Genomic DNA, 144,179 nt, shown 5'->3' on the forward strand with positions numbered 1-144,179 from the left:
TTGGTGAATGCATTAAAGACAGCTGTCTTACATGGTCACCTGTATAAAAGACTCCTGTCCACAGACTCCATTAATCAGTCTGACTCTAACCTCTACAACATGGGCAAGACCAAAGAACTTTCTAAGGATGGCAGGGACAAGATCATAGACCTGCACAAGGCTGGAATGGGCTACAAAACCATAAGTAAGATGCTGGGTGAGAAGGAGACAACTGTTGGTGCAATAGTAAGAAAATGGAAGACATACAAAATGACTGTCAATCGACATCTATCTGGGGCTCCATGCAAAATCTCACCTCGTGGGGTATCCTTGAACCTGAGGAAGGTGAGAGCTCAGCGGAAAACTACACGGGGGGTACTTGTTAATGATCTCAAGGCAGCTGGGACCACAGTCACCAAGAAAACCATTGGTAACACATTACGCCGTAATGGATTAAAATCCTGCAGTGCCCGCAAGGTCCCCCTGCTCAGGAAGGCACATGTACAGGCCCGTCTGAAGTTAGCAAATGAACATCTGGATGATTCTGAGAGTGATTGGGAGAAGGTGCTGTGGTCAAATGAGACTAAAATTGAGCTCTTTGGCATTAACTCAACTCGCCATGTTTGGAGGAAGAGAAATGCTGCCTATGACCCAAAGAACACTGTCAAGCATGGAGGTGGAAACATTATGTTTTGGGGGTGTTTCTCTGCTAAGGGCACAGGACTACTTCACCGCATCAACGGGAGAATAGATGGAGCCATGTACCGTCAAATCCTGAGTGACAACCTCCTTCCCTCCACCAGGACATTAAAAATGGCTCGTGGCTGGGTCTTCCAGCACGACAATGACCCGAAACATACAGCCAAGGCAACAAAGGAGTGGCTCAAAAAGAAGCACATTAAGGTCATGGAGTGGCCTAACCAGTCTCCAGACCTTAATCCCTTCAAAAACTTATGGAGGGAGCTGAAGATCCAAGTTGCCAAGCGACAGCCTTGAAATCTTAATGATTTACAGATGATCTGCAAAGAGGAGTGGGCCAAAATTCCATCTAACATGTGTGCAAACCTCATCATTCAACTACAAAAAACGTCTGACTGCTGTGCTTGCCAACAAGGGTTTTGCCACCAAGTATTAAGTCTTGTTTGCCAAAGGGATCAAATACTTATTTCTCTGTGCACAATGCAAATAAATATATATAATTTTGCCAATGAGATTTTCTTTTTTTTTATATAATCTATCTTTCACTGGTAAAATTAACCTAGCATAAAAATTCTAGACTGTTCATGTCTTTGACAGTGGGCAAACGTACAAAATCAGCAAGGGATCAAATACTTATTTCCTTCACTGTATATATATGTATATATATATATATACATACATACACACACACACACGTGTGTATATATACACAAACACACACACACACACGTGTGTATATATATATATATATATATAATATATATATATATACACACACACGCGCACAATTTTTTTTTAGGGGGTGGGCAACATGTGTCTTTGGACTTGAGTTCCTGATCTTTTGAGACTCCACCAACTCCCCTGCCTCAAACTAAATCTGTCCTAGGAACGGGACACATTTCTCAGAAAAGTGCATTGTCCCAAAAGGTTTCGAATAGACAGCCGTTTGGGCTATACAGAAGTCAAGCAGCTCTCTCACACACACACACACACACTAATTATTTTTATATATATATATACACACACACACACACACACACACACACAGAGTGTGTGACATCAGGGGCTCCTCCAGGAGAGGAATCCCCGGCAAAAAGGGCAAAGGAGCCCAAATGGAGATATCTATATAGGGGGATATGTGTGGCACCATCTACAGAGGGCACTGTGGCATCTACAGAGGGCACCAGCGCAATATCTACAAGTGGGTGTGTGGCATTATCTACCTAAGGCACTGTGCCATTATCTAGAGGGCACTGTAGCATCTAAAAAAGTGGCTGCCCGATCTTGATATTCTTGTGTCTGCCAAACGCTGCCAACTGAGAAGCCAGACTGCATTTAGCGACACAAGCTGGATTGTTAACATAAGCACGTGGCGTAAACTCGCAAATTTCCGGTAAGTTTAACCCGTTAGTGACCGCCAATACGCCTTTTCACGGCGGCCACTAACGGACTTTATTCTGATGCATAGGCCTTTTCACGTCACTGCATCAGAATAAAATTGCGGCGCCATGAAAAGAGATAGCTCCCTGCTCTCAGCTACCGGAGGTAGCTGAGGGCTTGGAGCACACTCTGGGGACCGTTGTTTGTGGTCCCCAAACCGGCGATCGCCGGTATTCAACGAATACCGGCGACCGCCGTTACAATTAACGCAGCGGTGGAAAATCTAAATTTTTATCTCCTCTCACCATTAATGTTTGGTGAGAGGAGATAAAAAAATAACCTGAAGGGCCTCCGATGCCCGCGATCGTGCCCCCCTTCTCTTCTCCTCCCGCAGCTGCCGGGAAGAGAAAAAAAAATGGCGCCCGCGCATGCGCACACAATCGAATTAAGATTGCGGCGCCGTGCAGAGTGATAGCTCCCTGCCCTCAGCTACCAGAGGTAGCTGAGGGCTTGGAGCACACTCTGGGGACCGTTGTTTGTGGTCCCCAAACCGGCGATCGCCGTTACAATTAATGCAGCATTGAAATCTAACTTTTTATCTCCTCTCACTATGAATGTTTGGTGAGAGGAGATAAAAAAAACTACTTGTTAGGCCTCCCGTTTTTTTGTTTGTATTCTAGAAAAAAAAAAACAACAAACAATTATTAGTGTGGTGAACCTGAACCGCAGAAGCCGCAGAATGTTCTCTGCAGAGCAGGCATACGCCATGCTGTGCTCTAGCGGTTCCGGCAGTGATACGGACACTGCGTCAGAAGCAGAACTTGGCTCAGAAAGCGACACAAGTTCTGCTTCTGCCACTGGACCCCCCAGCCCTATGGTGGTGGACGCAGCGGTCAAGCGTCAGGAGACGGGCCTAGTACTGCAGTCCCTTCCGCAATTTGGGATCCTGCAATTGCTTTCTCCCCCCAAGTTTTGCCATTTACAGCGACTCCAGGCATCAACGCAGATGTCTCAAATTTTAGTCCCTATAATTTTTTTCATTTGTTTATAGGCGATCAGGTCCTGGAACTAATCGTCCAGCAGACGAATTTATACGCCAGGCAATTTGGCACCCAAAATCCCAGGTTTTGCTATGCCAGAGGATGGATCCCCACAACAGTTTCTGAAATAACATTTTTTGGGGGAATTACCCTAAACATGGGGATAGTAAAAAAAAACCTCTATCCGCTCCTATTGGGCTACCAGCGCTATCCATAGCACGCCTGTATTTGCAGCCGTTATGGCCCGAACGCGCTATGAGACTCTAATGCGTTTCATGCATTTTTCTGACAATACACAAATCCCCCAAAGAAGTGACCCAGCCTATGATCGCCTCAACAAACTGAGACCCCTAATCTCCCTCCTAAGTGACTCATTTTTCAATTTATACACCCCAGGCCAAAAACTAGCGGTAGATGAGTCCCTTATGTCCTTCAAGGGCCGTCTATCGTTTCGACAATACATCCCCTCCAAAAGAGCCCGATACGGAGTGAAACTCTATAAGGTGTGCGAGAGCACAACGGGCTACACCTGTGGCTTTTTCATTTATGAGGGAAGGGATCGCCACCTTAATCCCCCAGGATGCCCAGAGGATATTGGCATTAGTGGGAAAATTGTCTGGGAACTCATGGTGCCATTCCTACAAAAAGGGTACCATGTGTACACCGACAATTACTACACCAGTGTCCCCCTGTATAAGTCCCTCCATGCTGCTAATACAGGGGCGTGTGGGACGGTACGAAAAAAATAGAGTCGGCTTCCCTCAATGACTGGTGTCCAGGCGACTAGTAAGGGGTGCGTCACTCTCATTTGCAAGTGACCAGTTGCTCGCTGTCAAATGGAGTGACAAAAAGGACGTGTACATGCTCTCCACCGTGCACGAGGACACCACAGTGGCAGTAAGAGAGAGGGGCGCTACCTCTGATAAGAGGAAACCGGTCTGCGTGGTGGACTATAACAAGTTCATGGGGGGAGTCGATCTATCTGACCAGGTCCTACAACCGTACCTGGTCAAGCGCAAAACTAGGGCCTGGTATAAAAAAGGTAGCGATCTACCTTATCCAAATGGCCACTTACAACAGCTATGTGCTCTACAAGACCCAGGGAACGCTCAGTTTCCTCCAGTATCAGGAGAAAATTATAGAGCACCTCCTGTTTGACTCCCCCGCACCTAGAGACTCCGAGTCAGAGGATGTCAAAAGGCTCACTGAGCGCCACTTCCTTCACCCCGTCCCTGCCTCTGTGAACCAAAGATACCCCCAAAAGAGATGCCGGGTGTACAGCAAACACGAAAGGAGGAGCGATTCCCGGTTTTACTGCCCCATGTGCCCTTCAAATCCAGGCCTGTGCAACTACCCCTGTTTTGAGACCTACCACACCGTTTCTAATTATTAATTTTATCTATAATTTAGGGAAAACCAAAAAGGGTGGGGTGGGGTGGGGGGGGGGGGGATTCTTTTTAGGGAGTCAATTTCATTTATGCATACTTTTTTGTTTCGTTTCTGGGCTTTCCAAGGGAGGGAGGGATTCTCATGGGGAGGTTTATTTATTTCAGACTGTAAAACTAAATTTCCCCTTTATGATTTTTTTTATACAATTCTTGGACAATTAAATCCAGGACTTAATCACTCACAAATGAATAGTTTATACAGGAGCCCACATCTGTCTATTCAGAACATGGACCCCACAAGTGTTCTTGAAATAAAAAATAAATTTGGGCATTGCATTTATTAGTAGATAAATCCAACACCTGCGGCCCGTGCCGCCCCTGAATTAGTGGAAGTCGTGCATTTTAGCAATGGTTACAAGAATAAATTGGGGATGTATTTCCTTTTTCTTAGGACTATGTCCTGCCACATACAGCTGTTACATTCCTAATTCTGTACCGTGATACGGGCATGATATTTTTTTTTTTGGAGGATCTCTAATAATCGAGCTGTTCCTTATCAATACACCATGGGCTTTGTTACGGTTCTTCTGGAAATACTGACATCATTTTGGGGATTAGTGATCCTTTACTGTTCCTATAGATGGTTTTGGACACGGTCCCTTTATATATTCTGTAGGTGATTGGTTGTTTTGTGCACATAGCGGTTCCTACCTTGCCGGGCAGGGGCCTGTTATGGTGTACCGCGTCACTTGGCATATTCGTCCCTCATAAGGATTGATGGAGCTAAAGAGACGTTGTACAACCAGTCACTGAAAAAAAAAAAAAACCTTGTCTTGACAGCCCTGCAGGTGTTCTTCTATCTAGTGAACAGACTCAAGTTTGCAACATAGTTGGATACATTTTCCTCCATTTGTTTGAAGATATTGCCCGTCACTCCAGTACAGTTTATTTTTTCCTCTCTGACTGATTTTATATTAGGACAGAATTCTGTCCACAATGACATCATAATGGCACCAACTGCTTCTTCAGCAAGACATAGTCATAAGTACAGGCAAATACGTCTATAGCAACATGTATCCATTATGAATACACGGCTTCACTTCTATTCTGTGCCGCACAAATTTATTAATGTGGAATATTTCTAACAAAATAACCTTCTACCACGTCTCCTCTATTTTATCTGGAAACGTAATAAGAGTTTGAAGAAAACATTATATACCCATAGTGTCTGAAATGATACCCATTATTTCCTCCTTTGAAGCATTTTTGGTCCACATGCCCACTACACCACTAGATGAATACCTTTAGGGGTTTAGTTTTTAAAATGGGGTCATTTCTGCGTGGTTTATTTTTTTGTTCAGGCAGCTCAATGCCTCTAAATGCATGATATGGGGCCTAGAATTTATTCAATTGTGCCCTGAAAGCCAAAGGGTGCTCCCTCTCTTTTTGGCCCAGCCACACGTCTAATAAGCAGATTGGGGCAACAATGAGCGTATTTTTGAAAACAGGGTGATAGATTTTGGGGTGTGTTTCTTCATTTTCATGTTCGCTTTACAAAGAAATCGGTCTTCAAAGTGATACTTTTATGAAAAAAGTGAAGTTTTTTTCACCGGCTATGTATTAAATTTAGCAAAAAACTGTGGGGTCAAAATACTCACTACACCCCTAGATAAATACCTTAAGGGGTCTAGTTTTCTAAATGGGGTCGTTTATGGGGAGTTTCTATCATTCTGGCAGCTCAAAACCTCTCCAAATGCACATTGGGGCCTAAAACATTTTCAAGCAAAATAGGAGTCCTGAAAGCCTCCGGGTGTTCCCTTCCTTTGGGGCCCTGCTGTGTGTCCAGGCAATGCATTAGGGTCACAATGGGGGCATTTTTGAAAACAGGAGAAACAGGGTGATAGATTTTGGGGTGTGTTTCTTCATTCTCATGGTCGCTTTACAAAGAAATCGGTCTTCAAAGTTATACTTTTATGAAAAAAGTGAGATTATATTTTTTTACGCCTGCTTTGCATGAATTCTTACAAAAAAAACTGTGGGGTCAAAATACTTACAACACCCCTTAATAAATACCTTAAGGGGTGTAGTTTGCAGAATGGGGTCACTTGTGGGGTTTCCACCATTCTGACACCTATGAGCCTCTGAAAACCTGGCTTGGTGCAGGAAAACCAAATGTACTTCAAAATGTATAAAATTATTACTAAACTTGTAAGTCTTCTAAATTGCTCCAAAAAAAATTTTTTTTTTCAAAAGTGCTGCCAAAATAGAGTAAAGAGATGTAAATATATATTTAATTAAAAAAAATTGTACTGTATGTATGTACATATGTGACATATTGCCGTTAAAAATTGGGAAAAATGATAATTTTTACAAAATTTCTTCATTTTTTTTCTATTTTTTTATTAATTTCCGTAAATCGTATCAGTCTACTTTTACCACTAAAATAAAGTACAACATGTGACGAACAAACAATGTCAGAATTACTTGGATATTCAAAACTTTCGCTGAGTTATTCTCTGATAAAGTCAGACATACCAGATTTAACAAATCTGGCTTGGTCATTAAGGCCCAAACAGGCCCGGTCATTAAGGGGTTAAAACTAGCAGTATTATTATAGCAATGTAACATTGTTATAGTAATGTAGTATTGTTATAGTAGTTCAAATAATGAATCGATTAACAATAATTTTGTATTTGATCAAATTTGAAAGTAACGCGGCCTGTCAACTTCAAATTTATTCTATGTGCACCCCATTTACCCGGCCGAGTTTGAGACCCCTGCTTTAGATCTTCCTCACTACATCCCCACATACATGCACACTTGGTTTGGCCGAGCATGCAGGTCTTTTAAATAGGGAGAGGGGAATAGGATGCTTCCAGACTCCCCCACTGCAAATATCGGGAGCTAGAAGAATCTGGAATATTGAACACCCCCTAGGATATTATGTAGTCTGCCAGTCCAGCTGAAATAAACAGGTTTAGCCGACTCTCAGGTAATGTGTATGGGCACGTTACAGACTTTTTTACACAACACGTTTGCTGCAGATTTTTTGCAGAAGATTCTATACTGAAATATGAGGTCTGTATAAAGGAGGATTCACATGCAGCAGAAGAAAAACTGAAGATTTGTTGCTTTATTTTATAGGGAATTTGTTCAGAATTTCATCCTAGGAACTAGAGGGTGAGATGCGTGACCAAATCCTTAGAAAAACAAAACTTACAATTTTATTGCAGATTTACTGGCCTGTTTCAAGTAATACAAACCATGTGGCGTTGAATTGATTATATTCCTTGTAATATTGTAAAAAGTTTCAAATGCCAAAGCTAATCTCTAAAATATAAAGTCTTTAGTAAGTTTATTGGTGCAAGTCAGCAAAAAGCTAAATTTTGTGTTATGTTGTTTTCTTTCAACGAATGAAAAAACATTACAAAAACCCAACAACTCCTAAATATCAACAGACAGGTGGTTCAATGCAAAGCCCATCAGTGCAGAAATACTTTAATTTAATTAAGCATGGTTATCTTTCACAGAGACCAAACATGGAAGAAATGTAAAAATAGGTTAAGTCCAACTAGCAGTAAATATGTGATACAAAACAGTAAAAATTTAATTGAAGGTACAAAAACCTGAGATGGTTGTACACTACAGATCTGGAATTATTGCATAATGGAGAAACCATTAAGTAAACAATGGAATGCGAAGATACAAAAATTAAATTTAAAAAAGACAAAAGAAATGTACAACTTTTTAAGAAGAGTGCCTTTAGTTATCACAGCTTAAAAGAGATGTATTTTTTAAATCTATTTTTTTTAGATAGGATGCATCACGTATAGTGAACTATTCATCATAAAAAGGCAAGAGACTCTTCTCCCAAGCGACCCTCTGTTGCAGAGCTCAGCAGTTAACTGACAGGTCCAACAGGCAACAAGGGGAGGTGGAAAATGTAAAACAAGGAAAGGGAAACCCCATCTTAGTGGCACATCCTTAATGTCATTTCTTTCTGTGGAAGACAAAACATTTAAAGTATTTAACACTGACTAGTAAAATAACAAAATTAATTACTTTAACTCTTTCATGACGAAGGGTCATTGATGCCCCTATTTCCAGGTGAAATTTTCACTCATGCACTTCTTTAAAGAGACTCTGTCACCACATTATAAGTGCCCTGTCTCCTACATAAGGAGATGGGCGCTGTAATGTAGGTGACAGTAATGCTTTTTATTTTAAAAAAAAACTATCTTTTTTCACAACGTTAGGAGCGATTTTGGTTTATGCTAATGAGCTTTCTTAATGCCCAAGTGGGCGTACTTTTACTTTCGACCAAGTGGGCGTTGTACAGAGGAGTTCATGACGCTGACCAATCGGCATCATGCACTCCTCTCCATTCATTTACACTGCACTAGCGATATAGTTATATCACTATGTGCAGCCTCATACACAAGCCCTAACATTACTACAGTGTCCTGATAATGAATACACATGAAATCCAGCCTGGACGTCATGTGTACTCAGAATCCTGACACTTCATACTCTTTTTTGTGAGATTCCGGCAAGTGAAACCAAATCTCGTTTAGATCCGTAATCTATTATAAATGCGATCGCAGAATCGCATATTATAGTCCCCTAGTGGGACTAGTAAAAAAGTGAAAAAAAAGTTTAATAAAAAGTTAATTTAAAAAAAAATGTGAAAGAAAAATGAAAAACCCAGCTATTCCCCTTACAAAATGCTTTACTATTAAAAAAAACAAAATAAAGTTAAAAAAAGTTACACATATTTGGTATTGCCGCGTCCGTAACGACCCCGACTATAAATCTATTACATTATTTAACCCGCACGGTGAACGCCGTAAAAAAATGTAATAAAAAAACGATGGAAAAATTGCTGTTTTCTGTGAATACTGACTTTAAAAAAAATGTGATAAAGGGGAGATTCACACGAACGTTGCGTTTTTGCGCGCGCAAACAACGCAGCGTTTTGCGAGCGCAAAAACCATTTGACAGCTGCGTGTGTCATGCGTGTCTGATGCGCGGCTGCGTGATTTTCGCGCAGCCGGCATCATAGAGATGAGGCTTGTCAACGCCCGTCACTGTCCAAGGTGCTGAAAGAGCTAAATCTTTCAGCACCCTCGACAGTGAATGCCGAACACAACAGCGAAAAACCTGTAAAAAAAAAAGATAAAGTTCCTACTTACCGAGAACTTCCCGGCCGTTGCCTTGGTGACGCGTCCTTGGTGACGCGTCCTTGGTGACGCGCCTCTCTTGACATCGGGCCCCACCTCCCTGGATGACGCAGCAGTCCAAGTGACCGCTGCAGCCTGTGATTGGCTGCAGCCTGTGCTTGGCCTGTGATTGGCTGGAGCTGTCACTTGAACTGAAGTGTCATCCCGGGAGGTCGGACTGCAGGAAGGAGACAGGAGTAATCGGTAAGTTAGAACTTCGGTTTTTTTTACAGGTTAATGTATTTTGGGATCGCAAGTCACTGTCCATGGTGCTGAAACAGTTTAACTCTTTCAGCACCATGGACAGTGACTATCTCCTGACGTCGCGTACCGATAATTTTTTTGCCGGGATCGGCCAAAACGAGTTTGGCCGAACCCGGTGAAGTTCGGTACGCTTGTCCCGCTTCGCTCATCGCAAAGACACTCCGTTTGGATGTTCGGAAACAGAAAAGCACGTGGTGCTTTTCGGTTTTCATTCATCCTTTTCACTGCTGTTGCGCGAATCACGCTCGTCCCACGGAAGTGCTTCCGTGTGGTGCGCGTGATTTTCACGCACCCATTGACTTCAATGGGTGCGTGATGCGCGAAATACGCAGAGTGTTTGAACCTGTCGCGCTTTTTGCGCAGCAGACAAACGCTGCGCAAAAAGCACGGACTGTCTGTACTGCCCCATAGACTTGTATTGTCCATGCGTGCCGCGTGAAAACCACGCGGCCCGCACGGACCGAATACACGCTCGTGTGAATCCCCCCAAACAGTGATCAAAAAGTCGCATCTACTCCAAAATGGTACCAATAAAAACTACAAGTCTTCCCGCAAAAAAAAAAGCCCTCATACAACCGCATCGGCGAAAAAAGAAAAAACGTTACGGCTCTTCAAATATGGAGACACAAAAACAAATAATTTTGAAAAAAAAGCGTTTTTACTGTGTAAAAGTAGTAAAACATACAAACACTATACAAATTTGGTATCGTTGCAATCGTAACAACGCGCTGAATAAAGTTATTGTGTTATTTAGATCACACGGTAAACGGCGTAGATTTAAGATGCGAAAAAGAGTGGCGAAATTTCAGGTTTTTTTCTATTTCCCCCCAAATAAAAGTTAATGAAAGTTAATCAATAAATAATATGTCCCCCAAAATGGTGCTATTAAAAAATACAACTTGTCCCGCAAAAAACAAGACCTTATACAGCTATGTCGACGCAAAAATAAAAAAGTTATAGTTCTTGGAATGCGACGATGGAAAAACGTAAAAAATGGCTTGGTCATTAAGGTTTAAAATAGGCTGGTCATTAAGGGGTTAAACGATATCTTGACACACACACACACACACACACACACACGCGTCCTTCTCAATTAATTAGAATATAAATCGAAAAGCTTTCAGTAATTCAATTCAAGAAGTGAAACTCATTCTATAGATTCATTACACACAGAGTGATCTATTACCAGCATTTTTTTTTCTTTTAATGTTGATTATAGCTAACAGTTAATGAAAACCCAAAATTTTGTGTTTTAGAAAATTAGAATTTTATAAGCCCATTTCAAAAAATTTTAATACCGAAATGTTGTCCTACTGAAAAGTATGTACAGTATATGCACTAAATACTTGGTCGGGCCTCCTTTTGCATGAATTACTGCATCAATGCGGCGTGGCATGGAGGCGATCAGCCTGTGGCACTGCTGAGGTGTTATGGAAGCCCAGGTTGCTTTGATAGTGGCATTCAGCTCGTCTGCATTGTTGGGTCTGGTGTCTCATCTTCCTCTTGACAATATCCCATAGATTCTCTATGGGGTTTAGGTCAGGTGAGTTTGCTGGCCAATCAAGCACACTGATACTATGGTTATTAACCCCTTAATGACCGGGCCATTTTGCACGTTAATGACCAAGGATTATTTTTTGTTTTTTCACGGTCGCATTCCAAGTCGTAATTCTTTTTTTATTCCGTCGACATAGCCGTATAAGGGCTTGTTTTTTGCGGGACGAGTTGTATTTTGTAATTGTACCATTTTTAGATGCTTATAACATATTGATTAACTTTTATTAACTTTATTTTAGGAGAGAATTGAAAATAAGCAGCTATTCCAGCATTAAACTTTCACGTTTTAAATTTACACCGTTTACTATGCAGAGTAAATAACATGTTAACTTTATTCTATGGGTCGGCACGATTACGGGGATACCCAATATGTAAGGGTTTTATATGTTTTCCTACGTTTGCACAATAAAAACCCTTTTAGAAAAAAAATTACTTGTTTTTGCATTGCCGCGTTCCAAGAGCCGTCATTTTTTTATTTTTCCGTCGATGTGGCCGTACGTGGGCTTGATTTTGCGGGACAATGTGTAGTTTTCATTAGTACTATTTTGGGGTACATAGGACTTATAGATTAACTTTTATTTTATTTTTTATGGGCGGAATGGGAGAAGAGAGAGAATTTTGACATTGTTTTTTGCGTTTTCTTTGGACGCCGTTCATCCGTCGGTTTAATTAATATGTTCATTTTATTGGTCAAGTTGTTACGATCGCGGGGATACCATATATGTGTATGTGTGATTTGTTTTGACCGTTTTTCTAAATAAAACCACTTTTTGGGCCAAAAAAGTAGTTTTATTTGACTTTGACTGTAATTATTATTTTTTTTTCACAAACTTTATTTAACGGTTTTAAATTTATTTTTTTAGTCCCACCAGGGGACTTCACTATGCGATGTGCCGATCGCATATATAATGCTTTGGTATACTTTGTATACCAAAGCATTATTGCCTGTCAGTGTAAAACTGACAGGCAACCTGTTAGGTCATGCCTCTGGCATCGCCTAACAGGCAGATGCTGAAGACAGACCTCGGGGTCTTTGTTAGACCCCCGGCTGTCATGGAAACCCGACGGCAACCCGCGATTTGTTTGCGGGGGCGCCGATCGGGTGACAGAGGGAGCTACCCCCTCTGTCAAACACATTAAATGCCGCTGTCACTATTGACAGCGGCATTTAATGGGTTAAACTGCCGGAATCGGCGCGCGCTTCGATTCCGGCAGTTGCAGCAGGAGCCAGGCTGTGTAGAACAGCCGTGCTCCTGCCGCTGATCGCGTGGGTAAACTGTCAGTACCTGCGCGATCACAGGACGGATATATCCGTCCTCCTGCACGAACTAGCAGCTGCTGAGGATATCCGTCCTTCGGCATTAAGGAGTTAAACCTTTCATGCTGATAATCTGTAGATTCACGTCCTTGCTGCATATGCTCCGTGCAGCCAGGGAGTGTGTCTACAGACCTCTGCTTCAGCCGACATAGCTCTGAGAAAAGCACTCGGACGCCGGCTGTGTCAGTGTCCCCAGCAACCTGCTCACGAACAGCTGAACCGATTGGTTTGGCTGGTGAGCATGTGATCACCATGATTAACCAATCATGGTGATCTCTGAAAAGTTTGTTTACAAACAAACTTTTGTACTTGTCATCTCCCATCAGCCTCTTTCATTCGGTCACAGTGTTTTAGAAAGAAGGAGACTGATCGAGAGAAGACAGAAGAAAATTGAAAAATACATACATACATACACTTACAAAAGTATATAGAAACTATATACTTTGTATTCCCTGTGCCCCTTAGTATTAGAATAGGGAAGAGAAGAAAGAAGAAAGAAGAAGAAATCAATTATTAGCGTGAACTTAAAAAGGACAAAAAAAATATAACTGTACACCATTAAGGATGTCACGCAAAAAGTATTCCGTGGAACAGGCTTATTCAATATTAAGCATGGACAGTGAACAAAGTTCAGAAAGAGACATTGCCTTTGAAGGCTTTAATAGAAGCGATACAGAAAGCCCCGATGACAGTGCCATGACTGGCCCCAGTGCAAAAAGGGCGAAAGCCAGTGGCCAAAATTTAGAAAGTCAGCCTTGTACTAGCGCAGAAGCGCAAAGGCAGTTGGAAGTGGTACATGGCTAAGAACCTGAAGTTCTTGAGGAGTTGGGGGTTCCCAATGTATAGCCAAGTACTGGCATCCCTTTTGTTCCTGCATTTACTGTTGACCATGGCGTAACAGTTGAGGTTACAGATTTTGGCCCTTTAGAATTTAATATTTTTTTTTGATGACCGTTTATTTAATCTATTTGCTCAACAGACAAACATCTATGCTGAACATTTTTTTTTTTTTAGCCAACCCGTCCTCCTACTACACAAGGGTAGGACAATGGACACCCAGAAATAAAAATGAAATTGAAAAGTTTCTGATGCTTACACTAGTAATGGGCATTGTAGAAAAAAAACACAAAAAAAACCCTGCATAAGATCCTACTGGTAGAAAGATCCATATATGGGACCCAAGGTTTTTGCCAAAGTTATGCCAAGAACCAGTTATGAGATTTTGTTAAAATTTCTCCACTATAATGACAATAGTCAGTGCCCCCCAAATGAATCCCAGACTACGATCGTTTGTACAAGATTCGGCCTCTTCTAAACCATTTTTCTCAACAATTTCTGAATCTGTATGCACCTAGCCAAAATTTCTCAATTGATGATTCCCTGGTAAAATTTAAGGGCAGACTATTTTAAACAGTATATCCCTTCAAAACGTGCCAGATATGGAATCAAATTGTATAAGCTATGCAAAAGCAACACTGGCTATACATTGGATTTTCGGGTCTACTATGGGAATGACAGTCAGATAGATCTTCCAGGTTGCTCACCAGAAATCGGAACAAGTGGCAAGATTGTCTGGGAGTTAATGGGCCCATTGCTCCACAAAGGCTACAAGTTATATGCGGACAACTATTATTCAGGTATCCCCCTATTCTAAAGACACCAAGCGGCCAATACAGGGGCCTGTGGCACTATCCGCCATACAAGAAAGGGATTATCAGTTGCTCTAAAGAGCCAAAAGCTTAAAAAAAGGGTAATCTGCTTCTCTCCGTTGCGGCAATATGCTAGCGCTTCACTATCGTGATAAGAAAGAAGTGTTCATGTTGACTACTGTGCATTCTGATGCCACTATGCCAAAGAAAAGAGGTCATCCAATAAAATTAAAAAGCCCATATGTATTATTGATTACAACAAAAACGTGGGTGGGGTCGACCTCTCTGACCAGGTCTTGAAGCCATATGTAGTTATGCAAAGATCTTATACCTGGTATAAACAATTATCTATCTACATATTTCAGATGGCAGTTTACAATTCATATGTCCTGTATAAACAGTCAGGTGCCACGTAGACATTTCGGACGAATCAGGGAAATATTTTTAAAAAAATCCTGTTTACTACCAGAGTCCACACTCTTCTTTTGGAATCGGAGGAAGTGCGTAGGCTCACAGAGCAACACTTTGTGGCACCTATCCCCGCAACAGCAAACCAAAAATATCCACAGAGAAAATGCAGTGTCTGCACCAAAAGGGGCATAAGGAGGGATACTCTATCATTGCCCTGATTGCCCTTCCCTGCCACCCCTGTGTTTCATTGAATGCTATAGAACCTACCACACTAAGGTAGGCTTTTAATTCTCATCAGCAACTTCAGAAATATATGGCATCATTGTATTAATTTTTTCCCCCTTATTTTGTGTTTTCATACAAAACGTAGCCACTTAAACTGACGAGGGTGGGTGGAATAACCTTTGGTTTCTGGAAAAAAAATTAAAGTGCCAATTTTCAAATCGACCCCTCTTTGAATACTATAAGTGGTGTACTTTACTAAGTGGAGTACTTTTTAGGTCACTTTTGAGGTTTTTACTCCATAGGTGTAATGCAAAGACAGTGTGGCATCATAAAATGGTTCATGCAAAAAATGCAACTTGAACGTTAAAAGGTACATGTTTGCCTCTGGGCATGATAACATGGCCAAAAAGCGGGTTACATGCACAAGTGGGGTATCGTTTTGCTCAGCAGAAGTTGCCGTATAGTTAATATGGCGATTTTTTTTTTACCATGATGGTGGTGTGTACAAGAAAAATGCCGCTGAGTTGACACCAAAGTAAAAAAAAAAAGTGCCCATTTTTAATTTTTGTGTGTCATCCTCTAACAAAATTAGAAAAAAAGTGACACTTTTCTAATACACCCCTTTTTGAATACCATAAGTGGTCTACTTTGCTAAATGGTGTACTTTGTTGGCCACTCTTGATGTTTTGGTACCACAGGTTTAGCACAAAGGCAGTGTGGTGTTTTGGTTCATGCAAAAAATGCAAACTGGGGCATCTGTGATTCTGGATGCTATAACATGGCGAAAGAAAGGGTTACATGAATTTTTGTGGTATCCTGAAACTTAGGAGAAGTAGCCTACTATGTTTTAGGCCTTGATTAAATTTTTCTACAATATTAAAAATATATTTTTTTACTTTTTTGATCAATTGTTTGTTTGTTTGTAATATATAATATGTATGGCGTATGTAGTTAAAACTATATTTTTTTGAAAGTGTGATTTGTTATAAAAAAAAAAAAAAAACAACCCCAAAAAATTGTTAAGTTATCCAAAGTAGTTAAAAAAAAAAAAAAGTTACGACAGTTTAAAGGAATGTATGCCAAAACTTTAAATTTAGGTCTGGTCATTGAGGTATCAACGACCCTTGGCCCTGAAAGGGTTAAACCAGGTATTGGTACTTTTGGCAGTGTGGGCAGGTGCCAAGTCCTGCTGAAAAATGAAATCAGAATACCCATAAAGCTGGTCAGCAGAGGGAAGCATGAACATTCTTTTAATGTTGAGGATCATGGCTAACCGTTAATAAAAACTAAAAATTTAGTCTCTGAGAAAATTTTTATATTGGGTAAAAGTTCAAGATTGTAGACTCATGGTGTCACACTCTAATCAGATAATCAACACAAAACACCTGCAAAAGTTTCCTAAGCCTTTAGGGTAAAGCCACACGGTTCGGCCATGTTGTGTTTTTAAACCACTGCAAGTCACTTTTCAATAGAAGTCAATGGTGAAATGTTTGTTATGGACAGACTGTTGGTATTCTATTACAATGTGTTTTTTGTGCGGTTGACCGAGTCTTCATAATGTCCGACCGCATGCGGTTAATAACAATGTTATTGCTGAACTGCTTGTGTTTTTGGTAGCAGTTCTGCAATGCCTTGTAATGAACTATATACAATAGTTCATTACAAGCACCTAACAAGCTTCAACACCAGTGAAAAAGAGGTCCATAAACTATGTGCTTAAAAAAAGAAAAAACCGCAACAGAACTGCACCTGCTGGTGTTGGTCCACTGGGTTATATAAAGTCCAGAGTCAGGCCTCATGCACACGAACGTATTTTTTTCCTCCCGTAGTCTTGGTGACGCGTCCCCCTTGACATCCAGTCCGACATCCCTGGATGACGCGGCAGTCCATGTGACCGCTGCAGCCTGTGATTGGCTGCAGCGGTCACATGGGATCCCGAACTGGAGGAAGAAGCAGGTAAGTTAACTTTTAAAACTATTAACTCCAGATGTAGTCAGTGTCCCGGGTGCTGAAAGAGTTACTTCCGATCAGTTAACTCTTTCAGCACCCTGGATAGTGACTATCCCCTGACGTCGCCTAGCAACGCTCCCGTAATTACGGGGGCACACGCGTAGCCACCCGTAATTACGGGAGCCCCATAGACTTCTATGGGCCTGCCCGTGCCGTAATTATGCCTAAAATAGGACATGTTCTATATTTTTCAACGGCACGGGCACCTTTCCATAAGCATACGGGAAGGTACCCGTGGCCAATAGAAGTCTATGGGCCCGTAATTACGGCTCGTTTACGTTAGTGTGCATGAGTCCTCAGCGCAGCGTCTAGCAGGAAATGTTAGAGCACTTTATGCTTCCCTCTGCTGACAAGCTTTATGGAGATGCTGATTTCATTTTCCAGCAGGACTTGGCACCTGTCCACACTGTCAAAAGTACTAATACCTGGTTTAATAACCGCAGTATCACTGTGCTTCATTGGCCAGCAAACTCAACTGACCTAAACCCCATAGAGAATCTAAGGGGTATTGTTAAGAGGAAGATGAGACACCAGACCCAAAAATGTAGACGAGCTGAAGGCCGCTATCAAAGCAACCTGGGCCTCCATAACACCTCAGCAATGCCACAGGCTGATCGCCTCCATGCCACGCCGCATTGATGCAGTAATTCATGCAAAAGGAGACCCGACCAAGTATTTAGTGCACTGAACATACTTTTGAGTGGGCCAACATTTCGGTATTAAGTTATTTTTGAAATTGGGCTAATTTAACCCATTAAGGACGTGGACTAGTTGGCACGGTCAGGACGCAGCCCCATTTTTCAAATCGGACGTGTCACTTTGTGGTAATAGCTTTGGAATGTTTTTACCTATCCAAGCAATTCTGAAATGGTTTTCTCGTGACACATTATACTTTTAGTTAGTGGTAAAATTGTGTCGATACATTCAGTATTCTAGTGAGAAAAACTGCAAAAACAAGAATTTTTCTAAATTTAAATGTATCTGCTTGTAAGACTGATAGTAATACCACACAAAATAAATGCTAATTAACATATCCCATATGTCTACTTTAGATTGGCATTGTTTTTAACCCCTTAAGGACGCAGCCTAGTTTTGGCCTTAAGGCTCAGAGCCCATTTTTCAAATCTGACATATTTCACTTTATGTGGTAATAACGTCGGAATGCTTAAACCTACCCAAGCGATTCTGAGATTGTTTTCTCGTGACACATTGGGCTTCATGTTCGTGGTAAAATTTGGTCGATATATTCAGTGTTTATTGGTGAAAAATTGCAAAATGTAGAGAAAATTTTCAAAAAATTGCATTTTTCAGAATTTAAATGCATCTGCTTGTAAAACAGACGGTTATACCACCCAAAATAGTTACTAGTTCACATTTCCCATATGTCTACTTTAGATTGGCATCGTTTTTTGAACATTCTTTTATTTTTCTTGGACGTTACAAGGCTTAGAACATAAACAGCAATTTCTCATATTTTTAAGAAATTTTCAAAAGCCTTTTTTTTAAGGTACCTCTTGAGTTCTGAAGTGGCTTTGTGGGGCCTATGTATTAGAAACCCTGATAAAACACCACATTTTAAAAACTAGACCCCTCAAAGTATTCAAAACAGCAGTTATTAAGTTTTTTAACCCTTCAGGCATTTCACAGGAATTAAAGCAAAGTGGAGGTGAAATTTGCAAATTTCATTTTTCTTGCTGAATTTCAATTTTATTCAATTTTTTTTCTGTAACAAAGAAGGTTTTACCAGAGAAACACTACTAAATATGTATTGTCCAGATTCTGCAGTTTTTAGAAAGGTCCCACATGTGTCTCTAGTGCGCTCGTGGACTAAAACACAAGCCCCAGAAGCAAAGAAGCACCTAGTGCATTTTGAGTCCTCTTTTTTTATTAGAATATATTTTAGGCAGCATGCCAGGTTTGAAGAGGTGTTCAGGTGCCAAAACAGTAGGAATCCCCCAATAGTGACCCCATTTTGGAAACTACACCCCTCAAGGAATTCATTTAGGGTTGTTGTTACCATTTTGACCACACAGTTTTTTCACAGCACGTATTTGAATTGGGCTCTGAAATGAAAAAAATGTCATTTTTTTCCAATAAGATGTCATTTGTGATCAAAATTTCTTATTTTCACAGGGAACAAAATACCCCATTTTGTTGCCCAATTTGTCCTTAGTGTGGCAATACCCCATTTGTGGTGATAAACTGCCGTTTGGGCCCATGGGAGGGCTCAGAAGGAAAGGAGCGCTATATGTTTGTTGGAGTCCAGATTTTGTTGGATTGGTTTTCGGGTGCCATGTCGCATTTGCAGAGCCTCAGAGGTATCAAAGCAATGGAAACCCACCAAAAGTGACCCCATTTTGGAAACCACACCCCTCAAGGAATTCATTTATGGTTGTTGTTAGCATTTTGACCACACAGTTTTTTCACAGCACCTATTTCAATTGGGCTGTGACATTAAAAAAAATGACATTTTTTCCAATAAGATGTAATTTTTTACCAAAATTTCTTATTTTCACAGGGAACAAAATACTCAATTTTGTTGCCCAATTTCTCCTGAGTGCATCAATACCCCATTTGTGGCAATAAACTGCCGTTTGGGCCCATGGGATGGCTCAGAAGGAAAGGAGCGCTGTGTGTTCTTTGGAGTACAGATTTTGCTGGATTGGTTTTCGGGTGCCATGTCGCATTTGCAGAGCCCCAGAGGTATCAAAGCAATAGAAACCCACCACAAATGACCCCATTTTGGAAACTACACCCCTCAAGGAATTCATTTATGGGTGTTGTGACCATTTTGACCCCATAGTTTTTTCACAGAACTTATTTGAATTGGGCTGGGAATGAAAACAAAATTATTTTTTTCCAATAATATGTCGTTTTGGCTGAAAATTTCTTATTTTCACAAGAAACAAAATACCCCATTCTGTTGCGCAATTTGTTCTGAGTGCCGCAATACCCTATTTGTTGTGATAAACTGCCGTTTGGGCCCATGGGAGGGCTCAGAAGGAAAGGACCACCATTTGGCCTACTGGGGATTTTCTAGTGCGAAGTCATGTATGCAGAAGCCCCTGAGGTACCAGTACAGTTGAAACACGCAAGAAGTGACCCCGTTTTAAAAACTACACCCTTAAGGCATTCATATAGAGGTGTAGTGAGCATTTTGACCGGAGACCTACACCCCATAAACTGTAATGTGGGTTCTCCCGGGTATGGCAATACCCTACATGTGGCTGTTATCAGCTGCCTGGACACACAGCAGGGCCCAGAGGGGAAAGACGAGGGGGGATAAGCTGTGTGGAGTGCATCAGGGTAAGTAAAATTGGGGTCAATTATAAACCAAGGGATGTATGATAAATTTTACAACTCTTTCATACAGAGCTCTGGTTATTCGGGACACGTGTCACATTGATATATTGCGTCATGCATTATCGCCCTCTTATAGCAGACTTTGCACCTCTTTTGACTTTTTCCCTTCTTGCCAGTTTGGGGAACTTCCCCTGGAAAGTGTTGCCGCCCTGGTACGATGCGTGTGGCCCCGCTTCCAGAAGTCCTGGGTGCCCCCCCTTCTTGGTCCCTAAAGATTAGGTTCTTGATAATCACCTCTTGAAATTCCAGGAAAGTTCCCGTCTGGCCTGCACATCGACGTAGCACGTACGCATTGTACAATGCCATCTGTATGATGTGCCCGGCCAGCTTCTTATACCACACCGCATGGCGCTGTAGGGCTTCAGGACTTGATCTGACAAGTCCATCCCTCCCATGTACCTATTGTAGTCCAGGATGCAGTCTGGTTTGGGGGTGGCCTTTCCTTCATGTATCCTAAATCTGTAGGTATACCCTGATGCACTCTCGCACAGCTTATACATCTTCACGCCATACCTTGCCCTCTTACACGGCAGGCACTGGCGGAATTGAACCCTCCCTTTAAAATGTACCAGGGACTCATCAATAGAAATACACTTCTCGGGGTGTATGCATGGGAAAACCGGGCACTGGAACGGTCTAATAGGGGTCTCCGTTTATACAAACGGTCAAAACTGGGGTCATCTCGGGGTGGGCAAGGCTCATTATCAGTATAATGTAAGAAGCGAAGTATTGCCTCATTTATTTATTTTTTTAGGTTCCAGTTCAGTTCTGAAGTTGCTTTGAGGGGCCCATATATTAGAAACCCCTATGAAATACCCCATTTTAGAAACTAGACCCCTCAAAGTATTCACAACAGAATTTAGAAAGTTTATGAACCCTTTAGGTGTTTCACAAAAATTTAGAGCAAAGTAGAGGTGAAATTTACATTTTTTTTTGTCAGAAAATCCTCTTTATACCATTTTTTTTATAACACAAAAGGATTTATCAGAGAAACGCAAATTAATACGTATTGCCCAGATTCTGCAGTTTTGAGAAATATCCCACATGTGGCCCTAGTGCAGTAATGGACTGAAGCCCCGGCCTCCGAAGCAAAGGCGCCCCTAGTGGATTTTGAAGCCTCTTTTTTATTAGGCACCATGTCCGGTTTGAAGAGGTCTTGTGGTGCCAAAACATTGGAAACCCCCCAAATGTGACCCCAATTTGGAAACTAGACCCCTTGAGGAATCCATTGTAGTTTTCTTGGGGTGCATGCGGCTTTTTGATCAGTTTTTATTCTATTTTTAGGTGGCGTGGTGACTAAAAAACAGCAATTGTACGATTGTTTTTTTTTTAGTTTTTTTTTACAGCGTTCACCGTGCGCTATAAATAAAATATTCACTTTATTCTGCGTGGCGATACGATTACGGCGATACCAGATGTTTATAGTTTTTTTTTATGTCTTATGGCGTTTGCACAATAAAATACGTTTTGTAAACAATCATTCAGTTTTTGTGTTACCTTATTCTAAGAGCCATAACGTTTTTATTTTTCAATCAATAAAGCCGTGCGAGGACTTATTTTTTGCGTAACGAACTGTAGTTTCAATCAGTACCATTTTTAGGTACATGCGACTTTTTGATCTCTTTTTATTCAATTTTTTGGGAGGTGAAGTGACCAAACAATTGTGATTGTGGTACGGTTTATTATTATTTTATTTTACGGCGTTCACCGTGCGGGATAAATAATGAAATAATTTTGTAGTTCAGGCCGTTACGGAGGCGGCAATACCAATTATGTATAGTTTATTTATATATTTTTATTAATAATAAAGGACTGATAAGGGAAAAAGGGGGATTTTTACTTTTAAATCTTTTATTTTCTTATTTTTACACATCTTTTTTTAACTTTTTTTTTACTGTATTACTTTGTCCCACTAGGGGACTTGAGGGCAGGAGGCCCTGATCGCTATTCTAATACACTGCACTACATGCGTAGTGCAGTGTATTAGAACTGTCAGCTACTCACTGACAGCAAGCATAGTGGGTCCTGACGTTGTCAGGACCCACTAGGCTTCCGTCTATGGCATAGCCGGACGCCATTGTTTGGTGTCCGGTTGCCATAGTCACCATCGCCGGCCGCTATCGCGTAGCAGGCCGGCGATGGCAGCTTAACCCCTAAAAAGCCGCGATCTCTATAGAACGCGGCTTTTAAGGGGTTAATCAGCGGGGACACAGCGATCGGTCCCCGCTGTAGGAGCTGTGACAGCTGCTGAACAAGACAGCAGCGTCACAGCTCCTGTATGTGCCGGGAGGACGGCCGAAACGGCCGTTACTCCCGAGACGTACTATTCCGTCATGGAGCGCTAACGATACAGCTGCCATGACGTAATAGTACGTCAAGGAGCGGGAAGGGGTTAAACAGCCTTTTATTTTTCTAGAACATTAAAAGGCTTAGAACTTTAGCAGAAATTTCTCAAATTTTCAAGAAAGTTTCAAAAGGCTATTTTTACGGGGACAAATTCAGTTGTGAAGTGGTTTTGAGGGGCCCATACAATGTATACCCCGATAAATCGCCCCATTTTAAAAACTGAACCCCTCAAAAGTATTCAATACAGAATTTATGGTATGTTCACACGCTTGGCAAAAAACGGCTGAAAATACAGAGCTGTTTGAGAGAAAATAGCTCCTGATTTTCAGCCTTTTTTTTTTTAGCAACCCGCGACTTTCGCTGCATTTTTTACGGCCGTTTTTGGAGCGTTTTTTTCTATAGCGTCAATAAAAAACGGCTCCAAAAACAGCTTAAGAAGTGACATGCACCTCTTTCGCGTGCGTTTATTTACGCAGCCGTTTTTAAAAATGGTCCCGTTGGAACCGAACGCCGTATTTCCCATTGAAATCAATGGGCAGATGTTTGGAGGCGTTCTGCTTCTAATTTGTCGGCCGTTTACAGCCAAAAAACAGTAGAAAATAAGCAGTGTGAACATACCCTTATTAATCCTTTAGGCGTTTCACAAGAATTACTGCAAATTAGGCATAAAATTTGTGAAGTACATTTTTTTTTTTTGCAGAAATTAACGCTTTTTTTTCTGTAACCAGAAGGTTTTACCTGAGAAGCACAGCTCAATGTTTATTGCCTGAATTCTGCAGTTTTAGAAATATCCCACGTGTGGCCCTAGTGTGCCAATTCACTTTAACACAGACCTCCGAAGCAAAGGAGCACCTAGTCGATTTTGGGGCCTTCTATTTATTCTAATATATTTTAGGCACCATGTCCGTTTTGAAGAGGTCTTGTGGTGCCAAAACAGTGGAAACACCCCCAAAAAGACTCCATTTGGCAAACTACACCCCTCAAGGAATTTATCAAGGGGTATTTTGACCCCACAGTTTATTTTTGTGTAAGTCAGTGGAATTAGGCCGTGAAAATGAAAATCGAAATGTATTCCAATAATACGTAGAAATTTGCAAGGAGAAAAAGCACCCCAACATTTGAAAAGCAATTTCTCACGATTACGGCAATACCCCATATGTGATGATAAACTGCTGTTTGGAAACACGGCAGAGCTCAGAAAGGAAGGAGAACCATTTGGCTTTTTGAGCTGTTTTGCTGCAATGATTTTCGGGTGCCATGTCGCATTAGCAAAGCCCCCTTGGGACCAAAGCAGTGGAAACCCCCCAAAACCGACCCCATTTGGCAAACTACATCCCTCAAGGAATTTATCAAGAGGTATAGTGCGCATTTTGACCCCAGTTTTTTTTCTGACTTTAGTGGAATTAGGCCGTGAAAATGAAAACTTAAATTTGTTCTAATAAAAAGGGTTGAAATTTTCAATTTTTACAAGGCATAAAGGAGAAAAAGCACCTCAACAAAGCAGTATAAACCCCCCCCCCAAAAGTGACCCCATTTGGGAAACTACACCCATTAAGGAATCTATCTAGGGGTATAATAAGCATTTAGACCCCACTGGTCTTTTGCAGAATTTATTGGAATTAGGCTGTAAAAATGAATAATCAACATTTTTTCCACTAAAAAGGTTGAATATTTTTATTTCCTCAGGGATAAAGGAGAAAAAGACCCCAACATTTGTAAATCAATTTCTCCAGAGTACGAAAATACCACACACGTGGTCAAACTGCCGTTTGGACACATGGAGGGCTCAGAAAGGCGGGAGCGCTATATGGCATGCAGATTTTGCAGGATTGTTTTTTTGGCTCAATGTCGCATTTGCAAAACCCTAAAAGGTACCAGAGTACAGTGGAAGCCCCCCCCAAGTAGTGACCCCATTTTGGAAACTACACTCCTCAAGACACTAACCTGTTAACGCTATGACATACTACTATGTCGGTTCGCGTTAACAGGCCATCGTCCGTGACGTAATAGTACGTCACAGGGCGTTAAGGGGTTAATATTACAATTTTCTGAGATAATATGAGATATAAATCTATAGAATGAGTTTCACTTTTTGAATTGAATTACATTAACTCTTTGATTATATTCTAATTCATAGGAGGACATGTATGTATATATATATATATATACACACACACACACACACACACACACACACACACACACACACAACCGTTCAAAAGCTTAGGGTCATTTAGAAATTTCCTTATTTTTGAAAGAAAAGCAGTTTTTTTCAATGAAGAGAACATTAAATTAATCAGAAATACACTCTATACATTGTTAATGTGCTAAATGACTATTCTAGTTGCAAACAACTGGTTTTTAATGCAATATCTACATAGGTGTATAGAGGCCCATTTCCAGCAACCATCACTCCAGTGTTCTAATTGTACATTGTGTTTGCTAACTGTGTTAGAAGGCTAATGGATGATTAGAAAACACTTGAAAACCCTTGTGCAATTATGTTAGCACCGATGTAAACAGTTTTGCTGTTTAGAGGAGCTATAAAACTGACCTTCCTTTGAGCTAGTTGAGAATCTGGAGAATTACATTTGTGGGTTCGATTAAACTCTCAAAATGGCTAGAAAAGAGAGCTTTCATGTGAAACTCGACAGTCTATTCTTGTTCTTAGAAATGAAGGCTATTCCATGCGAGAAATTGCCAAGAAACTGAAGATTTCCTACAACTACTCCCTTCAGAGGACAGCACAAACAGGCTCGAACCAGAGTAGAAAGAGAAGTGGGAGGTCCCGCTGCACAACTGAGCAATAAGACAAGTACATTAGAGTCTCTAGTTTGAGAAATAGACGCCTCACAGGTCCTCAACTGGCAGCTTCATTAAATAGTACCCGCAAACCGCCAGTGTCAACGTCTACAGTGAAGAGGCGACTCCGGGATGCTGGCCTTCAGGGCAGAGTGGCAAAGAAAAAGCCATATCTGAGACTCGCTAATAAAAGGAAAAGATTAATATGGGCAAAAGCACAGACATTGGACAGAGGAAGATTGGAAAAAAGTGTTATGGACAGACGAATCGAAGTTTGAGGTATATGGATCACACAGAAGAACATTTGTGAGACACAGAACAACTGAAAAGATGCTGGAAGAGTGCCTGACGCCATCTGTCAAGCATAGTGGAGGTAATGTGATGGTCTGGGGTTGCTTTGGTGCTGGTAAAGTGGGAGATTTGTACAAGGTAAAAGGGATTTTGAATAAGGAAGGCTATCACTCCATTTTGCAACGCCATGCCATACCCTGTGGACAGCGCTTGATTGGAGCCAATTTCATCCTACAACAGGACAATGACCCAAAGCACACCTCCAAATTATGCAAGAACTATTTAGGGAAGAAGCAGGCAGCTGGTATTCTATCTGTAATGGAGTGGGCCAGCGCAGTCACCAGATTTCAACCCCATAGAGCTGTTGTGGGAGCAGCTTGACCGTATGGTACGCAAGAAGTGCCCATCAAGCCAATCCAACTTGTGGGAGGGGCTTCTGGAAGCATGGGGTGAAATTTCTCCTGATTACTTCAGCAAATTAACAGCTAGAATGCCAAAGGTCTGCAATGCTGCAAATGGAGCATTCTTTGACGAAAGCAAAGTTTGAAGGAGAAAATTATTATTTCAAATAAAAATCATTATTTCTAACCTTGTCAATGTCTTGACTATATTTTCTAGTCATTTTACAACTCATTTGATAACTATAAGTGTGAGTTTTCATGGAAAACACAAAATTGTCTGGGTGACCCCAAACTTTTGAACGGTACTGTGATATATATATATATATATATATATACACACACACACATACACAAACAAACACTATATATATATATTCATTCTATATACACGCACACACACGGGACAAAGGATTGGCACCAGGACTTCAATGAAGATGAAACACAGCTGATTTATTCACTTCAAGTATTCACTGTAAGTTATCATCTGTAACCTGCGCTGACCTATGCTATAGCTGACCTTGAACGGCAATTAAAAATGCAAGCTCTACTGAAACCAAAAGGGGAGTGACTACAAATGTGCTTACAAATTAGTCAATCTTCGTTTAAATTTACGTCAATAGCCATTAGAGAGATAAAGTAACTTGCTTTGTCTGTATAAAAATACTTACCAGTGGTTCAAGTTCCTTGGTGTCAATCAGATTAAATTCTGTTACAAAGTAGTAAAAATGCTTGTAGCAAGTGTTTACGTGAGCCTCTGCACCCATTTGTATTATTCTGTCAAAATGATGAATGTAAACATGAACGAATACCCGAAAAAGCCTGGATAATATTTTTTTCACAACTTGCAGAAAATTTTTGGGGAAAGGGGTACCTTTTAAAAAAAAAAAAAGAAATGTAAAATTAGATAATAACAACAACATGTACAGAAATAAAATAAATGTATATGTGTGTGTGTGTGTATATATATATATATATATATATATATATATATATATATATATATAATGTGTGTATGTATGTATGTATGTCCAAAAAAGAGAACGTGAAGTAGCACCCAAATAAAGTGAATTTATTCATCCAACATGGAACCACAACGTTTCACCTCTTCTATGAAAGCATTTTCAAGTAGTCATTGAAAATGCCTTCATAGAGGAGGTGAAACGTTGTGGTTCCATGTTGGATGAATAAATTCACTTTATTTGGGTGCTACTTCACGTTCTCTTTTTTGGATATCTAACACATAAGGAGAGGTCACTCCTTTATTTTTGAAGCTTTGCACCAGCCTAGTCAGGCATTTGTTCACAGTGCTGCTCCAATCCTCTGCTTTTTTCTACATACATACATACATACATACATACATACTGTGCAGTCGCGGACATTACAGGAAAGTCCATTTATTCGCAAGTGCTATTTTCATCTTTTTCCTACATGTGAGTGTAGGAAATGTGTGGCCTGTGCAAACTTAAATTTTTTTGGAAAGACTTGTTAATAAATAGTCTGCCCGGTTCAGCTTTTTAGTCAGACACATGAACACTAGTTCTTTTTCATTGTTCAGGCTGTCTGCTTTCAGGAAATACATGGAGTTTGAAGGTACTTTTTTTTTTTTAATTTGCAGCTTTAAACCAGACTTTTGGTATCTGTGATAATTTATTTATTAATATACCATTAACAACAATCGGACAGGCTTTTTTCAGATACAGAGCTCCAAATTGCAGAGTTTAAAAGGGGTTGTCCAGTCATAAGAAATTGATGGCCTATCCCATCAATATCCGATCGGTGGGTGTTGACTCCTGGCACCTCCGCCAATCAGCTGTATTGATGGGGGTCGCAGCGTTTGCGCTGCTTCCCATTCATTTCTTATCTGCTCGTACTGTGAATTGCCAACAGGCTTGTAGCTTCTCCTATTCTCTTCAAAAGGGAGAAGGTTGGAATGTCCATCCCAAAAAGTGTTCTTTATTTAGCTCATAGATCATTGGATATCTTTGAAAAAAAAGGCCGCGAAAAAGAAGTGGATGTCACTTCTTCAGCTGGTTTTTGAGCAGTTTTTCATAGACTCTGTAGAACAACAGCTCCAAAAACGGCCGTTAAAAACGCCACTTTAATTTTAAAAAATGTCTGAAAATCAGGAGCGGTTTTCTCTTGAAAACAGCTCCGTATTTTCAGACGTTTTTTATTTTGTGTGTATTTACATACCCTTAGGGTGGTGGTGGTGGGGGGGGGGGGGGGTTAGGAGCCTGATAAGTGCTGCAGATTCTGCACTGAAAATTCGCAGCAATTTACAGTACAATGCTTATGGATGAGGTTATGAAAACCCCATCCACATGTATCAGAAAAACGTGCATGCTGCAGATTTTCACATTTGCAAAATTCTCATTATGTTGTGGAAAGGTCACAGATTTTCATGCAGTTTTCATTCCTTCAAAGGTTATAGGGTGAAACCTGCAACAAAATCCGATGGGGGTTCCAGTGTTTTTGATGACAAGAATAGCAGTCTACAATGCGATTCTTGCCATTAAGGACACCAGGATCCCAAATGTCCCCATAATAAGAAGTTGATAAATCTGTTGGGATAAACTTTATATCAGCTATGGTTCTGTTAAGTGAAAAGAGCCTAATTATCAGGTTGTTTCAAATGAACTAATAAAAAAATACAAAAAAATAAAATAAAAATTAGGCGATTTAAAAAAAGAAAAAATATGGGAGTAAAACAGAAGAATTTATGCAGCGTATGATGCTTACCAACATTTGTAGGGAAAATGTCTTCATTGTTTATCTGAACTTCTATCCAATCCATTAATAGATTCATGTATTTTGGAGCAGAAAGTGCTGTGGGTTTTCGATATCTAGTTTCATCTTGCCACCGGTACTCATACTTTGGTCCTCCAGACATAACTGGACATGACTGCTCAGTACAGCTGTCGCTGATTGTACCGTAGATTAAGTTGATGCGATTGAAAAAATCCACAACATGAACTGCCACCCAATCATTCAGATCTTCCCCATGTGGCAGCTGGACCGCCAATTTTAAGTCTAGTCCCGCATTAAGGGATGCTTGAGCTTTCTTATGCAATTCAAATCGTTGAGTGCCAGGCTCAAATTTTCGTTTGGGGCGAAATGTTCTGTCCTTGTTAAAAACTTGCTTGAGGGGATTTGACATCGTAAGATTAGTAGAAAAGATAGCCTTGCTATGGAAGTCCGCTATTAAGTGCAAGAAAAGTATATTCTTATAATTCTGGGGAAAAAATACAAATACACAAAAATAATGTTAACTCTTGTACAATAATGTACAAATCTTCATTTTCCAAAGTCACTTAAAAGCAACAACTTGTTAAAGGGGTTTCCCAGGCACAGCAAAAAAAAGGTACATGAATAAATGTAAATTAAAAAAGTTAAGCAGTCACAAATAATCATCTTTGTTTGGAATCAATCGCTGTGGGCAGGGTAGTAAGATTGTGTCAGGGTGGGAGAAAGCTCGAAAGGGGATGCAGCGGTAACAAGATTGTCTGCCCAAAACACAGAAGTGTGACAGATAGTCAAGCAGTGTAGGAAGCACTGTGGAATTTCGTTTAAAAAAAAATATATATATTAAAAAACATAATGATGAGTCTAAGGAGACATTTTACTACTTATTTCAGGTTTGTTTCTTGCTTATCAGAACACCCCCTCAGGCCAGGATTACACTTGTAGTTTTGATGCAGTCTTGCGGCAGTTTTTGGCTCAGTTTTTCAGCCAAGCACGGAAGTGGACACGAGTTTTTTCTTTATACCTTTCCTTCCTTTTACATCCAGGAAAAAGGAGACAAAAACAGCGTGTGTGATCCTGGCCTTCTGACCTTAACCGCCTAACTTTTCGCATGTAGACAGATTCTGTCTATATGCCCTTATAGGGTATATGGATGTTAGAGTGGTAACAATGGCTCCTGCACTGGTGTACGTACTCGGGCTAGCCACATATTACATGGTCAGCTATTAATTGGAATGGGTGCAGCCCCCTAAACCCCGTTCTACCTCTGACTCCCGCTGCCTCCAGGCCACTTCCGGATTACATGGCTGAAATTTGGAAAACTATGTACATCGATCAGCTATGCTGTGTTCGGAACTCCAATAGAGGTATCACGTCCTACACTGCTTCCGTAACTGCCATTCGCTTCTATGGGAGTTATGGAGTACGAGCTACGCTGTCTTCCTAATCACACGGAAATTACAAAGTGGCCCGGAAGGCATGGGGAACAGAAAAAGCTAGAACAGGGTTTAGGGGGCCCCTGTTCTACAGATAGATGCGGATCCAAGAGGTGGAACCGCATCTATCTGACATTATGGAATAAATGTCCGTGATGGACAAACCCCTTTAAGCTGCAAAATCGCACACACATTTTTATACCGCGCGTGAAAAAACACGTTTAGTATTTCGCCACACAGCGGTTGCTACGTTAGTACCTACCCTTTGATTTCTAAATGTAGCCATAGCAGTCTTGAGAGAAAAACAAGGTCCCACAAATCCCTAGTAAGGGTATGTTCACAGGCAGTGTTTTCAGAAGTAATCCGGGCGTTTTACGCCTCGAATTACGCCTGAAAAAACTTCCCTAATACGCCTACAAACATCTGGCCATTGCCTGCAATGGGTTTTACGATGCTCTGTTCCCATGAGCCTTTATTTTATGCGTCGTCAAAATACGGATCGTAAAGTGACGGCTCGTCAAAAGAAGTGCAGGACATTTCTTAGGAAGTTTTTTGAGCGGTTTTTCATAGACTATTGAAAACCGCTCCAAAAACGGACGTAAAAAACGCAGCGAAAATCGCGAGTGGCTTAAAAAAGTCTGAAAATCAGGAGCTGTTTTCCCGTTTTACACCTGGAATTACGGCCGAAAATACTGCTTGAAAGAGTCGGCAAAAATCTGGCCATTCATTTGAGTGGGTTTTACGATGTACTGTGCAGACGGTCATTTTTTTTTTTACACGCCGCTGTCAGAAAACGGTGCGGAAAAAAAACGCCCGCGTCAAAGAGGTGCATGTCACTTCTTGGGACGTAATTGGAGCCATTTTCCATTGACTCCATAGAAAAACAGCTCCAATTACGTCCGTAATTGACGCTGCGAAAAACGCCTGCACTTGCCATTACGTCTGAAATTCAGGAGCGGTTTTCACCTGAAAATAGCTCCGTAATTTCAGCCGTAACGGACGTGCACGTTCGAACATACCCTAAGAGTTAATTGCTAAGCAGTCAAAGAGTGAACAGCATAAAAATAGATGGATGACAAGTAGAAGCAAAACCAGTTCTTAGTAATGATTTGACAACCACTGGGTATTTAGGTTGCCAAAACCTGAAATGCAATGTAAAGGGTGAAATCCACAACAAAACTTGCAAGTCATTACTTTTTATATTTGCATCCTGTAAGTTAAAGAGGCTCTGTCACCAGATTTTGCAACCCCTATCTGCTATTGCAGCAGATAGGCGCTGCAATGTAGATTACAGTAACGTTTTTATTTTTTAAAAACGAGCATTTTTGGTCAAGTTATGACCATTTTTGTAATTATGCAAATGAGGCTTGCAAAAGTCCAAGTGGGTGTGTATTATGTGCGTACATCGGGGCGTTTTTATTACTTTCACTAGCTGGGTGCTCTAAAGAGAAGTAACATCCTCTTCTCTTCAGAACGCCCAGCTACTGACAGTGCAGATCTGTGACGTCACTCACAGGTCCTGCATCGTGACGGCCACATCGGCACCAGAGGCTACAGTTGATTCTGCAGCAGCATCAGCGTTTGCAGGTAAGATCGACTTACCTGCAAACGCTGATGCTGCTGCAGAATCAACTGTATCCTCTGGGGCCGATGTGGCCGTCACGATGCAGGACCTGTGAGTGACGTCACAGATCTGCACTGTCAGAAGCTGGGCTTTCTGAAGAGAAGAGGATGTTACTTCTCTTCAGAGCACCCAGCTAGTGAAAGTATTAAAAACGCCCCGATGTACGCACATAATACACGCCCACTTGGACTTTTACTTTTAAACACACCCACTTGGACTTTTGCAAGCCTCATTTGCATAATTACAAAAATGGTCATAACTTGGCCAAAAATGCTCGTTTTTTAAAAATAAAAACGTTACTGTAATCTACATTGCAGCGCCTATCTGCTGCAATAGCAGATAGGGGTTGCAAAATCTGGTGACAGAGCCTCTTTAAGAAACATCAGAAAACAAAAGTACAGGAATTTAGACTAACAAAAGCTGAAGCAGTGAGGTCACTAAATGTATGATTTTATATCCTAAATGATTTTTCTTAAAGCATAGGGTATGAAAAAAAATAGCAGAATTGACAGTGCTTAGAATTCCATATGTTCACCAACTGTGTGCTACTTTTCCCATTGAATCTCATGGGATTTGGCAGTTTTGCAAAAAAACACAGGGAAAAAAGCTGCACTACACTCTAAAGCTCTATTTACACGACAGGGTGTCAGCCGTTAACGGAAACACGACCCAAAACGGAAACTGATGCAAAATGGCTGAGAAAAACAGAACAAAACTGCAGTTTTTCTTGGCTGTTTTGATCGGCTAATTGTGACTCATTTGGCTTTTTCTCTGCTATTTTTTTTAACTTGCTACCATGTCCTCACAACCATTGAACCGTGTACTGCAGCATTGGCCGATTTCTCTGCAATTCGGACAGCAGATGTTGATACCCTCTGTAGATAGGGCCACAGGCCCATGGTTAAATAGCAGCACCCCCTCGTAGATAGCGCCACTGTAGCTCCCTGTAGGAGCGGGAATCCCTCTGGTCAGGGATTCCGCTCCAGGAGTTGTCCCGGATATCACTGTCCATATATGGATAGCGACATCAGAGACTTCTCCTGGAGCGGAAGCCACAGCAATGCTGTGGCCGGGGATGTCACGGTCCATATATGGATAGTGACATCAGGGGCTGCATCTAGTAGCAGAAACCTCGGCCAGATCCATCCTGCTCCTACCGGGAGCTATTGTAGCGCTATCTACAGATCTACAGGGAGGGGGGTGCCATCTACAAGGGGGCTGTGGCACTACCTACAGCAAAGAAAAATCTCCTTAAATGCACTTCGCATTGTGAGGAGGAGGAGAGCGCGAGTGGCAGAAAGCACGGCCGTCACTCTGATCACATCCAACTTCTATGGGAGCCGTGCGGCCGTGAGAAAGGTCCAAAATAGGGCATGTTAAATTTTTTGACGGTCTGATTTACCAGGCCGTCAAAAAAACGGCTGTGTGAATAGCCCCATTTGGGGGTCTATTTTCTTTACTGCGGCCGTGTGACGGCCATTAAATAAACAGCTATCACACGGCTGACTATCCCTGCTGCTTGAATAGGGCCTAAAACTATTCACCCGACAGGGTCCGGGTGTCAGCCATTTTGCATCCGTTCCGTGTTTCCGCTTTTAACGGCCGATTATGACCTGTTCTGTACGGTCTGTTTTAAAAACAGGCTAATTTCATTTGTCAATATTTTTAGTCCCAAACCACTAAAAATACCCACAGGAAGGTCACATCATCGGCCATTTACCATTTTGTCTTGCTTTCAGAGTATAGAAAGCTTTGTCTGTTCCCGGAGCTTCTTTGCATTCGTTTCTGGCTTTTTCTCTGCTATTTTTTTTACTTGCATCATGTCCTCACAACCATTGAACCGTGTACTGCAGCTTTGGCTGATTTCTCTGCAATACGGACAGCAGATGTTGATGCCCTCTGTAGATAGTGCCACACTGCCCCCTTGTAGATGGCGCCACTGTAGATCCCTGTAGGAGCGGAATCCCTCTGGCTGGGACAGTGATGTCAGCGTTGGCAATGCTCTTGCCCGGGGATTCTGCTTCAAGAGGAGCCCCGGATGGCACTGTCCATATGTGGATAGTGACATCAGGGGCATCTCCTGGAGCAGAATCCATGGTCAGAGCGTCGGCAACACTCTGGCTGGGAAGCAGGACTTGTCCCGGATGTCAATGTCCATATGCAGACAGACATCAGGGGAACAATCCAGAGGGATTTCGATCCTACAGGGAGCTACAGAGGCGCCATCTACAGGAGGGAGGGCGTGCCATCTACTGGGTCGTGGGGTGCTATCTACAAGGGGGCTGTGTGGCACTACCTACAGCAAAAAATGTGCAATTACTTACATGGATGTGCTGTGAGTAGAGAGCGAGTGGCAGCAATCTCGGCTGTCACTCGGATCACATCCAACAGACTCCTATTCTTTGACAGGCCGTCAAAAAATCAGCCGTGTGAATAGCCCCTTTTTGGGTCCATTTTTTTTTTTACTGCAGCAGCTGTTAAATGAACGGCCGTCACACGGCAAACTATACCGGTCATCTGAATAGCATAGGGCCTAAGGCCTTACTGACACGAGCGTGTCCAATTTGCAACCGCAAAAAAGGGCAGTTTTTCTTGCATGACTGCCCGTGTGTCATCCATTTTTCTCCTCTTCCTGGGTTTTACTTTCCTTTTTTTCTCTGAATTCCTTTAGAAACTGATGCGTGCAAAAAAGACAGAACACAGACCTCGTCCGCTTTTTTCACGCACCCATATACTTAAACGGGCACGCTCGATCCGCAATGGGACAGAAAAGAGCGAGTGAGTTCTACAAAACGGACACACTCTGTGAAAATGCACGTATGTGGGAATAGCCCCCAATGAATTGCATTTGTCAGTGTGCGGTCAGTAATTTAAACGGACAGCACACAGATAATGAAATACTTGTATGTGAATTAGGCCCAATAGTGATACAGGCTTGGCAGTATTGTAACAGTGTGCCTTCCATTCCAAGGGCCAAAACTGAGCAAGTGCATTACCTACATATATAAAAGACAGACATTTCCAAAAAATGTTGTGTCAACCCCTTGGCGTCACAGCCATTTTTAGTTTTTTTTTCTTCCCGCATTCCAAAAGCCATAACTTGTTTTATTTTTCCGTTGACATAGCCGTTTGAGAAATTATTTTTTTGCGGGACGAGTTGTAGTTTGTACTTTTTAGTATTTAAATGTACCACTGGGAAACTGAAAAAAATTATTTGTTGGGTGAGAGGGAAAAAAAAAAAATACAGCGATTCCTTTTTTGGGTTTTCTTATTAAGACCTTCGCCGTGTAGTAAAAAAAATACATGCCATCTCTATTCTGCGGGTCACTAGGATTACGGCGACACCAAATTTATATATTTTTTTCATGGTTAAATCTAGTTTCAAAAATCAAACTATTTGTTTAAAAAAATAAAAAGTTAAAGAAAATGTATGTTGTGTCATTATACCGGTTGTTATTTTACGGTTGATTGAGCAGTACGAGGGCTTGTTTTTTTGCATGTCGAGTTGTAGTTTTTATTGGTACTATTTTTGGGTGCATGCAACTTTTTGATCACTTATTAAATTTTTGGGGTGAGTGGAGGTAACCAAAAAACAGCAATTTGGGAATTTTGAAGAATTTTATCTTTAAAGGTGTTCACCGTGCGGGTTAAATACTGTTATATTAGAATAGATCGGACTTTTACAGATGTGTCGATACCAGTTAATTTTTACATTACATTACTTTAGAGGAAAATGGGACAAGTTGTTTTTTTTTTTTTTTACACACACCTAATTCATATTTTTTTGTACTTTATTTAGCGCTTTACAATTGATTGTTGGTACCATATACTGCAGTGTGCAATTGTGAACCAATACTTTGTAAAGTCGCCAAATAAAAGGCCTCAATATTATATAGTACTCTTTCACTCCTGAGCCTGGTTGAATGTCCAGGCAAAAGATTAGGTCCACATGTAGGGTATTTCTAAAACCAGGAAACACAGCATAATAATTAGAGAGCTGTCTTGTTATGGTGGCACAAGCTGGGCACCACATATTGGCATATCTATGGAAAAAAATCCAATTTTCACTCTGCAACATCGCGTGCACACCAAATTTCTGCCAAACACCTGCGGGGTTAATATGCTCACTACAACCGTAGGTAAATACCTTGGAGGGGTGTGGTTTCCAAAATGGGGTTACTTCTGGTGTGGGGGGGGGGAATACACTGTTTTGGTCCCACACAGACTTTGCAAATGTGACACACCGCCCAAAAACCAATCCAGCAAAATCTGTACTCCAAAAGCAAATGGCGCTCCTTCCCTTCTGAGCCCTGCAGTGTGCCAAAACAGCAGTTTATGACCATATATCAGGTATTGCCGTACTCGGGAGAAATTGTTTTACATATGTTGGGTTCTTTTTTTCCTTTATTTGTTGAGAAAATGAAAAACTTTTGAGCTAAAACTACGTCTTATTGAAGAAAAAGGATTTTTTTTTTATTTTCACTGCCCAATTCTAATAAAATCTATGAAACACCTGTGGGGTCAAAATGCTTACTACACCCCTAGATGGATTCTTCAAGGGGTGTAGTTTCCTAAATGGAGTCACTTTTTTGCCGTTCTCACTGTTTTGGTCCGTCAGGGGCTTTGAAAATGCGACATGGCCGCCACAAACCATTCCTGCTAAATTTGAGCTCCAAGAGCCAAATGGCGCTCTTTCCCTTCTAAGCCCGACCGTGTGTCCAAACAGCCCCCACATGTGGGGTATTGTTTTACTCAGGAGAAATTGCTTTACAAATGTTGCAGTGCTTTTTCTCCTTTACTCCTTGTGGAAATTAGAAAAAAAATTAGCTAAACCCACATTTTCTTTAAAAGAATGTCGATCTTAATTTTCACGGCCTACTTCCAATTTCTGCAAAAAACCTGCAGGGTCAAAACGGTCACTATACCCCTAGATAATTTCCTCAAGGGGTGTAGTTTCTAAAATGGGGTCACTTTTGGGGGTTTTCCACTGTTTTGGCACCGCAAGAGCCCTTGAAACCTGACATGGTGTCTAAAATATTTTCTAATAAAAAGGAGGCCCCAAAATCCTCTAGGTGCTCCTTTGATTCTGAGGCCTGTGCTTCAGTCCATTAGCACACTAGGACCACATATGGAATATTTCTAAAAACTGCAGAATGTGGGCAATAAATATTGAGTTGCGTTTCTCTGATAAAACTTTGTGTTAAAGATTTTTTTTTTATGAATTTCGACAAAAAAAAAAAAAATTTCAAAATGTCACCTCTACATTGCTTTAATTCCTGTGAAACACCTAAAGAGTTAAGAAAGTATTCAAAACAGCATTCTTAAAGTCTGAGGGGTGAAGCTTTTAAAATGGGGTGCTTTACGGGGACTTTCTCATATATATATAAGGCCCTCAATGTCACTTTAGAACGGAACTGGTTTCTGAAAAGAGGCTTTTGGAATTTTCTTGAAAAGGTTATAAATTGCTGCTGAAGTTCTAAAAAATAAAAGGATGTTCAAAAAACGATGAAAATAAAGAAGACACATGGGAAATGTTAACTAGCAACTAATTTTGTGTGGTATTACTATCTGTTTTACAAGCAGATACATTTAAATTTAGAAAAATTCTATTTTTTGCAAATTTTTTCTACGTTTTGGTGTTTTTCACAAATAAATATTACATTTGCCGACCAAATTTTTCCACAAAGTACAATATCTCACAAGAAAATCTCAGAATCGCTTGGGTAGGTATAAGCATTCCAGAGTTATTACCACATAAACAGACGTCAGATTTGAAAAAAAAAAAATCGGCTGTGCAACAAGGCCAAAACAGGCGGTGTCCTGAAGGGGTTAATTTACTTTTTAACTGCATGTATATTCTTTTGTTTGTGTTCAGTTTGCATATTTAGATTTCTGTTGATCGATTATCCATGCTACACCGCGGATGTTGCCGTCTTTAAAAAGACATATCTGACTTCTATTCGATTAGTGGCCGCTGCTTGTGTCTAAGCTAGACCCTTATAATTACATAGATATGGTTGTATCTAGTGTATGATGATGGTTTCATACTCAAATTCTTCCAATTCCCTTCCCTCTATCCTTTTTCCTCACTTTTATGTTTATTCATATTTTCATCACTTGTTTTGTATGATTTTTCTAACTTTTGTAGTTATTTAATATTTTTCACTGATATATGTAGAGAAGTTGAGATGAGGCGTTGCTATATTTAGTAGGGCTAGTTTTTTTTTAATGTATGCACTATGTAACTAAGGACATACTTATAAACGGTATTATATTTGGGGTGATTTACAGGTCACAGATATTGATGTTAATACATACACACCTACAGAGTCTGTTAACCCCTTCCCGACATTTGTCGTATAGATAAGTCATGGAAAGCTAGTGCTTCCTGCAATCTGCCGTACGACAAATGGTGGACACAGGCTCAGAAGCTAAGTCGGTGCCACCATCCCCCGGTGTCAGCTATATGTTACAGCTGACACACTGCTTTAACGGCAGGGACCGAATTCCACTCGATCCCCGCCATTAACCCCTTAAAAGAAGGGGTCAAAAGCAATTGCTGCATTTAAGCAGTTTGCAGCATATTGCCACCCCAGCAACGAAACTGCCGGGGTGTCATGGCTGCAAAAAAACCGGAGGCCTAATATTGGCCTCTCCGTATCCCTAGTGCGAAAGCCTTCCAGGACCCGCCCAGAGGCGGGGCCTAAAGGGTTACCAAAGCAGATGGCAAGATGACGGCGGCTCAGGAGCTGAGCCGGCGTAATCAGCGGTGGATGTCTGCTGTATGTTACAGCGGACATCCACCTGTAGCAGCAGGAACCGCAGCTAGCTCCGATCCCTGCCATCAACTCTTTAGATGCATTGATCGAAAGCGATTGCTGCATCTTAGAGGTTGAACATACAAAAAAAGGCCATACTCACAAATTGGGCAGATATAGGCCTAGCAAGACGCAGACAGGTCAAAAATGCTGCTGAAGGAGAGTGCTCAGGTGTGTTAAATAATAATGGGAGTGCCTATTATTTAACACACCTGAGCACGCTCCTTCAGCAGCATTTTTGACCTGTCTGCGTCTTGCTGGGCCTAGATTTGCCCAATTTGTGAGTATGGCCTTTTTTTGTGTTTTTAATCTTATTCTATGTCCCACTTTTTTCTGTGGTGTATCTTAGAGGTGGATAGCAGATCGGCAGCCCTGCCATGCGATCGCAAGGCTGCCGACTGCTGCTGTGGCAATAGGAAGCCTGACAATGGAACCCTGCTCTGCCATTACAGTAGCCGATTAGGCCCCGCTCTGAGGCGAAGCCTAATCAGCTCACTGTCAGTGAACGACTGACAGATCTAATACATTGCACTACACAGCACTGTGTAGTGCAATGTATTAGAAAAAAAACCTCAGACTGTTTTAGTCCCTTTAGGGGACTTCAAGGTACAACAAAGAATATAAAAAAAAAAAAAAAAGTTTCAAGTAGTAAAACACAATCTCCCTTTTTCACTTATCAAGTCGTTTATTATTGAAAATAAATAAATAAACCATACTGATTTGGTATTGCCGTGACCAAAGCTAGAAAAATATTGTAATTTATTCCATGCAGTGAACGGCGTAGGAAACAAAAAAGAAAAGTAAAAACAAATGTCAGAATTTATGTTTTTTGGTCACTTTGCCCTACAAAAATTGGAATAAAAAGTGATCAAAAAGTTGCATGTATCCAAAAACGGTACCTATAAAAACTATACCTCATCCCGCAAAAAACCAGCTCTCATACAGCTCCGACTAAAAAGTTATGGTTCTCACAACATGGCAACAGAAAAATATTTTTTTTACAAAAAGTAATTTTATTGTGCAAAAATATTATAACGCATGGTGGACGCTGTATAGAAAAAAAAAAAAAAAAACTATGCCAGAATTGCTGTTTTTGGGTCACCTTGCCTCCCAAATAAAGTAGGATAAAAAGAGAGTGATCAAAAAGTCACATGCACCCCAAAATGGTACCAATGATAACTACAGCTCGTCCGGCAAAAATACAGTCCTCATACCACTAAGTCTATGAAAAAATAAAAATTAGTTAACGCTCCAATAAGTCAGGAACAAAAAATAAATACGCAGGCCTGAGGGGAACATTTCTTCTGTTTCAAGAGGCAATTTATCAAGGCCCTAAAATTAGGGAACCAGGAAGAGTAGGGCACAAAACTATACGCTGGAAGAGAGGGTGCCCGTATTATACCAGGAAAACACTTTCCCAGCAAAATTCCCCAAACTGCAAAAGGTGTAGTGTGTAACAAAATGGAGAGAAGAAAGGACACCATCTATCAGTGTGACACTGGCCTGTGCAGAAAGGATCGTTTCTACTCATGCATATAGTTTAAATGGTTGTACCAGAATCAAAAACCACACATTTATGGATTATTTTATTGTTTTTTGTTTACCCCATTATTATACACTGATGTACTCCGCACAGAATACATATGCCCCCACATTATAAAACTAAAAATATCAGTAAAACTCCAAACAAAACTACCACCAAGCAAAATCCACGCTCTAAAAAGGCAAATGGCGCTCCCTCCCTTCTACACTGTGCCAAAACAGCGGTTTACTTCCACATAAACAATGTGTCTCCCCAGTGGCACAAGATGGGCACGGCAAATTGCAACTTTTCCTTAGATCTGTCATTTCAGTGGCAAATTTGTAACTTTGCGCCATCTACAGCGCACTCTTATGGTAAAGACCTGTGAAAATGCTCACTACTAGGGATGCACGATGCATCAAAACCTGATACAGTTTCAAAACCGTGCACACCCAAACTGTTCGATACCGTTATTTCATGTATTTCGATACGTTAGCATTGTAACACATGTATGTATAAGAGGCGGGCTGCGGCTGTGTAATACAGATAATCTCTCCCGAGTCCTGACAAGTGCTTGGTGTCAGAATAATGCGATGCGGCCAGCGCTACACTAATGAGCGGCGGCACTGAATACCGAACATGGCGGGCGCACTGCAAAACACCCCCAAGTTCTGTCTTCAGTGCCTGAACCGCCGCTCATTAGTGCAGCACCTGCCGCATCACCTCATGCTGACCGCGCGCGCACTTAATGTCAGGAGCGGGGCAATTGCTGTATTACACAGCCGCAGCCCGCTCTAGAACGGCGGAGATCAGAGAAACCTCTCATCTCTGCTGCTATTCTCCTGAATGCTGCGATCAAAGCTGACCGCCACCGCAGCATTCAAGAGGAAAATGAGAAGCGGGGATGCCCCTTGGATTGCGTCACAGGAATCCCTGTGACGCGATTGAGTGACATACCATATATGGCCAGACAGCCCAGGGTCTATTGAAGGACCCCAGGGCTGTCTGACAATATTTCTTGTTAGGGTGTACTTAGGTATGTCCTATCAACTGCCTATGTACTATCCGTAAACAGGCTAATGTACTGGCATATAAATGTCAGTATATTAAAGTTTAAATGTAAAAGTAAAAGCAAAAGTAATATTAAATAAAAAATACACATACACCTTTTTTTTACAATAAACATTAAAATAAGTCTCAATACATAAAATATACACATATTTCGGTATTGGTGCGGCCGTAATAACCTAAACAATTTTTTTTGGGTCATTTATGATGTGTACGCTGTAAAAAATAAAAAACACTGCTTTCTTTCACTTATTAATGTGAGGCACGAGGTGCGATGAATTTAACCTCCATGTGCCGGACATTAATAGTATTTAACCCCATCATGCACCTTACACATTAACTCATTATGACTGAGAAACATGATGGGGTTAATTACTATTAACCCCTTCAGGACCCAGCCTGTTTTGGCCTTCAGGACACAGCAGATTTTTCCAAATCGGACACGTGTTACTTTATGTGGTAATCACATCGGAATCCTTTTACCTATCCAAGAGATTCCGAGATTGTTTTCTAGTGACATGTTTTACTTTGTTAGTGAAACAATTTGGGTCGATAATTTCTGTATTTATTTGAGCAAAACACCAAAATTTGGAAAAAAAAAAATATATGCAAAAAGTAGCATTTTTCTAAATTTAAACGTATCTGCTTGTAAAACAGATAGTAATACCATGAAAAATAGTTACTAGTTAACATTTCCCATATATCTACTTTATGTTTGCATCATTTTTTTGAACGTGCTTTTATTTTTCTAGGACGTTACAAGGCTTAGAACTTAGCAGCAATTTCTCATATTTTAACCCCTTCCCGCTCCTGGACGTACTATTAGCTCATGGTAGCTCTCTTCGCGCTCCATGACCTAATAGTACGTCTCGGGAGTAATGGCTGTTTCGGCCGTCCTCCCGACACATACAGGAGCGGTGAAAGCTGCTGTCTCGTACAGCAGCTACCGCAGCTCCTACAGCGGGGACTGATCGCTGTGTCCCCGCTGATTAAAGAGGCTCTGTCACCAGATTTTGCAACCCCTATCTGCTATTGCAGCAGATAGGCGCTGCAATGTAGATTACAGTAACGTTTTTATTTTTAAAAAACAAGCATTTTTGGCCAAGTTATGACCATTTTTGTAGTTATGCAAATGAGGCTTGCCAAAGTCCAAGTGAAGCCTCTGGTGCCGATGTGGCCGACACGATGCAGGACCTGTGAGTGACGTCACAGATCTGCACAGCCAGAAGCTGGGCGTTGTGAAGAGAAGTGGATGATACTTCTCTTCAGAGCGCCCAGCTAGTAAAAGTATTAAAAACGCCCCGATGTACGCACATAATACACGCCCACTTGGACTTTTACTTTTAAACACACCCACTTGGACTTTTGCAAGCCTCATTTGCATAACTACAAAAATGGTCATAACTTGGCCAAGAATGCTCGTTTTTTAAAAATAAAAACGTTACGGTAATCTACATTGCAGAACCTATCTGCTGCAATAGCAGATAGGGGTTGCAAAATCTGGTGACAGAGCCTATTTAACCCCTTAAAAGCCGTGTTCAATAGAGATCGCGGCTTCTAAGGGGTTAAGCTTCCATCGCCGGCCTGCTACACGATACTACAACACGCGACTATGGCAGCCGGACACCAAACAATGGCGTCCTGCTATGCCATCGACGGTAGCCCAGTGGGTCCCGACAAAGTCAGGACCCACTATGCTTGCTGTCAGTGAGTAGCGGACAGCTCTAATACACTGCACTACGCATGTAGTGCAGTGTATTAGAATAGCGATCAGGGCCTCCTGCCCTCAAGTCCCCTAGTGGGACAAAATAATAAAGTTAAAAAAAGATGTGTAAAAATAAGAGAATAAAAGTTTTAAAAGTAATAAAAGTAAAAAAAGTAAAAATCCCGCCCTTTTCCCTCATCAGTCCTTTATTATTAATAAAAATAGATAAAACAAATAAACTATACATAACTGGTATCGCCGCGTCCGTAACGGCCTGAGCTACAAAATTATTTCGTTATTTATCCCGCACAGTGAACGCCGTAAAAGAAAATAATAATAAACCGTACCACAATCACAATTGTTTGGTCACTTCACCTCCCAAAAAATAGAATAAAAAGAGATCAAAAATTCGCATGTACCTAAAAATGGTACTGATCAAAACTGAAGTTCGTTACGCAAAAAATAAGTCCTCGCACGGCTTTATTGATGGAAAAATAAAAAAAAAGTTCTGGCTCTCAGAATATGGTAACACAAAAAGGGAATGATTTTTTACAAAACTTATTTTATTGTGTAAACGCCATAAGAGATAAAAAAAAACTATAAACATCTGGTATCGCCGTAATCGTATCACCCCGCAGAATAAAGTGAATATGTCATTTATAGCGCACGGCAAATGCTGTAAAAAAAATAGAATAAAAAGACAATAGAAGAATTGCTGTTTTTTAGTCACCACGCCACTTAAAAATTGAATGAAAACTGATCAAAAAGCCACATGCACCCCAAGAAAACTACAATGAATTCCTCAAGGGGTCTAGTTTCCAAAATGGGTCACTTTTGGGGGGTTTCCACTGTTTTGGCACCACAAGACCTCTTCAAACCGGACATGGTGCCTAATAAAAAAAAAAAAGAGGCCTCAAAATCCACTAGGTGCTCCTTTGCTTCGGAGGCCGGTGATTCAGTCCATTACCGCACTAGGGCCACATGTGGGATATTTATCAAAACTGCAGAATCTGGGCAATACGTATTAAGTTGCGTTTCTCTGGTGAAACCTTTTGTGTTATATAAAAAAAAAAAAATCGTATAAAAAGGATTTTCTGACAAAAATAAATATGTAAATTTCACCTCTACTTTGCTTTAAAGAGGCTCTGTCACCAGATTTTGCAACCCCTATCTGCTATTGCAGCAGATAGGCGCTGCAATGTAGATTACAGTAACGTTTTTATTTTTTAAAAACGAGCATTTTTGGCCAAGTTATGACCATTTTTGTAATTATGCAAATGAGGCTTGCAAAAGTCCAAGTGGGCGTGTATTATGTGCGTACATCGGGGCGTTTTTAATACTTTCACTAGCTGGGCGCTCTGATGAGAAGTAACATCCTCTTCTCTTCAGAACGCCCAGCTTGTGACAGTGCAGATCTGTGACGTCACTCACAGGTCCTGCATCGTGACGGCCACATCGGCACCAGAGGCTACAGTTGATTCTGCAGCAGCAACAGCGTTTGCAGGTAAGTCGATCTTACCTGCAAACGCTGATGCTGCTGCAGAATCAACTGTAGCCTCTGCTGCCGATGTGGCCGTCACGATGCAGGACCTGTGAGTGACGTCACAGATCTGCACTGTCAGAAGCTGGGCGTTCTGAAGAGAAGAGGATGTTACTTCTCTTCACAGCGCCCAGCTAGTAAAAGTATTAAAAACGCCCCGATGTACGCACCTAATACACACCCACTTGGACTTTTGCAAGCCTCATTTGCATAATTACAAAAATGGTCATAACTTGGCCAAAAATGCTCGTTTTTTTAAAAATAAAAACGTTACTGTAATCTACATTGTAGCGCCGATCTGCTGCAATAGCAGATAGGGGCTGCAAAATCTGGTGACAGAGCCTCTTTAAATTCCTGTGAAACACCTAAAGCGTTCATAAACTTTCGAAATGCTGTTGTGAATACTTTGAGGGGTCTAGTTTCTAAAATGGGGTGTTTGATGGGGGTGTCGAATATATAGGCACCTCGAAGCAACTTCAGAACTGAACTGGAACGAGCATTGCCTACTCCAAGACGACCCCAGTTTTGACAGTTTGTATAAACGGAGACCCCTATTAGACAGTTTCAGCGCACGGTTTTCCCAAGCATACACCACCGAGACGTGTAATTTCTATTGAGGAGTCCTTGGTACATTTTAAAGGGAGGCTTCAATTCCGCTAGTACCTGCCGGGTAAGAGGGCAAGGTATGGTGTGAAGATGTATAAGCTGTGTGAGAGTGCATCAGGGTATACCTACAAATTTAGGATATATGAAGGGAAGGACACCAGTGCTCAGCCCCCAGAATGCCCCCCCCCCCCTTTACTGGGAGTGAATGCAAAAATTGTGTGGGATTTGGTGCACCCACTCCTGGACCAGGGTTACCAACTCTACCTGGATAATTTTTATACCAGCGTCCCACTCTTCAACTGCCTCGCTTCCTGAAGTCCTGTTGCATGCGGCACTGCTAGAAAAAATCTGAGAGGCCTCCCTAAGAGTCTGCTTGGGCAAACACTCAGAAGGGGTGAGAGCAGGGCACAATCCAGCAGTAATATATTGTGTGTCAAGTACAAGGACGAGAGATGCCACACCAGTACCCATGTACCTGTACGAGGTACCAGTACAGCGACCCCCAAACCAGACTGCATCCTGGACTACAATAGGTACATGGGTGGGGTGGACTTGTCAGATCAAGTCCTGAAGCCCTACAGTGCCATGCGGTGTGGTAGAAGAAGCTGGCCATGCACATCACACAGATGACATTGTACAATGTGTACGTGCTACGTCGATGTGCAGGCCAGAGGGGAACTTTCCTGGAATTTCAAGAGGTGATTATCAAGAACCTTATCTTTAGGGACCAAGAAAATCGGACACCCAGAACTTTTGGAAGCCGGGCCACACGCATCGTGCCAGGGCAACACTTTCCAGGAGAAGTTCCCCAGACTGGCAAGAAAGGAAAAAGTCAAAAGAGGTACAAAGTCTGCTATAAGAGGGGGATAAGGGAAGACACAATATATCAATGTGACGCGTGTCCTGAAAAACTAAGGCTCCGTATGAAAGAGTGCTTCAAAATGTATCATACATCCCTAGATTTTTAATCTACCCCAGTTTCACTTACCTTGATGCACTCCGCACATCTTATCCCCCTCATCTTTCCCTTCTGAGCCCTGCAGTGTGCCCAGGCAGCTGATAACAGCCACATTGAGGGTATTGCCATACCCGTTAGAACCCACATTACAGTTTATGGGGTGTATGTCTCCGGTAAAAATGCTCACTACACCTCTAGATGAATGCCTTAAGGGGTGTAGCTTTTAAAACGGGGTCACTTCTTGGGGGTTTCAACTGTACTGGTACCTCAGGGGCTTCTGCATACATGACTTCGCACCAGAAAATCCCCAGTAGGCCAAATGGTGGTCCTTTCCTTCTGAGCCCTCCCATGGGCCCAAACGTCAGTTTATCACCACAAATTGGACATTGCCGCACTCAGGACAATTTGGGCAACAAAATTAGGTATTTTATTTCTTGTGAAAAGAAGAACACAACACCAATAAATGAATTCCTTGAGGGGTGTAGTTTACAAAATGGGGTCACTTCTGGTGGGTTTCCATTGCTTTGTTACCTCTGGGGCTCTGCATATGCGACATGGCACCCGAAAACCAATCCAGCTAAATCTGGACTCCAACAAACACATAGCGCTCCTTTCCTTCTGAGCCCTCCCATGGGCCCAAACGGCAGTTTATCACCACAAATGGGGTATTGCCACTCTCAGGACAAATTGGGCAACAAAATTAGGTATTTTATTTCTTGTGAAAATAAGAAATTAATAAAAAAAATGACATCTTATTGGAAAAAATTTCGTCATTTTTTTCAATTTCACAGCCCAATTCAAATAGGTGCTGTGAAAAAAACTGTGCGGTCAAAATGGTAACAAAGAATGAATTCCTTGAGGGGTGTAGTTTCCGAAATGGGGTCACTTTTGTGGGATTCCTACTGTTTTGGCACCTTAATACCTCTTCAAACCTGGCATGCTGCCTAAAATATATTCTAATAATAAAAAAAAAAAAAAAAAAGCCTCAAAATGTACTAGGTCCTTCTTTGGTTCTGGGGCTTGTGTTTTAGTCCAGGAGTACACTAGAGCCACATGTGGGACATTTCTAAAAACTGCAGAATCTGGACAATAGATATTTAGTAGTGTTTCTTTGGTAAAACCTTCTGCGTTACAGAAAAAAAATTGAATACAATTGAAATTCAGCAAGAAAAATGAAATTTGCAAATTTCACCTCTACTTTGCTTTAATTTCTGTGAAATGACCGAAGGGTTAAATAAACTTTCTAAATGCGGTTTTGAATACTTTGAGGGGTCTAGTTTTTAAAATGGGGTGTTTTATGGGGGTTTCTAATACATAGGCCCCTCAAAGCCACTTCGGAACTGAACAGGTACCTTAAAAAAAGGCTTTTGAAATTTTCTTAAAAATATGAGGAATTGCTGTTTATGTTCTAAGCCTTGTAACGTCCAAGAAAAATAAAAGAATGTTCAAAAAACTATGCCAATCTAAAGTAGACATATGGGAAATGTGAACTAGTAACCATTTTGGGTGGGTATAACCGTCTGTTTTACAAGCAGATGCATTTAAATTCTGAAAAATGCTATTTTTTATAAATTTTCTCTAAATTTTGTAATTTTTCACCAATAAACACTGAATATATCGTCCAAATTTTACCACTAACATAAAGCCCAATGTGTCACGAGAAAACAATCTCAGAATCGCTTGGCTAGGTTTAAGCATTCCGACGTTATTACCACATAAAGTAAAATATGTCAGATTTGAAAAATGGGCTCTGAACCTTAAGGCCAAAACAAGGCTGCGTCCATAAAAGGAACAGTGTCACCAAAATTTTTTTTTATATATCAGTTTTATTAAAAACGTTTATATTTATTTGTGTGTTTGTGTGTCACTTTTTTCTATTTTTACACTTTTTCTTCCCTATGGGGGCTGCCATTTGTTTTTCCATTTCTGTATGTGTCGATTAACGACACATACAGACATGGAATACAGCAGCTCCAGTCCCATAGGGACTGCGAACGGGGCCCGTTCCATCCACTATGGTGTACGCCGTGTGTGTGGTAACGGCGCATGCGCCGCTCCCACACAGTCCAATTTGAAATGCGCGCCGTCCGGCGCCATTTTCCTGTGGACCGGAAGTCGCGGCCGGACAGTAAGATTACTACTTCCGGTCGCGGCTTCAGGACTTGTGCACATGGAGCAGCGGCAGCAGACGGACCGGCGGCGACTGGAGCAGGTAAGTGATTTCTATGTATGTTCGTGTTTCAGTGTGTGTTTACTAGTGTATGTAAACCTTCTACACTGTGCGTTAGCTCAAAAAATGGCGACACACAGTGTAGGAGGTTATACCGTTCAAACCCCTCGTTTCTCCCGGCACTAGCCAGGATAAAGGAGGGGGGATTCTGAGAGCTCACTAGAGCGAGGGATTTTTTCCCAATTTTGCAGCATAAAGCAATGTGGTTGCTTTACCACATGCAATGCTGCAATTTTGGGAATTGCTCCATCTAGTGACCAGTGCTGGGAAATATTATAAATTGAATCCAATTTATAATATTTCCGGACTCGTGAAAAAAAATATAAAAAAAATGAGAACAATGTTTAATCACCTACACACTAATTGTTTAACTAAAAAAAAAAAAAAAACATGTTTTGCTGGCAACACATTCCCTTTAAGGGGTTAAAGAAAATTTCAAAAGGCCATTTTTTCAGGGACCAGTTCAGTTCTGATGTGGCTTTGAGGGCCTTATATATTAGAAAATCCCTAGAAGTCACCCTATTTTGAAAACAGCACCCCTTAAGGCATTTGAATCAGCATTCACAAAGTGTTTTAACCCTTTAGGTGTTTCACAGGAATTAAAGCAAAGTAGAGGTGAAATGTACAAATTTTATTTTTTTGCCGAAATTCATTTTTAATACATTTTTTTTTGTAACACAGAAGGTTTTACCGGAGAAATGCAAATCAATATGTTATTGCCCAAATTTTGCCGTTTTTAGAAATATCCCACATGTGGCCGTAGTGCACTAATGGCCTGAAACACAAGCCTCAGAAGCAAAGGAGCACCCAGTGGATTTTGGGCCTCCTTTTTTTTTAGAATATATTTTAGGCACCTTGTCAGGTTTGAAGAGGTCTTGTGGTGCCAAAACAGTGGAAACACCCCAAAAGTGACCCCATTTTGGAAACTACACCTCTCAAGGAATTTATCTAGGGGTATAGTTTGCATTTTGACCACACAGGTTTTTCTCTAAATATATTGGAATTAGTCTGTAAAAATAAACCCCAACATTTGTAAAGCAATGTCTCCCGATTACGGCAATACCCCATATGTGGTAATAAACTGCTGATTGGACACACAGCAGGGCTCAGAAGGGAAGGAGCGCCATTTGGATTTTGGAGCACAGATTTTGCTGGAATGGTTTCGGTGCCATGTCGCGTTTGCAACGCCCAGGAGGGACCAAAACAGTGGAAAGCCCCAAAGTTACCCCATTTTTGAAACACCCCACAAGGAATTTTTCTAGGGGTATAGTGAGCATTTTGCAGAATTTATTAGAATTAGGCTGCGAAAATGAATATCACAATTTTTTTCCACTAAAATGTTGAATTTTCACAAGGGATAAAGGAGGAAAAAAAGAAAACAACCAATTTTTGTAAAGCAATTTCTCCCTAGTACGGACATACCCCACATGGGGTCATACATTTTTTTTCATTAGAAATTAATTAACCCTTTGGAGACTGATCCATTTTTTGCTTTCTTTTTGTTTTTCACTCCCCACGTTCTTAGAGCAATAACATTTTTCTTTTTCTGTCAGTAAAGCCGTGTGACGGCTTATTTCTTGCGGCAGGTGTTGGAGTTTCTATTTACACTATTTAAAGTGCCATAAAATGTACTGGGAAACTGAAAAAAAAATTATTTGCGGGCTGATATAGGGAAAAAAAAAACCCGGATTCCACTTTTTGGGGTTTTCGTTTTTACAGCTTTCGCCGTGCGGTAAAAACGAAAACTACTTTATTCTGCAGCTCAATACAATTACGACAATACCAAACTACTATTACAAAGAAAATCTAATTGTTAAAATAAAAATTGTTTTGTTTCACCACATTCTGAGAGCCTCATTTTCGGTTGATTGGGAGGTCTTATTTTTTGCGGGACGAGCTGTAGTTTTTATTGATACATAAAAAGTGATCCAAAAGTTGTATTCAATTTCTTTTTTAGAGCTAAAGTGACAAAAAAAAAAAAAGCTATTTTGGCGGTTTAAATCATTTAAAGCGTAACTAAACGTTCGATCAACTTTTTATTTTCTAGCATCACGTGTAATACGAATATGTTTTGTAATATACTTTATTAATGAATTTGGGCTCCTTTTTGTGTTATATGTGTTTTAAATGGCCACTGACACTTTTCTACCACATTTAATTTCTTGTACTTCTCCTGTTGCTAGCAGAAATCCGTACACCGTATGAATCTATCAGTGTACGAATTCTGCTGTCTATGAGTACGGGTGGGTGGTGCCCCATCCTGACGTCAGATGTGCACGCCCCCATTGTGTCATCAGGAAGGTCTCTCTGTCTCTCTCTATACACTACACAGTTCTCTAGCAGCAGAGCGCATGGAAGAGACTGTGTGCACTAGTCTCTGTGCCTGCATGATTCTCCCCCTTCTCTCAAAGACTGTCCGGACACTGTAATCTGAGCTGCTAATCAGCATCAGATAAGACTAGGACTGCTCCCTCCGTCCCCCCCTCCATGCACCCTGCCGTCCTGTCTTCACTTTCCCTGGCAAGTGCAGGGAAGATAAAAGAAAAACTGATTGCTTTCTCCTGGAGTGTGTATAGATATTTACATCTCTATATATAATGTGTTGTGCTGTGCAGTATTGTAATGATCACCTCAGTGTTCACTGCCCATGAAAGATACAGACAGATCGTAACATCACACACAGCAAGACACGCCCCTAGCAACTGGCCAGAATCAGGAAGTATGAGAAAATAGATGGACGGTTTCACAAGAAAAAAAAGCTGCAAAAAAGGTACTTTGAAGTGAAAAAAAAAAATGCTAGGAGTAATGTATTCACATAGAGGGACATAAAAGAAGTTTAAATATATTTCTTTTTTTGCGAAAGTTTAGCTACGGTTAAAGTTTTTTTACGGTGTTCACCGTGCAAGTTAAATAATGGTATATTGTAATAGTTCGGCCTTTTACGGACGTAGCGATACCAATTTTGTTTATTTTTTTTACATTACTTTAGAAGAAAAATAGGAAAAGGGGGGATTTTTATCTTTAAACTTTTTTTTTTACTTTTTTTTCCACTATTAATAACTTTAATTCTTCGAAACATTTTATTAGTCCCCTTAGGGGACTTGTACCAGCGATCATCGGATCCGCGGGTACAATATGCTGCAATACTAATGTATTGCAGTATATTGTTATTTTTATAGGCTTCTGTAACCGCACGATCACTGTTCCTGTCCGTTAGTCCTGGGTGTCAGCTGTAATACACAGCTGACACCCGCAGCGTACATCAACCCCCGCACCATGACGTGCTATTAAGTCATAGAGCACAAAGGGGTTAATGCACAGCAGATGGTGTAAATATTGCAATTTTCCACTGATATGCCATTTTAGTGCATAATATGTTGTGCCCAGTTTGTGCCACTGAAGACAAATACCTCATAAAACATTAAGCGGGTTCTCTCGGGTGTGGCAATGCCATATATGTGGGCGCAAACTGCTGTTTGGGAACGCTGCAGAGCTCAGAAGGGAGGGACGCCATTTTGCTTTTGGAGCGCAGATATTACTTGGTAATAGTTATGTTTGGGTTTTTTTCTGGTATTTCAGTTTATAGTGTGGGGGCATATATAATCTGTTCGGAGTATATCAGGGCATAATAAGAGGGTATAATAATGCGGTAAATAAATTATAATTTATAGATATGTGGCCGATGTCGCACTGATTTTGGAACACTCTGCACATTTTGCATCGCCATATTCTGAGAGCCAGAACTTTTTTATTTTTTCACCACCGGAGCTGTGTGAGGGCTTATTTGTCGCGGGACAATCTGTACATTTCATTGGTACATGCGATTTTTTTTTATCACTTTTGATTCAGTTTTTTTGCAAGCCAGGTGACCAAAAACCATCAATTCTGACAATGTTTTTTAGTTAATTTTTTGCAGTGTTCACAGTGTGCTATAAATGAGTTTTACTTTATTTTGCGGGTCGGTACGATTACGGCGATACCATATGTATATAGGTTTTTTTATGTTTTGCAGAGTTTGCGCAATAAAATCACGTAACTTTTTTATTTTGTAATCAAAAAGCTGTGTAAGGGCTTGTTTTTTGCGGGACAGGTTGTAGTTTTTATCGGTACTATTCTCGGGTACATGCGACTTTTTGATCACTTCTTGGGTGGGGTGGTGAGCAAAGAAATAGCGATTCTAGTTTTTTTATTTATCTAGTGGGAAAAATAAAAGTTTTATAGTTTGTATAGTCGTTCCGAACGCGGCGATACCAAATATGTGTTAATTTTTTCCCTATAATGAAAGTCTTCTTATAGGAAAAAAAGCATTTTTTGTTTATATAACTTAACACTTTTATTTTTAACTTTTTTAAAAACATTTTTATTACTTTTTTTTACTTGTCCCACTAGGGGACACTTAGACTTGCAGCTCTGATCGCTGCTAGAGTACATTACACTACCTACGTAGTGTAATGTATTCTAACGCTCATTCTGACAGGAAGCCTTGGAGGACTGGCCGGAGGCTGCTCCTCCAAGGCTTCCGTACATAGCAATCCGGCGGTCATGGTCTGGCCTCAGATTGCCAAGACAAGCATCGGCAGCCCCCACAATCACCTCGTGGGGGCTGGCAATGTGCTTCAAATCCCTTTAATGCGGCGAACGCAATCTGTCGCCGCATTTATGGGGTTAATTGCCGAAATCAGCGGCGATGGTCTGCTGACCGGCAAGACTGGAGTGTCAGGAGTCGGGTCCGTTAAGACAGCGTGCGCCGGGAACTAGTCCACAACTGTACGTCCCGATGCGGGAAGCAAGCCCTCTGCAGGACGTACAGTTGCGGCGCAGCGCGTGAAGAGGTTAAGTGCCTTTGGCCCCATGAACACGAACGTGCTTTTGCGGCCGCAATTCCCCCAAAAATCCATGGGAGAATTGCGGCCCCATTCATTTCTATGGGGCCATGCACACGACCGTAGTTTTTACGGTCTATGCATGGCCCGGGAGACCGCACCGCAGAAAGAACGGACATGCCTTATTACGGCCGTCTTCTGTGGTCTGGGCTCATTGAAAATAATGGCCGCGGCCATGTGCATGGCCCGCGATTTGCGGGCAGCTCGCGGCTGACAGTCCGCAGCCGGCCAACCCAAAAATCATTTCCGTGCACATGGCTACGGTCGTGTGCATGAGGCCTTTTTGTCAGGATCCGTATATACGGATGCCTACTGATCAGTATTTCGGGATAGATTAAAATACTGTCGTGTGCATGGGGCCTTAGGGTGAATTCACAAATGTCAAGTTTTTTTTGCAGATATTTCGGTGACTGAAATGGAACTTGCAGAAATCCATGCACTTCTTGCAGAATCAACCCCATACAGATGAATGGAACCGATTCAGTCACAGAAAATTTCTGCAACAAAATCTACCGAGTGTGATTCCACCTTAAGCCCTTAATCACACAACAGTGTTTCCTGGCCGGGTGACGGCCGTTCATAAATCGGCCGTCACACGTCTGCATTAGGAACAATAGACCCCTAATGGGGCTATACACACAACCGATTTTTTGACGGCCCGAGAAACCTATTTTCGGCCGTTTACCCGGCCCCCATAGACGTCTATGGGGCCAAGAAATACACAGCCATTACCGGAATGTGTCCCGAGTGACGGCCGTGTCTTCCGTCGCTCGCGCTCTCTCTCCTCCTCCTCCTCAGTGCATGTGAGGAGGAGGTGGGTCTTTTTTTGCTCCATGTTAGGAGTCAGAATCCCCAATCCCTGGCCGGGGATTGGGGATTCCGCTACAGGAGAAGTGAGTGACTACACTGTCCATATATGGACATTGAAGTCAGTGACTTCTCCTGGAAGGGGGGGCTGTGTGTGGCAACAAATTTAAATGAAATTCATCCGATTTTAAAATGAACAGGGAAAAAAACGGATGCAAAACGGGTCAAAATCGGCCGTTAAAAACAGCAACACGGCCCGCAACGGAATCGGAACGGATGCAAACCGGCCGGGAAAAACGGCCGTTTTTATCGGCCGACACTTGGACCCGGTCAGGTCAATGAGGCCTTATGTTATGTTCACGCCTCCTATTCATTTCAACGGGTTTTTTGCCTCTAGCTGATTTTTACAGCTATCCGGAAAAAGAAGAATCTTGCTCGATCTTCGGGCGAGTTCCGCCCAATCATCCCATTGAAGTCAATGGTAGGGAGGAATCTTCCTGCCTAGGGCAGAAATCGTTCCGCAAAAGATTTTGCGGCAGGACCCACCATGGAGAGAGCGAGAGCGAGAGCGAGAGCGAGAGCGAGCGCGAGAGCGAGCGCGAGAGCGAGCGCGAGAGCGAGAGCGAGCGCGAGAGCGAGAGCGAGAGCGAGAGCGAGAGCGAGAGAGAGAAAGAGAGCTCCCTCTCTCTCCCACCGGCACCCGGCAATAAGATCGCCGAGTGTCTGTCTTCTATGGCAGCTGGGGGCCTAATAAAGACCCCCAGGTCTGCCTGTAGGGAATGCCTGCTCGGTCGTTTAACTTTAAAAAAAAAAGTTAAAAACAACTACTTTTTCCCCTTACAAACTGATTTACTATTAAAAAAACAAAATAAAAAAGTTACACATATTTGGTATCGTCACGTCCGTAACGACCCCGGCTATAAAGCTATTACATGCTTCAACCCGCACGGTGAAAGCCGTAAAAAATTAAAAAAAAATGTGATAAAGTGATCAAAAAGTCGCATTTACTCCAAAACGGTAGCAATAAAAACTACAAGACTTCCCGCAAAAAAAGCTCTCATACAACCGCATCAGCAGAACAAAAAAAAAAAATTATGGCTCTTCAAATATTGAGACACAAAAACAAATAATTGTAAAAAAAAAACAAACAATGCGTTTTTACTGTGTAAAAGTAGTAAAACATACAAAATCTATACAAATTTGGTATCGTTGCAATCGTAACAACCCGCTGAATAAAGTTATTGTGTTATTTATACCACACAGTAAAAGTTAATCAATAAATAATATATACCGCAAAACGGTGCTATTAAAAAAATGCAACACCTTATATGTCGACGCAAAAATAAAAAAAAGTTATAGCTGCTGGAATAAGACGATGGAAAAACAAAAATACCTTGGTCATTAACCTCTTCACGCGCTGCTCCGCAATAGTACGTCCTGCAGAGGGGTTAGTTCCCGCATCCAGACGTACTATTGCGGAGCAGTTCCCGGTGCACACTGTCCTAACGGACAGTGTCCGGGAACCGGGAGGTCAGCTGTCCCTGACAGCTGACACTCCAGCCTTGCCGATCAGCGGACCATCGCCGCTGATTTCGGCAATTAACCCCATAAATACGGCGACGGATTGCCGTCGCCGCATTTAAGTGGTTTGAAGCACATCGGCAGTCCCCACGAAGTGATCGTGGGGGCTACAGATGCTTGTCACGGCAATCCGAGGTCAGACAATGACCTCCGGGTTTCCATGTACAGAAGCCTCGGAGGAGCAGCCTCCTGCGGGTCCTCTGAGGCTTCCTGTCAGTGTGACTGTCACATCACAATGACAGTTAGAGTACATTACACTACGTGTGTAGTGTAATGTACTCTAGCAGCGATCAAAGCTGCAAGTCTAAGTGTCCCCTAGTTGGACAAGTGAAAAAGATTAAAAAAAAAATAATTAAAATATTAAAAAAAAAAAAAAAAAAGGGTAAAAATAAAAGTAAAGTTATATAAACAAACACTGCATTTTTTTCCTATAATAAATCTGTCATTATAGGAAAAAAATGAACACGTTAAAAAGTACACATATTTGGTATCACAGAGTTCGTAAAGACCCCAACTATAAAACTATAATGTTATTTTTCCCGCACGATGAACAGCCCAAAAAAAATAAAAAAAAAAACTACACCAGAATCGCTATTTTTTGGTCACCACCCCTCCCAAAATAGAGAATAAAAAGTGATCAAAAAGTCGCATGTACCCGAAAATAATACCGATAAAAACTACAACCCGTCCTGCAAACAACAAGCTCTTACACAGCTTTTTGGACTGAAAAATAAAAAAAAAAAGTTACGGCTCTCAGAATATCGTGACACAGAAAATAAATTATTTTATAAAAAAGTGATTTTATTGCGCAAACGCTGCAAAACATAAAAAAACCCTATATACATCTGGTATCGCCATAATCGTACCGACCCGCAGAATAAAATATAATGGTCATTTATAGTGCACGGTGAACGCCGCAAAAAATAAACTAAAAAACACTGTCAGAATTGCTTGTTTTTGGTCACCCGGCTTGCAAAAAAATGTAATAAAAAGTGATCAAAAAAACCGCATGTATCCCAAAATGGTACCAATGAAAAGTACAGATTGTCCCGCAACAAATAAGCCCTCACACAGCTCCGGTGGTGAAAAAATAAAGACGTTCTGGCTCTCAGAATATGGCGATGCAAAATGTGCAGAGTGTTTCAAAAGCGGATAAGATCTGACACCATTTAGCAGTGCGACACCGGCCACATATCTATGAATTATTATTTATTTACCACATTTTTATACCCTCTTATTCTGCCCTGATGTTCTCCGCACAGATTACACATGCCCCCCACATTATAAACTGAAATACCAGCAAAACCCCAAACTGAAAAACTACCAAGCAAAATCTGCGCTCCAAAAGAAAAATGGCGTCCCTCCCTTCTGAGCCCAGCAGCGTGCCCAAACAGCAGTTTGTGCCCACATATATGGCATCGCCATACCAGGGAAAACACGCTTAACGCGGTATTTGTCTTCAGGGGCACAAACTGGGCACGACATATTATGCACTAAAATGGCATATCAGTGGAAAATTGCAGTATTCACACCATCCACTGTGCATTAACCCCTTGCGTACCTTGGCCGTAATAGTACGTCGCTGGCCGCTTATTCCAGCGTACCTTGGCCGTACTATTACGGCGCAGGAATAAACTGTCACTATGTGAAATCACACTGACATAACAGCGGCGGCAGCTGTCATTGACAGCTAACCGTCTCTGCTACCGGCCTGGGGACCAATTAGCAGTCCCCAATGCCAGCGATTGCTGTGATTGGTCAGTCTCTGAAGACTGACCAATCACAGCCGTCTGTGACGTCGTCTGCAGGAGAAAGCTCCTGTAACTTTCTCTGATCTCCTCATTTCTGTGAGATACGTGAGGAGATCAGAGAAAGCGGTGTAAAAAAAAAAAACACTATTTTTATTAACCCCTTCCCGAAAATGGGCGTATAGTAACGCCCTGAGGATGAAGCGGGCACAGGAGATGTGCTTGCTCCATCTTCATCGGATGTCGGCTGTAATATACAGCCGACATCTCACTGCAACTACAGCGATCACTGTCCTCTTCGATCGCTGTAGTTTAACCCCTTAAATGCCGCTGTCCGACAGCGGCATTTAAGTGATTGATACAGAGGGAGGGGGCTCCCTCTGCACCCCATTGCCCCCCCCCACCCGCGAAAAATCGCGGGGTTCTGATGGTTGCATTGGCAACCAGGAAGCCTAGCAACGGCTTCCTGGTTGCCAGGTACGGGAGCCTATTAGGTCCTGCCCAAGGCAGGACGTAATAGGCTCAACTGTCAGTTGTAAAGTGACAGTTACAATACACTGCACTACATACAGAAGTAGTGCAGTGTATTGTGCAGGGGATCAGAAGATCAGATCTTCCAGTCCCCTAGTATGTGTAAAATAAAAAGTGAAAAAAAGTAAAAAAAAAAAAAAAAGTTTTAGATAAATAAATAAAAGTTTTACGTAATAAAAACAATAATCGTCTTGTTTCCCTAATCGAGCCCTTTATAATTAGAAAAAAAATGAAAAAAAAGACAAAAACTAGACATAATAGGTATCGCCGCGTTCGTATTGGCCTGACCTAAAAAAATATATTATTTATCCCGCATGGTGAATACCGTAAAAAAAATACCATAAAAAACAATAGCAGAATTTCCTTTTTTGGTCACGTTGTTTCCAAAAAAATTGAATAAAAAGTGATCAAAAAGTCGCGCATAGCCAAACATGGTACCAATAAAAACGACAGTGTGTCACGCAAAAAACAAGCCCTCACAAAGCTCCGTCGACAGAAAAATAAAAAAGTTATGGCTCTCAGGACATGGCGACACTAAAACATTTTATTTAGAAAAAAGTGTTTTTATTTTGTAAAAGTAGTAAAACATACAAAAACTATATAAATTTGGTATTGCCATAATCGTATCGAACCGCAGAATAAAGTAAACATGTGGTTTATGCTGCACAGAGAACGCCGGTAAAAAATTATAAAAAAAATAGTGAAAGAATTTCAGTTTTTTGGTCTCCTCACCTCAGAAAAAATGGAATAAAAACTGATCAAATTATCGCATGTACCCCAAAATGATACTAATAAAAAAGACAGCTCGTCCCATGAAAATCAAGCACTCACACAGCTCGTCAACGGAAAAATAAGAAGTTATGACTCTTTGAACGCAATAATGCAAAACGACGGCCCAGACTAATTTATATGTGCAGCAGTTCTTCACCTAAAACCCAACGTCATCATTTGCAGCCCCCACTGGTAGACCCTGTAAATGCAGCGGAAACTATTACATTTTGGGGTTTGTGCTACATATGGGGCTAGTGAAGAAGTCAAAGATTAGGCAATACTGGAGTGCGGATGTTCTGTACAATACCACGGACACCCTTTAGAAGTGCGACTCCTGCACCCAAAAATCCGGAGACATTGCTTTACAAATGTTGATTTGCTTTTTCTCCTTTATAACTTATAAAAATTAGAAAATTCTGTGTTTTTTCCAAAAAAAAGTCTCTCTTCATCTTCACAGACTAATTCCAATAAATTCAGCAAAAAAACCTGTGGGGTCAAAATGCTAACTATACCACTAGAAAAATTCCTTGAGGGGTATAGTTTCCAAAATGGGGTCACTTTTGGGGGGATTCCACTGTTTAGGCCCCTCCAGGGCGTTGCAAACGTGACACGGCACCGAAAACCATTCCAGTAAAATCAGAGCTCCAAAATCCAAATGGGGGTCCTTCCCTTCTGAGCCCTGCTGTGGGTCCAAACAGCAGTTTATTACCACATATGGGGAATTTCCGTAATCGCGAGAAATTGCTTTACAAATGTTGGGGTGCTTTCTCTCCTTTATTTCTTGCAAAAATTTGAAATTTTTACGTTTTTCCAGAAAAAAAGTAGATTTTCATTTTAACAGACTAACTCCAGAAAATATTGCAAAAATACGTGTGGGGTCAAAATGCTAACTATACCCCTAGATAAATTCCCTGAGGGGTGTAGTTTAAAAAATGGGGGTCACTTTTGGGGGGTTTCCACTGTTTTGGCACCACAAGACCTCTTCAAACCTGACATGGTGCCTAAAATATATTCTGAAAAAAGGAGGCCCCAAAATCCAAGAGGTGCTCCTTTGCTTCTGAGGCCGGTGCTTCAGTCCATTAGCGCACTAGGGCCACATGTGGGATATTTCTAAAAACTGCAGAATCTGGGCAATAAATATTGAGTTGCGTTTCTCAGGTAAAACCTTCTGTGGTACAGAAGAAAATGTATTACAAATGAATTTTGTAAAAAAAAAATGAAATTTGAAAATTTCAGCTCTACTTTCCTTCAATTCCTGTAAAACGCCTAAAGGGTTGAAACACTTTCTGAATGCTGTTTTGGATACTTTGAGGGGTGCAGTTTTCAGAATTGGGTGTTTTATGGGGGTTTCTAATATATAGGGCACTCAAAACCACTTCAGAACTGAACTAGTCCCTGAAAAAATAGCTTTTTGAAATTTTCTTAAAAATATGACAAATTGCTGCTAATGTTCTAAGCCTTGTAACGTCCTAGAAAAATAAAAGGATGTTCAAAAAACGATGCCAACATAATGTAGACATAAGGGGGATGTTAATTAGTAACTATTTTGTGTGGTATAACTATCTGTTTTACAAGCAGATACATTTAAATTTGGAAAAATCATAATTTCTTCATATTTTCTCTAAATTTTGGTGTTTTTCACAAATAATCAATGAATTTATCGACCAAATTTTTGCACTAACCTAAAGTACAATATGTCACGAGAAAACAATCTCAGAATCAATTGGATAGGTAAAAGCATTCCAGAGTTATTACCACATAAAGTGATACATGTCAGATTTGAAAAAATGGGTCTGGTCCTCAAGGCCAAAATGAGCTGGGTACTCAAGGGGTTAACCCCTTTGAGAACTATGACTTAATAGCACGTCATGGTGCGGGGGTGATGTATGGAGCGGGCTCACGTGCTGAGCTCGCTCCATACGCTATCGGGTGTATACGCTATCGGGTGTCAGCTGTGTATTACAGCTGACACCTGGGACTAACGGACAGGAACAGCGATCACGCTGTTACAGGAGTCTGTAAAAATAACAATATACTGCAATACATTAGTATTGCAGTATATTGTACCCGCGATCCAATGATCGCTGGTACAAGCCCCCTAAGGGGACTAATAAAATGTGTAGAAGAATTAAAGTTATAAGTAGGGAGAAAGAAAAAAGTTTAAAGTTAAAAAAACAAAAGCCTTTTCCCATTTTTCTTCAAAAGTAATGTAAAAAAATAAAACAGAATTGATATCGCTACGTCCGTAAAAGGCCGAACTATTACAATATACCATTATTTAACTCGCACGGTGAACACCGTAAAAAACTTAGAGGCTCTGTCACCAGATTTTCAAACCCCTATCTCCCATTGCAGCTGATCGGCGCTGCAATGTAGATAACGGGAAAGTTATTTTTTTTCAAAAACGAGCATTTTTGGCCAAGTTATGAGCATTTTTATATTTATGCAAATGAGCCTCTTATGTACAACTGGGCGTGTTTAAAGTTATGTCCAAGTGGGCGTGTATTGTGTTCGTTACATCTGGGTAAGGGGTTAAACACGCCCAGTTGTACATAAGAAAGGCTCATTTGCATAAATATAAAAATGCTCATAACTTGGTCAAAAATGCTCGTTTTTTAAAAAGAAAAACGTTCCTGTTATCTACATTGCAGCGCCGATCAGCTGCAATGGGAGATAGGGGTTTGAGAATCTGGTGACAGAGCCTCTTTAGGGTATGTTAACACGACAGCGTCCGTAACGGCTGAAATAACGGGAATGTTTTCAGGAGAAAACATGACCGTAATTTCAGCCGTAACGGCATGTGCAGGCGCTTGAACGTCGCGTCAGTTACGGACGTAATTGCCGCTGCTATTCATTGGAGTCAATGAATAACGGCTCCAATTACGCCCCAAGAAGTGACAGGTCACTTCTTTGACGCGGGCGTCTATTTACGCGCCGTCATTTGACAGCGGCGCTTAAATATACGCCTCGTGTGAACAGACAAACGTCAGTCCATTGCTTTCAATGGGCAGATGTTTGTCAACGCTACTGAGGCGCATTTTTCGGACGTAATTCGGGGCAAAAACAACCGAATTACGTCCGTAATTAGTGTGTGTGAACACACCCTTAAAGGCAGAAAATTCTGCCTCAAAATTCTGTTTGGAATTTTGAGGCAGATTTCGATCTGCCTGCACACCGTTTAGTGCGTTTGTCACCTGCGGCCATTGAGAGCCGTGGGCAAAAACGCCATTAAAATACGTTTTCTCTGCCTCCCTTTGAGGTCAATGGCAGGTCAGAGACTATTCACACTGAGTTTTTTTTATGCTGAAACCGCGTCGGAAAACAGGCCAAACCACGGCCGAAAATGCCTCCCATTGATTTCAATGGGAGGCGGACGCGCTTTTTTTACCGCGAGCAGTAGAAAACGCACACGGTAAAAAGAAGCGACATGCCCTATCTTCGGGCGTTTACGCCTGACCTCCCATTGATATCAATGGGAGGCAGAGAAAGTATTTCGCAGTATTTTTTTGCCCATGGCACTCAATGGGCGCGAGCGAAAAACGCTGCGAAAATCGCGGCAAACATATCAAAATCTGCCTCAAAATTCCAAACATAATTTTGAGGAGTTTTCCTCCTGCAAAAAACTCTGAGATTAAAAAAAAAAAAAACCACAGCAAAAACACGCGTCACAAATCACGGTGAAAAACGCGTGTCGTGCAGCGGATTTTTCCAGGCAGAATTTTCTGCCTGCAAAAAAAACTGTGTGAACATACCCGAAGACAGGAAACGTTGCTTCTTTTTGCCACGACACGGTTTTGCCGCTCGCGGGGGGGAAAAAAAAACGCCTCCACCTCCCATTGAAATCAATGGGAGGCATTTTCGGCCGTTTTTTGGCGCGGTTTCCGCGTCAAAAAACTCTGTGTGAACTGACTTCTTCTGAAATTTTTACTTCATGCACCTGAGGCTGGGTTCACACGACCTATTTTCAGACGTAAACGAGGCGTATGAGGGTATGTTCACACGGCCTATTTACGGACGTAAATCGGGCGTTTTTGCCCCGAATTACGCCCGAAAATAGCGCCTCAATAGCGCTGACAAACATCTGCCAATTGAAAGCAATGGGCAGACGTTTGTCTGTTCACACGAGGCGTATATTTACGCGCCGCTGTCAAATGACGGCGCGTAAATAGACGCCCGCGTAGAAGAAGTGACCTGTCACTTCTTTGGCCGTATTTGGAGCCGCTATTCATTGACTCCAATGAATAGCAGCGCTAATTACGGCCGTAATTGACGTGGCGTTCAAGCGCCTGCACATGCCGGTACGGCTGAATTTACGGGGATGTTTTCAGGCTGAAACATCCCCGTAATTTCAGCCGTTACGGACCCCCGCCGTGTGAACATACCCTTATGCCTCGTTTTACGTCTGAAAATACGGCTCCAATACGTCGGCAAACATCTGCCCATTCATTTGAATGGGTTTGCCGACGTACTGTGCAGACGACCTGTAATTTACGCTCGTTTGACAGCTGTCAAAAGACGACGCGTAAAATTACAGCCTCGTCAAAAGAAGTGCAGGACACTTCTTGGGACGTTTTTGGAGCTGTTTTCTCATAGACTATTGAAAACAGCTCCAAAAACGGCCGAAAAACGGCACGAAAACGCCGCGAAAAACGGGAGTTGCTCAAAAAACATCTGAAAATCAGGTGCTGTTTTCCCTTGAAAACAGCTCCGTATTTTCAGACGTTTTTGGCTCAGCGTGTGAACATACCCTAACGTTATCCACGAAACCTAGCCCTTTCTCATATTAGCTTTGTGCGCCTCGTTCCAACAAGCTTTCATACGTACGCGCCAACTGGCTACTAGCGCTCAATTATTTGGTGCGTCATGATAAGTAGGAGGGGCGTACAAAGGTTCGCCCGCGAAACTCCTCCTACGTGAAACACTGAAGCCCTCCAACAAACCGTTTGGGGTTTTTTATCGCTATTCTGTCGCCTGACGTATTGCTTCGCTTACAAACTCTGGTATAACAGCGGAGCAATTCCTTCTAAAAAAAAAAACTCTCTAGCACACTTTGTACCTAAAACGTTGATAGCGGGTGAAAACAATTTATAACAGATATTGTTACCTCTTAGCTAAAAGCTCGGTGGTTGAGGCCTCTGCTCCCTCTAGTCAGCAGTTTCGGAAACTCTCAACTTCCGAATACTATCGCACGTAAACTTCCAGCCGTTTACTTCTTCCTGTTTCCCCTTAGCTGGGACGTATATAACAGGCGGACAGTTCGGCAGTAGGAGAGCGTCACGAGGTGTTATCAGCAGCCGCTTCCGCTCGGGGTGACACGTGACTTCACCCCGCCTAGATGTCCTATAACTGAAATTGCATGTTGCAGGAGCCCGTTTATATCTTTCCCAACTGACGGCTCGTGTATGCGGTCCATTACAGTTTGGTAGATACTGTCTAGAATAGATTTTATTCTAATGTTGTGTACGATGCTAAAGTTCACAACATTTCTTATTCACAAACAGCATAAAGTCAAAATTGTCAATCTGAAGAGAACAACGGATTTTAATGAAAAAATAAATAAATGTTGATGCCCAAATGGTTGTAACCATAAAGCAAAAGGTGCAGCTACCCAGTCAAGTCGTATATAGTGAAGAATCCTAGTCCAAGGGCATCTCTTTGGGAGGCAAAGTGTGGAAGACCACCTATCACACAGTATTCTTAGCAGATCACATTGGTGTACACCACCTGTTATAGCTATATGTAAGAGGAAGGGAAGAGGGAGAAAGTATGTGATCTGAAATTAATATATAACTTTTATTAATATGCATTAAGATAGAAATAAACACTAAAAAGTCCAATGGTGTAAGAGGTATGTGTGAGTGACCCCCAAACTCACATACCTAGGCCATGTATAATATGATGTTGTAAATTATATCAAAAGTGTTCAAACGAAGAACACATAAGTTACTATGCCTCCAGAGCAGCAATTGTAATCTCAGGTTGCGGCAGTGCAGAAATTGGGCAAATGTGGCCTGTTGCACCACCATGCAGCTGCACTGCGGCAAGGTGTGAACATGAGCCTACAAACTGCACCCTCACGCTGGGTATCTTGTGCGCCAGAGCAGGAGCACAAACCGCAGCCCAAGGCTGCACTGCTGTGGTATGCAAGTCACCGTAATTATGATACTGTTGTGTAAGTAGTAAGCGATTGATTTAATTATCAAACAAACCAGTCGGTTTCATTATAAGGTGACGGCAGCATACATTTCAAATGCACGGGTTGGAATGGTTAGAACCACTCGTGCCTAAAATATTCCTGCAGGGCATGGCAGTGCTGTGAGTCAGGGTAATTGTCCTGCCGCACCTCCGTGCATGACTGCCGCAGAAGATGTGAATAGTCAGCATACAGCTGCACTCTCACGCCGCCGTCCCTGTGTACCAGAGCAGCAGCGTGGAGATCAGCTGTGATTCCCTTGCTGTCCCCGCGCCCAGTCTCCAGCTGAGACGCAGCACAAACACTGCACCAAAGCGCAGGTCCACTGTAAGTGGGCCTGAGCTCAGCGTGTGGCCCTATTCCCGTAAGTAAACGGGATAGGCAGCAGTGGGGGAGCCGCACGGCAATTACACTGGCGGTCAGATTAGAACGGCGGCTGGAAGGAACCCACAACCAGCCGCTCGTGTTTGACAGCAGGGTGTGCTACGCTAACAGCACAGTCGTGCTGTCAGCTGATAGTCAGCTGCTGTCAGCCAAGTGTTAGAAGCAATAGTAAGTTCACAATTGATTGGCCTAAATAAGGCAACTAAGGCTATGTGTTACACCAAGGAGAGTTTTAAAAGGATTGAGCACCCGACACGCGTTTCGCCAGCATTCTGGCTTCTAGGGATGGGGGATCGCCATTAAACCGTCCTATAAATAGGGCAGAAATTGATTGACATCCAGGCTAGCCAATCCTAAGCCTGGGAAAGAATGCAATAGAAAGGTTAAGTGAATAACCACTTAAATAAAGAGCAATAGGTTATAAGTGCTCACAACCAGTCAGACAATAATAACAGTATCAGATCTCCAAGTGGGAAAAGGGCCAGAAAAAGTCTTTTTCAGAAAAAATCTTTGCACTGAAAGAAGAACAAGAAAGGGGAAAAATAATAATAAATAAATAATTAAATAAATGAAGAAAAAATTGTGAACTTACTATTGCTTCTAACACTTGGCTGACAGCAGCTGACTATCAGCTGACAGCACGACTGTGCTGTTAGCGTAGCGCACCCTGCTGTCAAACACGAGCGGCTGGTTGTGGGTTCCTTCCAGCTGCCGTTCTAATCTGACCGCCGGTGTAATTGCCGTGCGGCTACCCAACTGCTGCCTATCCCGTTTACTTACGGGAATAGGGCCACACGCTGAGCTCAGGCCCACTTACAGTGGACCTGCGCTTTGGTGCAGTGTTTGTGCTGCGTCTCAGCTGGAGACTGGGCGCGGGGACAGCAAGGGAATCACAGCTGATCTCCACGCTGCTGCTCTGGTACACAGGGACGGCGGCGTGAGAGTGCAGCTGTATGCTGACTATTCACATCTTCTGCGGCAGTCATGCACGGAGGTGCGGCAGGACAATTACCCTGACTCACAGCACTGCCATGCCCTGCAGGAATATTTTAGGCACGAGTGGTTCTAACCATTCCAACCCGTGCATTTGAAATGTATGCTGCCGTCACCTTATAATGAAACCGACTGGTTTGTTTGATAATTAAATCAATCGCTTACTACTTACACAACAGTATCATAATTACGGTGACTTGCATACCACAGCAGTGCAGCCTTGGGCTGCGGTTTGTGCTCCTGCTCTGGCGCACAAGATACCCAGCGTGAGGGTGCAGTTTGTAGGCTCATGTTCACACCTTGCCGCAGTGCAGCTGCATGGTGGTGCAACAGGCCACATTTGCCCAATTTCTGCACTGCCGCAACCTGAGATTACAATTGCTGCTCTGGAGGCATAGTAACTTATGTGTTCTTCGTTTGAACACTTTTGATATAATTTACAACATCATATTATACATGGCCTAGGTATGTGAGTTTGGGGGTCACTCACACATACCTCTTACACCATTGGACTTTTTAGTGTTTATTTCTATCTTAATGCATATTAATAAAAGTTATATATTAATTTCAGATCACATACTTTCTCCCTCTTCCCTTCCTCTTACATACATCTCTTTGGGAGGCATGTTTGAGGGGAGGAGTTGTTTGTTCCTCTTTTCCGTTTTCAAAAATGTAAAGGGAATGTGTTTTTTTTTTTTTTAGTTAAACAGTGTATACATGATTAGACATTGTTCTAATTTTTTTAATTTTTTCACAAATCAGGAAATATTATAAATTAGATTCTAATTTATAACATTTCCCTGTGCTGGTCACTAGAGGGAGCAATTCCCAAAATTGCAGCATTGGCATGTTGTAAAGCAACCACATTGCTTTATGCTGCAAAATTTGATAAGACACACTCGCTCTAACGTCCTCAAACAATCCCCCCTCCTTTATCCTGCTAGTGAATGTTCAAACCTCCTACACTGTGTGTCGCCATTTTTTGAGCGAATACACGTGTAGTAGGCTTACATACAGTGGTAATCACACACTAAAACACGAACATACACAAACATAACTTACCTGCTCCTGCCGCCTCCGATCCGTCCGCTCTCTTCTGAACACATGTCCGGAAGCCGCAACCGGAAGTAGTCATCTTACTGTCCGGCCGCAGCTTCCGGTCCACAAGGAAATGGCGCCGGATGTCGCTCGGCCGAAGACCTTCCATTTGGACTGTGTGCATGCGCCGTTCCTACACAGACGGCGTACACCATAGTGAATGCGAACGGCTCCCGTTCGCATTCTCTATGGGGATGTATGTGCCGTATTCCATCTCTGTATGTGTCGTTAATCGACACATACAGAGATGAAAAAAAAAAATTGCAGCCCCCATAGTGAAGAAAAAGTTAGAAAAAAAAAAGAAGTAAAACACAAATAAATACAAAAATTAGTAATAAAACATTAAAAGCAAATTGATATAAAAAAAAAATTTCCGCAACACCCGTCCTTTAACCCCTTCCCGCTCCTGGACGTACTATTAGCTCATGGTAGCTCTATCGTTCGCGCTCCATGACCTAATAGTACGTCTCTGGAGTAACGGCCGTTTCGGCCGTCCTCCCGACACATACAGGAGCTGTGACAGCTGCTGTCTTGTACAGCAGCTGCCGCAGCTCCTACAACGGGGACCGATCGCTGTGTCCCCAGTGACTAACCCCTTAAAAGCCACGTTCTATAGAGATCGCTGCTTTTTAGGGGTTAAGCTACAATCGCCGGCCTGTTACACGATAGCGGCCGGCGATTGTAACTATGGCAACCGGACACCAAACAATGGCGTCCGGCTATGCCATCGACGGAAGACAACGTCAGGACCCACTATGCTTGCTGTCAGTTCTAATACACTGCACTACGCATGTAGTGCAGTGTATTAGAATAGCGATCAGGACCTCCTGCCCTCAAGTCCCCTAGTGGGACAAAGTAATAAAGTAAAAAAAAAAGTTAAAAAAAGATGTGTAAAAATAAGAAAATAAAAGTTTTAAAAGTAATAAAATTAAAAATCCCCCCTTTTTTCTTATCAGTCCTATTAATAAAAATAGATAAATAAACAAATACACTATACATAATTGGTATCGCCGCGTCCGTAACGGCCTGAACTACAAAATTATTTTGTTATTTATCCCGCACGGTGAACGCCGTAAAAGAAAATAATAATAATAAACCATAGCACAGGGGTGGGCAAACTTTTTGACTCGCGGGCCACAATGGGTTCTAAAATTTGACAGAGGGGCCGGGCCAGGAGCATTTGGAGGGAGTGTTTGGGCCGGATATACTAAAGCATTAAATGTAGTGTGTGCAAACCTCATAGCACAGTAAGAACACTACAACCCAATTTATTAACTGTCTTTCAAATGTGAAAAATAGCCCTTATCAGTTAATAAATTTGTCTCAAGGAATATGCAAGATATGGCATTTACATACTATTTCGCAGATACTGGGAGGAGGAAATGTAAATAGATTAAAATAACATACGCACTGTGATTTATCAAGAAAAAAGTTCTGTTGACTCTGTAAATTAGCTGCCAACCTCTGAGCAGTAGCCGCCCGTTCTTGTGTTGACTGCTTGCTAGCATAGTTTGCATGCTTCGTGGCAAAGTGACGGCTGATATTGTACTCTTTGAAAACCGAAGGGCTTAATGGTGACGTGAAACGAAGTGAAAATTAAAGTGAAATAAAGAGAAATACGCGCCACATTAACCCCTTAATGACCGGGCCATTTTGCACGTTAATGACCAAGGATTATTTTTTGTTTTTCCACGGTCGCATTCCAAGAGTCGTAACTCTTTTTTTATTCCGTCGACATAGCCGTATAAGGGCTTGTTTTTTCCGGGACGAGTTGTATTTTGTAATTGTACCATTACATTATTGCTTCTAACACTTGGCTGACAGCAGCTGACTATCAGCTGACAGCACGACTGTGCTGTTAGCGTAGCGCACCCTGCTGTCAAACACGAGCGGCTGGTTGTGGGTTCCTTCCAGCTGCCGTTCTAATCTGACCGCCGGTGTAATTGCCGTGCGGCTACCCAACTGCTGCCTATCCCGTTTACTTACGGGAATAGGGCCACACGCTGAGCTCAGGCCCACTTACAGTGGACCTGCGCTTTGGTGCAGTGTTTGTGCTGCGTCTCAGCTGGAGACTGGGCGCGGGGACAGCAAGGGAATCACAGCTGATCTCCACGCTGCTGCTCTGGTACACAGGGACGGCGGCGTGAGAGTGCAGCTGTATGCTGACTATTCACATCTTCTGCGGCAGTCATGCACGGAGGTGCGGCAGGACAATTACCCTGACTCACAGCACTGCCATGCCCTGCAGGAATATTTTAGGCACGAGTGGTTCTAACCATTCCAACCCGTGCATTTGAAATGTATGCTGCCGTCACCTTATAATGAAACCGACTGGTTTGTTTGATAATTAAATCAATCGCTTACTACTTACACAACAGTATCATAATTACGGTGACTTGCATACCACAGCAGTGCAGCCTTGGGCTGCGGTTTGTGCTCCTGCTCTGGCGCACAAGATACCCAGCGTGAGGGTGCAGTTTGTAGGCTCATGTTCACACCTTGCCGCAGTGCAGCTGCATGGTGGTGCAACAGGCCACATTTGCCCAATTTCTGCACTGCCGCAACCTGAGATTACAATTGCTGCTCTGGAGGCATAGTAACTTATGTGTTCTTCGTTTGAACACTTTTGATATAATTTACAACATCATATTATACATGGCCTAGGTATGTGAGTTTGGGGGTCACTCACACATACCTCTTACACCATTGGACTTTTTAGTGTTTATTTCTATCTTAATGCATATTAATAAAAGTTATATATTAATTTCAGATCACATACTTTCTCCCTCTTCCCTTCCTCTTACATACATCTCTTTGGGAGGCATGTTTGAGGGGAGGAGTTGTTTGTTCCTCTTTTCCGTTTTCAAAAATGTAAAGGGAATGTGTTTTTTTTTTTTTAGTTAAACAGTGTATACATGATTAGACATTGTTCTAATTTTTTTAATTTTTTCACAAATCAGGAAATATTATAAATTAGATTCTAATTTATAACATTTCCCTGTGCTGGTCACTAGAGGGAGCAATTCCCAAAATTGCAGCATTGGCATGTTGTAAAGCAACCACATTGCTTTATGCTGCAAAATTTGATAAGACACACTCGCTCTAACGTCCTCAAACAATCCCCCCTCCTTTATCCTGCTAGTGAATGTTCAAACCTCCTACACTGTGTGTCGCCATTTTTTGAGCGAATACACGTGTAGTAGGCTTACATACAGTGGTAATCACACACTAAAACACGAACATACACAAACATAACTTACCTGCTCCTGCCGCCTCCGATCCGTCCGCTCTCTTCTGAACACATGTCCGGAAGCCGCAACCGGAAGTAGTCATCTTACTGTCCGGCCGCAGCTTCCGGTCCACAAGGAAATGGCGCCGGATGTCGCTCGGCCGAAGACCTTCCATTTGGACTGTGTGCATGCGCCGTTCCTACACAGACGGCGTACACCATAGTGAATGCGAACGGCTCCCGTTCGCATTCTCTATGGGGATGTATGTGCCGTATTCCATCTCTGTATGTGTCGTTAATCGACACATACAGAGATGAAAAAAAAAAATTGCAGCCCCCATAGTGAAGAAAAAGTTAGAAAAAAAAAAGAAGTAAAACACAAATAAATACAAAAATTAGTAATAAAACATTAAAAGCAAATTGATATAAAAAAAAAATTTCCGCAACACCCGTCCTTTAACCCCTTCCCGCTCCTGGACGTACTATTAGCTCATGGTAGCTCTATCGTTCGCGCTCCATGACCTAATAGTACGTCTCTGGAGTAACGGCCGTTTCGGCCGTCCTCCCGACACATACAGGAGCTGTGACAGCTGCTGTCTTGTACAGCAGCTGCCGCAGCTCCTACAACGGGGACCGATCGCTGTGTCCCCAGTGACTAACCCCTTAAAAGCCACGTTCTATAGAGATCGCTGCTTTTTAGGGGTTAAGCTACAATCGCCGGCCTGTTACACGATAGCGGCCGGCGATTGTAACTATGGCAACCGGACACCAAACAATGGCGTCCGGCTATGCCATCGACGGAAGACAACGTCAGGACCCACTATGCTTGCTGTCAGTTCTAATACACTGCACTACGCATGTAGTGCAGTGTATTAGAATAGCGATCAGGACCTCCTGCCCTCAAGTCCCCTAGTGGGACAAAGTAATAAAGTAAAAAAAAAAGTTAAAAAAAGATGTGTAAAAATAAGAAAATAAAAGTTTTAAAAGTAATAAAATTAAAAATCCCCCCTTTTTTCTTATCAGTCCTATTAATAAAAATAGATAAATAAACAAATACACTATACATAATTGGTATCGCCGCGTCCGTAACGGCCTGAACTACAAAATTATTTTGTTATTTATCCCGCACGGTGAACGCCGTAAAAGAAAATAATAATAATAAACCATAGCACAGGGGTGGGCAAACTTTTTGACTCGCGGGCCACAATGGGTTCTAAAATTTGACAGAGGGGCCGGGCCAGGAGCATTTGGAGGGAGTGTTTGGGCCGGATATACTAAAGCATTAAATGTAGTGTGTGCAAACCTCATAGCACAGTAAGAACACTACAACCCAATTTATTAACTGTCTTTCAAATGTGAAAAATAGCCCTTATCAGTTAATAAATTTGTCTCAAGGAATATGCAAGATATGGCATTTACATACTATTTCGCAGATACTGGGAGGAGGAAATGTAAATAGATTAAAATAACATACGCACTGTGATTTATCAAGAAAAAAGTTCTGTTGACTCTGTAAATTAGCTGCCAACCTCTGAGCAGTAGCCGCCCGTTCTTGTGTTGACTGCTTGCTAGCATAGTTTGCATGCTTCGTGGCAAAGTGACGGCTGATATTGTACTCTTTGAAAACCGAAGGGCTTAATGGTGACGTGAAACGAAGTGAAAATTAAAGTGAAATAAAGAGAAATACGCGCCACATTAACCCCTTAATGACCGGGCCATTTTGCACGTTAATGACCAAGGATTATTTTTTGTTTTTCCACGGTCGCATTCCAAGAGTCGTAACTCTTTTTTTATTCCGTCGACATAGCCGTATAAGGGCTTGTTTTTTCCGGGACGAGTTGTATTTTGTAATTGTACCATTTTTAGATGCTTATAACATATTGATTAACTTTTATTAACTTTATTTTAGGAGAGAATTGAAAATAAGCAGCTATTCCAGCATTAATTTTCACGTTATAAATTTACGCAGTTTACTATGCAGCGTAAATAACATGTTAACTTTATTCTATGGGTCGGCACGATTACAGGGATACCAAATGTGTAAAGGTTTTATATGTTTTTTCTACGTTTGCACAATAAAAACCCTTTTAGAAAAAAATTACTTGTTTTTGCATCGCCGCATTCCAAGAGGCGTAATTTTTTTATTTTTCCGTCGATGTGGCCGTACGTGGGATTGATTTTTGCGGGACAATGTGTAGTTTTCATTAGTACTATTTTGGGGTACATAGGACTTATAGATGAACTTTTATTTTATTTTTTATGGGGGGAATGGGAGAAAAGAGAGAATTTTGCCGTTGTTTTTTGCGTTTTCTTTGGACGCCGTTCATCCGGCGGTTTAATTAATGTGTTCATTTTATTGGTCAAGTTGTTACGATCGCGGGGATACCATATATGTGTATGTGTGATTTGTTTTGACCGTTTTATTAAATAAAACCACTTTTTGGGGCAAAAAAGTAGTTTTATTTGACTTTGACTGTAATTTTTTTTATTTTTTTTTTCACAAACTTTATTTAACGGTTTTACTTTTTTTTTTTTAGTCCCACCAGGGGACTTCACTATGCGATGTGCCGATCGCATATATAATGCTTTGGTATACTTCGTATACCAAAGCATTATTGCCTGTCAGTGTAAAACTGACAGGCAACCTGTTAGGTCATGCCTCTGGCATCGCCTAACAGGCAGATGCTGAAGACAGACCTGGGGGTCTTTGTTAGACCCCCGGCTGTCATGGAAACCCGACGGCGACCCGCGATTTGTTTGCGGGGGCGCCGATCGGGAGACAGAGGGAGTTCCCCCCTCTGTCAAACACATTAAATGCCGCTGTCACTGTTGACAGCGGCATTTAATGGGTTAAACTGCCGGAATCGGCGCGTGCTTCGATTCCGGCAGTTGCAGCAGGAGCCAGGCTGTGTATAACAGCCGTGCTCCTGCCGCTGATCGCGTGGGTAAACTGTCAGTACCCGCGCGATCACAGGACGGATATATCCGTCCTCCTGCGCGAACTAGCAGCTGCTGAGGACGGATATATCTTGGACAAGTTCGGCGGGCCGGATTAAAAAGCCTAACGGGCCGTATGTGGCCCGCGGGCCGTAGTTTGCCCATGTCTGCCATAGCACAATCACAATTGTTTGGTCACTTCACCTGCCAAAAAATGGAATAAAAAGAGATCAAAAAGTCGCATGTACCTAAAAATGGTACTGATCGAAACTACAGTTCGTTACGCAAAAAATAAGTATGAGGCAATACTTCGCTTCTCCTAATGAGCATTGCCTACTCCAAGATTACCCCAGTTTTGACCGTTTGTATAAACGGAGACCCTTATTAGACCGTTTCAGTGCCCGGTTTTCCCAAGAATACACCCCCGAGAAGTGTATTTCTATTGATGAGTCCTTGGTATATTTTAAAGGGAGGCTTCAATTCCACCAGTTCCTGCCGGGTAGGAGGGCAAGGTTTGGTGTGAAGATGCATAAGCTGTGCGAGAGTGCATCAGGGTATACCTACAGATTTAGGATGTATGAAGGGAAGGACACCAGTGCTCAGCCCCCAGAATGCCCCCCCTTACTGGGAGTTAATGCGAGAATTGTGTGGGATTTGGTGCACCCACTGCTGGACCAGGGTTACCACCTCTACCTGGATAATTTTTATACCAGCGTCCCACTCTTCAACTGCCTCGCTTCCAGAAGTCCTGCGGCATGCGGCACTGCTAGAAGAAACCTGAGAGGCCTCCCTAATACTCTGCTTGGGCAAACACTCAGAAGGGGTGAGAGCAGGGCACATTCTAGCAGCAACATATTGTGTTTCAAGTACAAGGACAAGAGAGATGTCCTTGTATTGACAACAATACATGCCCACACCAGTACCCATGTACCAGTACAGAGACCCCCAAACCAGACTGCATCCTGGTCTACAATAGGTACATGGGAGGGATGGACTTGTCAGATCAAGTCCTAAAGCCCTACAGCGCCATGCGGTGTGGTATAAGAAGCTGGCCGTGCACATCATACAGATGGCATTGTACAATGTGTACGTGCTACGTCGATGGGCAGGCCAGACGGGAACTTTCCTGGAATTTCAAGAGGTGGTCATCAAGAAACAAATTTTTAGGGACCAGTACTTCTGGAAGCGGGGCCACACGCATCGTACCAGGGAAACACTTTCCAGGCGAAGTTCCCCAAACTGGCAAGAAAGGAAAAAGTCAAAAGAGGTACAAAGTCTGCTATAAGAGGGGGATAAGGGAGGACACAATATATCAATGTGACACGTGTCACAAAAAACGAAGGCTCCGTTTAAAATAGTGCTTCAAAATGTATCATACAGCCCTTGATTTTTAATCTACCCCAGTTTTACTTACCCTGTGTAGCGTCCATGGCCGCGGGCCGTCGGGTTTACTCACCTCCCGACGCCCGCAGCCATGGATCTGTGAGCGCTGGTCTCCGTCTCCCTTCTAGGAGATGCCAGCGCTCACTTCCGCTCCGTTCGGCTGGGTCCCGTAGGGTGCGCGCGCACGCTCGCGACCGGCCTTAAAGGGCCAGCGCGCGCAATTAGGAAATTGTCATCACTATCAACTGCCACGATTTCCTGGTCTATAAGAAGGCCCCTGGTCTTCTAATCCTTGCCTGAGCGTTGTTAGTCTTTCCCAGTCTGTCTCGCAATGGTCCCTTAGTGTCTCCCGTTCCAGCTGTTACCCGTGCCCTGTTACCGTTCCTCTATTCCGTATTGTTCTAGTTCCTGTGCCAACCAGCGTTGAAGTGTCATCTACCACGTCAAGTGTCAACTGCCACGTCAAGTGTCATCCGCCTCGTCAAGTGTCATCTGCCACGCCAAGTGTCATCTGCCACGTCAAATGTCATCGGCCACGCCAAGTGTCATCTGCCACGCCAAGTGTCATCTGCCACGCCAAGTGTCATCTGCCACGTCAAGTGTCATCTGCCACGTCAAGTGTCTTCCGCTTCATCGGATACTGCCCGCCACGTCTGGCCGCACCTGCCTCCATCCGTGCTGAAGCCACAGCCACCGTCCGGACTATTTCAGGTACCCAAGCATTACTGTCTGCCATTGACTTCCGCATAGACTGTGACCTGGTCAGCTGCCTCCCCGCTACGGCGGAGCAGCCTAGTGGGTCCACATACCCTGTGTCCGTGACACCCTGATGCACTTCGCACATCTTATTCCCCTCATCTTTCCCTTCTGAGCCCCACCGTGTGCCCAGGCAGCTGATAACAGCCACATTGAGGGTATTGCCATACCCGTGAGAACCCACATTACAGTTTATGGGGTGTATGTCTCCAGTAAAAATGCTCACTACACCTCTAGATGAATGCCTTAAGGGGTGTAGTTTTTAAAACGGGGTCACTTTTTGGGGGTTTCAATTGTACTGGTACCTCAGGGGCTTCTGCATACATGACTTCACACCAGAAAATCCCCAGTAGGGCAAATGGTGGTCCTTTCCTTCTGAGCCCTCCCATGGGCCCAAGCGTCAGTTTATCACCACAAGTTTGGCATTGCTGCACTCAGGACAAATTGGGCAACAAAATGGGGTATTTTATTTCTTGTGAAAATAAGAAATTTTCAGCCAAAACTACATATTATTGGAAAAAATTAATTTTGTTTGAATTCCTAGCCCAGATCAAATAAGTTATGTGAAAAAACTATGGGGTCAAAATGGTCACAACACCAATAAATGAATTCCTTGAGGGGTGTAGTTTCCAAAATGGGGTCACTTCTGGTGGGTTTCCATTGCTTTGATACGTCTGGGGCTCTGCAAATGCGTCATGGCACCCAAAAACCAATCCAGCAAAATCTGGACTCCAAAGAACAAATAGCGCTCCTCTCCTTCTGAGCCCTCCCCTGGGCCCAAACGGCAGTTTATCACCAGAAATAGGGTATTGCTGCACTCAGGACAAATTGGGCAACAAAATGGAGTATTTTATTTCTTGTAAAAATAAGAAATTTTGAGCCAAAACTACATATTATTGGAAAAAGAATTTTTTTTTAAAATTCCCAGCCCAATTAAAATAAGTTCTGTGAAGAAACCATGGGGTCTAAATGGTCACATTACCCATCAATTAATTCCTTGAGGGGTGTAGTTTCCAAAATGGGGTCACTTCTGGTGGGTTTCCATTGCTTTGATACCTCTAGGGCTCTGCAAATGCGACATGGCACCCGAAAACCAATCCAGCAAAATCTGCACTCCAAAGAACACACAGCGCTCCTTCCCTTCTGAGGCCACCCATGGGCCCAAACGGCAGTTTATCGCCACAAATGGGGTATTGCTGCACTCAGGACAAATTGGGCAACAAAATGGGGTATTTTGTTCCCTGTAAAAATAAGAAATTTTTATCAAAAATGACATCTTATTGGAAAAAATTTCATTTTTTTTAATTTCACAGACCAATTCAAATACGTGCGGTGTAAAAACTGTGGGGTCAAAATGGTAACAACAACCATAAATAAATTCCTTGAGGGGTGTAGTTTCCAAAATGGGGTCACTTTTTGTGGGATTTCTACTGCTTTGACACCTCAACACCTCTTCAAACCTGGCATGCTGCCTAAAATATATTCTAATAAAAAAGAGGCCTCAAAATGTACTAGGTGCTTCCGGGCCTTGTGTTTTAGTCCACGAGCGCACTAGAGCCACATGTGGGACATTTCTAAAAACTGCAGAATCTGGACAATACATATTTACCGTGTTTCCCCGAAAGTAAGACAGTGTCTTACTTTCTTTTTATCCCCAAAAGCCCCACTATGTCTTACTTTCGGGGTATGTCTTATATTGGGAAAAAATTGTCGAATTATTATTTATTTTTTTTTCACAAACTTTATTTAACTGTTTTACATTTTTTTTTTTAGTCCCACCAGGGGACTTCACTATGCGATGTGCCGATCGCTTATATAATGCTTTGGTATACTTAGTATACCGAAGCATTATTGCCTGTCAGTGTAAAACTGACAGGCAACCTATTAGGTCATGCCTCCGGCATCGCCTAACAGGCAGATGCTGAAGGCAGACCTGGGGGTCTTTGTTAGACCCCCGGCTGTCATGGAAACCCAACGGCGACCCGCGATTTGTTTGCGGGGGCGCCGATCGGGTGACAGAGGGAGCTCCCCCCTCTGTCAAACACATTAAATGCCGCTGTCACTATTGACAGCGGCATTTAATGGGTTAAACTGCCGGAATCGGCGCGCGCTTCGATTCCGGCAGTTGCAGCAGGAGCCAGGCTGTGTATAACAGCCGTGCTCCTGCCGCTGATGGAGACGTATGGAGAGGGGGGAGGCGCGGAAGTGGGCAGGAGGCGGCAATACCCCCGTGTTTCCCCGAAAGTAAGACATATGTCTTACTTTCGGGGTACGGCTTATATTAGCCGACCCCCCTGAAACCCCCGATACGTCTTACAATCGGGGGTGTCTTACTATCGGGGAAACACGGTAGTAGTGTTTCTCTGGTAAAACCTTCTGTGTTACAGAAAAAGATGTAATACAATTGAAATTCAGCAAGAAAAATTACATTTGCAAATTTCACCTCTACTTTGCTTTAATTTCTGTGAAATGCCTGAAGGGTTAAATAAACTTTCTAAATGCTGTTTTGAATACTTTGAGGGGTCTAGTTTTCAAAATGGGGTGTTTTATGGGGGTTTCTAATACATAGGCCCCTCAAAGCCACTTCGGAACTGAACAGGTACCTTAAAAAAAAGGCTTTTGAAATTTTCTTAAAAATATGAGAAATTGCTGTTTATGTTCTAAGCCTTGTAAATTTCCAAGAAAAATAAAAGAATGTTCAAAAAACGATGCCAATCTAAAGTAGTCATATGGGAAATGTGAACTAGTAACTATTTTGGGTGGTATAACCGTCTGTTTTACAAGCAGATGCATTTAAATTCTGAAAAATGCTATTTTTTTTATACATTTTCTCTAAATTTTGCAATTTTTCACCAATAAATACTGAATATATCGTCCAAATTTTACCACTAACATAAAGCCCAATGTGTCACGAGAAAATAATCTCAGAATCGCTTGGATAGGTTTAAGCATTATTACCACATAAAGTGAAATATGTCAGATTTGAAAAATGGGCTCTGAGCCTTAAAGGAACAGTGTCATCACAAATTATTTTTTATATGTTAAAGATGTTAGTGCTTTATTAAAAACGTTTATATTCATTTGTGTGTTTGTGTTTTACTTTTTCTTATTTTTACACTTTTTCTTCCCTATGGGGGCTGCCATTTTTTGTTCCATTTCTGTATGTGTCGATTAACGACACATACAGACATGGAATACGGCAGCCACAGTCCCATAGGGACTGCGAACGGCTCCCGTCCCATTGACTTCAGTGTACGGCGTCTGTGTGGGAACTGCGCATGCGCCGCTCCCACACAGTCCAATTCGAAATTGGCACCGTCCGGCGCCATTTTACTGTGGACCGGAAGTCGCGGCCGGACAGTAATATTACTACTTCCGGTCGCGGCTTCCGGATTTGTGCACTTGGACCAGCGGCAGCAAACGGAGCGGACGGGCCGGAGGGAGCCGCGGCGGCAGGAGCAGGTAAGAGATTTCAATGTATGTTCGTGTTTGTGTGTGTTTACTACTGTATGTAAACCTACTACACTGTGTGTTAGCTCAAAAAATGGCGACACACAGTGTAGGAGGTTACACCGTTCAAACCCCTCGTTTATCCCGGCACTAGCCAGGATAAAGGAGGGGGGGATGCTGAGAGCTCACTAGAGCGAGGGCTTTTTACCCAATTTTGCAAAGCTGCAATTTTGGGAATAGCTCCATCTAGTGACCAAAAATGGGTAGTATTATAAATTAGAATTAATTTATAATATTTCCTGACTCGTGAAAAAAATAAAAAAAATTTGAACAATGTTTAATCACCCACACACTAAATGTTTAATTTAAAAAAAAAAAACATGTTTTTCTGGCAACACATTGCCTTTAAGGCCAAAACAAGGCTGCGTCCTAAAGAATATATAAAAGTTCATGAAATGGGGAGAAGGGGCAGAATAGTTTTTGCACAGGACCCTCCAGTATATTAGAACGGCATTAAAAAATTTTTTATTAACGTGTCTAAAAGTGTAGGTCCGCATTATTCCACTACAGAAATCCGGCCGTTGTAGATGGTGAAATCCAATGCCAAGATATGCTGCAAATATCCCCCATAGAGTATGCTGCGTGATTGAAAGTTCTCAACATGCAGATTTTTTTTTCCACAGCACCTGTCTACCTTCATAAAATATATAGGTATGGGGGCATAGTATATATTTATTTTACTTTATGATTTGTGTGTTTGCTATTAAACCTCTGGCAGCCAAAGGGTAAATGGATGTAGTGGCCTTATGTTCGTTTAGTTCATGCATAATATCATACGTCCCGGATTCCGGGCAGTGTCTTGCTGTCCTGGGCGGCCAGGGGTATGTCCCGCTGTCAAACTAATTCTGAAACAGGGAACCATCAGCTCCCTGTTTCAGAATTAGTTCAGAGCAGAGGGAGCTCCTCCGCTCGCCGAGGACTCCGCAGGCACAGCGATACTGTAAACGCTGTGCACGGGGAAGCCCTTGATGTTACTGTCCATATGTGGACAGTGACATCAGTGGCTACTCTTGGAGCGGAATCCCCAGCCAAAGTCAATTTTTAATTGTATTTGTATCTGTCTGTTAACCCCTTAGTGACCACTAATACGCCTTTTTACGTGATTCACTAATGGGCTTTAGGCTAGGCTGACGCCTTTTCACGTCAGCCTAGTCTAAGTCCTGCACGGGTCTCCCGTGCAGGCAGGAGCCGGGGCTCTGCTGTCTGATGACAGCTGAGCTCCTGCTCCAACGCCCGCGATCGAAGTTTACTTCGATCGCGGCCGTTTAACACGTTAAATGCCGCCGTCAATAGCGACCGCGGCATTTAACTTTGTTTACAGAGGGAGTGCGCTCCCTCTGTCACCCATCGGCGGCCCGCGAATGCAATCGCGGGTCTCCGATGGGGTGTCATGGCAGCCGGGGGACTGATAAAAGCCCCCAGGTCTGCCCTGGACATATGCCTGTTAGGACGCGCCGGAGGCACGTCCTAACAGATTGCCTGTCAGATTTACACTGACAGGCAATAATGCTCTGGTATACGAAGTATACCAGAGCATTATAGCAGCGATCGGAACATCGCACAGTAAAGTCCCCTAGTGGGACTAATAAAATAAGTCATCAAAGTGAAATAAAGATTATTAATAAAAAGTACAGTAAAAAAAAAAATAAAACCATTTTTTTCCATAAAAAGTGGTTTTATTTAGTAAAAGTGTAAAAAAAAAAAAAAAGTACACATATGTGGTATCGCCGCGACCGTAATGACTCCATTAATAAAGTTAATATGTAATTTAAACCGCAAAGTGAACACCGTAAAAAAAAAACGCAAAAAACTATGGCGAAATTGCAATTTTTTTCCATTGCCCCCCAAAAAAGTCATAATAAAAATGAATCAATAAGTCCCATGTACCCCAAAACAGTACCATTCAAAACTATGTCTTGTCCCGCAGAAAACAAGCCCAAAAAATCACTACATTGATGGAAAAATAAAAAAATTACGGCTCTTGGAAAGCGACGATGCAAAAACAAATAATTTTAGTTCAAAAGTGTTTTTATTGTGCAAAAGTCGTAAAACATAAAAAAACCTCCACATATGTGGTATCGCCGTAATCGTACCGACCCATAGAATAAAGGTAACATGTTATTTACGTCGCATAGTGAACAGCGTCAATTTAAAAACGCATAGAACAATGGCGGAATTTCTGGGTTTTTTTATAATCCCCCCCAAAAAGGTTAATAAAAGTTAATATAAAAATTATATGTACCCAAAAATGGTGCTATTAAAAAGCACAACTAATCCCGCAAAAAACAAGTCCTCATACAGCTATGTAGACGAAAAAATAAAAACGTTATAGCTCTTTGAATGCGACTAGAAAAACGAATAAAATAGCTTGGTCATTAAGGCCTAAAATGGGCTGGTCACTAAGGGGTTAATAAAATGAATTTCTATTACTTATTACATCTGGGTTAATATTTGACCACTTCCTCTATAGGTTTCTCCATATGTAATCAGTGTGGAGTACATCAGGGTATATGTAATCTGTGCATAGTACATCAGGCTATATGTAATCTGTGCGGAGTACATCAGGGTATATGTAATTTGTGCAGAGTACATCAGGGTATATGTAATCTGTGTGGAGTACATCAGGGCATAACAGGATGATGTAATTATGGGCTGAATGAATAATAAAATTCATAATCCAGCAATTGGTGTGGTACGCTTTGAACCAATCCTTTATGCACAGGCCGGGTTTTTGGGGTATTATACAAAATATCTGCGCTCCAGTATTACCTAATCTTTGACTTCTTCACTAGCCCTATAAGCAGCATAAGGCCCTAAAGTCTTCTCATCTCCGCTGCATCTACGGGCTCCACTTGTGCGGTCTAGCAAATGACGATGTGGGGTTTTTAGTGAAAAACTACTGGACCTAAAAAATTCTGGGCCGTCATTTAGCATCATTTTGCATCATTGCGTTTGAGAGTCATAACATGTTATTTTTAATTTCATTTAGTTTTACTTTAATTTTTCTGTTGACGGAGCTGTGTGAGGGCTTGTTTTTTGTGGAATGAGCTGTAATTTTTATTGGTTCCATTTTGGGGTACATGCGATTTATTTATTTTTTTCTTTATCACTATTTATTAAATGTTTTGGGAGATGACGAAACAAAAAACAGCAATTCTAGCATTGTTTTGTTTTTTCTTTTTTACAGTACTCACCATACAGTATAAACAACATGTTAACTTTATTCTGTGGGTCGATACGATTACAGCGACACCAAATTTATATAGTTTTTTTTCCATTTTACTTCTATTTTTCCACAAGAAATATACTCTTTTCTACAAAAAATCATGTTTTAGTGTCACCATTTTCTGACAGCCATAACTTTTTTTTATTTTTCAGTTGATATCGCTGTGGGAGGGCTTTTTGCGTGACGAACTGTAGTTTTTGTGGGTACCATTTTGGGGTACTTGCGACTTTTTGATCACTTTTTATTACATTTTTTCTTAGACAAGGTGACCAAAAAAAGAAATTGTCGTTTTTTTTATAGAATTTTTTTTGCAGTGTTCACCGTGCGGTAAAAATAATTTGATCGTTTTATAGTTCAGGCCTTTCCGAACGTAGTGATACCTATTATGTATAGTTTTGTGTTTTTTTTCTAATTATAATGGACTTGATCAGGGAAACAGGGCGATTATTGTTTTTATTACTTAAAACTTTTATTTATAAATTTTTCTTAAACATTTTTTTTAACTTTTTATTTTTTACACTTACCTGGGGAATTGAAGACCTGATCTTTTGATCCCCTGTACAATACATACTTTTGTAGTGCAGTGAATTGTAACAGTCATTTTACAACTGACAGTTAGGCTGGATTCACACGAGCGTGTTCAGTCCGTGATATACGGTCTGCAGGTCGACTGCATTTCCCGGACTGAGCAAACTGCAGGGAGCCGGGCTCCTAGCATCATCGTTATCTATGACGCTAGGAGTCCCTGCCTCTCCGCGGAACTACTGTCTAGTACTGAAAACATGATTACAGTACGTGACAGTTTTCCCGCAGCGAGGCAGCGACTTCTAGCGTCATAGATAACGATGACGATAAGAGCCCAGCTCCCTGCAGTGTGCTTAGTCCGGGAAATGCGGCCGACCTGCAGACCGTGAATCCGGCCTTAAGCATATTACCTACCTGGCAACCAAGAAAAAAAGAATCGCTGTTTTTTGGTCACTTCATCTCCCACAAAAAATGTAATAAAACATGATCAAAAAGTTTCATGTACACCCACATGGTACCAATAGAAACTACATCTCGTCCCGCAAAAAATAAGCCCCCATACCGCTCAATCGACGGAAAAATAAAAAAGTTATTCCTGTCAGAATGTGGCGACAAAACTCAAATTTTATTTTTAACAATTCGTTTTCTCCTTGTAAAACATGAAAAAAGAGTAATAAATTTGGTTTCGCTGTAATCGTCTTAACTCGCAGAATGAAGTTAATGCACCGTTTCTACCGCACATTGAATGCCGTAAAAACAAAACCACCCATAAGATTGAGGAATCGCAGTTTTTTTCCTATTTTACCACACAAATATTTTTATTCCAGTTTCCCACTACATTATATGGTACAATAAATCGTGTGGTGAAAGTCTACAACTTGTCCCGAAAAAACAAGCCCTCATATGGCAATATTGATGGAAAAATAAAAAGGTTATGGCTTTTGTAATGTGGGGATGAAAAAACGAAAGTGAAAATGTGTGTGTGTGTGTGTGTGTGTGTGTGTGTGTGTGTGTGTGTGTGTGTGTAATGCACCGTTTCTACCGCACAGTGAACGCCGTAAAAACAAAACCACCCATAAGATTGAGGAATCGCAGTTTTTTTCCTATTTTACCACACAAATATTTTTATTCCAGTTTCCCACTACATTATATGGTACAATAAATGTGTGTGTGTGTGTGTGTGTGTGTGTGTGTGGGCACACACGCATTATGCTAAGGGTATGTGCACACACAAACTCCAAAACATCTGAAAATACGGAGCTGTTTTCAAGACGTTTTTTAAGCAACTTGCGATTTTCGCTGCGTTTTTTACGGCCGTTTTTGCAGCTGTTTTTCTATAGAGTCTATGAAAAACGGCTCAAGAAGTGAGCACTTGTTTTTCGTGGCCGTTTTTTTTTTACGCGGCCGCTTGTAAAAACGGCCAAGTAAAAAAACGGCCCGTCGGAACAGAATGCCGTTTTTCCCAGTGAAATCAATGGGCAGATGTTTGGCGGCGATCTGCTTACAATTTTTCGGCAATTTTTTGGCCGTTAATGGCCTGAAAAACGTCCGAAAATAAGCCGTGTGAACATACCCTAATTGTGAAAGTGATTAAAATAATGTTTAAATTATTTCATTTTGTGCAGCGGCCATCTTGTCCGGAGTCCCCATCTTGTTTCTTTTGTAATGAATAAGAAAGTCATTACTCCTTTAACCCCTTCAGGACGCAGCCTGTCTTGGCCTTGTGGCACAGCCGATTTTTTTCAAATCTGACATGTCACTTTATGTGTTAATAACTCCGGAATGCTTTTACCTATCCAAGCGATTCTGAGATTGTTTTCTCGTAAAATATTGTACTTCCTGATAGTGCAAAAATTTGGTTGATAAATTCAATATTTATTCGTGAAAAACACCTAAATTTAGAGAAATTTTGCAAAACTTAGCATTTTTCTAAATTTAAATATATCTGCTTGTAAAACAGATAGTAGTACCACACAAAATAGTCACTAGTTACCATTTCCCATGTGTCTACTCTATGCATAATTTTTTGAACGTCCTTTTATTTTTCCAGGACGTTACAAAGCTTACAACTTTAGCAGAAATTTCTCACATTTTCAAGAAAATTTCAAAAGGCTATTTTTACAAGTACCAGTTTAGTTCTGAAGTGGTTTTGAGGGCCTTATATATTAGATTCCACCAATAAGTCACCGCTCAAAGTATTCAAAACAGCATTCAGAAAGTTTCTTAACCCTTTAGGCGTTTCACAGGAAATAAAGCAAAGGGGACATTTTTTTCTGTAACACAGAAGGTTTTACCAGAGAAACTCAACTCAATATTTATTGCCCAGGTTCTGCAGTTTTTAGAAATATCCCACATGTGGCCCTAGTGCCCTAATGGACTGAAGCACCTCAGAAGCAAAGGAGCGCATAGTGGATTTTGGGGTCTGCTTTTTTTTAGATTATATTTTAGGCACCATGTCAGGTTTGAAGATGTCTTGTGGTGCCAAAACTGTGGAAACTCCCCAAAAGTGACCCCATTTTGGAAACTACACCCCTCAAGGAATTAATCTAGGGATATAGTTAGCATTTTGACCCCACAGATATTTTGCTATATTTATTGGCGTTAGTCTGTGAAAATTACGCTGTAAACTGTCATTTACAGCGAGATCACGCTTGCTGTGCTGTAAGTCCCACACAAACGTTACCGAAGTGTCGGGATTGTGAATAAACATCGCGTCCTGACTGGAGGTCATGTCTATTCACTGTCAGGACACTTCAGTAACGTTAATGTGTGAATATGTGACTGCACATCATGATCTAGCAAGATCACTATGTGCTGAATAAATGAATGGAGAGAAGTGTATCACGCTGAATGGTCAGCGTCATACACTTCTCTCCACAACACCCACTTGGTCAAAAAGTAAAAACACGCCCAGTTGGTCATTAAGAAAGTCATTAGCATAAATCTAAAATAGGTCATAACTCCGTCAAAATAGATTTTTTTCTAAATAAAAAACAGTGTTGTAATCAAGATTACAGCGCCGATCACATTATGTAAGAGATAGGGCACTTACAATCTGGTGACAGAGCCTCTTTAACTTTTTTTAAACTTTTTACACTTTTTTTTTTCACCTGCAGCTCTGATCGCTGTTAGAATACATTACACTACCTAGGTAGTATAATGTATTCCAACTGTCAGTGTGACTTCACATTCACTCTGACAGTTAGGCTATGAGGACCAGCCAGAGACTGGTTCTCGTAGGCTTCCATACATGGCAGACCCGGAGGCCGTTATCTGGCCTCCGGATGCCATCACAAGCATCGGCAACCCCCACCATTGCATGGGGGCTGCTGATGAGCTACAAACCCCCTAAATGCGGCGATCGCAATCGAGCGCCGCATTTAATGGATTAATTGCCTAAATCAGTGCCGATGAGCCACTAATCGGCAACAGTGTAGTGTCAGCTGTCGGGGACAGCTGACTTCCCGGTTCCCGATGCACACTGTCACTGACAGTATGCATCGGGAACGACACAGTGATGTCCTGTCACTGTGACAGGAAGTCTATCAGCAGGCTGGTCCTGATAGGCATCCGTACATGGCAGACACGGAGGCCATTACTTCGCCTCCGGTCGCCATGCTAGCCCTCTGCAAACCTCACGATTTCATTGTGAGGTCTGCCGATGTGCTAGAAACCCCTAAAATGCGGTGATTGCAATCGCCGCATTTAAGAGGTTAATTGCCCAAATCACCGGAAATGAGCCACTGATCGGCAACAATGGAGTGTCAGCTGTCAGGCACAGCTGGCCTCCCGGTGCACACTGTCGCCGACTGTGTGCACCGGAAACGGCGCAGTTACTGTACGTCCTGGTGGGCTAAGGCACTGGCCATCCGGACGTACAGTGTGTCGTGGTGCGCCTAGGGGTTAAGACAGGTTTTTATGTTTCTAATTTGAGCTATCTTTGACCTTGGTTCCCATACGAGGCTTGGAAGGAAGGAACAGGGAGTGAGATAGGAGAGGGAGACACATTCACATAGGCAATGTGAGTATGTCTCCCCCATCTTAATAGAACAATCTATTGTATTCTTGCAAAGAAAGATAAGCCACCAGCAAACCCTGATGTGTGAAGAATTATAATAATGCATTTGGAATGTATCGTATGTCTGTAATTCACTGAATTTGAAATATTGTCACATTGCCTTTGATTGGTTTACCTCAAGCCTACACCCCTTTTGAATGATATTATTGTAATTGAGTTTGGCAATAAACCTGAGAGAAGGATTTTGAGCATACAAAGCATGGTCTCTTGTGTCATCTTTTCTCTCAGGTATATACAGTGAAGGAAATTAGTATTTGATCCCTTGCTGATTTTGTAAGTTTGCCCACTGTCAAAGTCATGAACAGTCTAGAATTTTTAGGCTAGGTTAATTTTACCAGTGAGAGATAGATTATATTTTTAAAAAAAACTGAAAATCACATAGTCAAAATTATATATATTTATTTGCATTGTGCACAGAGAAATAAGTATTTGATCCCCTACCAACCATTAAGAGTTCAGCCTCCTCCAGACCAGTTACATGCTCCAAATCAACTTGGTGTCTGCATTAAAGACAGCTGTCTTACATGGTCACCTGTATAAAAGACTCCTGTCCACAGACTCAATTAATCAGTCTGACTCTAACCTCTACAACATGGGCAAGACCAAAGAGCTTTCTAAGGATGTCAGGGACAAGATCATAGACCTGCACAAGGCTGGAATGGGCTACAAAACCATAAGTAAGACGCTGGGTGAGAAGGAGACAACTGTTGGTGCAATAGTAAGAAAATGGAAGACATACAAAATGACTGTCAATCGACATCGATCTGGGGCTCCATGCAAAATCTCACCTCGTGGGGTATCCTTGATCCTGAGGAAGGTGAGAGCTCAGCCGAAAACTACACGGGGGGAACTTGTTAATGATCTCAAGGCAGCTGGGACCACAGTCACCAAGAAAACCATTGGTAACACATTACGCCGTAATGGATTAAAATCCTGCAGTGCCCGCAAGGTCCCCCTCCTCAAGAAGGCACATGTACAGGCCTGTCTGAAGTTTGCAAATGAACATCTGGATGATTCTGAGAGTGATTGGGAGGAGGTGCTGTGGTCAGATGAGACTAAAATTGAGCTCTTTGGCATTAACTCAACTCGCCGTGTTTGGAGGAAGAGAAATGCTGCCTATGACCCAAAGAACACCGTCCCCACTGTCAAGCATGGAGGTGGAAACATTATGTTTTGGGGGTATTTCTCTGCTAAGGGCACAGGACTACTTCACCGCATCAATGGGAGAATGGATGGAGCCATGTACCGTCAAATCCTGAGTGACAACCTCCTTCCCTCCACCAGGACATTAAAAATGGCTCGTGGCTGGGTCTTCCAGCACGACAATGACCCGAAACATACAGCCAAGGCAACAAAGGAGTGGCTCAAAAAGAAGCACATTAAGGTCATGGAGTGGCCTAGCCAGTCTCCAGACCTTAATCCCATCGAAAACTTATGGAGGGAGCTGAAGATCCGAGTTGCCAAGCGACAGCCTCGAAATCTTAATGATTTACACATGATCTGCAAAGAGGAGTGGGCCAAAATTCCATCTAACATGTGTGCAAACCTCATCATGAACTACAAAAAACGTCTGACTGCTGTGCTTGCCAACAAGGGTTTTGCCACCAAGTATTAAGTCTTGTTTGCCAAAGGGATCAAATACTTATTTCTCTGTGCACAATGCAAATAAACATATATAATTTTGACTATGTGATTTTCTGTTTTTTTTTAAATATAATCTATCTCTCACTGGTAAAATTAACCTAGCCTGAAAATTCTAGACTGTTCATGTATTTGACAGTGGGCAAACTTACAAAATCAGCAAGGGATCAAATACTTATTTCCTTCACTGTATATCGATTTACCTATGATTTGAAACTGGATAAATCACTGGAGGGAGGGTATTGGTTGACTTTAAAAGTTAAGTTACCCTTTAAAGGAAAGGTGTTAACCCTGAGAAGTTACCCCATTTTGTAAACTACACCTCTCAAGAAATTTATAATTTGCCTTGACGTATAACAGGGCTTAGGAGTGTAAGAGCGAATGCGCATGTGCGGCCTATTTTGGTGGTTTTCATAGCATTGGCCCACAATTGCAGGGCTCTGGGGTCAAATAGTAAAACAAACCCCCAAGTAGTGACCCCCATTTTGGAAACTGCACCCCTCAAGGCAGGGGCGTAACTAGGAAACACTGGGCCCCATAGCAAACTTTTGACTGGGGCCCCCCCTCCCCTGGGTGTTACACAACCCCCCCCTTGTAGATAGTGCCTTTTTTACAGGCCCCCCCCGTAGATAACGCCATACAGCCCCCTGTAGATAACTCCATACAGCCCCCCCTGTAGATAGCGCCATACAGCCCCCCTGTAGACAGCGCCATACATCCCCCCTGTAGATAACGCCATACAGCACCTCCTGTAGATAACGCCATACAGCCCCCCCTGTAGATAACGCCATACAGCCCCCCCTGTAGATAGCACCATACAGCCCCCCTGTAGGTAGCGCTATACATCCCCCCTGTAAATAACGCCATACAGCCCCCCCTGTAGATGGCGCCATACATCCTCCCTGTAGATAACGCCATACAGCCCCCCCTGTAGATAGCGCCATACATCCCCCCTGTAGATAACGCCATACAGCCCCCCTGTAGAGAACGCCATACATCCCCCTGTAGATAACGCCATACAGCCCCCCTGTAGGTAACGCTATACAGCCCCCTGTAGGTTACGCCATACAGTCCCCCCTATAGATAGCACCATACATCCGACTGTAGGTAACGCTATACAGCCCCCCCTGTAGGTAACGCTATACAGCCCCCTGTAGATAACGCCATACAGCCCCCTGTAGGTAACGCTATACAGCCCCCAGTAGGTAACGCCATGCAGCCCCCCTGTAGGTAACGCCATACAGCCCTAAACCCCCCCTGTAGGTAACACCATGCAACCCCCAAAAAAAGGCCGACCTATAGTGTGTCCTACAAAAGACATGAATCCCCTATCCACAGGATAGGGGATACATGTGTGATCGCTGGCACTGATAGGGAGAACGGGGGACCGAAAGTCCCCCGAAGTTCTCCATGACTAACCTCTGACTTCCGGCGTCTGCGCAGCTCAATAAAAATGAAAGTAGCGCTGGTCACGCATGCGCACAAGCGCGACCAGCGCTCCATTCATTTCTACGGAGCTGCCGACACAGACCCCAGAAGTCCGAGGTTTGTGATGGAGAACTTCAGGGGACTTTCAGTCCCCATTCTCCCTATCACTGCCAGCGATCACACATGTATCCCCTATCCTGTGGATAGGGGATACATGTCTTTTGTTTAATGGCAGAGCGGGGAGATACCTCCCTGCTCTGCCGTAGTGTTATGTGTCGTCGCGCTGTAGCAGCCATAGCGGCTGCTAGCAGAGCCTCCGGCCAAGGTGGGGGCCCGTGCCGGCGGGCGACATGGGCCCCCTCATTCCGCGGGCCCCAAGGCATTTTTTAAGGGTTGTAGTGAGCATTTTGACCCCACAGGTTTTTGTTTTTTTATTAGAAATGTGCGCTCAGTGCATGGTGCAAAGTGAAAATTGCAATTTTCCACAGGTATGTGCTATTTTAGTGCACAATATGTTGTGCCCAGTTCGTGCCACTGAATACAAATACCTCTAACTGTTCAGCGGGTCCTCCCTGGTATGGCGATGCCATATATGTGGACATAAACTGCTATTTGGGCACGCCATAGGGTTCAGAAGGGAGGGAGTGCCACTTGGATTTGGAGCGCTGATCTTGCTTGGTAGATCTGTTTGCGGTTTCGCTGGTATTTCATTTTATAATGTGGGGGCATATGTAAGCTGTGCAGGGCAAAATAAGAGGGTATAATAATGCGGTAAATGAATAATAATCCACAAATGTGTGGCCAGTGTCACACTGATAAATAAAAAATCGTATCCGCTTTTAGAACGCTCTGCACATTTTGCATCGCCATATTCTGAGAGCCAGAACTTCGTTATTTTTTCTCCACCAGAGCCGTGTGAGAGCTTATTTGTTGCGAGACAATCTGTAGTTTTCATTGGTACCATTTTGGGGTACATGCGATTTTTTTGATCACTTTTTATTTAATTTTTTGGGAAGCAAGGTGACCAAAAACCTACAATTCTGATGTTTTTTCATTCTTTTTTTTTTTTATGGCGTTCACTGTGCGCTATGACAATTTGACTTTATTCTGCGGGTCGATACGATTAAGGCGATACCATATGTATATAGTTTTTTTTATGCTTTGCAGCTGTTTGCACAATAAAATCACTAGGATTTGTTAGGCCTCCGGTTGCCATAGGAACCATCAGCACCCGCCATGGCAACCATCAGTGGTGCCGACAAGCTAGATACCACCTAGATTCAGCGATTGCTGCATTTAATGGGTTAATCGGCCGGAACGGAGGCTAGCTCCGGTCCTGGCCGTTACAGTTGGGTGTCGGCTGTAATATACAGCCGGCACCCGGCGGTGATGGTGCTGGCTCTGCTTCTGAGCCAGCTCCATTACATACACGTTCTCAAGGAGCTGTGATTGGTTGGTCTGCTGTGACTGACCAATCACAGCGATCGCCGGCAGGGGACCGCTGTGATTGGTCCCCTGCCGTATTACTGTGCCGATCAACTGTCATAAACAGTTTATGGCACAGTTCTGTCACCCTGTCTTTTTTGGTTGTTAGGCTGGACGCATCGGTACATCCCGGTGCCTTAAAGCACTGCAATACAGGACGTACCGGTGCTGTAAAGGGTTAATATTTCTGGTGTATTTCTAGGTCCTGTGCGCCACAATAGAAATTAGAGTTCATTGGCGTCTAGTTTCTATTGTGGCGAAGGGGAGAAAGAAGACAGAAGACTGCTGTAGTTGAGTATATGTTTTTTTTTATTTTTTATATTGCTAATTTTTGTTTTGCAGGTTCCGTTAGACCGTTTGGACTACATAGAAGATTCGTTGGACTACTTCGATGATTTATGCTTTATTTAAAAAAAAAAAAAAAATGGTCAAAGAGTGTTGTGTGGGGGAGTTTTTATTTCAATAAAAATATTATTATACCTCTGTTTTTTTAGTACTTTATTACCACCTTAGTAATGGCAGTTGTCTGTTTGATGACGTCCATCACTAAGGCTGGGTTTAGCGTTAGCCAGTAAAAAGGCTAGCACTAACCCCCTATTATTACACTGGTACCCACCACCACCAGGGCTACCGGGAAGAGACGGGTACGATCCAGTATCCGACCATCTGCAGTGATGGTCGGGTACTGGGGCTACCACAAGCTGATATTATCAGGCTGGGAAGCACAAATTGTGGGCGTTCCCAACCTGGTAATGCTAGGCTGTGGCTGCTTTATTGTATCTGGCTGGTTATGAAAAATGGGGGGGAACCATTTACATATGTGAATGATTCAATAGAGGATGGCTAGTTGGATTTCTTATAATTCTTTTGCAGATGGGGGAACGCTATTTTCATTTTTGCCTCAGGCAGCACTAAAGCTAGAATCAGTCCTGGATAGAAGTCCTCCATTCTGAATTAATAACTTTTTATGTCCTATCCAAAGCGATAAACCACCTCCTGCTGGGATTGCCGTGGCTTCGCCAGCATGCTCCAGTCGCTGATTTGAATTCCGGAGAGGTCCTCCAATGGGGACACCGATGTCTGCCTCAGGTTTTTCCTGTTCTTTCTCCGCTACCTCTGTCTCTCACTAGACTGCCTCCACAACAGTGGCGTAACTACCGCCGTAGCGGCTGCTATGGGGCCCGCTGCATGAGGGGCCCGTGTCGCCCGCTGGCACGGGCCCCCACCATGGCCGGAGGCTCAGCTAGCAGCCGCTATGGCTACTACAGCGTGATGCCACTGAACACTATGGCAGAGCAGGGAGGTATCTCCCCGCTCTGCCATTAAACAAAAGACATGTATCCCCTATCCACAGGACAGGGAATACATGTGTGATCGCTGGCAGCGATAGGGAGAACGGGGGACTGAAAGTCCCCTGTTCTCCATCACAAACCTCGGACTTAGACTATAGAATTAGCATCACAGAGAGAAATGGTCTCCAATTTAGAATTGTCAGATTGGAATACCTTGATGGATTTGAGGGAATTATGGAGGGAGGGCAATCAGCTTGAAGATATGGAGGAACCCAAGGAAGACCCTATTGATATTATACCAGAATATACAGGATTGCGAAAAAAGAGTAGTACCATTCCAAGCATTCATTCAAATAGATATACACAGGCCTTCTTGGAGGCAATGCTTAGAGATATTGGTCTCGTCGACTGGTCCTCCTTCCTGTGTGAGGATAACTTAACTAAAAAAGAACGTAAAGCCCTAAAGGAATTGCAAGATGCAAAAAATATTGTGATAAAACCTAGTGATAAGGGTGGAAATGTTGTCCTCCTCAGGGAGGAGGACTATGTCGATGAGATCAGAAGACAATTAGATATGGATACATATACTCTCTGATGAACAATCCACTTGAAAACATAATGGGGATCTTAAATAGGAAATTGGTCTTCGCATTGGATGAGGGTCTAATTAATAAACATGAGTTCAAATATTTGGAGGTCAAGGAACCGCGTATGCCTACTATCTATGTGCTTCCTAAGGTGCATAAGAATAGGAATACTCCCCCGGGTAGACCGATAATCTCAGGTTGCGATGGCCCAACAGATCACCTGGGGAAGTACATAGATGAAAAGCTGAAGCCCTTTGTTCGCATGCTTCCCTCTTTCGTGTTAGATACAGGTGACCTTCTAAACAAAATTGAGAACTTGACAATCGAGGAGAATGTCTTTTTGGTTGGACTAGATGTGGAATCATTATATACCTCGATTCCACACGATATTGGCCTAAGAGCTGTAGCACACTTCCTGGAGAGGAGAGGAGGAGGCTGGGCCCATCAAAATGAATTCATTATAGAGATGTTAGAATTCATTTTGAATTATAACTGTTTCTCTTTTGATGGAAAATTTTATCGCCAGACCCATGGAACAGCCATGGGATCCTCCTGTGCACCATCGTATGCCTGTCTACATCTGGGATGGTGGGAGGAATTCATTGTATACCCGCATCCCCTCTTCAGGAGGTGTGCCTCTACTTGGCTTAGATACATGGACGATATTCTCCTAGTTTGGAAAGGACCCCTGGAATCCTTGGAAGACTTCATTAAAGACTTGAATATCAATAAACTAAATATTCTTTTGACCTTTACTTATAGTAAAGATACCATTAGTTTCCTTGATCTCAACATCTATAAAGAGGTGAATAGATTGAAAACAACTACATATCGAAAACCTACAGCAGGTAACACATTATTGGTAGCGAGTAGTCATCATCTTCCCTCCCAAATTAGAGGGATCCCTACAAGTGAATTTCTTCGAATTTGACGCAATTGCACTGATTTTGAAAAATTAAAAAATGAAGCTCAAGATCTGTCATCCCGTTTTGAAAAAAGGGGATATCCTAAAAAACTAATAAAGAGGGGATACAACAGAGCACTTAGGCAGAATAGAGAGGAAGTCCTCAAAAGGGGGAAAAAAAAGAACAGTGATAATAGAGTTAGATTTATCTCAAGATATGGATCCCATTGGGACATATTACGAAACCTGATGATAAAAAATTGGCCACACCTAACCTTGGACAAAAGAATTAACTCAATAGTGGAGTATATACCTAGTATGGTCCCCAAAAAAGTCCCTACTTTGAGGGACATGCTAGTTAGCTCGGAGTTCAAGAGAAGGACTCCAGAAAAGGACCTATGGCTACAGAAACGTCCAAAAGGAATGTTCATGTGTGGTTCATGCAGATGCAAATATGTTTTGAAGTCGGATACCTTCTCTGATAGCGAACATAAGAAGGAATTCAAAGTCCATAATTTCATTAATTGTCGCTCAACTATGGTGGTGTATTCTATCATTTGCCCATGTGGGAAACAATATATTGGGAAAACTAAGCAAGAATTATACATACGTATAAATGAACATATTTTGGATATCTCCAAGGGAGAAATGAAAAATCCATTAGCAGCACATTTCAAAACACACCATGGACAATCACCAATTGGCTTAAGATTTATGGGGATCTACCAACTCCTTGGAGATAGGAAGGGAGGTGATCGTAACCGTATACTGTTACAAAAAGAAACCATGTGGATTTACACATTGGGGACTTTGAACCCTAGGGGACTAAATAATGAAATAAAATTTAACATGTTTCTCTAAGACCAAATCTTTTGGGAGCATGTGGATTTCTACTATGATGGCTGTTTTCCAGCGTCTATAGTGGTCTCCACATGCTCCCTTTTCCTTCCGGATTAGGCTATACTCGTTCCACTTATTTAGAATTGCTGCCCTGATGTCCTCTTTCCTTCGAATTTCCCTTTGTTAAGAGAATTTTGGATTGAATATAGATAATATGGATTGCACTCCAACATCCTATTATGATAAAACATAATATAATAAACTAATAAACTGAGATTGGAAATGAATGGCCAATCCTTTGTTTCTCATATGAAATATGAAATATATCACAGATAATAAAATCTATTTTCTTGGCAAAGATAATATGCACTGGATCTGAGTATCTCGCTTCTTGTGAATGAAAAATTAAGTGAAAAATAGTGAAATAAAATTAATCAATCTTGCCTCTAAATATGGAAGATTTAATCCATTGGATAAACTAGTCGTCTCATGTCTTTTCTGAAAGTCTCTCGTGTTGGGGTACTTGATCGTGATGACTTCCGGGATTGGTGGGGACCCGGGTTCTACTGCCTTTTTAGGCATGGAATCTCTCTCCCTGCCACTCCCGTAATATCTCACGATCTCTACCCATATATTAACTCTATATTAAAAAGTGAAGGTTAAATTATATGACAAAATCTTCTAATTTTGAGGAAATTTATATCTTTTCTAACTAAAAGACACATTTTGCATTTAAAGATAACTAAATATTAATACCGTGTCAAATAGGAATTAAATATAATTAATAATAGAGATTAATAAATCAAATCACATAGCAAAATGCTATTATAGTCACCTCTTGAGGAATTGATCATTTCAATTTAGATGTAGACACACCTTTGATGATCTCTTATGTATATGAATACTAAATACAAGGCTCTGGAAACATGGGTCAATTGAATGTTTTCCGTTATTTAAAGAGAAACTATTATGAACATATTTTGTGAAGATTGTTATGCATAATTTGCAACAATGTTGGCTCTTTCTATGGAATATTATGTTCTAAACTAAATAATCAATAATTGAATGTCGGGACACTATAAATACAGCGTACCTGGACATAATTGCCTAATAGCTCTGAGGAAATCCCGTTGCGGGATGAAACGCGTCAGCTGATTCAATCAAATCGGGCGGGTAATGACGTCTAAACCCTGCTCTGTAAGTCCCTGACCAGGCTGGATACACTACTTGGAAAGGGACATTTCATGTTTTTGAAACTTACCCTTTTTCCGGCGTGTGCTCTCACGCTCTCGGATTCTCTGCCTCTGGAGGTCTAACGTGGAATGATCCAATCCACTGGAAAAAGAAGGAATCACCTGGAGTGACGGTGAAAGAGATATATGCTCTCATACATATTTGAGGTTACCTGGTGAAGGCACTCCATTCCGCCTGTCGGAGTGATCGACCCTTGATTTGGCTCCCCGATACTCACTGGAAAGTCAGAGGTAAAACCTGTATGATCTAATGAAATTGTGCTTGTCACATATAAAAATCTTTATGAAATGGGCCTTTGAAAAAGTTTGAGATCGGGAGGGCTATGGATTGACCTAAGGGTCTAAGAATAGACTGCCTAATACCATCGATCCCTATAATAATTAGGATCTGATTACCAAAGGGAAGGGAGTAAAACAAAACACGCTGCATGATATGTTTCCTCAATATATGATGGCTATCCTCTTATGATGTGAATTGCACTATACAGAAAGCTTTCTGTCAAGAAAAATCATTACCAACTATCTGCAATAGGAACTCTGGCCACTCTTAGGATGGAAAATATCTTTGGTCAGAAATCGCTAATGTGAACACAACCCTGCGGTTTTTGGAAATAATCCTTCGAGATCAAATATATATCGATTACCCATAATCTGTATCCTTGAGGGGTTTTGAATTCATGTATAGAGGATTGATTCCAATTGTATGTTACCTTTTCCCTGGCCAGGAGAATTTTTTTTAAAACAAATGTATGTATATATTAATATTTCCTGAATTATTTGGAGTTTAAAAATAAAATACTTTTTTTTATATATTTATATCTACCCAAGAGTGCCTAGTTATATTTCTGGAATATTTATTTATTTATTTTTTCTTTTCTTTTAGTTTTTACATACATGTGTGATCGCTGGCACTGATAGGGAGAACGGGGGACCGAAAGTCCCCTGAAGTTCTCCATCACAAACCTCGGACTTCCGGGGTCTGTGTCGGCAGCTCCGTAGAAATGAATGGAGCGCTGGTCGCACTTGTGTGCATGCGTGACCAGCCCTCCTTTCATTTTTTTTGACCTGCCGACACAGACCCCGGAAGTCAGAGGTTAGTCATGGAGAACTTCGGGGTACTTTCGGTCCCCCGTTCTCCCTATCAGTGCCAGCGATCACACATGTATCCCCTCTCCTGTGGATAGGGAATTCATGTCTTTTGTAGGACACACTATGGGTCGGCTTTTTTTGGGGGGTTGCATGGTGTTACCTACAGTGGGGGTTTAGGGCTGTATGGCGTTACCTACAGGGGGGCTGCATGGCGTTACCTACTGGGGACTGTATAGCGTTACCTACAGGGGGCTGTATGGCGTTATCTACAGGGGGCTGTATAGCGTTACCTACAGGGGGGGCTGTATAGCGTTACCTACAGGGGGATGTATGGTGCTATCTACAGGGGGGACTGTATGGCGTAACCTACAGGGGGGCTGTATGGCGTTACCTACAGGGGGCTGTATGGTGTTACCTACAGGGGGCTGTATGGCGTTATCTACAGGGGGATGTATGGCGTTCTCTACAGGGGGATGTAAGGCGTTCTCTACAGGGGGATGTATGGCGTTATCTACAGGGGGGGCTGTATGGCGTTATCTACAGGGGGGGCTGTATGGCGTTATCTACAGAGGGGGCTGTATGGCGTTATCTCCAGGGGGGCTGTATGGCGCTATCTACAGAGGGGGCTGTATGGCGTTACCTACAGGGGGGGCTGTATGGCGTTATCTACAGGGGGGCTGTATGGCGTTATCTACAGGGGTGCTTTATGGCGTTATCTACAGGGGGGCTGTATGGCGTTATCTACAGGGGGGCTGTAAAAAAGGCACTATCTACAAGGGGGGGTTGTGTGACACCCAGGGGAGGGGGGCCCCAGTCAAAAGTTTGCTATGGGGCCCAGTCTTTCCTAGTTACACTCCTGCTCCACAATACGCTAAATTCGCGGATGTCTTTAGCAAGAAGGAGACAGAGGTCCTTCCTCCTCATTGCCCCTACGACTGTCCTATTGAGTTGCGCCCTGAAGCTTCACCTGCTCGTAGACGGGTTTATCCTCTTTCCTTGCCTGAAACCGGCTATGTCGGAGCATGTCAAGGTGAACCTGCAGAGGGGGTTTATCAGAAAGTTTATTTCACCAGCCGGGCCAGATTCTTCTCCATGAAGAAAAAGGATGGATCATTCTAAAACCTAATCACAGTAAAAAACAAGTACCCCTTGCCGCTTATCTCCGAGCTCTTCAACAGGATTCTTGGAGCCAAGATTTTTATGAAGCTGGACCTACGTGGGGCCTATAACCTGATCCGTATTCGCAAGGGTGACAAATGGAAAACCGCATTCAACACCGGAGACGGTCACTACGAGTATCTCGTAATGCCCTTTGGATCGTGTAACGCTCCAGCGTTGTTTCAGGAGTTTGTGAATGACATCTTCCGTGATCTTCTGTATGTCTGTGTAGTGGTTTATCTGGACGACATCTTAAACTGCTCACTTGATCTAAAGACGCATCGGAAGTATACCAAGTCCTGTCACGATTAAAGGGTAACAGCTCTTTCGGTTAAAGAGGCTCTGTCACCACATTATAAGTGCCGTATCTCCTACATAAGGAGATCGGCGCTATAATGTAGATGACAGCAGTGCTTTTTATTTAATAAAATGATCTCTTTTTACCACTTTATTAGCGATTTTAGATTTTCCTAATGAGTTGCTTAATGCCCAAGTGGGTGTATTTTTACTTTAGACCAAGTGGGCGTTGTACAGAGGAGTGTATGACGCTGACTAATCAGCGTCATGCACTCCTCTCCATTCATTTAGGCAGCGCATAGGAATCCTTTTAGATCGCTATGTGCTGTTTTATACTAACAAATTAACAATACTGAAGTGTTTAGACAGTGAATAGACATTCCACGGGATTGCACTTCGTTACTGTTTTTGTGCTAGTTACAGCAGGGCAAAGCGTAATCTCGCTGTAACCTGTCATTTACTCGCGAGATTACGCTTCCTCTGCTGTAACTATCACAGACAGAGTAACGAAGTGCAGAGATTGTGAATAGACATCCCGTGGAATGTCTATTCACTTTCTAAACACTTCAGTATTGTTAAAGGGAATGTGTCGCTAGAATTTTTTTTTTTTTTTTTAGTTAAACAGTTTACATGATTAGACATTGTTAGAATTTTTTGTAATTTTTTCACAAGTCAGGAAATATTATAAATTAGATTCTAATTTATAACATTTCCCTGTGCTGGTCACTAGAGGGAGCAATTCCCAAAATTGCAGCATTGGCATGTGGTAAAGCAACTACATTGCTTTATGCTGCAAATTTGGTGTAAACACACACGCTCTAGTGAGCTCACACAATCCCCCCTCTTTTATCCTGGCTAGTGCCAGGAGAAAGGAGGGGATTGAATGTTCAAGCCTCCTACACTGTGTGCCGCCATTTTTTGAGCGAATACACAGTGTAGTAGGCTTACATACAGTGGTAATCACACAGTAAAACACGAACAAACAGACATAACTTACCTGCTCCTGCCGCCGCCGCTACCCTTTGGTCCGTCCGCTCCGTCTGCTCCCTCCGCTCCTAGTGCTTGCTTCAGAACACATGTCCGGAAGCCGCGACCGGAAGTAGTCATCTTACTGTCCGGCCGCGGCTTCCGGTCCACAAGAAAATGGCGCCGGATGTCGCTCGGCCGAAGACCTTCCATTTGGACTGTGTGGCATGCGCCTTTCCCACACAGACGGCGTACAGCATAGTGAATAAAACACTAAAAGCAAATTGATTTTAAAATTATTTTTTTCGCGACACCCGTCCTTTAATGTGTTAGTATAAGACAGAGCATAGCGATCTAAAAGGATCCCTATGCGCTGCCTAAATTAATGGAGAGGAGTGCATGACGCTGATTGGTCAGCGTCATACACTACTCTGTACAACGCCCACTTGGTCTAAAGTAAAAACATGCCCACTTGGGCATTAAGCAACTCATTAGCATAAATGTAAAATCGCTAATAAAGTGGTGAAAATAGATAGTTTTAATAAATAAAAAGCATTACTGTCACCTACATTATAGCGCCTATCTCCTTATGTAGGAGATACGGCATGTCACGGGCACAGGGTATGTGGACCCACTAGGCCGCTCCGCCGTAGCGGGGAGGTAGCTGACCAGGTCACATTCTATGCGGAAGTAAATGGCAGACAGTAATGCTTGGGTACCTGAAATAGTCCGGGCGGTGGCTGTGGCTTCAGCACGGATGGAGGCAGGTGCGGCAAGTGGCGCCAGACGTGGCGGGCAGTATCCGATGAAGCGGTAGACACTTGACGTGGCAGATGACACTTGGCGTGGCAGATGGCACTTGACGTGGCAGATGGCACTTAACGTGGCAGATGGCACTTGACGTGGCAGATGACACTTGGCGTGGCACATGACACTAGACGTGGCAGATGGCGGAGGTGAGTGGATGCAAGCGCTGGCGTCTCCTGAGGAGGCTGGGGCCAGCGCTTGCCGACTCGTGGCTGCGGCTGTCAGCGGGAGGCTGGAGCGGACAGCCCGCAGCCATGGACATTACAGTATCCCCCCTCTTACGCCCCCTCTTCTTGGGACCGGAGCGAGAGAGAAACTTCTTTAGAAGAGTAGGGGCATTGAGGTTCTCCTCTGGTTCCCAGGACCTCTCTTCGGGGCCAAACCCCCTCCAATCCACCAAATAAAAGGTCTTTCCTCTCACTCTCTTGGTGTCCAAGATCTCCTTGACCTCAAAGATGTTCGAGGAGCCGCTGGGAGCAACCGCAGGGCTGGGAGTCTTGGAATAGCGGTTTAGGATCACAGGCTTCAGGAGGGAGACGTGGAAGGAGTTGGGAATCCTGAGGGTAGGAGGCAGCCGAAGCTTGTAGGCGACAGGGTTGATCTGCTGCAGGACCTCGAATGGTCCAAGGAACCTGGGAGCGAACTTGTATGAGGGCACCTTCAAGCGAATGTTCCGAGTGGACAGCCAGACTTTAGTCCCCGGAAGATACTGAGGCGGCCAGACTTTAGTCCCCGGAAGATACTGAGCGAACTTGTATGAGGGCACCTTCAAGCGAATGTTCCGAGTGGACAGCCAGACTTTAGTCCCCGGAAGATACTGAGGCGGCTCTTCTCTTGGTATCTGCCTTTCGCTTCATGCGATCTATTGCCAGCAAAATAGAGGACCGGGTCTGTTGCCAGATTTGTAGGAAGTCCCCATATGCAGAGTCAGCAGCGGGAACCTGAGATGAAGTTGACACAGGAAGAGGGACTCTGGGATGTTGACTGTACACGATGTGAAATGGAGTGGAGGTGGTGGACTCACTTGTGTGGTTGTTAAATGAAAACTCGGCCCAAGGAAGAAGCTGTACCCAGTTATCGTGCTGAGAAGAGATGAAGTGGCGGAGATCATTTTCCATGATCTGGTTGATCCTCTCAACTTGCCCATTGGACTGGGGGTGATAGGCAGAGGAAAAGTTCAAACTCACATCCAGAAGTTTACAGAGTGCTCTCCAGAATTTAGAGGTAAACTGAACCCCCTGGTCGGACACGATGTGAAGAGGCAGGCCATGCAAGCAAAATATGTGCTGAATGAAGAGGCTCGCCAGTCGGGGAGCAGAAGGTAGGCCGGTCAGCGGGATAAAATGTGCCATCTTAGAGAACCGATCCACCACCACCCAAATGGTGTTGCATCCTGCTGAGAGAGGAAGGTCTGTGACGAAGTCCATTGCGATGTGCTGCCAGGGGGCACTGGGTACAGGCAGAGGTTGAAGCAGGCCGGCAGGCTTGGAGTGAGTCACTTTATTAGAGGCACACACCGTGCAAGCAGAGACAAAGTCCAGAACATCCTTAGGTAGCGTGGGCCACCAAAAGTGACGAGTAATCAGGTCTTGGGTTTTATGGACACCAGCGTGCCCAGCTAGTTTAGAACTGTGTCCCCAGCGGAGAATTATTTTTCTGTCTGCCAACCGAACAAAAGTTCTCCCCGGAGGGATATTCCTAAGCTGCAGAGGATTGGCGGTGACAACGCAGGATGGGTCTATGATCGTCTGAAGGGACTCCACCGTGTCTTCCATCTCAAATGATCTGGACAGGGCATCGGCCCTCACATTCTTGTCAGCGGGACGGTAGTGGAGCAGAAATTGGAAACGGGTGAAGAACAGTGACCACCTGGCTTGACGGGGATTCAGTCTTTGAGCGGACTGAAGGTAGGTGAGGTTCTTGTGGTCGGTGAAGATCAGGATGGGGTGAGCTGCGCCTTCTAAAAGATGTCTCCACTCCTCCAGGGCCAATTTGATAGCCAGTAGCTCCCGATCTCCAATGGAGTAATTGCGCTCAGCAGAGGAAAACAGTCTTGAGTAGTAGCCACATACTACTGCCTTTCCTCTGGAGCTCCTCTGGAACAGAAGTGCGCCTGCACCAACAGAGGAAGCGTCCACCTCTAGTGGGAACTGCTGAGATACGTCCGGGTGATGGAGGATCGAGGCTGAAGTGAAGGCTCTCTTGAGGCTAATGAATGCGGACTCTGCCTCTGGAGTCCACACCTTGGCGTTTACGCCCTTCTTGGTAAGGGTAGAGATTGGAGCCGTCAGAGAAGAAAAGTTCGGAATAAACTGCCGGTAGAAATTGGCGAAACCGCTGTATGGCCCTTAGGCCTTGAGGACGTGGCCATTCCAGGACAGACTTTAGCTTCTCAGGGTCCATCTTAAGGCCTTGATCCGAGATGACGTAGCCCAGGAAGGGCAAAGACCTCTTTTCAAAGGTGCATTTTTCTAACTTGGCATACAAGCGATTCTCTCTTAGTCGTGGAGAACTTGACGAACATGCCTCCGATGGGTCATCAGATCTGGGGAGAAAATTAGAATATCATCGAGATAAACTACAACACACGTATAGAGGAGATCTCGAAAGATATCATTAACGAACTCCTGAAATACTGCGGGAGCGTTACACAGTCCGAAGGGCATCACTAGGTAGAAGGAAGGTCGCGGGCTGCCAGTTCGTCCTTGATGTGAGAGGACAGTCCCTGCCAGAAGGTCTCCACCAGTGCCTCATTGTTCCATGCCAGCTCGGCTGCTAGGGTACGGAAGGAGATCGCATACTCCCCTACTGTGGAGCCTTCTTGCTTGAGGGTCAACAGAGTGGCTGCGGCAGAGGATGTTTGACCCGGCTCCTCGAACACGGCACGAAAGGACTGCAGGAACAAGGCTAGGTCCGAGGATACAGGTCCTTGTTGCTCCAAGATTGGGTTCGCCCATGCGAGGTCCTTGCCAGCGAGGAGGGAGATAATAAATGCCACTTTGGCCTCCTCGGAGGGGAAGAGATGAGGCCGTAGCCTAAAATGCACCGTGCATTGATTGAGAAATCCTCTACATGCTCTGGGGTCACCGTCGTAGCGAGGAGGAAGAGGCAGAGGAACTGAGGATCCGGAACAAACAGGGGGAGCAACAGGCAGTGGCACAGCAACAGCCTCAGGAGGAAGAACCGGAGGTGGAACAGCGAGTAGATCCAGGCGGACCAGGATAGAATTCACCGCCTCAAGGAGTTGATCCTGACGTGTGCGTAGGTCATGCATCTCTGTCTGAATCTTCTGTACTGGGGTCTTGGGCTGGCCAGCGGGTTCCATGGCCTGAGCGTACTGTGACGGGCACAGGGTATGTGGACCCACTAGGCCGCTCCGCCGTAGCGGGGAGGCAGCTGACCAGGTCACAGTCTATGCGGAAGTAAATGGCAGACAGTAATGCTTGGGTACCTGAAATAGTCCGGGCGGTGGCTGTGGCTTCAGCACGGATGGAGACAGGTGCGGCAAGTGGCGCCAGACGTGGCGGGCAGTATCCGATGAAGCGGTAGACACTTGACGTGGCAGATGACACTTGGCGTGGCAGATGGCACTAGACGTGGCAGATGGCACTTGAAGTGTCAGATGGCACTTGACGTGGCAGATGGCTCTTGACGCTGGTAGGCACAGGAACAATACGGAATACAGGAACGGTAACAGGGCACGGGTAACAGTTGGAACGGGAGACAATAAGGAACCATTTGCGAGACAGACTGGGAAAGATTAACAACGCTCAGGCATCGAACTAGGGGGCTGGACCCCTCTTATAGCCCTGGGTACTCACGGGTCAAAGGTCGTTCAAGATGTCCGGTGCACGCGCTGCCCTTTTAAGAGCGGGGACGAGCATGCGCGCGCACCCTGCGGGCTCCGGCGGAGGTGAGTGGATGCAAGCGCTGGCGTCTCCTGAGGAGGAGGCTGGGGCCAGCGCTTGCCGACTCGTGGCTGCGGCTGTCAGCGGGAGGCTGGAGCGGACAGCCCGCAGCCACGGACATTACACGGCACTTATAAGGTGGTGACAGAGCCTCTTTAACTTGAGAAGTGCGTATTTGAAAGAAAATCTTTGCCCTTCCTGGACTATATTATCTCTGATCCTGGTCTACAAATGGATCCGGAGAAAGTGAAGTCTGTCTTGGAGTGGCCTCGTCCTCAAGGTCTCAGAGCCATACAGAGATTTTTGGGATTCGCAAATTTGTATCGTCAGTTCATCCCAAATTTCTAGTCTCTTACTGCTCCCATCTCTGCACTTAGCAAGAAGGGAGTGAAGGCTAAGGACTGGAACCCTGAGGCAGAGTCGGCATTCTCCAACCTCAAGAGTGCCTTCACTTCTGCTTCCGTTCTTCATCATCCTGATGTGACTCAACAGTTTTCTTTGTACGTTGACACCTCTTCCATTGGTGCTGGAGCACTCGTGTTTCAAAAGAATTCCAAGGGTAAGGCAATATCCTTTGTTGTTTTTTTCCAAACTCTTCTTTCCTGCAGAGTGCAACTATTCTATTGGGGATCGCGAATTACTCGCCGTCAAGGTGGTCTTAGAAGAGTGGAGACACCTGTTGGAGGAGGCTGCTCATCCTATCATCATCTTCACGGATCACAAGAATCTTACATATCTACAGTCTGCTCAACTACTGAACCCTCGTTAAGCCAGATGGTCACTTTTCTTCGCCAGATTTCAATTCATGCTTCATTTCCGCCCTGTGGACAAAAACATTAAGGCCGATACCTTGTCCCGGTCATTTGAGACTAACGTCTCTGAAGAAAGTCCTCAACATGTTATTGATCCTTCTAGGATTATTGCTGTTAACCCTGTGCAAATCAAGGACATGCCTCCTGGGAACATTTTTGTCTGTCTTGCTGCCGGAGAAGAATTCTCCACTGGGGACATAATTCCAAACTGGCTTGGCACTCTGGTGTCTGTAAAACTCAGGACTTTATTGCTCGTCACTACTGGTGGACCACGCAACCTAAAGATGTCTTGGACTATGTTTCTTCCTGTACGAACTGTACCCAAAACAAGGCTACTCATTCTAAACCTACTGGCTTGCTCCTACCTCTGCCAGTTCCTAATACTCCCTGGCAACACATTGCCATGGATTTTATTACTGACCTTCCTCCTTCTACTGGATGCACTAGAGTCTGGGTCGTGGTGGACCAAGACGGCACGTTTTGTCCCTTTAACTGGCCTTCCCTCTGCTCCTCGTCTGGCAAGTTTGTTTATCCAGCACATCTTTTGTTTGCACGGACTTCCCCTCTATATTTTGTCAGATCAGGGTGTACAATTCACATCTAAGCCCTATGTAGACTTTTGGATGTGAAATTTGACTTTTCTTCCGCTTATCACCCGCAGTCTAATGGAATCAACCAGGTACTTAAGAATTACCTTCGTCATTTTGTTTCGGTTCAACAAGACAATTGGGTACAGCTTCTGCCATGGACCGAATTCTCATACGACAATCATACCAGTAAATCTACTGCTTCTTCTCCGTTCTTCATTGTGTACAGTTAACATCCATGTGTTCCTCTTCCTCTGCCAGCTACGTCTCAAGTGCCTTCAGCCAATTCTTCCTTTGGAGATTTCCTTCACATCTGGCAGCAAACTAAGTCAGCGATCCTTCAGACCGTTGATTGCATGAAGACATATGCAGATAGAAAAAGAAAACTTTCCCCTCAGTTTTCTCCTGGAGTCAAGGTCTGGTTGTCTTCCAGAAACACTCCCAGCTTCCATAGAAATTTAGCAACAAAATAAACCCTGTCTCCTATTATCTTTGACTACCGCCTACGCTCAAAATTCCCAACTCATTCCATGTGTCCCTCCTAAAGCCTGTGGTCCTGTACTGATTCAGCCAATCCCCTAGTTCTACAGTTGCTCTCTGCGGTTCTTCTGACATTTTTGACGTAAAAGAGATTCTGGATTACAAGAGGGTAGGAGGGAGGACCATCTACCTGGGGGACTGGAGAGGGTTTGGTCCTGAGGAAAGGTCATGGAAGCCTGAAGAGAATGTGGATAGTCCAGCCCTCATGTAACGTCTATGGCCACGGTCCGTCGTTCGGTCGTTAACCTCGACGGCTGGACAGCTTACCTCACTGCAGCGTCGTCCCCCAGTCAGGCGCCGCCACTCACTTCCGGATTCTGTGTGTCTCCGGCGGGCGCGCGCGCCTGCACGTGCACGGCCTTAAAGGGCCAGTGCGCGCATTTTTGCAGTAACTCTGCAATCTGGGCCAGGATGCCCTGGGCTATAAAAAGGGCTCTGCCCTCTTGCTCTTTGCCAGAGCGTTGTTAGTTCCCATTGTTTGTCGTGCTTATGGTCTCCCAGTGTCTTCCAGTCTTCCAGTCTCCCAGTGTACCTTGCTCCTGTATCCCGTATCCTGTTTCCGTGCTACCTAGTGCTATTGCTATACTGTGCTACTTGCCGTGCTGTGCTACAGCCTACGCTGACCTGCTACACCTCACCTGACGATTTCCCGCCGCCTGGTCCTGGACGTGTCTGCCTCGCCACTGCCTACGATTGCCTCAGGTACTCTCGCTGAACTATTGAACTGTGTACTTACCGGTTTGGCCAGCTGCCATCCCGCCACGCGGTACGGCCCAGTGGGTTCACACCTCGCATCGTGACAGTACGCTCTGGCCATGGACCCCGCTGGCCAATTCAAGGGCTTGACACCCTCCCAAGCCATGCAGGCGGATCTGCTGGATCTCCGAGCTAAGCAGGATCAGCTCCTCGTGGCCGTGGACACTATGGTGCAGCAGCTAGGGACGCTAGTTGCTTCAATTCCTGCTTCTATGCAAGTTCCTCAAGCCGACCCTCCTGTTACTCCTCCTGGCAGTTCCTGTACGGATCCTCGGTTCTCGCTGCCATTGCCGTCTCGGTTCGATGGAGACACCAGTGCTTGTCGGGGGTTTCTGAACCAATGCCACATTCATTTTACCCTGCACTCTCGAGCATTTCCGTCAGATGGAGCCAAGATCGCATTCATCATCTCCCTCCTGACTGGCAAGGCCCTGGCATGAGCTAATCCTATCTGGGAACGTCAGGGACCCGAGACCCGAGACTTCCAGGAGTTCGCACAGAAATTCCGTACCGTGTTTGAGGAGCCTGGGCGAGTCTCATCAGCCGCCAGTGCCATCTTCAACCTTCGCCAAGAGGACACCTCCGTGGGCGAGTATACGATTCAGTTCCGGACTCTGGCAGGAGAGCTATCCTGGAACAATGAGGCCTTTGTGGCATCCTATTGGCATGGCCTATCGCCCGAGATCAAGGATGAACTGGCTGCTCGAGACCTGCCTTCTGCCTTGGACGACTTGATTCTGCTTGCCACTCGGGTTGAAATAAGGCTGAGGGAAAGATCTCACGAGGTTCGTCAGGAGCTCCGGCACCCTAGACTGGTGCCCAACTTTCAGCAACCCCTCTTGCCTGCTTCTATTGCTTTGCCCGAGGTCCCGATGCAAGTAGACAGACTAAAATTATCGGTCCAGCAGAAACAGCGCAGGCGCACCTCTGGACTTTGCATATATTGCGGCCTCGTTGGCCACGTCATGCGTCTGTGCCCTCACAAGCCAAAAAACGCCAGCGCCTAGGTTTGGTTGGAGAGTAAACCCTGGGCGTCAACACATTGAAGCAAGAACTCTCTTCCAAACTATTCATCCCTGTAAACATCATAGCTGGCGAAAGGTCCCATCAGGTCTTTCGCATATCTGGACTCCGGCTCTGCAGCCAACTTCGTCTGCCAGGATCTTGTGGATCTCTTACAGTTGCCTACTATCCCGCATGAAAGGCCGCTGATCGTTGCCTCGGTGGATGGACTGCCACTGCCGGACCCAGTTGTGTCCGTAACCAAGCCATTGAGACTCCAAGTGGGAGCCCTTCATGCTGAACACATCTCCCTGTTCGTTCTGTCCAAGGCCATCAACCCCGTGCTGCTGGGTTTGCCTTGGCTTCGTCTCCACGCCCCCGTCCTGGATTGGAACTCTGGAGAGGTTCTCCAGTGGAGCCCGAAGTGTCTTGACTGCTGTCTGAGTCATATCCAGTCGCCACAGCCTACTCCTCTTCAGTCTTTGACAGGTTTGCCTCCCTGTTTCTCCATGTTCAGCGATGTCTTCAATAAAAAGGAGGCCGAGACCTTGCCGCCACACCGGGCATATGACTGCCTGATCGACCTGTTTCCGGAATCTTCTCCTCCTCGTGGTAGAGTGTACCTGCTCTCCCTGCCAGAGACCCAGTCCATGTCGGCCTACATTAAGGAGAATCTGGAGAGGGATTTCATTCGTAAATCTTCATCCCCGGCCGGAGTGGGGTTCTTCTTTGTTAACCCCTTCCCGCTCCTTGACGTACTATTACGTCATGGCAGCTGTATCGTTCGCGCTCCATGCCGTAATAGTACGTCTCGGGAGTAACGGCCGTTTCGGCCGTCCTCCCGACACATACAGGAGCTGTGACGCTGCTGTCTTGTTCAGCAGCTGTCACAGCTCCTACAGCGGGGACCGATCGCTGTGTCCCCGCTGATTAACCCCTTAAAAGCCGCGTTCTATAGAGATCGCGGCTTTTTAGGGGTTAAGCTGCCATCGCCGGCCTGCTACGCGACAGCGGCCGGCGATGGTGACTATGGCAACCGGACACCAAACAATGGCGTCCGGCTATGCCATAGACGGAAGCCTAGTGGGTCCTGACAACGTCAGGACCCACTATGCTTGCTGTCAGTGAGTAGCTGACAGTTCTAATACACTGCACTACGCATGTAGTGCAGTGTATTAGAATAGCGATCAGGGCCTCCTGCCCTCATGTCCCCTAGTGGGACAAAGTAATAAAGTTAAAAAAAAGTTAAAAAAAGATGTGTAAAAATAAGAAAATAAAAGATTTAAAAGTAATAAAAGTAAAAATCCCCCTTTTTCCCTTATCAGTCCTTTATTATTAATAAAAATATATAAACAAACAAATAAACTATACATAATTGGTATTGCCGCGTCCGTAACGGCCTGAACTACAAAATTATTTCATTATTTATCCCGCACGGTGAACGCCGTAAAATAAAATAATAATAAACCGAACCACAATCACAATTCTTTGGTCACTTCACCTCCCAAAAAATGGAATAAAAAGAGATCAAAAAGTCGCATGTACCTAAAAATGGTACTGATCGAAACTACAGTTCGTTACGCAAAAAATAAGTCCTCGCACGGCTTTATTGATTGAAAAATAAAAAAGTTCTGGCGCTTAGAATATGGTAACACAAAAAGTGAATGATTGTTTACAAAACGTATTTTATTGTGCAAACGCCATAAGACATAAAAAAAAACTATAAACATCTGGTATCGCTATAATCGTATCGCCCCGCAGAATAAAGTGAATATGTCATTTATAGCGCACGGTGAACGCTGTAAAAAAAAAAGAATAAAAAAACAATAGTAGAATTGCTGTTTTTTAGTCACCACGCCACCTAAAAATAGAATAAAAACTGATCAAAAAGCCGCATGCACCCCAAAAAAACTACAATGGATTCCTCAAGGGGTCTAGTTTCCAAATTGGGGTCACTTTTGGGGGGTTCCCAATGTTTTGGCACCACAAGACCTCTTCAAACCGGACATGGTGCCTAATAAAAAAGAGGCTTCAAAATCCTCTAGGTGCTCCTTTGCTTCGGAGGCCGGCGCTTCAGTCCATTACCGCCCGAGAGCCACATGGGGGATATTTATCAAAACTGCAGAATCTGGGCAATACGTATTAAGTTGCGTTTCTCTGATAAATCCTTTTGTGTTATAAAAAAAATGGTATAAAGAGGATTTTCTGACAAAAAAAAAATGTAAATTTCACCTCTACTTTGCTCTAAATTTCTGTGAAACACCTAAAGGGTTCATAAACTTTCTAAATGCTGTTGTGAATACTTTGAGGGGTCTAGTTTCTAAAATGGGGTATTTGATAGGGGTTTCTAATATATGGGCCCCTCAAAGCAACTTCAGAACTGAACTGTAACCTAAAAAAATAAATAAATGAGGCAATACTTTGCTTCTTACATTATACTGATAAAGAGCCGTGCCCACCCCGAGATGACCCCAGTTTTGACCGTTTGTATAAACGGAGACCCCTATTAGACCGTTCAAGTGCCCGGTTTTCCCAAGCATACACCCCCGAGAAGTGTATTTCTATTGATGAGTCCCTGGTACATTTTAAAGGGAGGGTTCAATTCCGCGAGTACCTGCCGGGTAAGAGGGCAAGGTATGGCGTGAAGATATATAAGCTGTGAGAGTGCATCAGGGTATACCTACAGGTTTAGGATATATGAAGGAAAGGCCACCCCCAAACCAGACTGCATCCTGGACTACAATAGGTACATGGGGAGGGGTGGACTTGTAAGATCAAGCCCTGAAGCCCTACAGCGCCATGCGGTGTGGTATAAGAAGCTGGCCGGGCACATCATACAGATGGCATTGTACAATGCGTACATGCTACGTCGATGTGCAGGCCAGACGGGAACTTTCCTGGAATTTCAAGAGGTGATTATCAAGAACCTAATCTTTAGGGACCAAGAAGGGGGGCACCCAGTACTTCTGGAAGCGAGCCCACACGCATCGTACCAGGGCAACACTTTCCAGGAGAAGTTCCCCAAACTGGCAAGAAGGGAAAAAGTCAAAAGAGGTGCAAAGTCTGCTATAAGAGGGCGATAATGGATGACACAATATATCAATGTGACACGCGTCCCGAATAACCAGAGCTCTGTATGAAAGTGTTTTAAAATTTATCATACATCCCTTGGTTTATAATTTACCCCAATTTTACTTACCCTGATGCACTCCACACAGCTTATCCCCCCTCGTCTTTCCCCTCTGGGCCCTGCTGTGTGTCCAGGCAGCTGATAACAGCCACATGTAGGGTATTGCCATACCCGGGAGAACCCACATTACAGTTTATGGGGTGTAGGTCTCCGGTCAAAATGCTCACTACACCTCTAGATGAATGCCTTAAGGGTGTCGTTTTTAAAACGGGGTCACTTCTTGCGGGTTTCAACTGTACTGGTACCTCAGGGGCTTCTGCATACATGACTTCGCACTAGAAAATCCCCAGTAGGCCAAATGGTGGTCCTTTCCTTCAGAGCCCTCCCATGGGCCCAAACGGCAGTTTATCACAACAAATGGGGTATTGCGGCCCTCAGAACAAATTGCGCAACAGAATGGGGTATTTTGTTTCTTGTGAAAATTAGAAATTTTCAGCCAAAACTACATATTATTTGAAAAAAATAATTTTGTTTTCATTCCCAGCCCAATTCAAATAAGTTCTGTGAAAAAACTATGGGGTCAAAATGGTCACAACACCCATAAATGAATTCCTTGAGGGGTGTAGTTTCCAAAATGGGGTAATTTGTGGTGGGTTTCTATTGGTTTGATACCTCTGGGGCTCTGCAAATGCGACATGGCACCCGAAAACCAATCCAGCAAAATCTGTACTCAAAAGAACACACAGCGCTCTTTTCCTTCTGAGCCCTCCCATGGGCCCAAACGGCAGTTTATCACCACAAAAGGGGTATTGCCGCACTCAGGACAAATTGGGCAACAAAATGGAGTATTTTATTTCTTGTGAAAATAAGAATTTTTGAGCTAAAATTACATATTATTGGAAAAAATATATATTTTTTGAATTCCCAGCCCAATTCAAATAAGTTCTGTGAAGAAACTATGGAGTCTAAATGGTCACATTACCCATAAATTAATTCCTTGAGGGGTGTAGTTTCCAAAATGGGGTCACTTCTGGTGGGTTTCCATTGCTTTGATACCTCTGGGGCTATGCAAATGCGACATGGCACCCGAAAACCAAACCAGCAAAATCTGTACTCCAAAGAACACACAGCGCTCCTTCCCTTCTGAGGCCTCCAATGGGCCCAAACGGCAGTTTATTGCCACAAATGGGGTATTGATGCACTCAGGAGAAATTGGGCAACAAAATTGAGTATTTTGTTCCCTGTGAAAATAAGAAATTTTGGTAAAAAATTACATCTTATTGGAAAAAATGTCATTTTTTTAATGTCACAGCCCAATTGAAATAGGTGCTGTGAAAAAACTGTGTGGTCAAAATGCTAACAACAACCATAAATGAATTCCTTGAGGGGTGTAGTTTCCAAAATGGGGTCTCTTTTGGTGGGTTTCTATTGCTTTGATACCTCTGAGGCTCTGCAAATGCGACATGGCACCCGAAAACCAATCCAACAAAATCTGGACTCCAACAAACATATAGCGCTCCTTTCCTTCTGAGCCCTCCCATGGGCCCAAACGGCAGTTTATCACCACAAATGGGGTATTGCCACACTAAGGACAAATTGGGCAACAAAATGGGGTATTTTGTTCCCTGTGAAAATAAGAAATTTTGATCACAAATGACATTTTATTGGAAAAAATGACATTTTTTTCATTTCACAGCCCAATTCAAATACGTGCTGTGAAAAAACTGTGCGGTCAAAATGGTAACACCAACCCTAAATGAATTCCTTGAGGGGTGTAGTTTCCAAAATGGGGTCACTATTGGGGGATTCCTACTGTTTTGACACCTCAACACCTCTTCAAACCTGGCATGCTGCCTAAAATATATTCTAATAAAAAAGAGGACTCAAAATGCACTAGGTGCTTCTTTGCTTCTAGGGCTTGTGTTTTAGTCCACGAGCGCAGTAGGGCCACATGTGGGACATTTCTAAAAACTGCAGAATCTGGACAATACATATTTAGTAGTATGTCTCTGGTAAAACCTTCTGTGTTACAGAAAAAAAAATGAATAAAATTTAAATTCAGCAAGAAAAATGAAATTTGCAAATTTCACCTCCACTTTGCTTTAATTCCTGTGAAATGCCTGAAGGGTTAAAAAACTTTCTAACTGCTGTTTTGAATAATAGATAAATAGACTCCAAGCATATATAGGTTACAGGCTAGGTAAAGTTTAACAGGCCAACTTCCCCCCATAATGTATCGGATAGACTGCTCCGAAATATAGAACCATACCGAAGAAAAAATAGAGCATATAGTCAGGAGTATATAAGAATATATCAGTTTTATTAATACAACATAACATACATTTAAAAACACATCATTCAAAGACTCTAGTACTAGTACTATGGTACGACATTCAGCACGGAACGATTGTGTGTAACACAAACGAAAAGGTATATACCGCAAACCAGTATACACTACCCACGGGAATAGTTATAGTATATTATATCCATGTGGCTTATATACTGATCATCCACAGTGTCCTCTCAGTTAAATAGGCATAAAGGTAAAATCAAGTCAAGAGAGAGTCACACCGGGAGGATCAGTAATGAGAGTAGTGAGTAGTTATAGCAGAGCAGTCTTACCCATTTCAGAGAGGAGTAAAGGATATCAATACACGTCCGTGCTGTGTCGCCCACAGAAGACCCCAACGCGCGTTTCGCTGTTCTTAGTCGCTTCCTCAGGGGGTACATTCAATCCACAACATATGTGGTCCTTATATAGTGTGTGCATGTTACCCCAGTGAATCCACATTATCGCCGAGATGGGAGTCGGCGCTTGTCCAATGACGCGGCCGGAAGCAAGGCATGCCCCACATCCGGCCCCGCATGCTGGAGCGCACATCCGGAGTCCCGACGCGTGACGGGAGTTCCGGACATGCGCAGTGCACGCATTGAAGCCGAAGGGGGGAGGCATCGCCGCAGGCCGCATCACCGAGCAAGCGCACATCATCAGGGAGGTAAGTGGGTTCTAACTTGGAGTACTAAAGATTTCAAGAATAGAGCATAGTGATGTTTATCATATTAAACAAGTTTTAATAGCATAACAGAATAGCTGTAAGGCCAGTTTGAGTTATGGACACCATTATTAATAGCATATGTGAATATGCAGAATAAAACACTCGGGATGAATATTAGATGATAACTAAAAAATATATATACAATAGAATAAAATAATGACAATAAAATACAAAAAATAAATAAGTAAAAAGTGTTAGTTATAGCAGTATACATACATACTGTATAAGCAATGACGTGAAAACAATTTTGAAAATACATATAAGTGATTTGTATGATATGTCAACACACATACGATAGTATTCTGTTGAACATAAATTAAATGTGAAGTGTTAAGATACATCAAAGGATGTATATAAAGTGACATAGGAAAAACCAATTATTAAAAATTTACAAATATACCCTAGTACAGTACCAGAACCATATCAAGAGATGTAATGCTCAATACCAAAAGAGACGTGCTATATTATAGGGAAGTAGCACCCGAGCTATTTCCCAAAACAAATATACATATAAAAACAAAGGTAGATCCCGATATTCGCTGCATTAACATAGCTGCTGGATAAATTCATCAACAGTCACATTATACATAGCCTTTTATCCCTGTTATACTGAAATAAAGAAACTATCATACTATCCATTCAACAGTGGGCTCAAATTCACAAAGATGTTGTAGCACAATAGCGCCATCTACGTATAGTACCACATAAATACATAGTAGTGGTTATGTCCAGAACACACAGTAGATCTTGATTTTCTTAATCTTAGCTTCTCCTGGACATTCTGATGGATCACATCATATTTACACCATATAAGAAGACCAGACACATGGGAAAGGTAGAAGGATATCTAAAAAATACAAATATAATGCAAAAACACATAATTAATAACACAAAAACTCAGCAGTAGAAGCTACAGGAAAGAGGCAAAGCTCAATGTTTCGTTAAGTCCATCAGGTTTCATGGATCCCAGTAGGACAATCCACCTGCACTCTTTCTGCGCAAGTATCTTCTTCACATTGCCCCCTCTGATGCCGCAATGTACCTTCTCAATGCCCCGTATTAGTAGTGTTTTGGGGCTACAATTATGGTATATTTTAAAGTGTCGCGGCAGTGTTTTTAATTGTGTGAGGTCATCGATTTCTCTTGCCCCCATAATGTCCCGCACGTGTTCCCTCGTGCGAATACGCAATTCTCTGGAGGTGAGCCCCACATAAACTTTGGGGCATCCACATGTCGCGTAGTATACCACATAAGTGGTGCTGCACGAGATGTATTCCCTAATTTGAAACTCCTTTTTTCCATCAACCGAGGAGAAATGAGTAGCACGGCAGATGTTGGCACAGGCTTTACAGTCTCCACATGGGAAGCATCCCTTTCGCGGACCACGCGAGCCAGATGGGCAACTTTGTTGGGGTATATAGTGGCTACTAACAAGAAGATCCTTAAGATTTTTTGATCTTCTTGCTGTCATTAGGGGTCTTACTGATAAGCCCTGCGCCAACTGTGGTTCAGATCTTAAAATCGGCCAGTGTCTGGTTAGAATGGTTCTCATTGCATCCCATTGTCCATTAAAGGTTGATATAAACCGGACATTTGGATCGCCGGCGACTCGTGATTTCGATTTAAAGAGATCAGTGCGTGGGGTAGATCTCGCTCTGCTATAGCCTCGTTTGATATTCCTGTTACTGTATCCTCTTTCTCTAAATCTCTCAGTGAGGTCAGCTGACTGCTGTTCAAACAAAGTATCTGAGGAGCAGATCCGCTTCATCCTGAGGAACTGGCCCACTGGGATGGCTTTAATGGTGGAAGGAGTGTGGGCTGATGAAGCATGCAGCAGAGCATTAACTGATGTGGTCTTGCGAAACACATCTGTATGTAGAAAACCCCGAATATCAGTAAATATTTGTATATCTAGGAATTCTACTTGATGCGGGTGATGTTTATATGTTAGCTTGATATTGAGTGAATTATCGTTCAAATGCTGCATGAAATCCACCAGCCCAGACTCCAATTTTTAATAATTGGTTTTTCCTATGTCACTTTATATACATCCTTTGATGTATCTTAACACTTCACATTTAATTTATGTTCAACAGAATACTATCGTATGTGTGTTGACATATCATACAAATCACTTATATGTATTTTCAAAATTGTTTTCACGTCATTGCTTATACAGTATGTATGTATACTGCTATAACTAACACTTTTTACTTATTTATTTTTTGTATTTTATTGTCATTATTTTATTCTATTGTATATATATTTTTTAGTTATCATCTAATATTCATCCCGAGTGTTTTATTCTGCATATTCACATATGCTATTAATAATGGTGTCCATAACTCAAACTGGCCTTACAGCTATTCTGTTATGCTATTAAAACTTGTTTAATATGATAAACATCACTATGCTCTATTCTTGAAATCTTTAGTACTCCAAGTTAGAACCCACTTACCTCCCTGATGATGTGCGCTTGCTCGGTGATGCGGCCTGCGGCGATGCCTCCCCCCTTCGGCTTCAATGCGTGCACTGCGCATGTCCGGAACTCCCGTCACGCGTCGGGACTCCGGATGTGCGCTCCAGCATGCGGGGCCGGATGTGGGGCATGCCTTGCTTCCGGCCGCGTCATTGGACAAGCGCCGACTCCCATCTCGGCGATAATGTGGATTCACTGGGGTAACATGCACACACTATATAAGGACCACATATGTTGTGGATTGAATGTACCCCCTGAGGAAGCGACTAAGAACAGCGAAACGCGCGTTGGGGTCTTCTGTGGGCGACACAGCACGGACGTGTATTGATATCCTTTACTCCTCTCTGAAATGGGTAAGACTGCTCTGCTATAACTACTCACTACTCTCATTACTGATCCTCCCGGTGTGACTCTCTCTTGACTTGATTTTACCTTTATGCCTATTTAACTGAGAGGACACTGTGGATGATCAGTATATAAGCCACATGGATATAATATACTATAACTATTCCCGTGGGTAGTGTATACTGGTTTGCGGTATATACCTTTTCGTTTGTGTTACACACAATCGTTCCGTGCTGAATGTCGTACCATAGTACTAGTACTAGAGTCTTTGAATGATGTGTTTTTAAATGTATGTTATTTTGTATTAATAAAACTGATATATTCTTATATACTCCTGACTATATGCTCTATTTTTTCTTCGGTATGGTGCTGTTTTGAATACTTTGAGGGGTCTAGTTTTTAAAATGGGGTGTTTTATCAGGGTTTCTAATACATAGGCCCCACAAAGCCACTTCAGAACTCAAGAGGTACCTTAAAAAAAAGGCTTTTGAAATTTTCTTAAAAATATGAGAAATTGCTGTTTATGTTCTAAGCCTTGTAACGTCCAAGAAAAATAAAAGAATGTTCAAAAAACGATGCCAATCTAAAGTAGACATATGGGAAATGTGAACTAGTAACTATTTTGGGTGGTATAAGCGTCTGTTTTACAAGCAGATGCATTTCAATTCTGAAAAATGCTATTTTTTCAAAATTTTCTCTACATTTTGCAATTTTTCACCAATAAACACTGAATATATCGACCAAATTTTACCACGAACATGAAGCCCAATGTGTCACGAGAAAACAATCTCAGAATCGCTTGGGTAGGTTTAAGCATTCCGACGTTATTACCACATAAAGTGAAATATGTCAGATTTGAAAAATGGGCTCTGAGCCTTAAGGCCAAAACTAGGCTGCGTCCTTAAGGGGTTAAAAAGAAAGATGGATCGTTATGACCCTGCATTGACTACCGAGGCCTAAACCAGATCACGGTGAAGAACAGGTACCCTCTGCCTTTGATTTCTGAACTGTTTGATCGCATACAGGGGGGCGAAAAAAAATTCTATACTGGACCTGCGGGGGGCCTATAATCTGATTCGGATTCGTCGAGGTGACAAATGGAAGACTGCCTTTAATACTCGGGATGGGCATTATGAATACTTAGTTATGCCCTTCGGCCTGTGTAACGCCCCCGCAGTATTTCAAGAATTTGTCAATGACATTTTTCGTGATCTCTTTTATGTTTGTGTTGTGGTGTATCTCGATGACATTCTGATTTTTTCCCCAGATCCAGTTACTCATCAAAGTCATGTCCGCCAGGTGTTGCTCTGTCTAAGAGAGAATCACCTTTACGCCAAGTTGGAGAAGTATGTTTTTGAGAAGAAGTCTCTATCCTTCCTGGGCTATATTATCTCCGATAAGGGCCTCAAGATGGACCCCCAGAAGGTAAAGGCTGTCCTGGAGTAGCCACACCCCCGAAGGCTTAAGCGCCATACAACGCTTCCTAGGATTCGCCAACTTCTACCGACTCTTCATCCTCAACTTCTCATCTTTGACAGCTCCAATCTCCACCCTCACTAAGAAAGGTATGAATCCCAAGATGTGGACCCCGGAGGCTGAAGCCGCATTTGAATCCTTAAAGAAAGCCTTCACATCAGCCTCCATTCTGCACCATCCGGATGTATCCCTACAGTTTTCGTTAGAGGTGGACGCTTCCTCGGTGGGTGCTGGTGCACTGTTGTTCCAGAAAAGATCGAAAGGCAAGGCTGTGGTATGTGACTACTATTCTAAGTTGTTTTCTTCCACAGAGCACAACTACTCGATTGGGGACCGGGAGTTACTGGCCATCAAGCTGGCTCTGCAGGAGTGGAGACATCTACTGGTAGGCGCGGTTCATCCTATCCTGATCTTCACGGATTACAAGAATTTGACCTACCTACAGACAGCTCAGCAGTTGAATCCTCGTCAAGCCAGGTGGTCGTTGTTCTTTGCTCGGTTCCGGTTCGAACTCCACTACCGACCCGCCGACAAGAATGTGAGGGCCGATGCCTTGTCTAGATCTTTTGAAACCGAAGACGCCATGGAATCTCCACAGAATATTATTGACCCATCCCGCATCTTCTCGGTGAATCCCCTGCAAGTTAGATACATTCCTCCGGGTAGGACTTTTGTACGTCTGGTTGACCGAGGAAGAATTCTTCGCTGGGGTCACAGCTCTAAGCTGGCAGGTCACGCGGGTGCTCGTAAGACCCAAGATCTAATCACCCGTCAGTTCTGGTGGCCCACGCTACCCAAAGATGTCATGAACTTAGTCTCCTCTTGCACAGTATGTACAGCAAATAAAGTTGCTCAATCCAGACCTGCTGGTCTGCTCCAACCACTGCCTGTGCCCGTTTCCCCGTGGCAATATGTCGCTATGGACTTTGTCACGGATCTCCCTTCATCTGCGAGTTTCAGTGTGATCTGGGTGGTGGTGGATCGATTTTCCAAGATGGCTCACTTTATTCCATTGACCGCTCTGCTACGCGATTGGCTGACCTCTTCATACAGCACATCTTCCGTCTGCACGGCTTGCCCCTGCATATTGTCTCGGACCGAGGTGTCCAGTTCACCTCGAAATTTTGGAGAGCACTCTGCGGCCTCCTCTGTGTGAAATTGGACTTCTCTTCGGCCTAACATCCCCAGTCCAATGGGCAAGTCGAGAGAGTTAACCAGATTATGGAGAACTACCTACGTCACTTTGTTTCCAGGCGCCATGATGATTGGGTGCAGTTGCTCCCGTAGGCAGAGTTCTCCTATAACAACCACACCAGTGAGTCGACCACCTCCAGTCCATTCTTCATCGTCTACGGCCAACACCCTCGTATGCCTCTTTCATTTTCTACAATGTCCCAGGTGCCTGCAGCCGATTCTACCTTCAGGGACTTTCTACAGATATGGCAACAGGCCCGATCTTCCATCCTGTTGGCGGTGGACCGAATGAAGAGAAAGGCAGATACAAGAAAACGGGTGCCTCCGCAGTTCCTTCCAGGGACTAAAGTCTGGCTGTCTTCTAGGAATATCCGGCTGAAGGTGCCGTCGTGCAAATTTGCTCCTAGGTTCCTTGGTCCCTTCGAAATCCTGCTACAGATCAAAGCGGTATCCTACAAGCTGCGGCTCCCCCCTACCCTCAGGATTCCTAACTCCTTTCACGTCTCCCTGCTAAAACCCATGGTCCTGAACCGCTACTCCAGGACTTCTAGCTCCACAGTGGTCCCTGGCGGCTCATCGGGGACTTTCGAAGTAAAGGAGATTTTGGCTACCAAGAAGGTGGGAGCAAGGACATTTTATTTAGTGGACTGGAGGGGGTTCGGTCCAGAAGAGAGGCCTTGGGAGCCAGAGGAGAACATCGATGCTCCTGTCCTCGTGAGGAAGTTTCTCTCCCACTCTGGTCCCAAGAAGAGGGAGCGTAAGAGGGGGGATACTGTAACGTCTATGGCCACGGTCCGTCGTTCGGTCGTTAACCTCGACGGCCGTGGCCATTGACAGCTTACCTCACTGCAGCGTCGTCCCCCAGTCAGGCGCCGGCACTTACTTCTGGATTCTGTGTGTCTCCGGCGGGCGCGCGCGCCCGCGTGTGCACGGCCTCAAAGGGCCAGTGCGCGCATTTTTGCAGTAACTCTGCAATCTGGCCCAGGATGCCCTGGGCTATAAAAATGGCTCTGGCCTCTTGCTCTTTGCCAGAGCGTTGTTAGTTTCCATTGTTTGTCGTGCTTACGGTCTCCCAGTGTCTTCCAGACTCCCAGTGTACCTTGCTCCTGTATCCCGTATCCTGTTTCCGTGCTACCTAGTGCTATTGCTGTACTGTGCTACTTGCCGTGCTGTGCTACGGCCCAGTGGGTTCACACCTCGCATCGTGACACCTCATCAGGAGATTCCTCTCACGCTCTGGACCTAAGAAGAGGGGGCATATGGGGGGGTTCTGTAGAGGCCGCAGTTGCGGACTGACGGCATCACTTAGCCTCCAACGACTGCAGACTAGTAAACTCTAGCCAGTGTTTCCCTCATCAGAAACGCTGGCACACACTGCTCGCTCCTCCTGTGACTCCTAGGGTGCGCCCCCAGTCTTAAAGGGCCAGCGCGCGCACCTGAAACTTAGTCCCTGTCCAATCCCTACAAACCCAGGACTTTAAAAAGGACTCTGCCCATTTCCACCTTGCCTGAGCGTTGTTGCCAATGTTCCCTCTAAGTCTTGGCAGCTCCTGAGCAAAGCAGTTAGGGAGCAGGGCAAGTCTCCATCAATGGAGGGCGTTCTGATGACCAAAAGTAATACCACGGTAAACGGTAATATAGCGTACTAAATAAGAGAATAAGAAAACTTATTTTAAATTAGTTTTAATTACTTTTCTAAATACTATAATATTACAAGTTGTAATGTCCGTGGCTGCGGATCGTCAGCTCCAATCTCCTCCTGACAGCCACAGCCACGAGTCGGCAAGCGTTGGCCCCAGCCTCCTCCTCAGGAGACGCCGGTGCTCGTGTCCACTCACCTCAGCCGGATCCCGCACGCTCGTGCCCTGCTCTTAAAGGGGTAGCATGCACCAGACTTCTGATGAACTTGAACACGTGAGTACCCTGGACTATAAGAGGGCTCCAGTCCCCTGCTTCTATGCATGAGCATTGTTGATGTTTCCTAAGTTTGTCTATGTGATGGCCTCCTTGTGTGTTCCTGTTCTCTGCATTCCATACTATCCTGGTCGAGCACTGTGCTGTGCCAAAGTCATGTCGTGCTGTATGCCACGTCTGACCTACTTCACCTCGCCTGACGTCTACCTGCTGCCTAGTCCCAGCCGAGCCTGCCTTACTGCTATCCGAGCTGCCACAGGTACCTATACGAACTATAGACATTGACCTGCGCCCTGTTGGCCAGCTGCCTTACCACCAAGGCGGTACGGCCCAGTGGGTCCACAGACCCTTCGTGACAGTACGCCCAGGCCATGGACCTCGCTGGTCGATTCAAGACTATGACGACATCTCAAGAAATGTGGGCGGATATGCTAGACCTCCGGTCTCGACAGGAACAAATCCTCCAGGTGTTGAACATTCTTGCTCATCGTCAGGAGGCACAAGCTGCCGTTCCTCCTACTACACCTCCTGAATGTGTTGATCTTCAGACTACATCTCTTGGCAGTGTTTATCCGCGTGTTTCTTTGCCACTTCCTGACCACTATGATGGAGAAGCAAGAACCTGTCGTGGATTTCTGAATCAGTGCCAGATCCACTTCAGCCTGTATAATAGGACATTTTCGTCTGATGGCGCAAGGGTCGCTTTCATAATTTCTCTCCTCACTGGCAAGGCTCTTGCATAGGTGAACCCTATCTGGGAGAGTCAAGGACCAGGGACCTGTGACTTCCAAGCCTTCCTCCGGACTTTTCGTATGGTGTTTGAGGAGCCTGGTCGGGTCTCATCTGCAGCGGCTTCTTTGATTAACCTACGCCAAGGAGACACCTCCGTGAGAGAGCACGCCATCCACTTCCCCACCCTGGCGGGAGAACTGTTATGGAACAATGAGGTCCTGGTGGCTGCATTCTGGCATGGACTGGCTCCTAAAATTAAGGACGAACTTGCCGCTCGGGATCTGCCATCTTCCCTGGATGACCTCATCCTTCTGTCAACCTGGATTGATATACGGATCCCAGAACGCCTCCAAGAGACTCGACGGGAGGGAGTCCTTCCCAGTCTGGCTCCTACTTTGCAGCACCCCCTGCTGTCCTCAGATGTCGATCCTCCTAAGGAGAATGTGATAATGGACCAGTGTAAGTTATCCACCCAGGAGAGACAACGCAGACGCACTTCTGGACTCTGTCTTTATTGCGGCCTCGGTGCCCATCTTGTGCGCCTGTGTCCCCAAAGATCCCAAAGCCTAGGGTTGCTAGGAGTGACAACCTTGGGTAAGAATGGACTTCCGTCTAAATTGTCCATACCTGTGACCATAGTGTCTGGTGAAAGAACGCATCAGGTCTCTGCGTATCTGGACTCTGGATCCGCAGCTAATTTCATCCGTAGAGACCTGGTGGACCTTCTGCAATTACCCACCACCCCTCTGGAAAGCCCGTTGACAGTTGCTTCAGTAAATAGACTACCTCTGCCAGACCCAGTTGTAGCTGTGACCAAGCCTCTGAGGCTCCAAGTAGGGGCTCTTCACTCCGAACTTCTGTCGTTCTATGTCCTATCCAAAGCTGTTAACCCTGTGTTGCTGGGCCTGCCTTGGCTCTGACTGCATGCCCGAGTTCTGGACTGGAATTCTGGAGAGGTTCTCCAGTGGGGCCCTGAGTGTCAAAGCCGTTGCCTGGTGCAGATTTGTTCGGTAAAGCCTTCTCTGCCTCGGTCATTGGCAGGATTGCCGAGTCATTATGCTGCATTTTCGGACGTCTTCAGCAAGAGGGAGGCGGAGACATTACCTCCACATGACTGCCCTATTGAACAGATTCCTGGTGCATTCCCTTCCCCGTGGTAGGGTATATCCTCTCTCGTTGCCAGAGACTCTCTCAATGTCCGCCTATGTGAAAGAGAACTTGGAACTTCATACGGAAGCCTTCCTCCCCGGCAGCAGCCGGGTTCTTCTTTGTCAAAAAGAAAGATGGCTCTCTTCGTCCTTGTATCGACTACCGAGGTCTCAACCAGATCACGGTGAAGAATAAATATCCATTGCCATTGATCTCTGAACTGTTTGATCGTATACGATTTTTTCTAAACTAGACCTGCGTGGGGCTTACAACCTAGTCCGGATTCGCCAGGGTGATGAATGGAAGACTGCATTTAGCACCCATGATGAACACTAGGAGTATCTAGTAATGTCCTTTGGCCTGTGTAATGCTCCCGCGGTCTTCCAGGTGTTTGTTAATGACTTTTTCCGTGACCTCCTCTATGTTTGTGTAGTAGTCTACCTTGATGACATCTTGATTTTTTCTCCAGATCCTATGACGCATCAGAGACATGTCCGTCAAGTTCTGCTACGGTTAAGGGAGAATCGTCTGTACGCCAAGTTGATGATCTACCCTTCCTGGGCTACATTGTCTCGAATCGAGGTCTCGAGATGGATCCTGAGAAGGTAAAGTCTGTCCTGGAATGGCCACGCCCTCAAGGCTTGAGGGCCATACAGGGCTTTTTGGGATTCGCCAATTTTTACAGGCAATTTATTCCAGACTTCTCCTCACTGACTTCTCCCATCTCTAACCTCACTAAGAAGGGTATGAACACCAAGGTGTGGACTCCCGAGGCCGAGTCCGCATTCAATAGCCTGAAGAGTGCCTTCACGTCAGCCTCTATCCTCCATCATCCGGATGTCTCTCTGCAGTTCTTGTTGGAGATGGACTCATCCTCTGTCGGTGCTGGTGCACTCCTGTTCCAGAGAGGTCCCAAGGGCAAGTCAAGGGTATGTGGATATTTCTCTAAGCTCTTCTCTTCCTCAGAACGCAAATACTCGATTGGGGATCGGGAGTTACTGGCCATCAAATTGGCTCTGGAAGAGTGGAGACATCTACTAGAGGGCGCAGCTCATCCGATCCTAATTTTTACATACTGCAAGAATCTGACCTACCTCCAGACGGCCCAACGGCTGAACCTTCGTCAGGCCTGGTGGTCACTGTTCTTTACCAGGTTCCAGTTTGAGCTCCATTATTGCCCAGCCGACAAGAATGTGAGGGCCGATGCCTTGTCCAGGTCTTTCGAGACGGAAGACACCATGGAGATTCCACAGAACATTATTGATCAGTCTTGCATTGTCTCTGTCAATACCCTGCAAATTGGGGACATTCCTCCAGGGAGGACTTTTGTGCGCCTGGCTGATCGTGGTAGAGTCCTCTGCCGGAGACACTCCTCTAGACTGGCAGGTCATGCGGGGGTCCGTAAGGCCGATCTGATTGCTCGTCATTTCTGGTGGCCCACACTGCCCAAGGACATTATGGACTTCGTTTCTTCCTGTTCTGTATGTGCAGCCAACAAGGCCGCTCACTCCAGACCAGTTGGTCTGCTCCAGACATTGCCTGTGCCCAATGGTCCCTGGCAGCATATAGCTATGGACTTTATTACGGACCGGGCTCTCCCTGCTGGATGCAGTGCTGTCTGGGTGGTGGTGGACCGACTTTCGAAGATGACTCACTTCGTTCCTCTGACCGGTCTTCCTTCTGCTCTTCAGCTGGCCAAGCTGTTCATCCAACACATCTTCCGCCTGCACGGCTTGCCACAGCATATTGTGTCTGATCGGGGGGTTCAGTTTACCTTGAAGTTCTGGAGAGCCCTCTGCGGACTCCTCGGTGTGTAGTTGGACTTTTCCTCAGCCTACCATCCTCAGTCCAATAGTCAGGTCGAGAGGATCAATCAAATCTTGGAGAACTACCTACGCCACTTCATCTCCAAGCAGCATGATGACTGGGTGCAGTTGCTCCCATGGGCTGAATTCTTCTACAATAATCACACCAGTTAGTCTACAAGGAATACACCGTTCTTCATTGTCTACGGCCAGAACCCACGAATTCCTCTCCCGGTGCCCGATACTTCCGAGGTACCAACGGCGCTTTTAGAAACTTCCTGCAGATCCGGCAGCAGACTCGATCCTCCATCCTAATGGCAGTCGACCGCATTAAACGGAAGGCTGACACAAGGAGAAGAGAACCTCCTCAGTTTCTTCCTGGCACAAAGGTCTGGCTGCCTTCTAGGAATATCCGACCAAGGGTGCCGTCGTGCAAATTTGCTCCCAGGTTCCTCGGACCATTTAAGATCCCGCAGCAGATCAACCCTGTCACCTACAAGATTTGGCTGCCTCCTACCCTTAGGATCCCCAACTCCTTCCATGTCTCCATCCTGAAACCGGTGGTTCTGAACCGCTATACCAAGACTTCTAGCCCTGCGGTTGCCTCCAGCGGCCCTTCGGACACCTTTGAGGTTAAGGAGATCTTGGACACCAAGAAAGTGAGAGGAAAAACTTTTTATTTGGTGGATTGGAGGGGGTTTGGTCCTGAAGAGAGGTCTTGGGAGTCAGAGGAGAACCTCAATGCCCCTACTCTTCTGAAAATGTTTCTCTCTCTGGTCCCAAGAAGAGAGGGGATACTGTGATGTCCATGGCTGCGGGTCGTCAGCTCCAATCTCCTCCTGACAGCCGCAGCCACGAGTCGGCAAGAGCTGGCCCCAGCCTCCTCCTCAGGAGACGCCAGCGCCCCCTTCTGATGAACTTGAACCTGTGAGTACCCTGGACTATAAGAGGGCTCCAGTCCCCTGCTTCTATGTCTGAGCATTGTTGATGTTTCCTAAGTTTGTCTATGTAATGGCCTCCTAGTGTGTTCCCGTTCCCTGCATTCTATACTATCCTGGTCAAGCACTGTGCTGTGCCAAAGTCGTGTCATGCTGTATCCCACGTCTGACTTGCTTCACCTCGTCTGATGTCTACCTGCTGCCTAGTCCCAGCCGAGCCTGCCTTGCTGCTGTCCGAGCTGCCACAGGTACAAATACGAACTATAGACAATGATCTGCGCCCTGTTGGCCAGCTACCTTACCGCCAAGGCAGCACAGCCAAGTGGGTCCACAGACCCGACGTGACACAGGTACATCAGTAAAATAGACAGTTATAAACATCAATTATAGGCATCAATGGAAGAATCCCTCATTACACCACTGTCTTTATAGATAGCACCACAGATCTCATGTAGATAGCATCACTCACATCCCCCTGTAGATAGCATCACGCCACCTGTAGATAGTGCCACAAACAGCCGCCCCCTGTAGATAGCGTCACCCCCTGTAGATAGCATCACACGCAGCCCCCTGTAGAACACGCCACACGCAGACCCCTTGTAGATAGCACCACACAGACCCCCCTGTAGATACTGCCATACAGCCCCCCTATAGATAGTGCCACACAGCCCCCTGTAGACAGTGCCACACAGCCACCTGTAGATAGCGTCACCCCCTCTGTAGATACCGCCACACACAGCCGCCCCCCTGTAGATAGCATCACACATCCCCTGTAGATAGTGTCACCCCCTGTAGATAGCATCCCACGCATCCCCTGTAGATGGCACCACACGCAGCCCCCTTGTAGATAGTGCCACACAAACCCCTGTAGATAGTGCCACACAAACCCCCCTGTAGATAGTGCCACAGAGACCCCCAGTAGATAGTGCCACACAGACCCCACCGTAGAAAGTGCCACACAGATCCCCCTGTAGATAGTGCTGCACAGACCCCTGTAGATATTGCCACACAGCCCCCTGTAGATAGTGCCACACAGCCCCCTGTAGATAGTGCCACACAGCCCCCTGTAGATAGCGTCACCCCCTATAGATAGCACCACACACAGCTGCCCCCCGTAGATAGCATCACATATCCCCTGTAGGTAGAGTCACCCCACTGTAGATAGCATTACACGCAGCCCCCTGTAGATGGCACCACACGCAGCCCCCTTGTAGATAGCGCCACACAGACCCCACTGTAGTTAGTGCCACACAGACCCCTGTAGATAGTGCCACACAGACCCCCCTGTAGATAGTGCCACACAGACCCCCCTGTAGATAGTGCCACACACAGCCCCCTTATATAGATAGTGACAAACAGTCCCCTTGTATATAGTGCCACACAGCAAACCGCCCTGGGTATAGTGCCACAAAGCAATTCCCCCCTGTATATAGTGCTACACAGCTCTCCTCTCCCCTTGTATATAGTGCTACACAGCCCCCTCTCCCCTTGTATATACTGCTACACAGCCCTGTAACGTCTATGGCCGGGGGTCGTCGTTCAGACTTACCCCTTGACAGCCCCGGTGCCACCTGCTGTGAAAGTCAAGTCATGCCTTCTGCTGCATCCACGGTGCCACCTGCTGTGAAAGTCAAGTCGTTCCTTCCGCTACTGTCTACATTGCCTCAGGTACCCATTCCGAACTATAGACATTGTTTTGTACCTTGTTGGCCAGCTGCTACCCCGCTATGCGGTACAGCCCAGTGGGTCCACACCCCGCGTCGTGACAGTACGCTCAGGCCATGGACCCCGCTGGCCAAATCAAGAGCCTGTCATCCTCCCAAGCCATGCAGGCGGACCTGCAGGATCTGCAAGCATGACAGGATCAACTCTTTGTGGCAGTAGACTCCATGGCACAGCAGCAAGGTGCGCTAGTTACTTCCGTTGCCACTCCTATTCAAGCTCTTCCGATCGACCCTCCTCTTACACCTCCTGGCAGTTCCAGTTCGGACCCTCGGTTCTCGCTGCCATTGCCACCTCGGTTCCATGGAGACGCAAGTTCGTGCAGGGGGTTTCTGAATCTATGCCAAATCCACTTCACTCTGCACGCCCAAGCATTTCTTTTGGACGGAGACAGGATTGCCTTCATTATATCTCTACTTTCCGGCAAGGCCCTGGCATGGGCGAATCCAATCTGGGAATGACAGGGACCCGAGACTTCCAGAGGTTCGTGCGGTTGTTCCATTCCGTATTTGAGGAGCCTGGACGAGCCTCATCGGCAGCCACTGCCATCTTGAACCTGCGTCAGGAGGACGCCTCCATGGGCGAATACACCATCCAGTTCTGGACAATTCTGGCACGAGAATTGTCCTGGAACAATGAGGCCTTGGTAGCATCCTTCTGGCATGACCTATCACCTGAGATCAAGGACGAACTGGCTGCTCGAGATCTCCCAGCTGCCCTGGATGACCTAATTCTACTGGCTACCTGTGTGGACAAAAGGCTCAGAGAGAGATCTCAAGAGATTCTACAGGAGAAATGGCTTCCTAGGCTGGCACCCAACTTCCAGCAACCCCTCTTGCCTTCTTCTTCTGCTGCGCCCGAGGTTCCGATGCAGATGGATTGGCTTAAACTGTCCGCTCCAGAAAAACAGCGCAGGCGCACCTCTGGACTCTGTCTATATTGCGGCCTCGCTGGCCATGTTGTGCGTCTGTGCTCCCAGAGGCCTAAGAAACCCCAACGCCTGGGATTGGTTGGAGAGACAACCCTGGGAGCTACTACACTTAAAAGAGAACTCTCGTCCAAACTGTTCATTCCTGTGACAATCGTCGCTGGCGAGAGACCTCATCCAGCCTACCTGGACTCTGGCTTCGCAGCCAATTTCATCTGCCAAGAACTTGTGGATATTCTTCAATTGCCTACTGTTTTGCTGGAGAGACCGTTGATCGTTGCCTCGGTAGATGAACTGCCTTTGCCTGACCCAGTATTGTCTGTGACCAAGCCATTAAGACTTCAAGTGGGAGCTCTTCATTCTGAGCTCATCTCCCTGTATGTCCTGTCCAAGGCCGTCAACACTGTGCTGCTGGGTTTGCCTTGGCTCCGTGTTCACGGCCCAGTCCTGGATTGGAACTCCGGAGAGGTTCTCCAGTGGGGCCCCAAGTGTCTCGACCGCTGTCTGGGGAATGTCCATCCATCCCAGCCTTCTCTACATCAGTCATTGGCAGGGCTGCCTCCTTGTTCCTCTCAGTTCGCTGATGTCTTCAACAAAAAGGAAGCAGAGACATTGCCACCACATCGGGAATACGATTGTCCTATCGACTTGGTTCCTGACTCGTCCCCTCCTCGCAGAAGAGTGTACCCTCTCTCCTTGCCAGAGACCCAGTCTATGTTGGCCTACATTAAAGAGAATCTGGAGGGGTGCTTCATACAAAAGTCTTCATCCCCAGCCGGTCAAAAAGAAGGATGGATCCTTTCGACCCTGTATTGACTACCGAGGCATCAACCAGATCACGGTGAAGAACAGGTACCCTTTGGCGTTGATTTCGAAACTCTTTGATCGTATACGGGGGGGCGAAAAAAAATTCCAAGCTTGACCTGCGGGGGGCTTACAATCTAATCCGGATCCGTCACGGAGACGAGTGGAAGACTGCATTTAACACACGTGATGGACACTACGAATATTTGGTTATGCCCTTCGGCCTGTATAACGCTCCCGCGGTATTTCAGGAATTTGTGAATGACATTTTTCGTGATCTCCTCTATGTCTGTGTTGTGGTGTATCTCGATGATATCTTGATTTTTTCCCCAGATCTTGTGACTCATCAGGGCCATGTCCGCCAGGTGTTGCTTCGATTAAGGGAGAATCATCTTTACGCCAAGTTGGAGAAGTGCGTGTTCCAAGTGAAGTCTCTACCCTTACTGGGCTATATACTCTGAAAAGGTCAAGGCTGTCCTGGAGTGGCCTCGTCCCCAAGGCTTAAGGGCCATACAACGCTTCCTGGGATTCGCCAACTTCTACATACTGTTCATTCCCAACTCCTCTTCCTTGACAGCCCCCATCTCCACCCTCACTAAAAAGGGTATGAATGCCAAGGTATGGACTCCAGAGGCGGAAGTCGCATTTAAAACCTTAAAAAAGGCCTTTACGTCAGCCTCTATTCTTCATCACCCTGATGTGTCTCTACAGTTTTCATTGGAGGTGGACGCCTCCTCTGTTGGTGCTGGTGCACTATTGTTCCAGAAATGTTCGAGAGGCAAGACGGTGGTATGTGGTTACTACTCCAAGCTGTTTTCTTCCGCAGAGCGCAACTACTCGATTGGAGATCGGGAGTTACTGGCCATCAAGCTGGCCCTGCAAGAGTGAAGACACCTACTGGAAGGCGCAGCTCACTCTATCCTGGTCTTCACGGACCACAAGAACTTGACCTACCTTCAGACGGCTCAACGCCTGAATCCTCGTCAAGCCAGGTGGTCATTGTTTTTTGCACGGTTCCGGTTCTAACTCCACTACCGACCTGCCGACAAGAATGTGAGGGCTGATGCCTTGTCTAGGTCATTTGAGACAGAGGACACTGTGGAGTCCCCATAGAATATTATCGATCCTTCCTGCATCTACTCTGTTAACCCTCTGCAGGTTAGAGACATTCCTCCGGGAAAAACTTTTGTACGTCTGGCAGACAGAGGAAGGATCCTTCGCTGGGGTCACAGTTCCAAGCTGGCAGGTCACGTGGGTGCCCGTTAGACCCGAGACCTAATTGCCCGTCAGTTCTGGTGGCCCACGCTACCCAAAGACGTCATGGACTTTGTCTCCTCCTGTACGGTGTCTGCAGCAAACAAAGTTGCCCACTCCAGACCAGCCGGTCTGCTCCAACCACTGCCTGTGCCCGATGCCCCCTGGCGGCATATTGCTATGGACTTTGTCACAGATCTGCCTCTCTCTGCGGGATGCAGTGTGATCTGGGTGGTGGTGGATCGTTTTTCTAAAATGGCTAATTTTGTTCCTCTGACTGGCCTGCCTTCTGCTGCTCGGCTGGCTGATCTCTTCATGCAACACATCTTCCGTCAGCACGGATTACCCCTGCATATTGTTTCGGATCGAGGGGTCAAGTTCACCTTAAAGTTCTGGAGAGCACTCTGCGGCCTACTCAGTGTAAAGTTGGACTTTTCCATCCTCAGTCCAATGGACAAGTTGAAAGGGTTAACGAAATTATGGAGAACTATCTGCGGCATTTTGTCTCCAGACGATATGATGACTGGGTGCAGCTGCTCCCGTGGGCGGAGTTCTCTTATAATAACCATACCAGTGAGTCCACCACCTCCAGCCCGTTCTTCATAGTTTACGGCCAACATCCTTGAATACCCCTGCCTGGCTCTACTATGTCCCAGGTGCCTGCAGCCGACTCTACCTTCAGGAACTTTCTGCAGATATGGCAGAAGACACGATCTTCTATTCTGCTGGCGGTGGACCGCATGAAGAGCTCTGTGGCTTGAAAAAACAAGTGGTTTGTATATCAAGTGGAGTTCCAAAAACCGGATTGATTTACTGTGTTGTGTGTGACAAAGTGGGGGGCCATTGTATGTGATATATGTATTGATTGCTTGCTTGCTACAAAGTTTGCAAAAGTGACATTATTTAAAACCATTTTTCCTTTGCAGTTTCCTTCCTGAGTAGCTGAGTAAGGGGGAGGGGTTAGCTGCTACCAGGTGCTATAAATCAGGCCTCACTACTCTGTAGAGCCTGCTCTGTGGCTTGAAACAACAAGTGGTTTGTATATCAAGAGGAGTTCCAAAAACCGGAGTTCAAAAGAGGAGTTAAAGCCCAAGTAAGTGCTCTTCTACTTCTTTTTCTTTTTGATTAACACCTGTTCGCTGTTTTTTTTTTTGTAACTTGGATAATGGATAGCAAGATTGGAGGTTTTCTTCAGTGCACAGTTTGCCATATGTATGCACGACTGGAGCCGGAGTTCCAGGGTGAATATCTCTGTGGCAGATGTGAGCATGTTGTTCACCTGGAAGCTCGTATTAGAGATCTGGAGGAGCAGAATGCAACACTGAGGAGGATAGACAATTTTGAGCGGAGCTTGCTGCTCACAGAGCATGCAGTTAGTGGGTTAGAACTGGAGGGTGAAGACATGGGTGAGCAGGATCAGGTAAGTAGCTGGGTTAATGTAGTTAGGGGCAGTAGAAAGGGGTCAAAGAAAAGGAAGGCCGTTCCGGTTTCTGACATTCCAGGCAAAATTGCCAAGTTGGGTGATGAGGCGAGGGTGTCAGTCTCAGAAATGGCAGCCCTAGTGGATACTGATCTCCCTAACAGCCGGGAGAACAGCCCAGCTAGTAGTCGGCAGGATGGTAATGCAGGTAAGCCAAGACAATTGATAGTCGTAGGGGATTCTATAATCAGGAAGACGGATAGAATAATTTGTCGCCAAGACCACCTCAACCGAATGGTTTGCTGTCTCCCTGGTGCCAGGGTTCGGCATGTGGTGGAACGGGTGGACAAATTGCTGGGAGGGGCTGGTGATGATCCAGCTGTCGTGGTCCATGTCGGTACCAACGACAGAATAAATGGTAGGTGGAGGAGCCTTAAGAATAATTTTAAAGAACTAGGCTACAAGCTGAAGAGAAGGACCTCCAAGGTTGTATTCTCAGGAATACTGCCTGTGCCATGCGCATCACAGGAAAGACAGCGGGAGCTCAGGGAGTTAAATGCATGGCTGAAGTCTTGGTGTAGAGGAGAAGGATTTGGGTTCCTAGAGCACTGGGCTGACTTTTCATTGGGGTACAAACTGTATTCTGCAGATGATTTGCACCTAAATGGAAGGGGGTCCGCTGTGCTGGAGGAGAGAATTCTAGCTGGGGTGGCGGAGTATTTAAACTAGGGCTGAGGAGGGAGGTCAATGTAGAAAAAAAAGGGGTAGCCAGGTTAGAGAGGGGTCAGACTATATTGGTGGGGGGAGAAACAGAATGTGGGGAGAGGACTAGACAACAAGATAAGGAGATCCTTTCGTTACAAAACATCAGTGTAAATAAAAAGGCCCGATTAATGTCAAATCACATTTCTGATAATAAAAGTGAAAAACTGACAGGCAAGTTAAAGTGTATGTTCACAAATGCCAGAAGTCTAGCAAGCAAAATGGGGGAGCTGGAGGCCTTGATACTGGAAGAAAATATAGATATAGTTGGTGTTGCTGAAACATGGCTGGACTCTTCACATGACTGGGCTGTAAATCTACAGGGTTTTACACTTTTTCGGAAAGACAGGACAAATAGGAAAGGTGGTGGTGTATGTCTGTATGTGAGAAGTGATATGAAGGCGAGTGTGAAAGAGACAATAGTGGGTGAATACTGTGAGGAGGTTGAAACCTTGTGGGTGGAACTAGAAAGGGAGGTAAACATTGAAAAAATTACTTTTGGTGTAATCTATAGACCCCCCAATATAACTGAGGAGATGGATGTTCAGCTATATAAACAGATGGAGCGGGCTGCACAGGCGGGTACTGTAGTGATAATGGGAGATTTTAATTTCCGGGATATTAATTGGTGTCATGGTTCAGCTTCAACTGCAAAGGGGAGACATTTCCTCAACCTGTTGCAGGAAAATTTTATGGGCCAGTTTGTGGAAGACCCGACTAGAGGTGAAGCTCTGTTGGATCTGGTCATTTCTAATAATGCAGATCTTGTTGGGAATGTCAATGTTCGTGAAAACCTCGGTAACAGTGATCATAATATAGTTACATTTTACCTATACTGTAAAAAACAAACGCAGGCTGGGAGGGCAAAAACATTTAATTTTAAGAAAGCCAATTTCCCCAGGATGAGGGCGGCAATTCAGGATATAGACTGGGAAGAACTAATGTCAAATAATGGAACAAATGATAAATGGGAGATTTTCAAATCTACTTTGAGTTATTATAGTGCAAAATGTATTCCTATAGGTAACAAGTATAAACGACACAAATTAAACCCCACATGGCTTACACCTTCTGTGAAAGGGGCAATACATGACAAAAAAAAGGGCATTTAAAAAATACAAATCTGAGGGTACAGCTGTAGCCTTTGTAAAATATAAAGAGCTTAATAAAATCTGTAAAAATGTAATAAAATTAGCAAAAATACAAAATGAAAGGCAGGTGGTCAAGGATAGTAAAACAAATCCTAAAAAATTCTTCAAGCATATAAATGCAAAAAAGCCCAGGTCTGAACATGTAGGACCCCTAGATAGTGGTAATGGGGAGTTGATCACAGGGGATCAAGAGAAGGCAGAGTTACTAAATGGGTTCTTTAGCTCTGTATATACAACTGAAGAAGGAGCAGCTGATGTAGCCGGTGCCAGTGCTGTTAATATATCAGTTGATATACTGAATTGGATGAATGTAGAGATGGTCCAAGCTATATTAAATAAAATAAATGTGCACAAGGCCCCGGGACCAGATGGGTTACACCCTAGAATTCTTAAAGAGCTTAGTTCAGTTATTTCTGTCCCCCTTTTCATAATATTCAGAGAATCTCTAGTGACTGGTATAGTGCCAAGGGACTGGCGCAGGGCAAATGTGGTGCCTATTTTCAAAAAGGGCTCTAGGTCTTCCCCAGGTAATTATAGACCAGTAAGCTTAACATCCATCGTGGGGAAAATGTTTGAGGGGCTATTGAGGGACTATATACAGGATTATGTGACAATAAATAGCATTATAAGTGACAGCCAGCACGGTTTTACTAAGGACAGAAGTTGTCAAACTAACCTAATCTGTTTTTATGAAGAGGTGAGCAGAAGTCTAGACAGAGGGGCCGCTGTGGATTTAGTGTTTTTGGACTTTGCAAAGGCATTTGACACTGTCCCCCATAGACGCCTAATGGGTAAATTAAGGACTATAGGTTTAGAAAATATAGTTTGTAATTGGATTGAGAATTGGCTCAAGGACCGTATCCAGAGAGTTGTGGTCAATGATTCCTACTCTGAATGGTCCCCGGTAATAAGTGGTGTACCCCAGGGTTCAGTGCTGGGACCACTATTATTCAACTTATTTATTAATGATATAGAGGAAGGGATTAATAGCACTATTTCTATTTTTGCAGATGACACCAAGCTATGTAATATAGTTCAGACTATGGAAGATGTTCATGAATTACAGGCAGATTTAAACAAACTAAGTGTTTGGGCGTCCACTTGGCAGATGAAGTTTAATGTAGATAAATGTAAAGTTATGCATCTGGGTACCAACAACCTGCATGCATCATATGTCCTAGGGGGAGCTACACTGGCAGATTCACTTGTTGAGAAGGATCTGGGTGTACTTGTAAATCATAAACTCAATAACAGCATGCAGTGTCAATCAGCTGCTTCAAAGGCCAGCAGGATATTGTGGTGTATTAAAAGAGGCATGGACTCGCGGGACAGGGATGTAATATTACCACTTTACAAAGCATTAGAGAGGCCTCATCTAGAATATGCAGTTCAGTTCTGGGCTCCAGTTCATAGAAAGGATGCCCTGGAGTTGGAAAAAATACAAAGAAGAGCAACGAAGCTAATTAGGGGCATGGAGAATTTAAGTTATGAGGAAAGATTGAAAGAATTAAACCTATTTGGCCTTGAAAAAAGACGACTAAGGGGGGACATGATTAACTTATATAAATATATTAATGGCACATACAAAAAATATGGTGAAATCCTGTTCCTTGTAAAACCCCCTCAAAAAACAAGGGGGCACTCCCTCCGTCTGGAGAAAAAAAGGTTCAAGCTTCAGGGGCGACAAGGCTTCTTTACAGTGAGAACTGTGAATCTATGGAATAGCCTACCGCAGGAGCTGGTCACTGCAGGGACAGTAGATGGCTTTAAAAAAGGGTTAGATAATTTCCTAGAACAAAAAAATATTAGCTCCTATGTGTAGAAATTTTTCCTTCCCTTTTCCCTTCCCTTGGTTGAACTTGATGGACATGTGTCTTTTTTCAGCCGTACTATGTAACTATGTAACTATATGTAAGAGAAAGGCAGACACTAGAATACGAGAACCTCCCCAGTTTCTTCCAGGTACAAAAGTCTGTCTGTCTTTCAGGAATATCCGGCTGAGGGTGCCATCTTGCAAGTTTGCTCCCAAGTTCCTTGGACCCTTCGAGATTCTACTACAGATCAATCCTGTGTCGTGCAAGCTTCGACTGCCTCTTACCCTCAAGACCCCTAACTCCTTCCACGTCTCCTTGCTAAAACCCGTGGTCCTGAACCGCTACTCCAGGACTCCTAGTTCCGCAGTGGCTTCTGGCGGTTCATCCGGAACTTTCGAAGTGAGGGAGATCCTGGCCACCAAGAAAGTAGGAGGAAGGACATTTTATTTGGTGGATTGGAGGGGATTTGGTCCAGAGGAGAGGTCTTGGGAGCCAGAGGAGAACATCGATGCTCCTGTTCTCGTGAATAAATTTCTTTCCCGCTGTGGTCCCAAGAAGAAGGGGCATAAGGGGGGATACTGTAACGTCTATGGCCAGGGGTCGTCGTTCAGACTTACCCCTTGACGGCCCCGGCCATGGACATCTCTCTTCACGGCGTCTGCTCCCTCCAGGGAGACACCGGCACTCACTTCCGGGTCCTCGTACTGATTCCCGCAGGGCGCGCGTGCCCGGCCTTAAAGGGCCAATACGGGTCCAGCTGTCACCCATCAATTATTAGCCCAAATGGCTGCTGGACTATAAAAAGGGGCTCTGCCCACTGGTTCCTTGCCTGAGCGTTGTTGTATACATAAGTTTGTCTTGCAAATGGTCTCCCAGTGTTTTCCAGTTCCCAGTGTTACCCGTTCAAGCTGCCTGTACCCTGTATCCCGTGCTATCGTATCTACAGTGAGAGTGAAGTCGTGCCTTCTGCTGCATCCGCAGTGCCACCTGCTGTGAAAGTCAAGTCGTGCCTTCCGCTACTGTCTACATTGCCTCAGGTACCCATTCCGAACTATAGACATTGTTTTGTACCTTGTTGGCCAGCTGCTACCCCGGTACGCGGTACGGCCCAGTGGATCCACACCCCGCGTCGTGACACTCCCCTTGTATATAGTGCTACACAACCCCCCTCGTTTCCTTATGTATGTAGTGCTACACAGCCCCATCCCCTTGTATATAGTGATACACCGCCCCCCTCCTCCCCTTGTGTAGTGTTACACAGCAGTTTCCCCACCTTGGATATAGCATTACACAGCCCCACTCCTCTCCTTGTATATAGCGCTACACAGCCCCCCTCCCCCACAGCTCCTTAAAAAAAATATATTCTACTTACCTTGCCCTGTTCCCACATCAGACAGAGCACTACACTGCCTCTCTGGCGGGACGCATGCGCAGACCGGCGTGATGTGTCGTCATCACGCCGGCCTGCGTGACTCCCAGCAACTGAGGACGCACATACAAGTGAATGTGGCTGTCGCTAGCACCGAAACACCCTCCGATTCTAGCGACGCCACTGCATCCACCCGCCGCCCGTGACAGTGTACGGGCTACAAACTTTAGTGAGCGGGTGGAGCATGGAAGGTGCGCGGCCGCGCACCTTATAGGGAACACTGGTTGTTGTGTCTTCCCATGTTCGTTTGCAAATGGTCCCTTAGTTGTATCCCATATCGTGTGATCTCGTATCCAGTAATTGTGTTTGTTCCAGTGCGAAGTCTAGTGTCGGAGTCGAGTTCATCCTCTGTGCCAAGTGTCATCTGTGCCAAGTATAATCTGTGCCAAGTGTCTGCCACGTCAAGTGTCTGCCATGCCAAGTGTCTGCCACACCAAGTGTCTACCACGCCAAGGATCTGCTCCGCCAAGTGTCTACTAAATCTTTTATCCAGGTACTCTTGTCCTAAAAGCTTTCATTGACTGTTGTTTGGCCAACTGCTACAACTCTACGCCGGAGCGGCCTAGTGGGTTCCCATACTCCATAGTTGTAATACCGGAGCGGATGGTGGGGCACTTGCAGGAGTTGACTTCGTTCTCTCCGAGGAAGTTTGTGATGCAGATTTGCGTAATAATTCTCCTGTGGGATGTAGTAAGCCCCCCTATAAACATTTGGGTTGTCAGGAGCCATTTACCTCTGAAAATATTGCCGTTGATGCGGCATTGGAGGAGGTGGATAGCTAAAGCTCTTGGATATTTCTGGCTGAGGAGAAGTGTGGCCAAACAGACGCCAGTTCTCTAGTGCTGTAAAGCACTCAATGGGGTCATTACGGGCTGTAGTTCTGAGGGGACGCTCTGGAGGTATAAACCGCAAATGTGGAGCCACGGTATGGGCAAAAGTGTCCACCTCATCCTCTGGTTTATTGCGATTTAAGTATTCTAATACCCGAGTGTTCGCCTGGCTAGCCGTAGAAGGTTTATTTATTTTTCTTTTGTTTGATGCTCTAGACCGAACAGGAATTTCCGGAGGGGTAGGGCTGCAAACACTCCAGATGATGTCCTAGGATTATCTGGATCCTGGTCTGGGGTTCCAATAGTGGTGTCTTCCACCTCTTTACTCTCCTCCATCTCTCTCCTCTACTCTTGTTCCTCATTCTCCTCCAGGTTGTCTTCAAAGCTAAATTTTGAATCATTATCAAAAATTATATATTACATGAATTAAAGGGGTTTTCCCATCATGGAAATTGAAGACATATCCACAGGATCCACATTGAATCTTACTACCATTCCGTACATTTTGCCAGGATAACAGCGTGGTTTGACCATACTTCAGTTAGATTTGGGGTTCCCGTGGAGGAGGCTACTGTAGGTATCCCCTAACCTCCCTTCTGTGGCTTGACAAAACCAATGCAGCCCCTTTTCTGTCTAGTAACTCTCTTACCTCTGCTTCCTATCAAGCATGGATAAAGAGTGATAGGATAAAATCCCTGCACCAAATTCCGTCTCTCCTGATGACGGTCCAAGACCTTGTGCGGTCACAAGCTAGAAGATTTGGAGACTGTCTGGCCCTGCCTAGAGCAGCGTCCTGCAGCACATACGACTCCATATTGACTGACCCAGCCGTTCCTACCCTCCCAGAATTGAGGTCTCAACCAGGATTCTCGTCCCTCAATTTTCGCTCTTACTTGCAACTCAGGCGGTGTTACCTGGGAGCGCTTAGACGGGGATCCCTCAACCACCCGCTATCTTGGCTGGAAAAAAACCTCCTCCTTCCCCAACCACCAAAGAAGCTTATTGCACTATATTATAACAATCACATTAAGCTGAATTCAACAGTGCAGCCCTCCTTTCTTAAATCTTGGGAGTTTGAACTGCATACTAATTTTTCTGACAAAGACACCAAGTAGATTTTTTTAGAAATTCCCATGGACCTATAGATGTATTAGATTACAGGAATCCTCTTACAAACTGACCTCTAGGTGGTACAAGACTCCTTGGGTATTGAATAAAATATGTAACAAAATCTCCCCTAACTGCTGGAGATGTCATAAAGCCCCAGGAACCTATCTACATTTATGGTGGGAGTGGGAGGAAATTTCTCCCTACTGGAAGCAGATACTGAATATAAACTGAATACCATCACATATTCCTCTGTTGTTATTACTCCCCGAGTATTGTTCTTAAACCTGTGGCCAACATTACCAAGGAGCTATGGTTACAACTCTTTTTCTGTTGCCAAATCGTTGATACCACTGTATTGGAAGACCGATGCTGCACCACCAATAAGTCACTGGCTTAGGAAAGGAGCACAACTTCCGAGAATGGAAGAGCTCTCGCATCTAGAATTTCATTCTCATGCCACCTACCAAAAGAACTGAGCACCCTGGTTTGCATTCTGCAAACATGAGTCCTTTACACACCTTTGATGTGAAGTCCCAACTCTGTCTGACAATGATGATTGATATTTTGCTTCTCCTCTATTTTGAGACTAATTTACAACAGACCCACAAGACCTGTTGTGCTTTGAGACTTCTCGCTTTTGTACTTTTGCTTTTCTCCCCCTTGGCGTTCGAGACTGTGAAATGAACAAACACCATAAAGTTCTTGCTACCTTACTGTTCTACTTGTTGTTTTTTCTTCTGTTGAGGTCATGCTACATAACAGAAGAAAAAACAACAAGTAGAACAGTAAGGTAGCAAGAACTTTATGGTGTTTGTTCATTTCACAGTCTCGAACGCCAAGGGGGAGAAAAGCAAAAGTACAAAAGCGAGAAGTCTCAAAGCACAACAGGTCTTGTGGGTCTGTTGTAAATTAGTCTCAAAATAGAGGAGAAGCAAAATATCAATCATCATTGTCAGACAGAGTTGGGACTTCACATCAAAGGTGTGTAAAGGACTCATGTTTGCAGAATGCAAACCAGGGTGCTCAGTTCTTTTGGTAGGTGGCATGAGAATGAAATTCTAGATGCGAGAGCTCTTCCATTCTCGGAAGTTGTGCTCCTTTCCTAAGCCAGTGACTTATTGGTGGTGCAGCATCGGTCTTCCAATACAGTGGTATCAACGATTTGGCAACAGAAAAAGAGTTGTAACCATAGCTCCTTGGTAATGTTGGCCACAGGTTTAAGAACATTCGCCTTCTGTACACTGTTGCTTTTACTCATATTGTAATTCCTCTACTGCCTTTATGTAAAACCTCAATAAAAAGTTATTGTTAAAAAAAAAAAAAAGATAGCTGCTGGCTGAAGAGATAGGGTATTTTTTTGGATGGCGCCGAACCACTCTTGCTTTTTTGGGTCAGCTTTCTCCGGTACTGGTCCCTTGTGCTTCGCCACCTGACTTTGATTTTATCCACTATTGAAAATAAATATATATAAATATATATGTGTAAAGGATCTGCCAGGCACAGCTTCGGGGTTAACGCCCATAGATAATCAGTCTGCACCTGCTTCTATGGCTGTGAGACTGACTTCATCTTCCACCACTCAGGGTGGCAGGCTTAGGAGTGGGAGAACCTATCACAGCCTGGCCAGACGGAGCTAGCTCCCGCCCTCTGTCTATTTATACCTGCCTTTCCTGTTCCTCCTTTGCTTGTGATTCTTCTCGTTTGGTTTCCTGGCCCTGCTGCAGCTTCTTGTACTATTGTCCTTGCTTCATATTGACCCCGGCTTGCTGACTACTCTCCTGCTCTGCGTTTGTTACCTCGTACACTTCTGGTTTGACTCGGCTTGTTTACTACTCTTCTGCTCTGCGTTTGGCACCTCGTACTCTCCTGGTTTGACTCGGCTTGTTCACTTCTCTTGTTGCCGTGGGCAACTGCCCCTTTCTCCCCCTAGATCTGTGTACCCTCGTCTGTTTGTCTGTCGTGCACTTATTGAGCGCAGGGACCGTCGCCCAGTTGTACCCCGTCGCCTAGGGCGGGTCGTTGCAAGTAGGCAGGGACTGAGTGGCGGGTAGATTAGGGCTCACTTGTCTGTCTCCCCACCCCCATCATTACATAATCACAAGCCCATACCTAGTCTACCCTGGTCCCTGACACCACTATGGACCCCCTTGAGGCCCTGGCTCAGCAAATGCAGGGTCTCTCCCTACAGGTCCAGGCCCTGGCTCAGAGGTTCAACCAGCCTGATGCCACCATGGTAGTCCCCCTCACCTCACCTCTTGAACCCCACCTCAAGTTTCCCGACCGGTTCTCAGGGGACCGGAAGACTTTTCTCTCCTTTCGGTAGAGTTGTAGGCTCTATTTTCGTTTAAAGCCCCACTCCTCAGGTTCTGAGAGCCAGCGGGTGGGTATAATTATGTCTCGGCTCCAGGAAGGGCCCCAAGAATGGGCCTTCTCCTTGGCTCCTGACGCCCCTGAACTTTCCTCCGTTGATCTTTTCTTTTCTGCTCTCGGACTCATCTATGACGAGACTGACAAGACTGCTTTTGCCGAGAGTCAGCTGGTGACCTTACGTCAGGGTAAGAGACCTGTTGAGGAGTATTGCTCTGACTTTAGGAAGTGGTGCGTAGCTTCTCGGTGGAATGACCCTGCCTTAAGGTGCCAGTTTAGGTTGGGTCTGTCGAACGCCCTGAAAGATCTGCTAGTTAGTTATCCCTCTTCTGACTCCCTAGACCAGGTTATGGCTTTAGCGGTACGACTTGACCGACGTCTCAGGGAATGACGACTTGAACGTCTTGATGTTTTCTCCTCTGACTCCCCCATGATGCCTCCCGAGGTTCCGTTGCTTCGTTCCTCCCCGGAAGACTCGGAGGTACCTATGCAACTCGGGGCCTCCGTGTCCCCCCAACAACGTAGAGATTTCCGCAGGAAGAATGGTCTCTGCTTCTACTGTGGGGATGACAAGCATCAAGTGAACAACTGTCCTAAGCGTAAGAATGCAGCCGGAGAACTTCCGCGCCTAAGTGATCATCGGGGAGGTCACTTGGGCGCACAGGTATTTCCCGTAAATATGAAACGTAATAAAATCTTGCTTGCCTTTCAGGTCTCTTTTGGTGGTAGGTCTGCTACCGGCAGTGCCTTCGTGGATTCAGGGTCTTCTGCTAATATCATGTCTGTGGAATTTGCTATGTCTCTAGCTATGCCTTTGATTGATTTGCCTAAACCTGTCCCGGTAGTGGGTATCGACTCCACTCCTCTTGCTAATGGTTATTTTACACAGCATACCCCTCTTTTTGAACTCCTTGTTGGCTCCATGCATTTGGCGCAGTGCTCTGTACTGTTAATGCAGGTATTATCGTCCGATTTGGTTTTAGGCCTTCCCTGGTTGCAGTTGCATAATCCCACGTTTGACTGGAATTCTGGGGACCTTACCAAGTGGGGTAATGAATGCTTGACGTCATGTTTTTCTGTTAATTCTATTTCCCCCCCTGACGTGGTGAACACGCTACCTGAGTTTGTTCAGGACTTCGCCGATGTTTTCTCTAAGGAGGCCTCCGAAGTGTTACCTCCTCATAGAGAATATGATTGCGCAATCAATTTGGTACCAGGAGCTAAGCTCCCTAAGGGTAGGATATTTAATCTCTCTTGTCCCGAACTTGAAGCCATGAGAGAGTATATCCAGGAATGCCTGGCCAAGGGTTACATTCGCCCCTCTACTTCTCCGGTAGGTGCTGGCTTCTTCTTCGTAGGGAAGAAGGATGGTGGTCTTAGGCCATGCATTGACTACCGAAGCTTGAATAAGGTCACTGTAAGGAACCAGTATCCCCTTCCTCTGATTCCTGATCTCTTTAATCAGGTTCAGGGGGCCCAGTGGTTCTCTAAGTTTGATCTACAGGGGGCGTATAACCTTATCCGCATCAAAGAGGGGGATGAGTGGAAGACTGCGTATAACACGCCCGAAGGTCATTTCGAATACCTCGTCGTGCCCTTTGGGTTGTGTAATGCTCCCGCGGTCTTCCTGAATTTCATAAATGAGATTTTAAGAGACTGCCTGGGGGTATTCCTTGTAGTATACCTTGATGACATACTTGTGTTTTCCAAGGACTGGTCCTCCCACATTGAGCATGTCAGGAAGGTGCTCCAGGTCCTTCGAGAAAACAAACTGTTTGCGAAGACCGAAAAATG

General features: G+C 43.9%; 1 protein-coding gene and 1 long non-coding RNA gene across 3 annotated transcripts; one reads left to right on the forward strand and one right to left on the reverse strand.

Moving 5' to 3' along the window:
- Positions 1–7,968: 7,968 nt before the first annotated feature.
- Positions 7,969–64,243, reverse strand: LOC142741053 (MOB kinase activator 3A). Of its 2 annotated transcripts, none has more exons than XM_075850448.1 (4): positions 64,017–64,243; positions 29,082–29,574; positions 27,011–27,213; positions 7,969–8,486 (listed from the first exon to the last, which is right to left on the reverse strand). In XM_075850448.1, the coding sequence occupies exons 2-4, from the start codon at positions 29,497–29,499 to the stop codon at positions 8,457–8,459; spliced, it is 651 nt and encodes a 216-aa protein (XP_075706563.1). In that variant the 5' UTR covers positions 29,500–29,574; positions 64,017–64,243; the 3' UTR covers positions 7,969–8,456. The 2 variants fall into 2 exon arrangements, with proteins under 2 accessions (XP_075706563.1, XP_075706570.1); XM_075850455.1 differs by lacking the exon at positions 64,017–64,243 and adding an exon at positions 63,660–63,758.
- LOC142760755 (uncharacterized) lies at positions 63,761–92,257 on the forward strand. Its single transcript, XR_012883393.1, has 3 exons — positions 63,761–63,912; positions 75,535–75,840; positions 92,121–92,257. It is a non-coding gene; the product is annotated as an uncharacterized LOC142760755 (long non-coding RNA).
- Positions 92,258–144,179: the final 51,922 nt, after the last annotated feature.

The sequence above is a fragment of the Rhinoderma darwinii genome, chromosome 1, assembly GCF_050947455.1.
Source record: "Rhinoderma darwinii isolate aRhiDar2 chromosome 1, aRhiDar2.hap1, whole genome shotgun sequence".
Taxonomy (NCBI): domain Eukaryota; kingdom Metazoa; phylum Chordata; class Amphibia; order Anura; family Rhinodermatidae; genus Rhinoderma; species Rhinoderma darwinii.

Bases quoted from the DNA above. Each gene is read 5' to 3' on its own strand.
- LOC142741053 (XM_075850448.1), bottom strand. From the start codon at position 29,499: ATGTCAAATCCCCTCAAGCAAGTTTTTAACAAGGACAGAACATTTCGC. The intron at 27,214-29,081 runs GTAAGCATCATA...TTTTTTTAAAAG, and splicing joins CATTTTCCCTACAAATGTTG to GTACCCCTTTCCCCAAAAAT. The intron at 8,487-27,010 runs GTAAGTATTTTT...TGTCTTCCACAG, and splicing joins CCAAGGAACTTGAACCACTG to AAAGAAATGACATTAAGGAT.